This window comes from Danio rerio, chromosome 6 (genome assembly GCF_052040795.2).
Source record: "Danio rerio strain M-AB ecotype USA chromosome 6, GRCz13ab, whole genome shotgun sequence".
NCBI lineage: Eukaryota > Metazoa > Chordata > Actinopteri > Cypriniformes > Danionidae > Danio > Danio rerio.
Window position 1 is genome coordinate 18514829 of NC_141026.1, and position 119119 is coordinate 18633947.

The 119119-nt window shown below is 39.6% G+C and overlaps 3 protein-coding genes, 6 long non-coding RNA genes and 1 pseudogene across 24 annotated transcripts in view; 4 read left to right on the forward strand and 6 right to left on the reverse strand.

Moving 5' to 3' along the window:
- Positions 1-4572, reverse strand: part of LOC137495850 (serine/threonine-protein kinase pim-3) — a 14898-nt gene extending 10326 nt beyond the window's left edge. The window contains exon 1 of the mRNA XM_087256237.1: positions 4446-4572. Within this exon, the coding sequence (XP_087112363.1) occupies positions 4446-4572 (127 nt within the window). The remainder of the gene's footprint in view (positions 1-4445) is intronic.
- Positions 4573-8698: 4126 nt separating this feature from the next.
- Positions 8699-14115, reverse strand: LOC147843459 (uncharacterized). Of its 2 annotated transcripts, XR_015493540.1 has the most exons (5): positions 13915-14115; positions 13590-13676; positions 12211-12304; positions 12049-12118; positions 8699-11972 (listed from the first exon to the last, which is right to left on the reverse strand). It is a non-coding gene; the product is annotated as an uncharacterized LOC147843459 (long non-coding RNA). The 2 variants fall into 2 exon arrangements; XR_015493539.1 differs by lacking the exon at positions 13915-14115 and having other exon boundaries at positions 13590-13878.
- Positions 14116-14274: 159 nt separating this feature from the next.
- LOC147843460 (uncharacterized) lies at positions 14275-14993 on the reverse strand. The gene is made up of 3 exons (XR_015493558.1): positions 14925-14993; positions 14436-14513; positions 14275-14356 (listed from the first exon to the last, which is right to left on the reverse strand). It is a non-coding gene; the product is annotated as an uncharacterized LOC147843460 (long non-coding RNA).
- Positions 14994-29393: 14400 nt separating this feature from the next.
- Positions 29394-40193, reverse strand: LOC147843461 (uncharacterized). 2 transcript variants are annotated; one of them, XR_015493512.1, is made up of 11 exons: positions 38656-40193; positions 38497-38563; positions 38367-38420; positions 38142-38292; positions 37593-37650; positions 37306-37479; positions 36759-36849; positions 36601-36670; positions 34150-36458; positions 30069-30533; positions 29394-29977 (listed from the first exon to the last, which is right to left on the reverse strand). It is a non-coding gene; the product is annotated as an uncharacterized LOC147843461 (long non-coding RNA). The 2 variants fall into 2 exon arrangements; XR_015493513.1 differs by lacking the exons at positions 29394-29977; positions 30069-30533 and having other exon boundaries at positions 35545-36458; positions 36759-36868; positions 38172-38292; positions 38656-40126.
- A 5874-nt stretch (positions 40194-46067) lies between these two features.
- Positions 46068-51814, reverse strand: LOC147843462 (uncharacterized; annotated as a pseudogene). The gene is made up of 4 exons (XR_015493491.1): positions 49096-51814; positions 48539-48955; positions 48228-48294; positions 46068-46191 (listed from the first exon to the last, which is right to left on the reverse strand). The product of XR_015493491.1 is annotated as an uncharacterized LOC147843462 (transcript).
- On the forward strand, positions 50248-63670 carry LOC147843463 (uncharacterized). The gene is made up of 3 exons (XR_015493578.1): positions 50248-53850; positions 53971-55287; positions 63444-63670. It is a non-coding gene; the product is annotated as an uncharacterized LOC147843463 (long non-coding RNA).
- Positions 56912-58417, forward strand: LOC147843464 (uncharacterized). The gene is made up of 2 exons (XR_015493514.1): positions 56912-57178; positions 58173-58417. It is a non-coding gene; the product is annotated as an uncharacterized LOC147843464 (long non-coding RNA).
- Positions 58451-63446, forward strand: LOC147843465 (uncharacterized). Its single transcript, XR_015493497.2, has 3 exons — positions 58451-58950; positions 61181-62993; positions 63057-63446. It is a non-coding gene; the product is annotated as an uncharacterized LOC147843465 (long non-coding RNA).
- A 4114-nt stretch (positions 63671-67784) lies between the features above and the next one.
- On the reverse strand, positions 67785-70037 carry LOC108190384 (serine/threonine-protein kinase pim-3-like). The gene is made up of 9 exons (XM_087257085.1): positions 70000-70037; positions 69742-69786; positions 69441-69611; positions 69236-69318; positions 69071-69121; positions 68622-68994; positions 68317-68496; positions 68131-68226; positions 67785-68035 (listed from the first exon to the last, which is right to left on the reverse strand). The coding sequence occupies exons 2-9, from the start codon at positions 69767-69769 to the stop codon at positions 68007-68009; spliced, it is 1011 nt and encodes a 336-aa protein (XP_087113211.1). The 5' UTR covers positions 69770-69786; positions 70000-70037; the 3' UTR covers positions 67785-68006.
- Positions 70038-70258: 221 nt separating this feature from the next.
- On the forward strand, positions 70259-113084 carry LOC137495940 (serine/threonine-protein kinase pim-3-like). Of its 13 annotated transcripts, XR_015493470.1 has the most exons (9): positions 70941-71312; positions 71524-71613; positions 71736-71818; positions 71933-71983; positions 72060-72432; positions 72558-72737; positions 78427-78611; positions 80081-80508; positions 89415-90215. XR_015493470.1 is itself a non-coding variant. In XM_087257074.1 (8 exons), the coding sequence occupies exons 1-8, from the start codon at positions 71285-71287 to the stop codon at positions 91510-91512; spliced, it is 1011 nt and encodes a 336-aa protein (XP_087113200.1). In that variant the 5' UTR covers positions 70811-71284; the 3' UTR covers positions 91513-91722. The 13 variants fall into 13 exon arrangements, 6 of the variants coding, with proteins under 6 accessions (XP_087113201.1, XP_087113200.1, XP_087113199.1 ...); XR_015493464.1 differs by lacking the exons at positions 78427-78611; positions 80081-80508; positions 89415-90215 and adding exons at positions 98889-99824; positions 112897-113084 and having other exon boundaries at positions 70259-71312; positions 71443-71613; XR_015493467.1 differs by lacking the exon at positions 89415-90215 and having other exon boundaries at positions 70782-71312; positions 71443-71613; positions 80081-82289.
- Positions 113085-119119: the final 6035 nt, after the last annotated feature.

The window sequence follows — 119119 nt, forward strand, 5'->3', positions numbered from 1 at the left end:
ATCGAGATGTCGTTCTCACCCATATCAGAAGGTTGGGGTTTCGGTTAAACACCGCAAAAAGTGTGCTTGTTCCAGCCAGGACGACCATTTTTTTAGATGTGCTATGGGACTCCATGACGATGCGAGCACGTCTGTCCCCGCCATGAATCGCTTCGATTCAGTCAACCGTACACAGAGTCAAACTAGGCCAGTTCATCACTGTGAAACACTTTCAGAGGTTGTTGGATCTCATGAGCCTTCGAGCCTTAAGTATGTGGAAAATGCCCTGGTTCCTGTCCCAGGGCCTAGTGTTGGGGGCTGTCTGTCATCGCGTCATGCTTATGACAGATGCTTCTCTAACGGGCTGGGGAGCAACCCTGAGGGGGCTTCCCGCAGCGGGACGATGGGGAGAACATCATCGTTACTGGCACATAAACTGCCTGGAGATGATGGCCGTGTTTCTGGCCTTAAAACACTTTCTCCCAGATCTAAGGGGCTATCATGTTTTAGTCTGCACAAACAACACATTGGTTGTCGCTTACATCAACCAGCAGGGGGGTCTGAAGTCTCGAATGCTATGCAAACTAGCACATCGGATCCTCCTGTGGGCCCAGAACAAAATCCTGTCCATCAGGGCAATGTATGTCCCGGGCCATCTGAACATGGGAGCAGATCTCCTGTCGAGGCAGGGGGTGAGATTCAGGGAATGGAAACTTCTTCACCCCGAGGTGGTGGAGTCCATTTGAGAAAGATTAGGGAAAGCGCAGGTAGACCTGTTTGCTTCCCAAGAGACCACGCATTGCGTACTATGGTTTTCTCTCTCGCATCCAGCCCCTCTGGGACTGGTTGCCATGGTTCAGACATAGCCGAGGCTACGTCTGTATGCTTTTCCCCCGATCGCTCTGCTCCCAGGAGTCCTGGAGAGGGTCCGTCAAGACTGAGTACAGTTACTGCTGGTAGCCCCGGTTTGGCCTACCAGGATTTGGTTTTCGGACCTCATAGCCCTGCTGGCGGGTCTCTCGTGGGAGATCCCCATCAGTAGGGACCTTCTGTCCCAGGCGGGAGGAATGATACTTCATCCCCTACCCGACCTGTGAAAACTGTGGGTGTGGCCTCTGAGGGGGCCCACCTCATAGAGTATGGACTGTCAACCGAGGTTGCTCAGACCATTCTAAGCTCCAGGGCTCCCTCCACAAGGAAGCTTTATGCCCTAAAATGGGCTCTCTTTTCAGCTTGGTGCAGAGAACACCAGCTGAACCCAGTCAGCTGCCAGGTAGCCTCAGTGCTGGAATTTCTCCAAGATCGCCTGTCTGCTGGGTTAGCTGCATCCACTCTGAGAGTGTACGTGTCAGCTATAGCGGCCTACCGTTCTCCCCTAGATGATGAGTCACTAGGACAGGATCCGCTAATTCGTCGCTTCCTTCGTGGAGCCATAAGGCTAAGGCCTGTCAGCACACACAGGGTACCGACATGGGATTTAACATTGGTGCTCGGGGGCATCTCTGTTCCCCCATTTGAGCCACTGCAGGAGGCGTCAGATAAGTTTCTGACACTAAAAACAGCTTTCTTATTAGCTATTTCTTCCTTAAAAAGGGTTGGTGACCTCCAGGCTTTGTCGGTTGCACCTTCATTTTTGGAGTTTGCTCCAGGCATGTCCAAAGCCTTTCTTTATCCCAGACCGGGGTACGTGCCTAAGGTGCCCACTCATGTGGTGAGACCTGCTGTGCTACAGGCCGCCCCCATTTCAGTCGTCGGACCAAGAGAAGTTAAACTTACTCTGCCCAGTTAGAGCTCTGAATACATATGTTAACCGGGTTATCAACTGGAGAAAGAGTGAACAGTTACTGGTCTGCTTCGGACCCTAGTTGAGACTATCTCATTTACCTATCAGGCTGCTGGACGCCCTGCACCTAAATTTGTTAAGGCCCACTCCACAAGGGCTGTCGGGGCCTCCAAAGCGTCTATTTCGGGCTCAGCCCTTTCTGACATTTGTTTGGCGGCAGGATGGTCGACTCCACATACATTTGTGCGTCACTATCAACTCGATGTAGACCCCTCACCAGGGTCCTCTATTCTCACTGCGTAGTGTGCGTTCACAGTCAGCAGTGAGTCTGGCCTAGTGGGTATTGCGTTCCCCTAGCGTTCTGGTTAGACGCAGTGTTGAAGTTCCCTAGATGGGGAACGTCTCGGGTTACGTATGTAACCATAGTTCCCCGAGAGGGAACGAGACACTGCGTATTCCGCCATACTCTCTTCTGCCAGTTACTTCTTTCAAGCAAATTCGAAGTTGATACTGAATGCTCAGTACAGGCTTTTATACTCTCTGGTCTGACGACACCTGCTTAATTACATTAGATTGATTTCACATGTGCTTCAAGACGCGTATAAAAGAGGTGTTCCCCTAGCGTTCTGGTTAGACGCGGTGTCTCGTTCCCTCTCGGGGAACTATGGTTACATACGTAACCCGAGACGGCTTGTGCTTCATCCCACTCCATTTTTGACCATGTTGAAATGTATTTTTTGTTAATGATGTTTTATGTGTGATATTTCTGTTTGAAAATAAATAAATCAAATCAAATCTCTGGAACCTTCATGTGTGATCTATAGACATGACATAGAAACCTTAAGTGACCTGCCAGCATCGGTAGCTGACCTCTCATGACCTTTTGGGATCACTCTGTGATCCTCTGCGCACTGCAAAGAGAGCCACTTGATTCAGTATCTTTAAGTTTTCTTTTCTTGAAGACAGCTCTGCTGATCACACTGGCTTCTATTAATAGAGTCCGGGACCTGGAGGCATTTTCTGTCAGCAAATCATGCTTGGAATTTGGGCCAGCTAACTCTCACATTGTCCTGAGACTGGCCTGGCTATGTGCCCAAGGTTCCTACCACTCCAGATCAGATAGTGAGACTTTAAGCATTGACCCTGGAGGAGGCTTACTTAACCCCTCCATTGCTGTGATCAGGTCGCACACTGGGTGTTTACGTGGCCCAAACAGAGCATTCTCTAGTCTGTTTTTTTTCTTCTTTTTGTTTTATTTTGCTTTGTGTCTGTTTTGGGAGTCGGCAGAAGGAAAGTGCCATATCAAGCAGAGGCTGGCACACTGGGTTGTGGATGCCATCACCCTTGTGTATCATACCCAAATCAAGGTGTGTCCTCAGGGATAAGTGCACACTCAACTGGAAGTCCCGCATCCTCCTGGGCATGAGCAGCAGAGCCTCTCTAACAGACAACTGTAGAGCTGCGGCTGGGCAACACTTAAAACATTTGTGAGATTCTACCATCTCTGAGTACATGTACATGTGATTTCTCAAATGTAATACATTTGCAACAATTTGAAAAAAAAATCACATTGTCATTATGGGGTATTGTGTGTAGAATTTAGAGGTAATAAATAAATTTGACTCATTTTGAATTAAGGTTGTAACATAAAAATGTGGTTAAAGTGAAGCGCTGTGAAAACTTTCCAGATGCTCTGACTGTACTGATACTTTACATTTGTCCATGACAGGGTTGACACAATGTGAGGTTTGTTTACTGTTTTTCTACTTGCAGATTATTTGTAAAAAGTGCAGGAGCTTGACCAACATTCATTTCTTACAGTCTAAGGTCTAATTAATACAACAACTGTGGTTAAATCAAAACTCTCAAACAATTTAGTCTCGAAGGCACTTTATAGTGAGAATGACCCTCATACAATTATATATATCCGGGTGAGTAATATGTAAGGTGGAGTAAAATGTCATGTGTAGTTAAAGGTATGTAAGTGTGTGTATTTACCACCACCTACTGGAAGTTTTAGATTCTTATTTTGAAGATTATTTTCATTTTAAAACATCTTTTTGTCATAAATGCAGTAAAGTACAATTAGCTGAATTGTTTTCACACATATAAAATAAACTTGTCATCATTTACACATTTTGTGTCATTTTAAATCAATTTCTTTTTTATTGTAGATTATTTTGTGTGTTTACTTGCTTCTTTTCACATTTAACACAATGATGAATTGAAAATTTTCGCTTTTTCGAGTCAATTTTATAACATTAAACATGGAATTTTCTCAATAATTTGCATTAATTTAATTCAGGATAACCAATAACTTTATAGTGGTCACTTCTTTTATTTTTCCTCAGGATCGTAAGTTTTACATGTTTGATGAAATAATCCTTTCATTTCAATGTGTTTTAGTGAAAGTACTCGGCCATTTCAAGACACTGAAAACTTTTTTTAATTTTATTATTATTAAAATATTCTTTAAATGAAGGTTATTAATAAATATTTGACCTATAAATATTTAATTCTTAATGTCTGCAAGACTTATTTCGTGTTACTCTATGTGTGTGTGTGTGTGTGTGTTATATTTATTCCAGAGAAGAGCTTACAGTAGCTTGGTCCATCTGTAACTCCGGTCATTTTGAAGTTTCTTCCGGTCATTCAGGCAACATCTTCTTTCTGGGCGTCAGGCCAATCTTCTGCTGTCCAGAATCAGGTGGTTTGTCTTGGTTGGGCATCTCAGCTGAGATCTCTCCACAATGGGTGACCCCACAGTAGCTGTGAAGTACCAGTGGCGTGTACCATTTGGGTGAACTCATTTTTTAAATGTGATCTTGAGATTTTTTTTGAAGTTTTTTGTTTACAGTTTTGACTTTGATACTGACTGATTTAATGTTTATGCACAAATATATTAAAATAAAGCATTCTGCAGAAAACATTCATTTAAGAGAGATCTTTGAGGAGTGTGTTTATGCATATATATGCTTCAGTGTGAGAAAAGCTGGTCTGCTTGCATGACCATTGCCAGGTCTGGGCTGTTTTATTATTAATGTAATATTAAATTAAATTGTTAATATTAGTTAATGTCCAGTGAGTTCACGTGAATTAACAATGAAACTTTATTTACATTAACTAATGTTAACAAATAATAAATACTGTAATAAATGTATTAGATCTTACCAGGTTTAACTTTTTTTACAGTGGAATACTGGCAACAGTGTTAGTCAGTGTAACAGAGCAGTAGCGGAAACTAACTGGAAACTGCTTATAGTTAATTACTGTACTGTAGTTCTGTACTCACAGCATAATCGCTACTGCACACACATTAATGGTAAATCATATATACAGTAGTTATTGTAGTTTAACTCAAATTAATCAGTTTTCTGAACTGTTATGAAAAATAAAAAGCAAATCAATTCTTCAGACAAATGTATTTTATTGTTTTGGCAGCAAACAAACAAACAACAGAAAATGTCTAACAAAATTAAACAAATCAGCAGGTATGAAGACATTTTCTATTTACAATGAAACAAAAAGGTTCAATAATGAACAACACATGCAGTGTATATACAGTAGGACTTGTGTGTTGAAGTAGGGGGGGAACTCCAGGAACTGAGTTTGACATCGATGGTTACAGTGTTGGGGGTAACGCATTACAAGTAACACAAGTTATGAAATAATATGACTTTTCCAAGTAACAAGTAACACATTAACAAATTCACAACCTGACAGTGGAGGTCTGTGTGTGAATGGCTGTACAGTATGAATCCTTTGTTATGATTCCCTGTGAGGATTTCTGTGCACGTTATCTAACTGAGGAGATAAAAAAAAATTGAAGGATTTTAATGTGTATAAAACTTAGTTTGCTTAGTTCCAGAAAGGCACATTACACTGTTTGCATCTGTACATTATGGCAAAACCATTAAAGATGAGTTGTCCAATTAATACATATACTTCAATGAAAGTCATGTAAGAAGTGTGAGGAGATGTTAACTAGCTAACGATGTAGCTTTCAAGTGCACAGTTCAGGATAACAACAATTGGATTTAACACACAGACATTATTTTAGAAACCCTCAAAATATTTGAACACATTTACTCCTTTACACTCATTGTAGATTCTTATTTAGAGCTTAAAACACATCAGACTCTGCATCTGAACTGACAGACAGAGAATAGAGCACACTCAGAAGTAAACAAATCAAACACCTGTGGCTCCCTTAAAGGACAACACATTTGTGTTTAGAATAAGACGGACAGCCAGTGTATGTGTGTGTTAATGCCTAAACCATTGTTTTCTGTCTTAAAATAAATGCAACTCTCTATAAATAGCCACATAAAGCATCAGAGTAGATGAACAGTAATTTACCATTTATTACCACAGTTACTACCTGTAATGGCTACATAAAGTAAATTACTGTCATTTATTTTTTGCATGACACAATTTCATACAAATCCTGCTGGTTTTACAGTAAAATACTGTTTCCTTTCATTACAGCAGAACACTGGCTATTTTAGAGTTATTTACCGCATAATCTACATCAAGGGTTAACAGTGAACAATTTAAATAACTGCCACAGAGAAGACATCTAACAATCTATGCCCACATCCACCCCCTTCCTTTTGGAAGGACATCTATTTTTCATTCATTTATCCACCTATCTATTCAGTAAAATGACTAACCAGACCATCAGTTTCTAGTCATTGCTGAGGTGTGAGTCCCGTTTCTCCACATGGCCCAGTGTAATCTGTCATACAAGACAAAAACAAGACTAACAAAACTCTACATGCTGCTGATCTCCAGCAATAAACAAAGTTTTCTCCAGTGCTCTTCAGACATATCTCCTCTGTTCCCTTGTGACTCTCTTCTTTCTGCTTCACTCCAGTCTGCAAAAGACTAAGACAGCACCAACAGAGCCCTAACTGATGGCTGAGCTCCTGCAATGCACATGCTGTTCTCCAGCAATTTAAAAAAAAATCTCCACTGATGCTCTTGTGAGTCTCTCTCTTCTCCCTGCTGTATGTCCATTACCTACAATAAATAACAGCCACAGAGAAGACATCTAGCTAACAATCCATGTCTACCACTACCCTCTTCCTCTTGGAAGGACATTCATGCCATGCACCTATCCACCTGTTTTTAAAGGATACTCCTGACCATCAGTGTCCAGTCATTGCTGAGGTGTGTGATTCCTATATTTCTTCACAAGCTGCACTCCAGACTGTAAAAGACAAAGACACGACTGACAGAGCTCTACATGCTTGCTGAACTCCTGCAGTGCACTAAATGTTCTCCAGCGTTCCTTAGACAAATCTCCACTGATGCTCTTGTGAGTTTCCTTCTTCTGTCTGTTGTGTGTCCACTACCTGAAAAAGAAACGCCTGCCGCAGAGAATACATCTATCTATCTAAAGCTGAGCTCAGACTACAGAAGTTTTAGTCCAATTTATTTTGACCTCCTGAGAATCGGAGATGAAATCTTGTCGAGGACTTTGATCGGTTCTCAGCGCAGATTATCTGGTAATGTGAGCCGTTTAAAGATAGAATCTTGCACCTCGCCATCTTGAACACAAATCGCAGCCTCCCTGATCATAACAGACATGATTGAAATCCAGAATTTCAAATCGGGCTGATCACAGCAGTTCAAACCTATTCAGTATTAACAAAGCCATGAGCTGGGGAGAATCATGTTGCTTTCAATAAATAAATAAATATATCATTTTTTTAATAAGCTTGAATTATCCTTTATTATTAGCCAGATTTGACGTTATTCTTATAGCGGTGTGCAGATATTGATGACACGTGTAGCCGGGCACTAGAACGTTGCCAGTTATCTCCAAAACCCAAAATGATTCAACATATTACAGTTTTTCTCAGTGGCTTTGGTGCATTTCTCACAACACTATTTACATTTGCACAACAGTTAATGCATTTCTCAAAACTATTAGTCATTTGTGCACATCATAGTAGCAGTTTCTCATTCCTTCCAACAAATTGTGAATGCTTTTGGACATGTATCAATTGCTTTCATACAACTCTCTGCTGTTTATAAAATTATTATTCGCTTATGTCATGTCAGTCAAAATTAACTAAACTTGTGAATACTGAAAAGTCATTCCATTTAAAAACTAATAGTCCTCATTTCATTACTTGAGTCATTACATACAAAAATGCTGAACAAGTTGTCGAAATCTGACAAGCAAATTTTATTAAAACTTTTACATCTTTATTTTCCAGAAAATGTCTTCTAAATTGAACAATTTCATGAATGATTTACAGACCTGTGTATGTTGTAGGTTCAGTTGCAATATGTACTTAATGTTTGAAAGTTGTGCACAGCACATATTGTTTAAAGTTGTGCACAGCTCTGCCCAAAGGGAGTTTATGTTTGTTGTAAATAAGAGTGTATTTATTCTTTTGCCCAATGCTGTGAATAAATTAGAATTGCAAAGAGCATCTGCAGTAAAAATGTGAAACATACATATTCAGTGTCTTGTAATCAGATTCCTCACTAAATGCAGTGATGTCTAACTTTACTGTAGTTTTCAAATGGCTGAGCAAATAGTATATAGTGCTGTCTTGAGCATTTTCAGAAAGTGCCACCAAAATCAGACTTTATTGCATTGAAAAAAAAATAGAGCAAACTGTCATAATGAAAACATGACAAAGCCATTTGACTATCTTTTTATAAACACTTGCCAGGACTTTTCCTCTTGATGACACTGACACTCTCATTGACATCAATACTTGCTTTTGAGGAATGAGCTATCCATTTTGAGTAGGTGATTCACTTTTTCAGGTTATCAACTAGGTTTTGCAGTTTGTGCTAATTGTTTTGAGAAATGCATTAACTGTTGTGCAAATGTAAAAAGTGTTGTGAGAAATGCACCAAAGCCACTGAGAAAAACTAAACTGTGTTTTTATACATTTATTTATTTATTTTTCTGTGATGAGGATAGAATGAGTTCAATAGCCTATAAAATCATTAGGTCAACGTCTATATAGCCTAGTCCAGTAAACAATATTTTAATCTATGAGAATAATTTGACAGTAAGTGATAACTGAAGATCAGGGGTGTTGCACTGAGTGAATTATTTTATTTTTCTACACTACTGTGCTTATTAAATGCGTGACAGGTACAATTTCATTTTTAAAGAGGCTCTAGCAATCTAAAAGCCGAGCTATTGCCAGTCAAACACAGCACAGCCATCGCAGCAAGAGATGGAGAGATTTCAATTATTGTCATAAATAGTAATATCATTGTGACAGTGTGGCTCAGTGGTTAGCACTGTCGCTTTACAGCAAGAAGGTTGCTGGATTGAGTCCCAGCTGGGTCAGTTGGCATTTCTATGTAGAGTTTGCATGATCTCCCCATGTTCGCGTGGTTTTCCCCTGGGTGCTCTGGTTTCCCCCACAGTCCAAAGACATGCGATATAGGTGAACTGAATAAACTAAATTGGCCATAGTGTATGTGTGTGAATAATTGATATAATTATAATTGGACATTCGTTTAGACATATCAAATCAACATTTCTTCATTCTGCTGTCCACTGCCTGCATGTCAGACCCTTATAAACATCCCAATTGCCAATTATTATTAGCTATATATAATACGCATTTATGAAATGAATGTTTGTGTGTGAGAGCAAATTTAAAAGACACTTGCGGCTCAACTTGCGTGTATTAATTTAATTTTACAGGCTAACTGCATGAACAGCTACGCAAACTGAGACGTAGTGTAGCCTATTTCGAGTGCAGGATATTAGTGTTTTCCTGTAGTGGCAGTTGGTCAAATATTACTAAATTAATAATAAGTTATTAAAAAAGTGAGTTATTCAGTTTGTGGATAGGACAACGAACTCCAAGCATCACTAAAGAGCTGAAGAGAATCACGTCAATTTTACAAAATAAATAAATATAATTCATTTATAATAAGCTTAAATGATCAGTTTTCATTAGCCACTAACGTTATTCTGTGTGTGTGAATATTTATGAGCCAGATGTAGCTGGGTAGCTATGCCTACTAAATTGCCAGTTATCTCCAAAAAACAAAAAGCTTAAACATTAAAATGTGCTTTTAGAAATCACAGATATATCTTTTCTGTGAGGCCTGTGTCTAGTGCCGTAAACCGACATAGAGTAGCTCTATATGCTATAACAGATTATTTTTACACACAATATAGGCAGTGCAACAGGTAACAATTTAGCTTTTGAGCAAGAAAGCACAGCACATCGTGGCATGATGGAGAGATTATAAGTCTATTATTATTATTAGACATTTGTCTGGGCATTAGGGACGGGGAGTCGACTCCTCGACTCTCAATGAACCTAGTACTGAAATCGACTTCAGGACAGGAATATGAGAGTTGAGTCTGTTTTTTTCAAATCCTCCTGAATGAAGCTGTTTTAAGCTGCAGTTATAATGCTCATTCTCGAGCACGATGAACTCTGAAGGCAATTATAAATTTAGTGCTGCAGACAAAGTTTGCTTTCACTTTTAAATACCTATGAAACACAACTTTGTGCAATTTGGTTTTAAAGATGATCTGCCTGCGATGTCAAGTTTGCTGTGTTATCAATACAATTTAGCTCTAATATTTGGGCTATTCTTCTTGTTTATTTTGTAAATAACTACAAATTAAATACATTAAAATTAAAATACAATTAATAACAAACGAAATTCATTTCAAAAAGAGGATTTTTAAATACAAATAGAGACAAGGCTAAGTTCAAAAACAGCTCTGACTCACTCCTTTTCTTCCGGCTTATGCTGTCCCATAAACAAACCCTTATTTAACTACAATGAACAAATTGCACAAAACAAACAGTGATATTTAAAAGTAAAGTAATAGGCTGTTTAAAAGAACACATAAAAAAAATCTAATTTACAAGAGAGAGCAATATGATATGTTTTGAGGCACAGCTGATTTTATTTATTATTTTAGGTTTGTTATGAATTTTGTGTAGGGGGTTAATATTTAATCTGTCATTAAATCAAATTGAAATCTAGCTATATTGTTTATTGATCAGTTAGAGCAGGCATGTCCAAGCTCGGTCCTGGAGGGGCAGTGTCCTCCAAAGTTTAGTTCCAACCCCAATCAGACACACCTGGGCTAGCTAATCAAGCTCTTACCAGGCTTTCTAGAAACATCTTTGCAGGTGTGTTGAGGCAAGTTGGAGCTAAAATCTGCAGGACACCGGCCCTCCAGGACCGAGTTTGGACACCCCTGAGTTAGAGCCTCTGTTGCCTTTAAAACAAATATAGTACTAAACAACCTCAGACTGTTCACTACTCCAGATTATTTTGTTCACTCATACTCTGTATTCATGTATCAAACATTTATATTAAGAAGATATTAAGGGTATTTCATGATTTTTATTTAAGCGTTGTTTGGGCTCAATTGGGGTGTTTTTTAATTTGTTATTGAACTGCTGCTACACATCTTTTCATTAAATATTTTGATAATAAATTGAGGTTTTAACTTTCTTTCTCGAAGGTCGCAATGTAATTTTCTAAATTAAAAAAAAGTATAGGCTGATTATTATTTTATTTTGACTGCAGATCATTTAAAATGCTGATTTTGTCTGACCACAGGAGAACTGCTTGTATAAAGAACGATATGATACAGCATGTTTAATCCTTGCGCTATTTTAAGTGAATGTAAAAGGTGTCGATTCTTGAGTCGATTCTACTGACTCCAAAATTAGGAGTCGAGAATAGCAGTCGACCCCGAAAAACCCAGAACCGAACCACCGCATAATTTAATAATCTAATATTAGTAAAATAATAAATAGTAATTTTTGACAAAGAGAATGATGTGCTCCATCGGTCAGGATAACCTTAACATCTTGTGTGCTGTGGCGCAGTTTTCATATTTTGTACTTTGCACATATTTAAGATTTGAGGTGGGCTAATAAACTCGCCAAAGATTCTCCTCATGTGTTCACAGCAACCAGATTTCATTTTTGGTTAGGTTTTTAAAACTCCTATAGTCTGAGCCCAGCTCAAGCCCACCACCACCCCCTTCCTCTTGGACATCTTTCGGTGATAGGTGATACCTGACCAGCAGTTTCTTATCATTTCTGAGATGTGATTCCCTAAATTCTCTACTCCACTCTGTAAAAGACAAAGAAAACATCAACAGAGCTCTACCTGCTTGTTCAATACTATCTATCCGTTCGTCCGTCCGTCCGTCCAAAGAAAATACCCGACTATCACTCTGTAAAAATATAAATATGTAAATTAAAATGTTTGATGAAGTTAATTTGATTCAACTTAAAAATGTAAGGCTGTACCTAATTTATTATGATGCACTTGTGATTACTGAGGTGTGTTTCCCTGTTCTTCCACATGCTTCGTACAAATCTGCCAAAGAGAAAGATATCAGGTCTATAATTAATCTCAATAAATTTCTTTGGAAACTAACTCCATTTTTCAGTCTGTTCAAGCAGTTCTACCTCTTTGCCGAGCTCCAGGTCTTCCAGTTTATCTCCACTGTTCCCCTTGTTAGTCTCAGGGGTAAAGCTCTACTGGGCCACGAGCCCCCCTCAACTGCACCCCACCCAAAAAAAAACATTTATTTACCCATATATAAATAGCTATACTGAATATTTTAAATCAAAATTTGAATTATATTATAAATAAAACTATTATTATTATTTAATATTTGTATTATAATAATACTTTTTTCTCTAAATAATTAACATAATTAAATCATTCCAGTTGTGTCTTTACATTTGATTGATTTAAGATACTTTTGCTGCCACAAAGAAGACATCTTTCCAACTATCTGGAGCTGTAATTAGAAACATTGTTCCTGACTGTGTTCTATTCTCAGTTATCCCCCTATGCCCTATTCATTTAGAACATTTTAACATTCAAAGTTGCAATTATTAAAAAATAAAAAAAATATTAAAGTCATCTCTCTTAGGTGTAATTTGCATTCAAACTATTTTTACAGTTCAGTTTTCGTGATCTTACAGATCTTACAGTTTACAACTGTGCTCCCTTCGCAGTGCACTTTGAAAACATTGATGTCATTTTGAACACAGCCTCATGGTGAAAGCTATAGGTGACCTATTATTTAAAAGCGGAATTTATGTTACGTCTCCAAAGCTTGTGAAAACAAAAAGCATACGGTAATTCTTTTCATTTATATTGGGTCATTTATTAAGTATCTGTACTGTATATGACATGGGCCTGCCAGTTAGAACTTTCTAAAGTGGTTTACATGTGTTAAATTGTAAAAGTAGATTTAAAAAAATAATAATAATAAATAAATAAATATCCTTCTTAATAATAATAAGAATCATCATCATCACCATCATTAATATTATTATTAAAGTATAATTTTTTCATTTCTAATAAATAAAAAATATTACATTTCATTTTATAATAAATAGCCTTTATTATTTATTTATTTTTATGATTTATATGATATTAGAATACGTGTTAGCTTTTGTAAGTGATATGTTTTAGAATAGAATGTGTAATGTTTAACTTCTCAATAATATTAGTAAAGCAAACATTAGCCCTGTTTGTGTCATTTACATATATTTCAGTTAATATGGAAAGCGAGTGCATATTTTTACTAAATCTAATATTGAATTCTATTTTAAATGCGTGTGCGTGTATAATTTGCACAAAGAAATTAAGTTTCTTTTCTCTAAAGACGTAGTTTAGAGCATCATTACGGGCATTTTATCATAATTATAACTAACCTGGTTTAAGCGATAGAGCTGCGACAGAGAAACTACAGGTTTTTGGAAACACTCGTCACTACATCATTCTTTTCTCAAACGATGCATTAGACTTTTATAGTTTAGCCGTGAGTTACTTCGTTGTTTGGGAAACGCAGCCCAGACCATCAGTTTCCAGTCATGCTGAGGTGCGAGTCCCATTTCTCCACAGGCCCCAGTCTAATCTGCAAAAGACAAAAACAAGACTAACAAAGCTCTACTTGCTGGATGATCTGCATCAATAAACCAAACGTTCTTCAGTGTTCCTAAGATAAGTATTAACCATTTTGCTTATGAGTCTGACTCTTCTGCCTTTTGTAGTTGTAAATAATAGCCACAGACAATACATATATCTAACAATCTATGCCCACCACCACCCCCTTCCACTTGGAAGGACATCCATCCATGCATCCATTCATCTGCCTTTAAAGGATATTCCTGACCATCAGTGTCCATTGCTGAGGTGTGTGATTCCTATTTGTCTCCACATGCTGCACTCCAGCCTGGAAAAGATAAAGACACAACTAACAGAGCTCTACATGCTTGCTGAACTCCAGAAATGCATAAACTGTTAACCAGCGGTTTTCAGACAAATCTCCACCGATGCTCTTGTGAGTCTCCTTCTTCTGTCTGTTGTGTGTCCATTACAGGAAAAAGAAACACCTGCCGCAGACAAGACATTTATCTGACTTAAAGAGATACCAGACCATCATCTAGTATGTACAAATGAAAGTATATGATTTTAAATGTTTTATAAAGTTAATTTGATTCAACCTAAAAAATTTAAGGCTGTATCTAATTTATTACGATGCACTTGTCATTACTAAGGTGCGTTTCCCTGTTCCTCCACATGCTCCATGCCAACCTGTCAAAGAGAAAGATATCAGGTCTTTATTTAATATTGAAAACAAACTCCATTGTTCAGTCTGTTCAAGCAGTTCTACCTGCTTCCTGAGCTCCAGGTCTTGCAGTATATCTCCACCATTCCGCTTGTGAGTCTCCTTCTTCTGCTCCACTCCAATCTGCAAACAAACAAAGACAGCCCCAAGTGCTCAGTCCACACTTCTTTTAAACGGTTAAATAAGTGCATCATTCAGGAATTTAAAGTGAACTTAATCTTTTTTGAAATAAAAGAATATTGTCAGCGCAATAGCCTTGTGGTCAATGCGCTGACATATGGTGCAGTAGCACAATAGGTCGTCCGGAGTTCGAATCCCAGCTCGAAGACATTTCCCAACCCTACACCCTTCTCTCTCTCCCACTTCGTTTCCTGTCCCATTACTGTCCTATCTAATAAAGGCAAAAAAGCCAAAAAAAAAGAATATTTCAGTGTGAACACACTACTTACACCATTTACACTACAAAATGGCATAGAATAGTGTACAAGTATGTGATTTGGAACGCACCCATAGACAGTACTGACAGAGCCCTACCTGCTGTTCTCCAGCATTTTCTAGATAAATGTCCACCGATGCTCTTGTGAGTCTCCCTCTTCTGCCTGCTCTCCATTAGCTGAAAAAGGAAAAACCTGACACAGACAAGGCCTAACTATCTATCTATACCAGTGGTTCTTAAAGTGTGGTACGCAGGCTTTCTTCTAGAGGTGCACGGAGGAATCACAGAATAATAATTAAAAATATATTATATATATATATAAAAAAAAAAATATATATATATATATATTAAAAAAATATATAACGCCCTTTTACCCTTTGATGCGTATGATAACACAGATATGATCAGCATTGGATGTTCCCTGTACTGCTGTAAGCAGATCTAATCTCTAATTTAAATTGTAATTGTGAATCATATATTTCAAATACAAGTTAATGTTTAGGGCCCTATCATACACCTGGCGCAATGTGGTGCAAGGCGCGGCGCAATAGTCTGTTGCTAGTTTCAGCTTGGCGCAAGAGTGGTTTTGAGGCGTTGCGCTTCGCTGTTTAAATAACAAATGCATTTGCGCTCATATGTGCGTCCATAGGTGTTCTGGTCTAAAAAGGAAGGCGTTCTCAGGCGCATTGCTGGCGCGTTGCTATTTTGCGAAACTAAAATAGATTTTTAATTAGACCAAAACAAACCCGTTCTAAACTCCAGCGCCTCGCTTACACACTGCTTAATACGCACAAGAGAGCAATAGGCAAATATCTTTACATATGAAAAAAAATAAACAATAAGGATATAGGATATAATAAGAATAGATATAGGATATAAATATAAAGGATTAAAATATTACAAATCATATTATTTTCTAGCCTACATGAATATGAAAAATCACTGCTTTTATGTCTTCTTCATCTCGGGGGGCTTTTTCAGTTCATTCATAACAATTTGCTTTTGTATAATGTTATTATTATTAGCAGTATTATTTATTTTATCCATATTTATATTTGTTTTATTAAAAACAAGCTTAGATTTGCCCACCTGTCAGGTTTTAGACCATATGGGGCACAGCATGTGTTTTAGGATATAACTCAGGTTTTTGAACACACTTCGTTATTATTGTTCATTTATTCGTTTGCTGGAAATTAGAACTGAATTTAGAAATAGTTTTGAAACAAATATTTGCGCTTAACAAACGCAATTAATCGCGATTATCACTCCTTCTCATGCAGTAGATGCTCTGTTGAACAGTTTTCTGTTAAAAAAATGTTAACTGTTTGCTAGTGAAATGCTCAGTTTTTCCACTTAGACTTACTTTTGCGTCCTGTAAATAGCGAATGCGCTTATGGCGCGACGCAGCTGGCTGTTAAAGGGAATGGGAGATGAGACTCTAATTGGTTTATTCTCAAAACACACCAATAACTCATTAAGAAAATAAACTCAACCCTTTTAAACCATGCAGCACGGCGCAAAGCAGATTTTCTCCTCTTTAAATTAGCAAAAATGCGTTCTGACACGCCCTGAAAGCGTTTGCGCCCTGCGTTTTGCGCTCTGCGCATGGACCGTCAAAATAGAGCTCTTAGATTTGAAGAGAGAGACCGGGGATAGTTGTAACACTTACAATCTCTACAACAAGGAACTAGTTACAAATCAGCTGATTCACTTCACACATGCTCATTTTAGTCCTCATACCACATATGAAAAAGTCCTGTGACAGACACAGCAGATATTAGACAGAAAAACTACACTTCAGCTAAGATTAGCTAATTAATTATTTTTAGGATATCATTGCCTGATTTGTAGTTAAACCCATGTAATCTGTGTGTCTGATTGTGGATATACTTAATCCACATTGTTGGTGATAATGTTTTAGCTGTTAGCTGTAGGAGAACAGATTCATGGCCACATAATGCTGGGTCAGTTGAAACAACAAAAGCTAGTAACTTGCTAGTCACATCAGTGAAATGTTACCACCAACCCCAAGCAGATTTAAAACTGTATTTATATGATTTAATTTCAGTATTGCTATAGCTTATAAAAGAGAAAGTCAAAAGTAGTTTGAGTTCAGTGTTTGACCTCTGTGGGCTCATGAAGCCTGCAAACACAAATAGTGTTCAATTGTTGAAGCTGATGCACATTTGCACATTTCATTCAGCTTTGTAACACAGAGACACACAAACTATACTGAAAGCTCAATGCTGAATAAAAAGCTTTCAAATCCATTTTTATGTCATAATTCTCATTTTATAATGTTACAATTAACCCCGACTGTGGGCTGAATTGTAACATTTCACTCCTCCTGTTTGAGGGCTTACTCACAGAATTTGTGCTGCTGGATGAGAGTTTGACTGTAGTGCTAAATTTAGATTGATCAATTCACTTGTAGTACATGTTTTTGGAATGTGGGAGGAAACCGGAGAACCTGGGGAAAACCCACGCGAGCACGGAAAAAACATGCAAACTATGCACAGAAATGACAGCTGGCCTGTTAAAGGACTAGAACCGGTGACGCTCTGGCTGTGAGGCTACAGTGCTAACTATTGGGCCACCGTGCCACCCTTTGAAGGGAAAGCTGGAGAGGTAAGGGTGGAAGGGGGGATTCTTCAAATTGAAGATGACTGTAGTGGGAAACCCTGGCTCTTTACAGTGGGTTAGGAATGCCGTGATTGGTGGATCATACATGCTAATGCAGAACCAGCCGTGTTCAATCAAAATCACGTGATCCTCTGGAAATTAGTTTATAAATAAACTTCACGTAAATCATTTGGGATGCGGTGACACGCAGTTAATTATTTTGCCGAACAGATCCGCCATGTTTGACGCTCATAAACAATTATAAAGTCATCGCGCTGCAGGACTTAAGAGGTTTGCTACAGGTGCAGCTGTCATGCAGTGAGGGGTTTGTGTCTTTAATAATCTACCACAGGTTGCGTTCATTGAACTGTATGAATGATTAATTAATAATACATAATAAATAATTACAGTTTAAAGTAAAAATCAGTTCATATTGTATTACATTAATACATTTTCTTTGATCATTTGTTGGTTAGTGTCACCGACTCGGTCCCAGTCATTCCCCTCGCTGGCCAGCAGAGGCCACCATCTCCGGACTTCTAACATTACGTCATCCCTCCACTCTGATTCCAGCACACCTGATATCCATTCCGCTAATGACCCACGTACCCTTTATAAGCAGCTCACACTCTCTCTTCTGTGCGAAGTCTTGTTTAGCCCCGGCCAGCATTTCTGAGCGTTCTATCCTGCCTGATCTCCCGTTTACTACTTCAGCCCGTTTCCTGACTCTGCTCTGTCTTCTGCCTGCCCACGACCAAAGCCTGTTACACGGACTCTGATACTCGCTGCCTGCCCTTGACCAAAGCCTGTTACACGGACTCTGAATCACGCTGCCTGCCTCTGACCCATGCCTGGTAATCACTCTGTGTCTGTCATCTCCAGCCCATTCTCATTGATGTGTATGTTGTTTGTTCGCACAGTCGTGCGTGTTGTATGTTGATTAAGTGTGACTTAATAAATACTGCAAATGGATCCCTCCGTGTCAGTCTCCCCGTTACAGAAGACTTCGCCCAACATGGATCCCGCAGCCATACAGGTTTTGTCTCACAAAGTCACAGCTCAAGCTCAGGTATTGACCACTCATCAACAGCAACTAACGCACTTATCTCAGTTGACAGACGAACTTGTGAAAATCACTGCAAAACCTGCAAGCTGCTCCCACAGCGCAACTCACCGCCAACTACTCTCGGAGCCCACCTGTTGTGACACAACCCCCGATGGTCTCCGGAGCTCGATTGGCATTTCCTGACAAATTCTCAGGTAACCAAGCAAAATGTAAAGGCTTTCTGTTGCAATGTAAACTGTTTATCGCCCAACAGCCCCATCTGTTGAAGGATGAGAATGGAAAATTGCTTTTGTGTCCTCATTGCTCACAGGGAAAGCATTAGACTGGGCTACTGCAGTTTGGCCAGACAGCACCCCGATATTTCCCTCGTTTAAAGACTTTCTCAAACGTTTTTGCACTGTGTTCGATCACCCTGAGGGTGGTCGTAATGCTGGCGAGGAGCTATTGTTTATCCAACAGGGAGATCGCTCTGCAGCTGAATTCGCACTGCATTTCCGCACTCTGGCAGCGCAAACAGGCTGGGCTGATGATCCACTTACTACGCTCTACAGAAAGGCTCTGAAACCAGAACTACAAAAAGAGATGGCATGTCGTGACAAGGGAAAAACACTGGACCAGCTGATTGAACTATCCATAAGGTTAGACACTCTCCTCCGCACTCGTAACCCACTGTGCTCAATTGCTTTCAGTCCTGTATCCCCTGAAACCTCCGCTGAACCCATGCAACTGGGCAGAACCCGCCTGAATCCTGAGGAACGAGAACGAAGGAGGAGAAATCACCTGTGCATCTATTGCGGACTTCCAGGTCATACTAAGGTTTTATGTCCCAACAAGCCTCCCCCTAAAACCCTTCCGGTGAGTGCTACCACAATGTTCACGACCACTAATGACATTATGAGTATACCTGTCAGTTTGAAACACAAAGGAGATGAGATTGTGACCATGGCCATGATCGATTCAGGAGCCGCTGGCAACTTTATCGATTACACGTTTGCTATCACTCACTCCATTCCTCTAACCTCCTGTGATTCCTCCCTAGCCATCACTGCTGTAGACGGGCGCCCACTAGGAGAGGGACACATAAAATTCCAGACTCTACCAATCTCTCTTCAAACAGGCTCTCTCCACGAAGAGATTTCCCTTCTTGCCATCGACTCCCCTCGAAACTCTGTAATCTTCGGGTTACCATGGTTACAACTACATGACCCTCAAGTTTCCTGGAGAACTGGTGAGATCATTAAATGGAGCGATCAGTGCTTTACCCAGTGTCTGCATTCTGTTTCCCCAGTCCAGATCAACACGATTACCAGCACCGAAGACCCTGAACTCTGTCAAATTCCCGAGGCTTATCACGACTAAACCGAGGCTTTTAATAAGCAGAAAGCTACCAAGCTCCCTCCTCATCGTGAAAATGACTGTGCCATCGACCATGTGGTCGAATTTTCCCTCTCTCTCAACCTGAGACTGAAGCTATGAATACTTACATCTCAGAGGAGCTAGAAAAGGGCTTTATCAGACCATCTACATCACCTGCTTCAGCTGGCTTCTTCTTCGTGAAAAAGAAGGATGGCAGTTTACGCCCCTGCATCGACTACCGAGGATTGAACGAAATCACTGTCAAATATCGCTATCCCTTACCATTGGTTTCAGCAGCCCTCGAACAACTCCGCTCAGCCCAGTATTTCACCAAATTGGACCTCCGCAGTGCATATAACCTCATCCGCATCCGACAGGGAGACGAGTGGAAAACCGGGTTCTCTACAATCAACGGCCACTACGAGTACCTCGTTATGCCCTTCGGCCTAGCAAACAGTCCTTCCGTGTTCCAGGCTTTTGTAAATGAGATATTTCGAGACATGCTCAACCAATGGGTCATAGTGTACATTGATGACATCTTGGTCTACTCCAATTCCTTATCAGAGCATATTCAGCACGTCAGGGCGGTGCTCAAACGCCTCATCCAGAACCAGTTATACGCTAAAATTTCCAAGTGCGAGTTCCATCAAACATGTATATCGTTCCTGGGTTACATCATCAGCCCCGAGGGCGTGGCCATGGATCAACAGAAGGTCGATTCAGTAATGCAATGGCCACAACCAGAAACTATCCGAAAACTGCAACGATTCCTGGGCTTTGCCAATTTCTATCGACGCTTTATAAGAAACTTTAGCTCAGTTGCTGCTCCACTTACCGCCATGGTTAAGGCAAATAATGCTCGCCTCAAGTGGAACCCAGACGCTACTCGAGCATTCACCCAGCTCAAAACCCGGTTCTCCAGTGCACCCATTCTGCGTCATCCTGATCCCTAGCAACCTTTCGTGGTTGAAATCGACGCATCAAACACTGGCATTGGAGCCATTCTGTCCCAGAGATCCCTATCTACGAAGAAGCTCCATCCCTGTGCTTTCTACTCTCGCAAACTCAACTCCGCGGAGAGGAACTATGACGTGGGAAACCGTGAACTCCTCGCTATGAAGGCTGCTTTAGAGGAGGGGAGACATTGGCTTAAGGGCGCCAAACATCCTTTCACCGTTATCACAGACCATAAAAACCTGGAATACATTCGATCCTGTAAACGTCTGAACCCTAGACAGGCAAGATGGGCTTTGTTCTTCACACGCTTCGACTTTCAAGTCACATACATCCCTGGCTCGAAGAACATTAAGGCAGATGCTCTCTCCCGCCTCTCAGACGAGGAAACATCAGATAACGGTGATGAGCCCATTCTCAAAGATCCCCTGATAATCACTCCCATTCAGTGGGACATCGAGCATGAAATTCTTCAAGCCTGTGAACACAGTTCCACGCCACAGTCCTGTCCTGAAAACAAGATCTTTGTTCCCCCGTCACTCCGTGAGAGACTCATCGCCGAGGTACATGACCACCCCAGCTCCGGTCATCCAGGCAGCACTGCCACAGCACAATTAATCCAATCCCGATACTGGTGGTCATCTATAAACAAGGACGTCATCAATTTCATTAATAAATGCTCACCCTGTCAGATGTCCAAACACTCCCGTCACCGTCCAGCTGGACTGCTCCAACCCCTGGAGGTGCCACGTCATCCCTGGTCACACATTGCCATAGATTTCGTCACCGATTTACCTGTATCACAAGGAAATACCACCATCCTCACTGTTGTGGACCGATTTTCTAAATCCTGTCGCCTCATTCCCATAGCCAAACTGCCTACAGCCATGGAAACGGCCGAACTGCTCTGCGAATTTGTGTTCCGATATTATGGTCTCCCTGAAGACATCGTATCGGATTGAGGGTCCCAGTTTACCTCCCGACTCTGGTCCGCCTTCTTTAAGAACCTCCAAGTAAACGTTAGCCTAACATCCGGCTACTATCCCCAATCCAACGGTCAAACAGAGCGCCTGAACCAGGAGATCGGCAGATTCCTCCGCACATACTGTCATTCCAATCAGGCTGAATGGGCTAAATTCCTTATGTGGGCAGAATACGCTCAAAACTCTCTGAGAAAGGCATCAACAGATTTGACTCCATTTCAGTGCGTCCTGGGCTTCCAACCTCCTCTCTTCCCCTGGTCCGGCGAGACCACTGAACTCCCCGCTGTAGATACTTGGTTCAAAAGTTGCGAGAAAGTATGGAACGCAGCTCACACCCATCACTCTCACGCCGTACAGCATTTCAAAGAACAAGCCGATCGACACCGACGCCCTGGTCCCACGTATTCCCCAGGACAATGGGTATGGCTCTCCACCCGTGACTTACGCCTCAGACTACCCTGCAAGAAGCTCAGCCCCAGGTACGTGGGTCCTTTCCAAATAGATAAACAAATATCTCCTGTTTCGTTCCGACTGACACTCCCTAATCAGTACCGTATTTCTCCCACTTTCCATGTCTCCCTGCTCAAGCCAGCCGAGGCGGATAGGGAGGTGGCAGCCGGTGAACAGGGTCCCCCGCCTCTCATGATCGATGGAGAGGAGGCCTACCAGATCCACGAAATCCTGAGATCCAGACGCCGGGGTGGACAACTCCAATATCTCATCGATTGGGAGGGGTACGGCCCGGAGGAAAGATCATGGATCAACCGCAAGGACATTCTTGACTCAACACTACTGGAAGAGTTCCACTTACAACATCCGGATATGCCGGCCCCTCGCCCCCGTGGAAGACCCCGGCGTCGAGACTCGCCTCACTTCAGGAGCCGTTTGTTGGGGGGGGCTCTGTCACCGACTCGGTCCCAGTCATTCCCCTCGCTGGCCAGCAGAGGCCACCATCTCCGGACTTCTAACATTACGCCATCCCTCCACTCTGATTCCAGCACACCTGATATCCATTCCACTAATGACCCACTCTCTCTTCTGTGCGAAGTCTTGTTTAGCCCCGGCCAGCATTTCTGAGCGTTCTATCCTGCCTGATCTCCCGTTTACTACTTCAGCCCGTTTCCTGACTCTGCTCTGTCTTCTGCCTGCCCACGACCAAAGCCTGTTACACGGACTCTGAATCACGCTGCCTGCCTCTGACCCATGCCTGGTAATCACTCTGTGTCTGTCATCTCCAGCCCATTCTCATTGATGTGTATGTTGTATGTTCGCACAGTCGTGCGTGTTGTATGTTGATTAAGTGTGACTTAATAAATACTGCAAATGGATCCCTCCGTGTCAGTCTCCCCGTTACAGTTAGCATGAATTTAAGATTTGCATTATGAGGACTTCCGGTTGCGCCACCGTCAGGATGACTGCTTAATCTTCGAGCTCGCTGACGGTTAACAAAATAACCCCCTAAAACCTGATTTTGTGAAACTTTGGGAGTATAAAAGTAATGATGGAGAAAGGGGTCACCACAAGGAGCAAAATAACATCGAATGTATCAGAAAACAACCCTGAAACAAGTCAAGTAACGTTAAACAGAAGCCGTTCCCGGACACCATCACCTCATGACGAAGAGGGCCCCGAGGTCAGTCTGCGGTGTATTCTCATCGAACTTCAAGAATTCAGAAAGGATAACATGGAGCAGTTTGACGAATTCAAACAGGAATTAAAAAGAACGAACGATAGACTGGAAGAGGCTGAGGAAAGAATTGAAGAGACCGAGACCACGCTACAATTAGCATCGACGCTAATCAAACGCCTCATACAGCGCCAAGCTAATCTGGAAGCCAGAGTGCTCGATCAGGAAGGACGGGCACGCAGAGATAATCTAAGGATTTTCGGTATACCTGAAGACAAGGAAGGCACAGACATGATCGAGTTTCTAAATAATTTGCTGAAAAACGCATTGGACTTACCCCGGGACCGTGAACTTGGAATTGAACGAGCACATCGAGCGTTACAACCGAAACCCAGTAACCCGGAGGCAAAGCCACGCTCAATAGTAGTGAAATTTTCGAGCTACCGGACGAAAGAAGAAGTGCTTCGAAAGGCCTGGCAGAGAAAAAAGGTGTATTTTAATGACACTCGTTTCTTCGTAGACCACGACTTCCCTTTAGAGGTACTTAAAAACCGAGGAGAGTATGTCGAAGTCAAGAAAGTATTGAAGGAGAAGCAAATAAAATTCCAGACCCCATACCCGGCAAGGATGCGTGTTTTCTATGAGGATGGCACCCAACTGTACCAGAGTGCGACGGAGGCAACGAAAGACTTGGTCAAGCGTGGATTTACGGTCGCGGTGGTGAAACCTTCCGTGGCAATAGAACAGGAGGAAATTACAGCTAAACAACTAACCACCTGGCAACCGGTACTGAAACGACGGGACCGGTGAGAAGATCAGAGATACGGAGAGGTGGCCGGTGACGCACAACCCAAAAAAGCTTCCCGTAGTCAGTATAAGGAGAAGCTTAAGCAATTTAGAAAATGAACAAAAACGGAATTCTAGACATCTAATCCAGGAAAACAGCTAAGATCTCATATGTCTTTCACACCAATATTTTATCCTATCTGACTGTTTTTGAAACAATCATCTGAATGAATAACGTTATATTCCTAATTGCGTTCGAATAATGTTTGAAAATGTCGGTACTTGATTATTGACTGTCATCCGAGGATAATTTTCTTTTGGAGTTAGACTTTTTTTTTTTTGCGTTGTCTGGACTAATTTACGACCAATTAATAGGGCCCCACTTCTTGAATAAAGTGGACATTTCCCTTACGGAGGCTTAAAACGCAGTAAGCCCCATAAGGCTCTTTAGAATCGAGCCTCTACACCGGAAGCAACTGTTCTTGTTAGTTACGGTGGTGTAATTTTCTTTAAAATTGTTCTAATTTGGTATCAGTTTAGTATCTATAATTTAAGAGAGGCAATGTCAAAATATACACTACGGTCAATAAGAGAGACGCAGAGGGGAATTAAATTGGTTAGTAAACTACAAAAATATGAATAAAGGTAATCTTAAAGTTATTACATTTAATGTAAATGGAGTGTTGAATCCAGCTAAGAGGAGTCAAATACTGTTAAAAATGAAAAAAGAAAATGCAGGGATAGTGTTGTTACAAGAGACACACCTTACACCAATAGAACATGAAAAATTAAAGAGAATGGGATTTTCCAAAGTGTATTATTCTTCTTACAAATCAGGACATAGAAGGGGAGTAGCAATATTAATTTCGCAAAAAATACCATTTGAACACCTCTCAGAAATTTCAGACACGGAAGGGAGATATATTTCAGTAACAGGGAAAGTCGAAGATATCAATATAACTGTATGTAATGTATATGCTCCCCAAGGAAGCAAGTTATCTTTCTATAGGAAAATAATTGACTTAATGATAGAAGGCAAAGGAATTGTTATATGTGGTGGAGATTGGAATATCCGTCTTAATCCAAATCTAGATTCATCAAAAAACTCTAAACTCACACCCCTACATAAAAAAATAAAATTTTTAATGAATGAGCTAGGTATAGTAGATTTCTGGAGAGATCTTTATCCAACAGGCCGTGACTACACTTTTTACTCAAACCCCCATGATGTATACTCACGAATAGATTATTTTTTTGTACTCAATCGAGATCGACATAGAGTACAAACCTGTGATATTGGAACGATTGACCTATCTGATCACGCCCCTCTCTCTTGTACTATACATATTAGAGATAATCCAGGAAGAACATTGTGGAGATTAAATACAAATATGCTGAATAATCAACAATTTCAAACTCAAATTAAGGAAGATATAAAGTTATTTTTTACCGAGAATGATAATGGAGAATTTAACCCAGCCATATTATGGGATACATTAAAAGCAGTCATTAGAGGTAGAATCATATCACTATGTGCTCAAGAAAAGAAACAAAAACGATTAAAATTAACAAACCTTAATGAAGAACTAAAAGATCTGGAATTACAACATAAGAAGGAAAAAAAAATCTGATTTAATGACTAAAATAAAGAAAATCAGAAACGAGATAAATTTAATATATGCACAAGAAATTGAAAGAAAGATTAAATTTACAAAACAAAAATACTATGAATCTGGTCCAAAGGGCACTAAATTGTTAGCAAGAAGGATGCAAAAACAACAAATTGAGAGATCAATATACAAAATAAGGGATTTGAATTCTAAAAATACACTACACAAACAACATGAAATACAAAAGACTTTTAAAAACTATTACAAGCTCTTGTATACTCAGCCACATTTAAAGAACGCCCAACAAATAGAACAATTTCTCAATTCTATCAACCTACCAGTTGTAACAGAAGAACAAAATAAAATATTAACTGCTGAAATAACTGAAACTGAATTAGTCAACGCTATTTCTAATCTTAAATCAAATAAGTCACCTGGCCCCGACGGGTTTTCATCAGAATGGTATAAAACTTTTCGATCAAACTTAACTCCAAGCCTACTCCAAGCGTGCAATATCACTATAAAAGAGGGTAAGATGCTCCCATCATGGAATGAAGCAGTAATCTCTGTTTTACCAAAGGAGGGGAAAGATAAATTAGAATGCGGTTCATATAGGCCAATCTCGATCTTAAATGTTGATTATAAATTATACACAGGCATTCTCGCCAAAAGACTGGAAAAGATTCTTCCGCAGCTAATACATAAAGATCAGACAGGTTTTATCTCGCAAAGAAAAACTTATGATAATATTAGAAGATCCTTACATATACTAAATCATATATATCAGAACAAAATGGAGGCTCTTTTAATCAGTCTTGACGCGGAGAAGGCTTTTGACTCTGTAAATTGGTCTTTTTTATATAAAGCTCTTGAAAGATTTGGCATACATGAAAACTTTATAAAAGGCATTCGTACAATTTACAATAAACCAGTAGCCCGGATAAAAATAAATGGATACCTCACAGACACCATAACATTACAACGTGGGACAAGACAAGGATGCCCAATCTCACCATTGTTATTTGCTCTATATATAGAACCTTTGGCACAATGGATAAGACAAACTAAAAATATTAAAGGTATAAACATAAATGGAGATATTCACAAGCTGGCATTGTATGCAGATGATATTTTGATTTATTTAAGCACACCCACAACCTCACTTCCTGAACTAATGACTTTACTGGAGAAATTTGGTTCCTATGCAGGTTATAAATTAAATATACAAAAAACACAGACCCTATCTTTTAAATATACACCCCCAGTAACTATAAAAGACAAATTTAATATGAAATGGGATCAGAAATCACTGAAATACTTAGGAATTCATTTAACAAAAGAGATTTCAACATTGGCAAAAGTAAATTATGATACTCTACTAATAAATATAAAAAATGACATACACAGATGGAATGCCGTTTCTTTCTTGAGCTTTAGCCAGAGAATTGACGCAATAAGAGTGAATGTCCTTCCTCGATACCTCTATTTATTCCAAGCTCTCCCAACAGAAATACCCCAAACACATTGGTCAGAATTTAACAAGACCATTTCTAGATTCATTTGGCAGGGGAAAAAAACAAGGATTAAATTAAAAACAGTAGAACTTCCAAAGGAACAAGGAGGAATGGCTTTACCCTACTTTAAGGATTACTTTTATGCAGCCCAGACTAAATATCTGGTTAACCTATGTAACCCAACATATCAAGCAAAATGGAAAGACATTGAAATTACACTAATGAATGATCCCCCATTACAAGCTATATTGGCACATAAAAACCTGGGGGGATACATAGAAAAAACGCAAAATTTATGGATTAAAGCCCAATTAAAAATTTGGAACATTATAAAAGAAGAATACAAACTGAATGATAAACTACAAATAATTCAATGGTGTGCTTATGACACTGAATTCAAACCAAATCAAATGGACTATAGATTTAAATCCTGGATTTCTAAAGGAATATTAACATTCTACTCACTCACAGAGAAAGGCCTTTTGAAAGATTTTGAAAGTCTGAAGAAAGAATATAACCTGGATAAATCTGATTTTTATAGATACCTTCAATTACGTAACCACTTTGGAAATAATATTAAAATTAAAACAGATCTGGATGACTCGATACTGAAAATATTTATAGATGCCTACAAAGGCAGTGGGAGTAAAGGTATAATTTCAAAACTTTATAAAGGATTTAGATCGATTAAACCCCATTCAACAGAATATGTTAAAGAAAAATGGGAAAAGGAAAGTAATTCCATTATTACGGTGGAAGAATGGTTAGACATATGTAGATTTACATCAAAATGTACTAATTCACATATGTGGAGAGAATTTGGATGGAAATGTCTAATGAGATTTTTCATCACGCCAAAACAAAGAGCATACACCACAGGAAAGAACACTAAGTGCTGGAGACTATGCGGGTCTCAGGAACCTAATCACTGGCACATTTTTTGGGAATGTCCAGTAATAAAACAATTTTGGGTAGAAGTACATGGAGTAATAGAAAACATACTTAATATTACACTACCCTTTCAATTTATAGTTATTTATTTTGGAAGCTCTGATATCCAAATATGTAAATCTGATAAATACTTACTTGATATTTTAATAATCGCAGCCAAAAAAGCAATTACAAGACACTGGTTACTTCCTGAATCCCCAACAACCCAAGAATGGCTAGAGATAGTATATAATATCTATGTGATGGAAAAAATTACATTCTCCCTTCGACTCCAAATTAATACATTTAGAAACATCTGGTCCAAGTGGACTGATTACGTTAGATTGCTCCATCCAATCTTCATAGAAATATAAAACTATTACTATCTAATTCCCATCCACATAACAAACATTTTTTCAATTTACGACCCATTGCACTCCCCCTCTTAATCCTCTTTTTAAATTAGTAATTCACAGTTGATAATAACCTAAAGTTGAATGAATAAATAAAGATTTGACCCTCTCTGACCTATGGAAATTTAGTATTGATATTATTTATGTTACCTTTTTACTGTTATTTTCATATATTGTATTTGATGAAACCTTTATTTATTTATTTTTTTTTATATTTTTTTATTTTTTTGTGTTCTGTTACTTTAGAGTTTGTGAAAAAGAAAAATGTTAAGCAGTGGGAAATGTTTTCTCTTAAGTGGAATCATTGTACTGTGTTTATTGCTACTACAAATAAAAAATTATTAAAAAAAAGATTTGCATTATGAAATTACATTAGCTTACTATTAACCTGTGGGGGGCGGGCAGGGGCCATGCACTTTTCAAGTGATTTGTTTTCATGCATCACTCTGCAGTCTTCATAAACAAGATAATTAAATAACTTAAACTCAAAAAAATCTTCCTTGTTTATTTATTTGACAAGTAACATTATACTGGTGTGGGAGAACATATTTCTAACATTCAAGTACATCAAGGCACATTGCTGCACCTGTAAACTTTAACAGGCCTAAAGTTGAAGTCAATTTATTTTGCCCTCCCATTCATTCACAATAATGTTTCTGAAAATTTTTGCACTGTTTCCTAAAAAATAATTATTCTGGAGTCATAATAAGTCCTATTTTTTATTGTTTATTTTGTGCATTGATAATGACCAAGACACATTGAATGACAGTAAAAAGTAGCAATTTTACCCAATAAATGCTTTAATAATATCAACTGATTTATATATAGTCATTCAAATGATCTTAAAACAATTAAAAACTGCAACAAACATTTATTTAGGCCCGAACTACAAAACCAAATGTAAAACTATTTTACTATCAGTTTTGCTTAAGTTGCACGCTAGTGTTGCAGGAGAGGGGAGTGGTCACTTAAAGATTTGCTATTTACGGGAGTTGTAGTCCATAGCAAAGTGTATTGTGGGTAGTGTAGTTCGACATGCATGCTGGATGATGTGAGCTCACTTTGTGCTGTGCTGTGCAGCTGAAGCTGAGGAAGAAAGTTTTACTCGGCTTTGTTTCATGTTCACTCAAGTTATTCCACCCGAGAGCTGTTCATAACTAGATAGAATAGACATAGAGATAGAAATAGAGATATATTGATCTCTGCAGCAGCTGCCGGAAAGCTGCGCGCTGCAGACGCAGCTGGTGTGAAAGGCAAACGGCTGCGTGCTGCTTCTGCTCTCCACACGCACTGCTCACGCACTGCTTTCACTTGCGGTGTGAAACAGGCGTCAAAGGCAAACGCCTGTGTGCTGCTTCTGCTCGACATACGCGCTGCGCACGCTCTGCTCACGCACTGCTTTCGCTTGCGGTGTGAAACAGGCATAACGTCCTTGCCGCAGCACCGAACTTAGGCACCGAAATTCAAACGCTGATTTAATACCGGTATGTACCGGTTACCTAGGTACCGGTGCTATAATAGCACCGGATTTCGGTACCCAACCCTACTTAAAAGTCACGTCTCGTCTTCAGTTTCGAGCCCAAGTAAACCGCGCTCTGGCACACCTCTTCCAACCAGGCCAGGGCCGCCAAAGTGTACCGCACCTGAGCCAGATTCGGAGCACTCACACTTCTCAAACGTTATGGGCCTGGGCACGGTACTGATAGCATAGTGTGAGTACGCCCTGAAACTAAAAAGTGTTCATATTTACTGTTTGCGCTGCAAAAATAACTTAATTGCCATTTAATAGCAGACACTTGTAACTCAAGATCTCAAAGATATATAGAGAAATATAATAGAAGTACAACTATCCCCGGTCTCCCCCATACAAATATATCATATGTACATGCAACTTATATTTCAAAATGCATCAAAAATAATTTATAATACTTATGCTTTCGTGAGTATCTCTCTTCCGCCTGTTGAGGATTCATTATCTACAATGTAAATAACAGCCACAGACAAAACATCTATTTAACAATCTATGCCCACCACCACCCCCTTCCACTTGGAAGGACATCTATCCATGCAACCATACTTCTGCATTAAAAGGATATTCTTGACCATCAGTGTCCAGTCACCACTGAGGTGTGTGATTCCTATTTGTCTCCACATGCTCCACTCCAGTCTGTAAAAGACAAAGACACGACTAACAGAGCTCTACATGCTTGCTGAACTCCAGCAATGCACAAGCTGCTCTTCAGCGTTCTTCAGATAAATCTCCACCGATGCTCTTGTGAGTCTCCTTCTGTCTGTTGTGTCCATTACCTGAAAAAGAAACACCTGCTGCAAACAAGACATCTATCTAACTATTTACTGTATCTGAAGGAAATACCCAATCATCACTTAGTCTTTACAAATTAAAGTATATAATTGTGGCGAGGGGGCGTGGCCGAGAGCCGTGGGAACGGGGTGAATCGGTCCTCCTTTTATGGTCCAGAGCTCCTTCCGTGGGATCCGAGGCAGGTGCGCACCGCACGTGTATCCACTCACGCGGTGGCCTCACCCCGTTCCCACGGCTCTCGGCCATGCCCCCTCGCCACAATAATTTAAAAATGTTTTATTAAGTTAATTTGATTCAACTAAAAATGTAAGTCTGTACCTAATTTATTACGATGTACTTGTCAATACTGATGTGTGGTTCGCTGTTTCTCCACATGCTCCATGCCAACCTGTCAAAGAGAAAGATATCAGGTCTTTAATCGCAATACATTTTTTTGGAAACAAACTCCATTGTTCAGTCTGTTCAAGCAGTTCTACTTGCTTCCTGAGCTCCCGGTCTTGCAGTATATCTCCACCATTCCGCTTGTGAGTCTCCATCTGCTCCACTCCAATCAGCAAACAAACAAAGACAGCCCCAAGTGCACAGTCCACACTTCTTTTTAAACGGTTAAATAAGAGCATCATCCGTGAATTTAAAGTGAACTTAATCTTTTTAAAATAAAAGAATATTGTCAGCGCAATAGCCTTGTGGTCAATGCGCTGACATATGGTGCAGTAGCACAATAGGGCTTCCCGAGTTCAAATCCCAGCTCGAAGACATTTCCCAACCCTACCCCCTTCTCTCTCTCCCACTTCGTTTCCTGTCCCATTACTGTCCTATCTAATAAAGGCAAAAAAGTAGAAAAAAGGAGAATATTTTAGTGCACACACTACTTACACCATTTACACTACAAAATGGCATAGAATAGTGTACAAGTATGTGATTTGGAACACACCCATAGACAGTACTGACAGAGCCCTACCTGCTGTTCTCCAGCATTTTCTAGATAAATGTCCACCGATGCTCTTTTGAGTCTCCCTCTTCTGCCTGCTCTCCATTAGCTGAAAAAGGAAAAACCTGACACAGACAAGGCCTAACTATCTATCTATACCAGTGGTTCTCAAAGTGTGGTACTCAGGCTTTCTTCTAGTGGTGCACGGAGGAATCACAGAATAATAATTAAAAATATATGAACGCCCTTTTACCCTTTGATGCGTGCGATAACACCGATGTGATCAGCATTTGCTGTTCCCTGTACTGTATGATCACACTGTTATTATTAGTATGTTTAGTGCATCATGTCATCAGATGCTAAGATTGAAAAAAACTGTGGAGCTCTCGAGCAGATACGCACTAGTGAAGTGCTTTTCAGTTACTGCAAACTCAGGAGTTTCTACAAGCTGCATCATTGGTGAAATAATTATCACAAACGTGTTAAAGTGTTCATAGTTGTGTAAAATAATGTGTGTTTTCGATGTATAGCCGATACATATTTCGATATATATTTGTTTTGTAAATAGCCTAGCGGTGTGGCTTTTGATTTGGTTTGTTAAATGGTGCAGGTCGCAGAACAGATTAAAGCCAATTTTACCATGTTTGAACCTTGAAAAAACACAAAATGGAAGTTTGTGCACAGACAGAGCACCTGCAAACCTTACCCAAGTCGACCTGAAAAACGGTGGTCGGATGCACAGTTTACACAAACTCCGCGGTTTACTTATGATATGATCTCAATTTCACCAAATCATGGAAATGCTGCATGTATGAATTGATAAATCACTTAGGAATTTTCTTCAGGGTATTTATAATCACTCACTTTTCTGAAACACATACTGTAAATGACGCGCTGTAAGCAGATCTAATCTCTAATTTAAATTGTAATTGTGAACGTTATATTTCAAATACAAGTTAATGTTTAGGGCCCTATCATACACCCGGCGCAATGTGGTGCAAGGCGCGGTGCAATAGTCTTTTGCTAGTTTCAGCTTGGCGCAAGAGTGGTTTTGAGGCGTTGCGCTACGCTGTTTAAATAGCAAATGCATTTGCGCTCATATGTGCGTCCATAGGCGTTCTGGTCTAAAAAGGAAGGCGTTCTCAGGCGCATTGCTGGCGCGTTGCTATTTTGCGAAACAAAAATAGATTTTTAATTAGACCAAAACAAACCTGGTCTAAACTCCAGCGCAGAGTTGCACCTCGCTTACACACTGCTTAATACGCACAAGAGAGCAATAGGCAAATCTTTACATATGAAAAAAATTAAATATTAGGGATATAGAATATAATAAGAATAGATATAGGATATAAATATAAAGGATTAAAATATTACAAAACATATTATTTTCTAGCCTACATGAATATGAAAAATCACTGCTTTTATGTCTTCTTCATCTCAGAGGGCTTTTTCAGTTAATTTATAACAATTTGCTTTTGTATAATGTTATTATTATTAGCAGTATTATTTATTATCTCCATATTTATATTTGTTTTATGAAATACAAGCTTAGATTTGCCCACCTGTCAGGTTTTAGACAATATGGGGCACAGCATGTGTATTAGGATATAACTCAGGTTTTTGACCACACTTCGTTATTATTGTTCATTTATTCGTTTGCTGGAAATTAGAACTGAATTTAGAAATAGTTTTGAAACGAATATTTGCGCTTAACAAATGCAATTAATTATTTATAGACTAATTGATGTCTGTGCGTAAAGATTTCCCTATCCAAGAGCGAAAGTGAAAGTAGATCGATTATCACTCATTCTCATGCAGTAGATGCTCTGTTTAACAGTTTTCTGTAAAAAAAAACTGTTAACTGTTTGCTAGTGAAATGCTCAGTTTTTCCACTTAGACTTACTATACGTCCTGTAAATAGCGAATGCGCTTTTGGCGCGACGCGGCTGGCTGTTAAAGGGAATGGGAGTTGAGACTCTAATTGGTTTATTCTCAAAACACACCAATAACTCATTAAGAAAATAAACTCAACCCTTTTAGACCATGCGCCATGGCGCAAAGCGGATTTTCTCGTCTTTAAATTAGCAAAAATGCGTTCTGACACGCCCTGAAAGCGTTTGCGCCCTGCAATTTGCGCTCTGCGCATGGACCGTCAAAAAAAAGCCCTTAGATTTGAAGAGAGAGACCGGGGATAGTTGTAACACTTACAATCTCTACAACAAGGAACTAGTTACAAATCAGCTGATTCACTTCACACATGCTCATTTTAGTCCTCATACCACATATGAAAAAGTCCTGTGACAGACACAGCAGATATTAGACAGAAAAACTACACTTCAGCTAAGATTAGCTAATTAATTATTTTTAAGATATCATTGCCTGATTTGTAGTTAAACCCATGTAATCTGTGTGTCTGATTGTGGATATACTTAATCCACATTGTTGGTGATAATGTTTTAGCTGTTAGCTGTAGGAGAACAGATTCATGGCCACATAATGCTGGGTCAGTTGAAACAACAAAAGCTAGTAACTTGCTAGTCACATCAGTGAAATGTTACCACCAACCCCAAGCAGATTTAAAACTGTATTTATATGATTTAATTTCAGTATTGCTATAGCTTATAAAAGAGAAAGTCAAAAGTAGTTTGAGTTCAGTGTTTGACCTCTGTGGGCTCATGAAGCCTGCAAACACAAATAGTGTTCAATTGTTGAAGCTGATGCACATTTGCACATTTCATTCAGCTTTGTAACACAGAGACACACAAACTATACTGAAAGCTCAATGCTGAATAAAAAGCTTTCAAATCCATTTTTATGTCATAATTCTCATTTTATGATGTTACAACTAACCCAGACTGTGGGCTGAATTGTAACATTTCACTCCTCCTGTTTGAGGGCTTACTCACACTATGTACAGTTGCCTTGAACCGGGCCGAAGCACATTTGTCCCCCCTCCCGTCTCACCTGACGGCCCGCACTCACATCGCATTTGGGACTGAGCATGCTTACGTCATCAATGATGCACAGTTCAGTAAGAAGCGCTCTCACTCAGCACAGTGGAAATTTCTTTAGTTATATCGTTTTCAAGAGTTCACACTTAGCTGATGACTGATTATAAGCAAGTTTAGCATGCTGTCCCGGGAGAGAGACCTGAGCTCAAAAGGTCCTTGAGCCCTTGGCTCCCTCCCGTTTGCCTCAGGTAGATCTCGACAACTCCCCCCATGATATGAGCTGATGACTAAAATAAATGCTATGAAGAGATATGCTGCTGAATGAGAGTTTGAATGTAGTGCTAAATTTAGATTGATCAATTCACTTGTAGTACATGTTTTTGGAATGTGGGAGGAAACCGGAGAACCCAGGGAAAACCCATGCGAGCACGGGAAGAACATGCAAACTATGCACAGAAATGACAGTCAGCCTGTTAAAGGACTAGAACCGGTGACGCTCTTGCTGTGAGGCTGCATTGCTACCCACTGGGCCACCGTGCCACCCTATGAAGGGAAAGCTGGAGAGGTAGGGGTGGAAGGGGTGACACGCAGTTAATTATTTCGCTGAACAGATCAGCCACTTTTGACGCTCATAAACAATTATAAAGTCATCGCGCTGCAGGAATTAAGAGGTTTGCTACAGGTGCAGCTGTCATGCAGTGAGGTGTTTGCGTCTTTAATAATCTACGACAGTTTGCATTCATTGAACAGTATGAATGATTAATAAATCCATATAAAACAGTTCCTTAAATGTCACGTCTCGTCTTCAGTTTCCAGCCCAAGTGAATCGCGCGCTGACACACCTCTTTCAACCAGGCAAGGGCCGGCCAAGTGAACCGCACTTGAGCCAGATTCGGAGCACTCACACTTCTCAAACGTTATGGGCCTGGGCACGGTACTGATAGCATAGTGTGAGTACGCCCTGAAACTAAAAAGTGTTCATATTTACTGTTTACGCTGCAAAAATTACTTATTTGGCCATTTAATAGCAGACACTTGTAACTCAAGATCTCAAAGATATATAGAGAAATATAATAGAAGTACAACTATCCCCGGTCTCCCCCATACAAATATATCATAGGTACATACAACTTATATTTCAAAATGTATCAAAAATTATTTATAATACTTATGCTCTTGTGAGTGTCTCTCTTCCGCCTGTTGAGAATTCATTATCTACAATGTAAATAACAGCCACAGACAAAACATCTATTTAACAATCTATGCCCACCACCACCCCCTTCCACTTGGAAGGACATCTATCCATGCACCCATACTTCTGCATTAAAAGGATATTCTTGACCATCAGTGTCCAGTCACCACTGAGGTGTGTGATTCCTATTGGTCTCCACATGCTCCACTCCAGTCTGTAAAAGACAAAGACACGACTAACAGAGCTCTACATGCTTGCTGAACTCCAGCAATGCACAAGCTGCTCTCCAGCGTTCTTCAGATAAATCTCCACTGATGCTCTTGTGAGTCTCCTTCTTCTGTTTGTTGTGTGTCCATTACCTGAAAAAGAAACACCTGCGGCAGACAAGACATCTATCTAACTATTTACTGTATCTGAAGGAAATACCCAATCATCACTTAGTCTTTACAAATTAAAGTATATAATTTAAAAATGTTTTATTAAGTTAATTTGATTCAACTAAAAATGTAAGTCTACCTAATTTATTACGATGTACTTGTCAATACTGATGTGTGGTTCGCTGTTTCTCCACATGCTCCATGCCAACCTGTCAAAGAGAAAGATATCAGGTCTTTAATCTCAATATATTTCTTTGGAAACAAACTCCATTGTTTAGTCTGTTCAAGCAGTTCTACCTGTTTCCTGAGCCCCAGATTTTCAAGTATATTTCCACTGTTCCTGTGACTCTTCTACTTCTGCTCCACTCCAACCTACAAATGACAAAAGCTGCGTCCCAAATGGCACGCTACACACTATGAACTTATACACTATGTACTTATGCACTTACACACTCAACAGCATAGTATATGAATGTAGTGTCCCAAATAGAACACAATCGGTTATTTACTAACCGCAAATTCAGCTGTCGTGCATTGAGAAGTTTGCGTATTTAATAAACTACGGCAGTTTGCGTTCAATGAACAGTAAGAATGATTAATAAATCCATATGAAACAGTCCCTTAAAAGTCACGTGTCGCTTTCAGTTTCGGGCCCAAGTGAACCGCACTCAGACCCACCTCTTCCAACCGGGCCAGGGCCGGCCAAGTGAACCGTGCTTGAGCCTGATTCAGCGCACTCACACTTCTCAAACGATCCGGGAAACGGGCCTGGGCACGGTACGGATGGCATAGTGTGAGTAGGCCCTTAGTGAAACAAATGACCAAACTGTCAAATAATACTTGCCATGAGTATAATCACTTTCACCATCAGGAAGCAGCATAATCACTCTTGTTGGAGAATTTTGCTTTCTTAATCCAAAATAAAGTAATCAAACTTAAGCTCCTGATAGCTCCACTGATGCTCTTGTGAGTCTCCCTCTTCTGCCTGCTCTCTCTCCATTACCTGAAAAAGAAAAACCTGACAAAGACAAGGCCTAATTACTATCTACAACAACCAGCACTCCTTCATCTTGGAAGGACGTCCATCGATTCACACGTCCACCTAATTAAAAAAAAAATTAAATTCCTGACCATCCAGTCATTGCTGAGGTGTGTGATTCCTTCTTTTCTCCATGTGGTGCCATCTGATCTGTAAAATACAATAGAAAGATGTCAAGTCATTCATTAATCTAATACCATTCTTTGGAAGTTTCATCTACCATTGTCTCCAGTCTGGTTCTGTTCTAAAACTAACAAATAATATTTCACACCTATAAGTAAATACTCTACTAGATGACAATCTATAAACTTAGAAGAGATAAATGTGCAACAATAATTATTAAAACTGTAAATAAAACAAAAAACAATCAAAAGCTACAAATGTTGAACAGGCCAACAGCATAAATTACTAATAAATAATACAACAGCCAGACAATCTATCTGACAACAGACGTGCAGTAATATTCAATGTGGTAACTCTGACAGCATACAAATAAATTAGAACAGATCAATTTATCCGATCATATAACAAATAACAATCTGCAAATGTTAAGTTAGATAGCAATATACAAATGAAGCATACAAACAAAAATATTGTATCTATTTCTGTCTATCTGAAGGAAATATCTGACAACCACTTACTGCCCCATTAAGACCAGGTTTTCCACTCACTGAAGCACCACAAGCACATCTCCTGTGAGTTCCAGTGTCTCTCCTAGTGAGGTGTCTCCTGGTTCCTCGTTTAGTCTTCATCCTGTTTGCTGTCTGTGGTATCCGTCTCCAGTCTCCAAGCCTGCATAATCAAATATCCAATTCAGGTTAATGGACTTATTATCTGCATCAATAAACTCACCTGCTTATACTCACCTGACGTCCTGTTATATTACTGAACTGAATGTCGTCCCTTCTGTGACACTTACTCTGTAAAAATGTAATTGTATAAGTTTAAAATGTTTTATAAAGTTCAGTTGACTCAACTTAAAGTTTAAGGCTGTACCTAATTTATTAGGATGCACTTGTCATTACAGTGTGTTTCCCTGTTCCTTCACATGCTCCATACCAACCTGTCAAAGAGAAAGATATCAGGTCTTTAACTAATCTTAATACATTTCTTTTGAAACTAACTCCATTGTTTAGTCTGTTCAAGCAGCACTACCTGCTTCATGAGCTCCAGGTCCTCAAGTATATCTCCACCGTTCTCCTTCTTCTGCTCCACTCCAATCTGCAAATAAACAAAGACAGCCCCAACAAAACCCCAACTGCTGTTCTCCAGCATTTTTTAGAGAAATCTCCACCGATGCTCTTGTGAGTCTCCCTCTTTTGCCTGCTCTCCAATACCTGAAAAAAGGAAAAACCTGACACAGACAAGGCCTAACCACCCATCTATACCAGTGGTTCTCAAAGTGTTGTACGCGGGTTTCCTTCTAGTGGTATGCAGAGAAATCACTGAATAATAATTAAAAATATATGAACGCCCTTTTACCCTTTGATGCAAACGATAACAGATGTGATCAGCATTGGCTGTTCCCTGTTCTGTACGATCACACTGTTATGATTAGTATGTTTAGTGCATCATGTCATCAGATGCTAAGAATCTAAAAAAAACTGTGGAGGGCTTAAGCAGATACATGTTAGAGAGGTGCTTTTACAGACAAGTCCTGTTGGCATTTCAGTTACTTCAGTGCAAACTCAGGAGAATTATTGGTAAAATAATTATCACTAATGTGTTAACATGTGTTAGTAGTTGTGTAAAAAAATCCATTTATGATTTATAGCCTAAAGTCATTTGTTATGTAAATAGTTTAGCGGTGTGGCTTTCGATTTAGTTTGTTGCCTCAGATTTAAATTAATCTGGATGTGATTCAAATGGTGCGGAACCTTACCCGAGTCGGCCTGAAAACGGTGGTCAGTTGCACAGTTTACACAAACTCTATGGGCTCTATTTTGACAGTCCATGCGCAGAGCGCAAAACCCAGGGCGCAAACGCTTTCAGGGTGTGTCAGAATGCATCTTTGCTAATTTAAGGACAGAAAAATCTGCTTTGCGCCGTGGCGCATGGTCTAAAAGGTTTGAGTTTATTTTCTTATTGAGTTATAGATGTGTTTTAAGAATAAACCAATCAGAGTCTCATCTCCCATTCCCTTTAAGAGCCAGCTGCGTCGCGCCATAAACGCATTCGCTATTTACAGGATGTAAAGTAAGTCTAAGTGGAAAAACTCAGCATTTTACAAGCAAACAGTTAAAAGTTTTTTTTAACAGAAAACTGTTAAACAGAGCATTTACTGCGTGAGAATGAGAGATAATCGATCTACTTTCACTTTCGCTCTTAGATAGGGAAACCTTTACGCACACACATTAATTAGCCTATAAAAATTAATTTTGTTTGTTAAGCGCAAATATTCGTTTCAAAACTATTTCTAAATTCAGTTCTAATTTCCAGCAAACGAATAAATGAACAATAACAACAAAGTGTGCTTAAAAACCTGAGTTATATCCTAATACACATGCTGTGCCCCATATGGTCTAAAACCTGCAGGTGGGCAAATCTAAGCTTGTTTTTAATAAAACAAATATAAATATGGAGATAATAAATAATACTGCTAATAATAATAACATTATACAAAAGCAAATTTTTATAAATGAACTGAAAAAGTCTCCCGAGATGAAGAAGAAATAAAAGCAGTGATTTTTCATATTTATTTATGCTAGAAAATAACATGATTTGTAATATTTTAATCCTTTATACTTATTTCCTATATTTATATTCTTATTATATCCTATATAAATCCTTAATATTTAAATTTTTTCATATGTAAAGATATTTGCGTATTGCTCTACATCTTGTGTGTAGGCTATTAAGCAGTGTGTAAGCGAGGCGCAACTCTGCGCTGGAGTTTAGATCGGGTTTGTTTTGGTCTAATGAAAAATCTATTATAGTTTCTCAAAATAGCAACGTGCCAGCAGTGCGCCTCAGAACACTTTCCTTTTCAGACCAGAACGCCTATGGGCGCACATATAAGTGCAAATGCATTTGCTATTTAAACAACGTGGTGCAAAACAGCAAAACAACACTTGCGTCAAGGTGAAACTAGCAAATAACATTTGCGCCGCGCCTTGCGCTGCATTGCGCCGGGTGTATGATAGGGCCCTATGTTTTACTTAAGATATGATCTCACTTCCACCAAATTATGGAAATGCTGAATCTATGAATTGATACATCACGCATGAATTGGTCAAACAGTGTATTTATAATCACTAGGGATGCACCGATTCCAATACCAGTATCGGGGCGACACTTAAAATACTCATACTCATATCGTACATAAAAAGGCAGATACCACGCACAGATCCCACTCAACAGTAATTTACTACATGGATGTGATTTGTTATCCTACCTGACCATTGTCTTAATAATTAGCCTAATGTATTATATATTTATAGCTTAGTCCTTATAAACAATCCTTTTAAAAATACATTATTAATGAATCTATCGGCTACTGAAGAATAAACCGAACATGAAATATGATCCTTGCATAATGATCACAGCAAAAACAAGCTAGCACTCATGTTAATATAAACTATAAATAAAAAAACGAAATAAATTTTAAGTAATGGAACATTATGTAAAAAATCTAAAGACTACAGGGTAAATAAAAGCACCTCATCAGAGCTGAACATTACTGCGGTCACTGCGCCCGTCTGTTTACAGCTTCTGTAAAGATCAGACAGCCTATACAGATCACACAATCTCAATAAATACCATGTAAGTGTATAAATATTTTGATAAGTATTGTTAATAGAATATTTATAATGATATGATTTTGCTTGTGATTATATCGATACTTGCACTGAGCTCTCACGGGCACGCTCTCTCTCACCAGTGGCAGTTGACATGCGCTGCATAAGGGCGCTATACACACCACGCAGCATACACTGGCGAGATGACAAGTGCTGAACTCCAAGGGACCAGTTTTACTTGTTGCCGATTTGTGTGTTGTTCCTTTTTTTAAAAGGCCTTTTATTTTTAAAATCTCTCAAGTTAATAATGGCTATCGGGTCACATAATCTCCCTCAGAGATATTTGAGCTCAATAACGTGGTGCGCAGTATGACTATTGACCAACAACGCCCTGTAAGTGTAGGCCTACAGCTCTGGTGTGTAATGAATTGCATGTTTTAAATGACAGCGAGACATGCTACATATAGTTTTTCATGTAAAATATACATTCTAACTAGGGATGCTCATTTCGGTTAATTTTGCTAACCGACAATTGCCGCTCAATAATCGGTTATTAACGGTTAACTGGTCAGATTACTATTAATTTTATATTAAACAAATTGACATGTCTATTTTGTGTCTGACACTTTAAATATTGCATAAAATACTGATTTATTTTTATATGCTAGCATATTAATAATAGAACAATACAACAGAGCATTTTCACGTACCTGCAGTGTTTAGCACAGAAGAACAGAATAATCTAAATAAAATGAATAAAATAAATAGGACTGCCCTAAATTATTTTGCACTTAAATAAGTAATTTATATTACAAATCGAAAACACTGACTGATTTTTTTCCAATCATATTTTTGTCTTCCGTCAAATAAAATAGCTGACTTCCTCAAATCGCTCGCTCCACGGAAAATATGCATTTTGTTAATGCCCCGCTGTTATTATTATAATCACAAAACCTTTTTACATTTTTAATAGAAATCATTATTTTAAAGATTATGTCTTGCTATGGTTTCCTTTCTCTCCATCGCGGCTCAAGTGCGCGCGCTGCGTGATGAAAAGACAACAACAACGCGCGCATATGTTGACTTTTTGTAAACAGTTTTTTGTTTAAATATGATATTGCATTAATGTGCATACATGCTTTATATGCTGTAAAATAAAAGGTAAAGCCTATTTGTTGCGTTTATGATGCAGATCCAGGTCAACATCAGCGCTTTTTTTGGCATCAACACGTCTGTTTGAAGCAATATTCTTCTTCCATTTTGCTTCTTTGGCAAATGTGTCTGTAGGCACGGGTTATACATTATCGTCTCGCAAGTTAAGTATGTCTTGCAGTTGAACAAGTGGCCGAGCACAGCTAACGTGCTTTTTTCATTCCAAAAACGCGAGGCGCACCTCACTGCCTTTATGTTGACAAGGAAAAAAGAAGAGAAGAAGCGCGGTCCTCTTATGAAACGACTGAATCAGCTGGGTATCAATTGTGCAAAAGTGTTGCTGTCTATGTTGATAAAATTGTAATATTTAATAATATTATGATATTCAAGATTTGTACATTCATACAGCTCTGGATAACTTAAAACAGCGATTAGACCTTCAGAGCGGTGTTAATGCGTCCTGAAGTAAAGCGAAACGGCCATAAACGCCAGCAAGATAGAGTGATTATATGTAGAGTCATACTTTATCTATAAATAAAGTATAACTATAGAAACTGTTCATCTTAACTGAAAGCTTCTGCGTGTTTGCTGGCCTCACGCATCGCGCACCTGTCAGTCATTCAGTCAGTCAGCACGTAACCCCAAAGGATTAAACAATAGCGCACAGCACTATATGGTTACAAAAAAGTTTGCGCTGTTATAATTCACTTACCTTTTAATACGTTTTGTTGCGATTATAATCCGCTATTAAAAACAACAACAACAATAACTGAATGTTTTGAATGGGTAATGTAGCCGTGGCGGGATGCATTTTGGTCCCCGCCATGGAAGAATGAATGTAGCGGAAACCAAGCTCTTTAAAAGTTCTCTGTAGTTGTCTTGACAACACAAACTGCTGCTCTGGGATGAGCCACGTGCAAAAGATGCCCCTCTAAACGCAAAGGCGCATTCAATCGGCCGCTTATGCAGCCAAACTAAAAATATATAAAATAATAATTTTAATCGTTTAACTGATAGCATTAATCGGTCACAAACGCACCCTTTCGGTTAACGGTTAATCGATTATTTTGAGCATCCCTAATTCTAACCCAGTACACAATAAAATAATATTTTTTGAATGGCTTGCCTATTGGCAGTATATATAACCGTTAAGCTTAAATAGGCTAAACACATTTAATTAATATTACAACACATTAATACAAACTAGCCACCCTTTGTATATTTTTTAGCAAACGAAAAATGCAATGAATTATTTATTTTGATTTTCTTTTTTATTAAAATTAATATAATTATTAGGCTACACAATTTCTACATAACATTGGCTCTGATTGCGTTTTTACAGATATCCTACTGATAGACTTTTTGGGTCAAAGACATTTATGCCTGTTCATTTCAGTGCTGTATTTGACAGATTTCGCAAAGGCTTCAGCTATTCTACCTGTCAGCTGGTACCAGCCTCAGTTTTGCGACATGACTTGTGTGGTGTCTACGTATCAATGTCTGGATGACAGCGAGAGAGAGATGAGAACAGACCTCAGATTAGATGTGTGGCCGCACGTCACAGTTACTTTACTGCAATTTTTGAATATTGGCTCATCTAAATTAACTTTTCATTAGATAAAGCTGAAATATTGCCAGAGAGACAAAGCAACTTTTAGTTTTGAAAAAGGGCAGCTTCAGTGATAAAACGCACAAACGCAGGATACACTCTATTCATTATTGATTTTTTTAACATTGAACGCATAATAATCAAATGCAAAAAAGAACAGCTGAAATTCAGAAAAAGGTTGCCGCGATAGTTGCTTTGTTTGATCTGCAGTTGGCTTGTCAGTGGCGCGGCATTGCTAAATCACTCGTTTTAATAAAAATAAGATTATTATTAAACATTGTGAGATGATGGTCGCATGATTTTTAAAATGAGAGTATGCTTTGAGTAATTATGGCTATTGATCTTATCTAGCCGTGACCCACCTATAGTTAAACTTAAAGTATAGCATCAAGTATAGCCTACTTTATACCTGACCTGCGGATTAACGGCAGGACTCGTAAATATGAAAAAATCGCCCATAACAGGGTTTTATGCTTCCCGAATATGCAGTGTAAGAGAGTGACTTCAAAAGTTAACGTACACTGCACAAACTTTATGTATGTAATGTGTGAAGTCGTGGAGGGATGTCAGCGCAAGGATAACTCATCATTTAAATGTCCACAGTTAATCTTTAATAGATAAGGTCTGGATTTGCAGGTTTATCAACAATGTGTGTATATTTTTGGCTTGGAAAAGCCTTCTCTTAAAGATGTTTGTGGTTATCCTTGCAACAAGCAAAAACTAAATGAATAAATAAATAAATAAACTTCATCGAAACCAAATCTATGAAGTATTGGTATCAGTTCTCGGTATCGGCTAGAACATAAATTAAAATACTCATATCGTTTTGTAAAAAAGTGGTATCGGTGCATCCCTAATAATCACTCAGTTTTCAAAAACACATACTGTAAATGACGCACTGTAAGCAGATCTAATCTCTAATTGAAATATGTAATTTTAAATCATATATTAAAAATACAGGTTAATGTTTAGATTTCACGGGGGAGAAACCAGGAAATAGTCACAAATCAATCTCGCACTTCCTAACCCCTCTGGCCGTGGATGACTGACCAGGTCCTGTGGCAGACACAGCAGATATTAGAGAGGAAACACTACGTTTCAGCAAAGTAATATTTTTTACTTGAATTATTTTTAAGATATCAATGCCTGATTTGTAGTTAAACCCATGTAATCTGTGTGTGGATATATTTAATCCACATTGTTGGTGATAATGTTTTAGCTGTTTGCTGTGGGAGAACAGATTCATGGCCACATAACACTGGGTCAGTTGTAAGAATAAAAGCTAAAAACTTGCTCGTAACGTCGGTGAAATGTTTCCACCAACCCCAAGCAGATTCAAAAATGTCTTTATATGATTTAATTTCAGTATTCCTATAGCTCTTTAAAGAGAAAGTCAAAAGTAGTTTGAGCTCAGTGTTTGAACTCTGTGGGCTCATGAAGGCTGCAAACACAAATAGTGTTCAATTGTTGAATCTGATGCACATTTTATTCAGCTTTGAAACACAGAGACACAAATTATATTGAAAGCTCAATGCTGAATAAAAAGCTTTCAAATCCATTTTTTAGGTCTTAATTCTTATTTTATAATGTTAAATTACCCAAATAACCCAAACTGTGGGCTGAATTGTACATTTCACTCCTCCTGTTTGAAACTAAAAAGGGTTCACGACTTCTGTATGCGCTGAAAATTAACTTATATGCAATTTAATAGCAGACACTTGTAAAGTAAGATCTTAAAGATCTGTAGAGAAATATAATAGAAGCACAACTATCCCTGGTCTCCCCCATTCAAATATATCATATGTACATGCAATTTGGTTTGTATATGATATGAATATGATGACATAAATTTATGAGGCCCGAGCTACATTTCCAGGTTTTGATGAATATAGGCTCCTATATGCTAATACTTTACCTTTAAGTACAGCATTTATTTTATTTTTTTACTTTTTACGAATGGTAATGATTTTAATTAACTTAATTTAAACACATTTTATATAGGCATAGGTCGTACTTCGAGAGACAAATTCTTTCTAAAGTGAAAAGGTTTGAGAACCACTTATCTATACTTAACAACACCCCTTTCATCCTGGAAGGACTTCCATCGATGCAGCCGTCCATCTGTTTTTCCATTTCCAGTCGTTGCTGTGGTGTGTAATTTTCCTTTTTTTTCTCCATGTGGTCCCTTCTGATCTGCAAAATACAATTAAAAAAGATGTCAAGTCCTTAATTAAACTTAACACCATTCTTTGAAGGTTTCATCTACCATTGTCTCCAGTCTGATTCTGTTCTAACTAATATTTCGCAGCTATAAGTAAATACTCTACTAGATGACAATCTATGAACTTATAATAAATAAATGTGTTACAATAATTAGTAAAGCTGTAAATAAAAGAAATAACAATCAAAAGCTACAAATGTTGAACAGGCCGCCGACATAAATTACAATTAAATAAAACAGTAAATAAATACAGCAGTAATATGGAATATGTGTTAAAGCTGACAGCATACAAATACATTATAACAGATCAATTAATCTGATGATATAACAAATAACAATCTGCAAATTTTAAATAGCAATATACAAATGAAGCATACAAACAAACAAAAATGTTTTATCTATCGGTTTACCAACTTGACAACATAACAAAAATCATTCTACGATAATGAATAAGCTGCTAAAGAAGACAACAGAATACACAAACTAGAAAAATAGATATATTCAAATGCCTAAAATTGACAAGTCGCCAAAATAAGTTAAGAAGGCAATCTCACATTCCAACCAACATTCAGTACAATCCACAGTCTAACTAGACAGAGAAATAGTCAAATCTTTGTCCGTCACCAAAAGCACGTAGAAACAACCAAATATAACAACTTAAAATGATACTTTTAGAAAGATCTTTACATACCGCTAATGTCAGCGATGGTTAGACACTTAATGCAGCTCACACTTTCTCAACGTCATCGACGGCTTTTCGAACACATTCTTTTTTAGAACGTCACTGATTATAGTAACCACAGCAACGCCACCGCGCCACCAAATGCAATTACCGTGATTAAACGTGCAGTGCATTATTTCCGTGAAGCACTGTAGAATATAATAATAATAATAATAATTCTGTTAGGATTTGGGTCCCTGTAACGCCATCTTTTAAGTATATAAGCAATGGCAATTTAATCATATCTTAATGTTAAAACGACTTCCATTATAAAATCAATATGTGGACCTTTTTGGATTCCTGGGAGCTAATTAAAAATGTAATCCAGGAAAGAATGAGAACCATTGTTGTTGTTTACGTCCCTCAATCGGTATCTAAGCTGTGTCTCTAATTTATATTTATTTATGTGTGTGTGTGTGTGTAAATACAGTTTAAGTCACCAGAGAACAATATAGTCACAACTTATAGACCATTTGTGTTGATATAACAGTAAATAAGCGTTTAACCTTTGAATAAATTGCAAACAGCATACATGTTCTACATTGCAAATAATCAAACAAAGGACACAATAAATAACAAAAAACATTTATTGATTAAACAAGTATTAAACAAATAATAATAAAATTGAATACATGTTGTACTGCTCAAGGATTAAAAATTTCAATAAAGCAATAACAATGAAGCTGCAGAATAATGACACATTATAAACAAATTTAAGTAAACAGGAAGATTTTTTAAAAATTCTGAAATTGCACATGCACAAAAGTTTCCAAATAGACTGTAAAAAAAAGCTTAGAAACTGCACAAAATTAAAAAAAGGAAACAACTTAAAATACCCATGTAAAAATCTATGAAATTGCACAAGACATCTTAAAACAGCTATTTTTTTTTATAAAAAACCTGAACAGAAACCAGTTTAAGAAATAGCAAATATAGTATAATATATATATATATATATATATATATATATATATATATATATATATATATATATATATATATATATATATATATATATATATATATATATATATGTTTGTATATATAAAGAAATAGCATGAATATATATAGCTAATATATATGAATATAGCATGAATATACTTTCTCTATATATAGAGAGAAAGTGAAAGAAACAAATTGCCCAAGTATCAGGGAACATCTTAATACACTTAAAATGTTGTTATAAAATAACATAATTTAAAAAAATAAAGTGATTTAGACATTTGACACATTAGCTGCTCTCTTTCCTTCCTTCCATCAACCCTATCAGGAGCAAGTTGTAGCCACCTTGTGATGTATTTCTCCACCTCTTCATCAGTGGCGCTGTTGGTATGGACATTTGTCCTCACTGCATCTGTGATTAAAAGATAAACAGATGATTTGTTGTGAACAAGTACAAATGTTAATGGAAAAAAAAAAACAGATTCATGTTTGCTCTCACATAAGTACAACCTAAATGGGGCTTAAAATCACATTATATAAAGATTCTTTGTTCCTCTGGTTAATGATTTAAATGCACATTCTGCATAAAAGGTATTTTGGCACAGATGAATAACAGCCTCTAAATGTATTGAAATGTATATTTAAAATCAACTTACTGACTACGACAGTCCTTAGGGTGAGTGCACGAAAAGCCACTTTTTGGTTTGCCCCACTCCAGTTCATTTGTTTAGCCAAGGAGTTGACCAAAAGCTTTCCTAGGATACGCCACACTGCTTCTTTAGTGGAAAACCTACCAATAAGTAAAATAAACTAACAAACAAAAAATAAATTAAAATAAAAAAAAAATACAAAAGAGCTTGAACTTACCACTTTCTTTCTTTGTTCGGGCTGCTCCTTTAGTTGATGTTCAAGCTTTTCTAAATCAAATAAATTGGACAAAGGAAGGTCAAATGTGCTTGCATCTGGAGTTTCATCCCGCTGCAGAGTACTGCTTTGTTTTTGCTGATTTTTGAGAATCAGGTCCAGTTGCTGCTTTATGACCTCTTGTGATTTTATAAGTTCAGTCAGTAATGCTAAAAAACACAAATAATGAATTAGTATAACATCTCATATATCTCAACAGTGGGATAGATACTGCTGTTGTTCTCTAGTTAATCTTTACTTTCTAGCTGCATTAAGCCTTTACAAATTTACTGATGTTTTGAATTCTTACAAAGACATGACGAGTTGCAATAAGTTCTGTCTTGATCTCCAACTGCACTGGAACAAGGACTGTAAATGTTCCTAGGGGTACTGGAACGTAAAGTAACTGTGCATCTTGATGGTGTTCTTAAGGATTCTGCCATAGTCATTGGTGGTGATGGTACTTGCGGTGCTGCATCAATTTCTGAAAGATCCTCCATTCTGCCTTTCTTTTCCAGTCTCTTTTTTCCAAATAAATTTTCATCATCACAGTCACTATAGTTGTATCTGTTATGTCCCATGATCAGATACATTTACAACACACAACATTTTAGTACAGTGCCAAGTTTTTACGCAGCGGATGCCCTTCCAGCTGCAACCCATCTCTGGGAAACATCCACACACACATTCACACACACACTCATACACTACGGACAATTTAGCCTACCCAATTCACCTGTACCTCATGTCTTTGGACTGTAGGGGAAACTGGAGCACCCGGAGGAAACCCACACAAAGGCAGGGAAAACATGCAAACTCCACACAGAAACCCCAACTGAGCCGAGGTTCGAACCAGCGACCTTCTTGCAGTGAGGCGACAGCACTACCTACTGCACCACTGCCTCGCCTGCCTAGCATGATGATTGGTCATTTTCTTAAAAAAATGTAAATACTTTTTTAGGATTTGCCATTTCCAGCAAAATGAAACAAGAAATTATTTGATGACACCTCAAACTTCAGATGCTCATCACATCTGCTGACCAATCAAATGCTCTTCTGGTATTTGATATGTCCCACCCCATTCAAGATGCTGAAACTGACCATTGTCTTCCTGTTTCAGAATAAAACTGCACATTTTAAAGCATTGCACATTACCGACCCAGTGTTTAAAGTGATAGAACTGCTCAATATGAGCAATGCTGTATGTGATGCCTGATATTATAAATTCCCTTAATTGATCATCATTTATTGACGACTCATCAGCCTTAATAACCATGAAATGTGTCTATTGCAGTGGCACACTGTCAGGAGGTGAGTACATTATCTGTAACGTTTTATTCTGGAAGTGAACTAATCATTTAAAGGGCACCTATTATTCACTTATTTTATTTTTGGTGTCCCCAGAATGTGTCTGTGAAATTTCAGCTTTAAATACTCTACATATCTTTATTTATATACATTGTTTTTGTTTTAAACTGTTGAAAATGTCAGTTGTTTTGTCAGATTAAAAAGTGTTGTTTCTGTGTATGTGCCTTAAATACAAATGAGTTGTCTCTCTGTGCCTCGTATTGGAAATAAAGTAGTGTTTGGACATGTCAACTACTGGTCCACAGTGACAGGCAATCACCCAGACACTGATGAAGCAGAGACCCAGTCTGAAATAACAATGTTACGGGACCTACAGTATTATGCCCCTTTTTACAAGATCTAAAATAAGTCTCCGATGACCCTGGGGTGTGTATGTGACGTTTCAGCTCAAAATACCATACAAAATTATTTTATAACTCTTTGAAACTGCCCCTTAAAGGTCTCTATTTTATCAATCTAAGCATAAAGTCTAAAGTGCATGGAACAAAAGCATTAAGACCATGTCCGAATCCAATTTTGCTATTTTAAGGACAGGAAAATATGTTCTGTGCTCTGGCGCATGGTCCGACAGGGTTGTGCTTATTCTTTTCATGAGTTATGGGTGTGTTTTCAGCAAAATGTGCATTAAACCAATCAGAGTCTCATCTTTAACCGTATGTTCACACCGAAAGCGGCGACAGCGCCAAAGTAGCCGGAATTCATTCATTTTCAATGAGAGCCGGCGGCGAGGAATAGTGCAGAGCGCCTTCACCGGTGTGGGCGTCGAAGAGAGTTGAAATCAAGTTAACTTTTTGGTAATGAGCTATGATGTGGTTCGGCAGCAAGCAATCAGAATGTAGAAGTCTGCCGCACGAGAGCAGTCCAGAGAACACAGCCACAGTGAACTTTGGTTCTGACCACAGTTGTTTCCACGGGTTTGATTATTGCGGTCACTGGATTTCCAATTATTTGCAATGTTTTCTCACAGGAACATACATTAAAAAGTTACTGGTGAGTTACTCATGTGAATTAATGTTATATATATTTTTCCTTAAAAAAGCGGGAATCTCAGCACAAAACAGTATTGCTGCTTCAGAATATTTCAGACATATGGACACATTAGATAATTAAGTGCAGCAAAGCCACACCACATGCAACTTGATCTTCCATTGTTAAATAAATTTGATAAAAAGTGTGCAACATTTTCACGCTTGAAAGCATGTTTTATGTGGGAATGTGACTGATATGCTGCAACGGCCCCTTTAAATACAAGATCAATGTAGCGAATTTTGACGCTCTTGCCGCCAAAGGTGAAGGCAGACAGCGTTGTCACCAGGGCGCCCAAAGCGACCTTTGACGCTCTTGATGCTTTCGGTGTGAACGTATAGTAAGAGTCAGCTGTGTTGCACCATGGCTCATTTTCTATATACATGGTGGACTTTGTAAGTGGAAAAACTAAACGCTTCACTAGTGAGAAAACAGTTAGACAGATCATCTGTTCGAGGATGAAGACTGAGCCTCCTCCAGTCGGCCTCTTTAATTTCTCTTTGCTTTACTTTTACTCTTTAACTTTAGCTAACGCTCTGCACAGGACTTTAAACCAGCATTCATCTGGTCAATAGCGTGGCCTATTTCAGTTCCTCAAAATAGCAATGCGCCAACAATACGCCTTAACACACCACATTTTTAGACCAGAACACCCATGAGTCCACAAAGTGGCACAAATGGATTTGCTATTTAAACAACGTGGTGCAAAGCATGAAAATTACAGTTGTGCTGATCTGAAAATAGCAACTAATCACGCCATACACACCTTGCACCTTATTGCGCTGAATGTGTGATAGGGCCCTTAGGCTTTGATCCTAATTGTGTCATTTTGGTGACTGTTGCTTTGAAGATAATGTGAAATTAAAATATATTTTTTACATGTCAGCGAGTGACAGAATTTGTCTTTAGAAGATATAAAACTGATATAAGCATCCAAAGCTTGCAGTTTCTCACTTTCGTCTAATTGGATCAATGATTTTTTCCCCATCACCTCATACTTCAGTTTCTCATCAAATCTTGATCATTCAAATGCTCTCTAGTATCTGACATAACCCGCCATTTTCAAGACGCTTACCATTTGCTTTTCATTTGATGCGCTTGAGCTCAACCACCCTCACTGGCAGAGCTGTGATATGTGATATTGATATAAATACAATATTGGCTGATTGTTTTTTTTGTCTAATCTTTCCCACCCTCTCTCCATGTTTCAGTTGAGATTATGTCAAACATAGAATTAAAATGCTAAATTGAATCATCCAACTATGATGGAAAGACATTTACTGAAATAAATTCCAACATGCGCATCAAAGAAAGTCATGTAATTTTGTTTTAACAGATTATGAGATAACTAGGAGTGATGGTACAGCATTAGGCAAACAAGTGGACCGACCACAATGTAGAGCATCTGAAATGTTGTTTTGGCCATTCTAAAATCATTCAGCCAAAGTTCATCCTTAGACTGGTTCAGTATCATTATCTCCAGGCGCAAGTCATTTATTATATAAGAGAAAGGACCACAGTGTCTTCTCCTACCACAGCAAATTCCATTTTTCTTTTTTATATTTGGTGCCGGTTTATCAGGAAGTGACCAGTTTTGTTCTCTTAGATGGAAACAGTGCTTTATTCATAAATGTCTTATGCAATATTCCAGTTTTGTGGATAAATCTCTTTGGATGGAAACACAGCTAATGATAACTAGGTGTAAGTCTTCTTGCCGAACACACACTTGTCATCGTGGCTTTAATGTCCTTAGGAGACATCCAAATTCCAACTGCGCCAAGTAAATTAAATAAATAAACTGACCCAAGTGTTTCTAATCCCGCTGAGAGTGGACTGATGGATGTTGAGACAATCCCTCAGATCCTGCTCTTTCTGACCAGCGACAGGTAAACCAGGAACAGGAACCATTGGTCAATCAGTGGAAGGCATTGGCTCTGGTGCGGAGCAGGAGTCTTCATGACAAAAATGATGATCATTACCTGGTAAAGTTAACAGACATTAACATCTCTGGTGTATTTTGTAAATAAAACATGACTTCAGATGAACAACAAATTCCACTGTATCTCACATTTCACAGTTTTATGGTCAAACCTTATTATTATTATTATTATAAACATTTCTCAAGTAACATCTTATCACAAAATAAAATATATCCCAAGTAAATAACTCAAAAATGAAATTACAAACATGTAAACACTTTAAGGAAATAAACTGTTGTTTTCCCCTTTAAAATACAAATATTACATTTCTTGTATAAAAATTTGAATGAATAAACTTTGTGATCCTTTTTGTTGAAAATATAAAGTAGTGATGAACAATATATTGTTTGAGCATCGATATCGCAATGTGCGTATTTGCAATAGTCACAATGCAGGATTAATTTTAATAATGATTAAAAGATAAAGATATTATCAAAATTTGACATTATTTATCCAATGATGACCATGTTATTTTACATTTGATTGTTTTGTTTCTGTACTTGAATACTGTTCCACTCCCCAGAAAAGCATAAAGCACTGTTTATTTATTTATTATTGCTTGTAATTTGTTATAATTTATGCAGATGAACTGCATAGAAAAAGTCTTGTTCATCCAAGTCGATTTAAATTAATTAAAGCTTTCCAAATATAGCTATTCAAATCATCTGGTGAAATTATATTCCTATCGCAATGTATATCGCAGCAATACAAAAAAAAAAATGCAATGTCAGATTTTTCCAATATCGAGCAGCCCAAATATAAAGCAATTGACAACACTGCCAGAGAGTCTTTCTCAGCCTTACGCATGCTAGACGTGAGCTAACTACACCTACATTTCGAAATATAAACAGAATAGAAAACTCTTTTTCAGTACACATTTGATTCCACGGTAATGATATATACATCATACCATCCAGCCCCACCGCATTTATTTATTGCCATATTTATAGCAGAAATAATACCTGGTCATTTATGTCATGGAAACACATATGTATATTTTTTATTAGTGTGTTACTGAAATGCAACATGATTATTTATTAACTGTACTCTGTTAGCACTTACTGTAGTTTATTATAAAGCAGATGTTTGTAAACATGCTTTGTAACCCTTGTCATGAACTGATTAAAGTAACAAATTGTAAACATTTGGAGTAAGATATTGTAACTGAATGTTTAGTGTTTACTTTAGAATGGTTTTCTATGGGAAAGTGCTAAGCATGTAGTTTAGCATCTTGTGCTTGTATTCTAGCAACACTTATTTGCTGTATAAAGCATGTATTATATCAATAAATAATTTGATCTGTGTTTCCATTTCTCTTAAAGAATCATACTGTTAGTGAGTGAGTCTCTGTTAATTTTAAAGTCCCCGTTAACTTATGACAAAATTAACCGTATGATTTTGTTAGCTCACATTGCTAGTGTTGTGGTGAACTATTTATCTGTGCATGTCATTAAAAAACAAAACTTGTTTGCCCTTAAAATCTTAATTGAAATACAAAAATGCACTTCCTGTTTGTTTTTCTGTTAAATTGTCAGATTACGTATATCTTATGAATTGGGGATGACTAACATATTTAACCACGCTGCTCCAACTGTCAGTTTTGACACTAAGCAGAAATGGTGAGCAGGATGTGTCTGTTAGGTTGTAATATCTTTGGCCAAACACTTTTCCCAATCTTACTAAATGAAATGCCTACTTTACTACATCCAATCAGCTCGCAGTACAAAAAACAAGCCACGCCCACTGTTGTGTCATTTAATATTAGGCTCGCTTGAGGTGCGCCTCGCCTTGACTGCATTGTAAACGAGAGCAGGCGTGTGCAGTAAGAGGAGGGCTCAAAAATTACATCAGAAGTCGGACACCTGCTGAATCTCGCTGTTTAGCCACCTGGAAACGTCACCAGTGGCGGAGATCTCGTTCGCGTTTTTTATCGCAGACGAATGACCTCATGAAAAAATACTATGGTGATTTATAGTAAATATTATTGCATTTTGAACATGCTTTTTCAGTATTGGGTTGTGTTTATAGTTGTTGTGATACCAGAGCAACTATACAATTTAAATAGGCTATTTTATAACATGGTTCAAAAGCACTACAGTATACATTACTATAGTATTTTTAATATGGGAGTGGATATACCCTTACAGAAAAGTCACATGAATTTCACATGTGATCACATGTGACCACATGTGATCACATGTGACAACATGTGATCACACATGACCACATGTGAAGTTTATGTGACCACATGTGGACAACATGTGAAGTTCATGTGGCCACATGTGAAGTTTATGTGATCACACATGGCCACATGTGAAGTTTATGTGACCACAGGTGGACAACATGTGAAGTTCATGTGGCCACATGTGAAGTTCGTGTGGCCATATTTGAAGTTCATGTTACCACATGTGAAGTTAATGTGACCACATGTGAAGCTCACGATTACATGTGTTCATGTGACCACATGTGAAGTTTATGTGACCACATGTGAAGCTCACGACCACATGTGTTCATGTGACCACATGTGAAGTTTATGTGACCACGTGGACAACATGTGAAATTCATGTGGCCACATGTGAAGTTCGTGTGGCCATATTTGAAGTTCATGTTACCACATGTGAAGTTAATGTGACCACATGTGAAGCTCACGATTACATGTGTTCATGTGACCACATGTGAAGTTTATGTGACCACATGTGAAGCTCACGACCACATGTGTTCATGTGACCACATGTGAAGTTTATGTGACCACGTGGACAACATGTGAAATTCATGTGGCCACATGTGGACAACATGTGAAGTTCATAGGGCCACATGTGATCACCTTTGACCACATCTGAAGTCAATGTGACCAAATGTGGACAACATGTAAAATTATGCTGTCCACATGTGGACAGCATAATGATCACATGAACCCACATGTGAAAAACATCATCATCTGAAAACCATATTTCATGATGACCAACACTATACCGTGAATAAGTGCAAAACTGCAGTATAACAGCATTATAAAGGAGGATAAATGAGGTAAAATTATGTGCAACTGCAAAATAATGAACTATAAAATTCTAATAAAATTACATCAACAACAGTACAATTTGCAGTATATTCATGTACAACTTTACTACACTTGTGCATTGTGCTGAGATATAATCTAATATCCAATTTCCCAATGCTGTGGCAATGCTGTGCTGTACTTGCTACATGTTTTTGTACTTTTATTCAGGGATGTTTTGGAAACAAGTAACTTAAATAGAATTTGAAGAGTTTATTTGCAATGATAATTCTGTTTTAGTAATTTTTAAATATAAAGTTTTATGTTGTTTCTTGGGTTCAAAAAACATGATTTATAAAAAGTAAAAATGTAATGAGATTTAGTATTGTGTACATGAGTACAATGGCAAAAAATAAATGGATTTCTGAATCAGTCTGTAGGGAATTGAGAGTTGACTTCAAAAGAGTCGATTCCTCGACCCTCAATGGACGTAGTGCCGGAGTCGACTCCAAGACAGGATTCGATTCCTAGAGTCGAGTCTTTTTTTAACCCTTTTAAATGAAGCAGTTACAAGCTACAGTAACTTATACTACTCTTTCTCGAGCACGAAGAAGACAGAAGGCGCTCGCTTTAAATGCGTACTCACACATTTTGCGATTTTGCTTTTGAATTATGCGACCACGAGGCACTCTTACGCAACTGGGGTGAACTTGCGCGCGCGTTCATCACAGAAGAGCATTCGCGGCAACGCGCGCGTTGTCCTGACAACAAGGATTCACAAACAAACGCAGTTTCTTAACGGTCGTTTAGCAATCTTTTGTCCGTTTTGTCTCCTTATTTCGGTCGCGAAATGAAGATAAAATACGTGTTTGTTGATATATTAACTGTAAATGCCATTCACATATGAACACTAACGTACCACAGTTAAAATAAAAAGTCACGGTCAAAGGACAAAAGAGAGGGCTACGTTTTTTTGAGAAGCTGGACCATTTTGACCTTATCATCTTCAGCTGTATAATTCAGCGGTAAGTGCATATTCATATACTGTCCTCACAACTTTATAATTTAGGATGTGTAGAGAAACTTAACGTAACCTTAACAGTTGGTTCTGCAAGTACAACAACAAAAAAGAGAATATGTTCAGAATATTTGACCAAGCCAGTGATACCAGTCAAACGCGCGCCAAAAGATATCCGAGCTCATTCACTTGCCTAAAACACTGCAAATGTTGTAATTGATGCAACTGTATTAGTGATGTATTAATTTGTATTAATCCAGAATTCTCTTTTAACACATTAACTAAAATTTAATTGAATAGGGTTTTATAAACCTGATCTAAATGACTATTGTGCTTGGTTTTAAATTGAAATGTCCTAAATGTAAATAATGGAATAGATACAATAATAGATATTAAGGTAAGCAGAAGCTACTTGTTTATTTTATGTATTTCATTTCAAAAGTACTTAATAACAGTTCTGTAGATCTGTCATTATTTTAAAGGCTTGTCCATCCTTTCCAGAAACATTGGTTTATATTTTGTTTAACTTATCTTTTTATTGAGATACACTAGCATTTAAAAGTTTTAGATGGTAAGATTATTTAAACAATATTGAAAGACGTGTGGCTGCATGTACTTTCTTTAAAATACACTAAAACCAATTTTTAAAATTGATTTATAATACGTTTCACAATGTAAAGTTAATTTCTAATTTATTGTAAAACTTCATTTATCCCTGTGATACAAAACTTTAATTCAATCTTCATTATTGCATGTTAACTTAATCTTACTTTTTATGAAGATTATAGCATACAGGATTAATATGTGTAAGATGTTAATGAACATAGATATGATATCATTTTTAGTTTTGTCTGACTCTCTTTTCTTTCTCTCTCTCTCTCTCTCTCTTTCTCTCTCTCTACTTGTATTAATAAAGTTTTAAGATTAGATATTATAGACTAATATTGGTGTTACAAAAATCTGTCACAGTGGTTGATTGTTTCTCTTTGCTTTTTGTACAGAAATCAATGATGTGCAGGGGTTTAAAAAGTACAGCTTGGGAAATATAAAGATGATGGTTATTTTAAAGAAGAAGCCTGACACATTGGAGACTTAACCATCTTCAAAGGACAATGCTACAATTCAAGGAAGTCGACAGTTGTCTCAATTATACAGTTTTGCCTTTTTTTTTTTGTACCATAGTCTAAGTTTGTATTTTGATTGCCTAGAAGGTATTTCTTATTAAAGAAAAAAAAAAAAAAAAAAATATATATATATATATATATATATATATATATATATATATTTATATATTATTAAAGCAAAATCTTTTTAGCCACTAGCCACTAGTTGTACCTTCTTAGTCTACAGATTCCTTATAGGTACTTTGTTTTATAGCAGTTAACAGTCTGTGACTGCAGGGTGATTCAAAAAGAATAACACAACTTTGAAAATCTGTATTTAATCAAAGAAACATGATGACAACAGCTCTCCTAGCGACCTAATGAGTAACCAAATGAAACTTCAGAGCTTCCTTAAATCGACGACAGAAAGAGCTTAGCTCCCCTTTTCTTCTTTGCAGAGTTTTCGATTTTCAAATTTGTGGGATTCCTTTTGAATCACCCTGTATACAGTTTTTTCTGTTTTTAACATCTGATGTTTCCTGATAGGTAATCGTTTACATCACTTTGGGAGAGGGAGTGAAAACGGGCAGTCAATCAGTGTCTGAAAAGAGAAAATACACCCAATACAGAGGCTAGTAAGGAGCACTTCCATTGCACAAAGTTAATGTCTTAACAGGTAACTTTTATAGCGTTTGCTATCTCTAATGCGTAGAGATGGCAAATGTACATGCATCCTTTACTCAAGTAGAAGTACAGATACTCTGGTAAAAGTTGAACTACGGACTAGACTTTTCTACTCAAGTAAAAGTAAATAAGTACAGCCTGAAATATGTACTTAAGTAAAAAGTATTCATTACTAATATCTGTTTTAGTTTCATGGTGGTAACTACACCTCACAAAATGCATACATTTATACAAAATTACTTACATTTCAAATTTTTTTTTTTTGTAAAAAAAGTTGTTGCCAATTTTTAGCTGCAAAGTAGCCAAGCAACATCATCCTACAGGGCTTGAAATTGCGACTGTTTTGGTCGCATATGCGCCCAAAGTTTTATCTTTGCGACCTCAAAATGTATTTGGCAGCATTTATGCGAGTGCATAAAATTGTTGTTTTCACAGAAAAATGTTCACCACATGCGCGGAATTAGGAGGCATTCACGCAAGCATCTTTACACCTAAAAACACCAAACGCAGCACTAAAGAATAGTTTATAACAGTTAACACGTCAACTTGCTGCACTAAGCAAAGCCCGTCTTCAAGCTTTTTTTATTGGCCAATTGCGCTAGAACAGAATGCGAATGGATTGGTTAATATCAGCTGTCAATCACTCATTTCCGATGACAGGGAGCTACAGCTGCAAAAATGCAAAGGTCTGGATAAGAGAGAATGAAAACAACACTGATAGATTTAGTTTTAGAAACCATCTACAGTTACAAATCATGGCACATCTGATTAGTCATTATGTGGAGAATGTCAATCCAGCATTTACACTTTTCGAAGAGTCGATAAAAGACATCTAGTGCTCAAAGTCCGCTTTGAAAATGATTATAGCATTCACTGTAAAACTGGTGGGATGGAGTTTTTAGGTAACAGTGTTTGCCACTTAATCTACACATTTTAAGCACGAGATGTTCTAACGTGAAGTTTATTTGTTCTCCCTGTATTCGTGTGGGTTTCCTTCGGGTGCTCCGTTTTCCCCCACAGTCCAAAGATATGCAGTATAGGTGAATTGGGCAGGCTAAATTGTCCGTAGTGTATTCGTGTGATTGGGTGTGTATGAATGTTTTCCAGAGATGGGTTGCAGCTGGAAGGGCATCTGCTGCGTAAAACAGATGCTGGATAAGTTGGCGACTCCGAATTAAAAAAGGGACTAAGCCGGAAAAAAATGAATGAATGTTCAACCGTTATTTAATCCGTTATTTAATCATCACAATGCTGTTAATCGTGCGACTGATACTGCAGTCACCATCGCTAAAGAGCATGCATTCACTGAGATGAAACTAATATTGCAGTTCATGAAAAGACCGTTATATATTAGGGTGACGTATGCAAATAATAAGTTATATGTCAATAGCATCTGTGCAGTATCAGACACCACCCATAAGAACAGCACAGTTATTATAGTTAATTCAGTTCATCTCATTCACGTCAAGCAGTGCATGCAGGGCCAGTGAGCGCATGCAGATTTTTGTTTATTTGTTAGTTGTGATTAGAGTGGTAATATATATTGGAATCTGTTAACATAAAACGTTTAGTAACGGTGCTCATATTTGTCAGTGGGTGCGACTAAATTTTGTCTGGTGCATCCAAATTTTTGAAGTTAGGAGCACCGGTGCTACCAAGAAAAAAAGGTTAATTTCGAGCCATGTGTATCATCAGCTGAACACAAAACACTATAGCTGTTAAGAACAGCAGCTGTCATACTTGTTTGTATACTCTTGAATATAATTCTGTAGGCCTATATATTTATAACTAATAAATGTCTTAAATTTAAAACCTAATTTTTTTTCAAAACATATTTCAGTTTTTTTCTTTTGATAAAATAAAAAAACTAAATGTATTTGACTACATATTTTTTGCATTATACTAAAGCTACGTCTGCTCCACAAAGCACATTAAAGCGAAAGTAACGAGCCTGATTTAAAAATGTAAGGAGTAGATTTGTATTCAAATGTAAGAAGTAAAAGAAAAATATTTCAGAAAACGTTAACAGTGGAGTATAATACTGACACTAGACATATCTACTTAAGTAAAGTAACAAAGTTTGTACTTCAGTACTACCTATTTCTGCTAATGTGAAAAAATGTGATCTAAATACTATGAATTCATTTTGCATTCACGTGTATGCATTTGAGCATTTGGTAGTTTCTTTTATTAAAAATAAGTTTTGTATTTTTTTCTTACAGATTACAAGATCAAGTCATTAACATGAACCAAAAGGACAAACTCGTCAAAAGCAAAACTCACTTTCCCTTGGCTTTTCTTTCCCTTTTCATCACGGGTCATCACAGCAGAATGAACTAGCAATTACTGTGGTACATGCTTTTTTCACCAGATGCTCTCATATGCAGAATTGACCAGAGCACCCGAAGGAAACCCACGCAAACATGGGGTGAACATGCAAACTCCACACCTGGCACACCTGAGACTCGAACCAGTGACCTTCTTGCTTTGAGGCAACAGTGATGACCACAGAGCTACCATGTGGCCCCTTTTGTATTCACATTATATTAGTGACAGTTTTCCCCTCAAGGTATTTCAGTAAATAATTGTTGTGATTTTATATAATTGACAATAAATTGTTTGTATTTATATTTAAGTTTAAGAATAATTTTTGTTCACACTAATGCACAAATTTTATTGTGTGAAGTACACAAGAGAAAAGCCACAAGAGATTTTTACATGGGAACGCATGTTTCAATGCTCACCATCAAAATTCTAAATACAAACATTTTCCCATGTGATCACTTGTGAATGCACATGTAGTTCACATGTGAATTCACACAAAAACGTTAAAATTCACAGGTTTTCCCATGTGATCACATGTGGTTCACATGAAAATTCACACGAAATCGTTCCAAATACACACGTTTTCCCATGTGATCACATGTGAATTCACACAAAAACGTTAAAATACACACGTTTTCCCATGTGATCACATGTGAATTCACACAAAAGCGTTCCAAATACACACGTTTTCCCATGTGATCACATGTGGTTCACATGAAAATTCACACGAAATCGTTCCAAATACACACGTTTTCCCATGTGATCACATGTGAATTCACACAAAAGCGTTCCAAATACACACGTTTTCCCATGTGATCACATGTGGTTCACATGAAAATTCACACGAAATCGTTCCAAATACACACGTTTTCCCATGTGATCACATGTGGTTCACATGAAAAGTCACACGAAATCGTTCCAAATACACACGTTTTCCCATGTGATCACATGTGGTTCACATGAAAATTCACACGATATCGTTCCAAATACACACGTTTTCCCATGTGATCACATGTGAATTCACAAGAAAGCGTTCCAAATACACACGTTTTCCCATGTGATCACATGTGGTTCACATGAAAATTCACACGAAAGCGTTCCAAATACACACGTTTTCCCATGTGATCACATGTGGTTCACATGAAAAGTCACACGAAATCGTTCCAAATACACACGTTTTCCCATGTGATCACATGTGGTTCACATGAAAATTCACACGATATCGTTCCAAATACACACGTTTTCCCATGTGATCACATGTGAATTCACAAGAAAGCGTTCCAAATACACACGTTTTCCCATGTGATCACATGTAAATTCACACGAAAGCGTTCCAAATACACACGTTTTCCCATGTGATCACATGTAAATTCACACGAAAGCGTTCCAAATACACACGTTTTCCCATGTGATCACATGTGAATTCACACAAAGCGTTCCAAATACACACGTTTTCCCATGTGATCACATGTGAATTCACACGAAAGCGTTCCAAACACACACGTTTTCCCATGTGATCACATGTGAATTCACACGAAAGCGTTCCAAATACACACGTTTTCCCATGTGATCACATGTGGTTCACATGAAAATTCACACGAAATCGTTCCAAATACACACGTTTTCCCATGTGATCACATGTGAATTCACACAAAAGCGTTCCAAATACACACGTTTCCCATGTGATCACATGTGAATTCACACGAAAGCGTTCCAAATACACACGTTTTCCCATGTGATCACATGTGGTTCACATGAAAATTCACACGAAAGCGTTCCAAATACACGCCTTTTCCCATGTGATCACATGTGGTTCACATGAAAATTCACACGAAATCGTTCCAAATACACACGTTTTCCCATGTGATCACATGTGAATTCACACAAAAGCGTTCCAAATACACACGTTTTCCCATGTGATCACATGTGGTTCACATGAATATTCACACAAAGTCGTTCCAAATACACACGTTTTCCCATGTGATCACATGTGAATTCACACAAAAGCGTTCCAAATACACACATTTTCCCATGTGATCCCATGTGCATTTCACATGTGGTTTGTGTGTTTCACATGTAAAATTTCACATGTGCAATTTCACATGCACATGTGATCACATGTGAATTTCACATGTGAAACTCATGTGAAATTTCTGTAAGGGATGCAATAGAAATATCACAGTTTTTACAAAAAAAATGGTTCAGAATTACAGAAGATGAACAGCTTATTAACTAAAAGGGTGTATTTAAAATGTAATTCTGTATATTCAACAAACGTTAAAAGAATAACAAAATAAACAGCTTATACAGCAAGAAAACGTTCAAGAAACCTAATTTGGCTACATTATAAATGAAGTAGCCATAGATGCTTTTGAGTGACGGGTCATGACAAATGTTTGTTTGACAAATAAATTCTTAGGGGGTTAATTACATTGACATGCTTACTAGGTTTATATAAACTGATATTACTCCAGCCAGACTAAAATAAACAGCCCAAAACTTTCTCCAGAATAAAAACTATTAGACTGTAGGAAAAACTGTGAAAATATTCTTGGTCTATTAAACATTACTTTTGACTTCACATACATACACATACACACACACATATATATATATATATATATATATATATATATATATATATATATATATATATATATATATATATATATATATATACATATGTGTGTGTGTCTTGTTTACTACACCTTTTTCACTTCTCATATGAAACCACACAAAGATGAGGCATAATGACAAAACAGTCTGATTACCTTTGTATGTCTGAATATGTGTATATATTGGATTGACTTTCATTGAATAACGCTGCATAAAAATTACTATACAAAATTCACACAAACATACAAAAAGTGAAAATGACAACAAACAGGACTTAAAACTGAGAGAGAAATAAAATACAGCACACACACATCCTAATGATTTATTAGCTACATTTAGTTATATTGGATAGGTCACGTTATGTTTTACAAAGGTGTGTTTTGTTTTTGTTTGCGTGTAAATCTAAATAAATAACCATATTTAATGCTCTTTATGACTTTTTTTTTAATTATCAACGAAAATACAAAAAAAGGTATTAAACAAATCCAGGTATAAACCTTAGTAAAACAAGATAATAAAGTGTAATGTGTCAGTCTCATCCAATCAGCATTAAGCTGTGTCGTCAGCCAGTCGTTTCCCATCATGCTTTTGGTAACGCAGTCTTTTGAGAGCAACTGCGGCCGACTGCTCTGAGGTACCCGCCTCGCGATCGCGAGAGTTTTTTGGCGCACGTCAGCGTGACATCAGAGCGAGGCGAAGGCAAGGCGGACACATTTCTAACCGGCATGCATCTTGCGGTGATCACCGGTGATCCATTCTGCGCAGATTTTGGCCAAGTCAAACGAGCCTATTCAGTTTCTCTAGGAACTGTGTCACAATACAAAAAAAAAGTCGCAACTTCAAGTTCATGCAAACTTTAAACATTTTGTTAACTGGAGAAGAAAAAAGTTTAAGATTTATATTTTATTGAAAAGAGTAAAGACTCTTTTTTTTGGGTTATTGGGTATAAAATCAATTTTATTGTTCATTTTCTTTGAAAAGGACAGAATTCTTGTACAGAATATAAACAACCATTTTTAATTATGAAAAACATTTAGATTACTCTTGGCTTGTTTTAATAATTTATATTATATATTTGTTTCATTGCAAAGTCTCATTTTAAAAACACATACTAGTTTGCACTCTGAGCTGGTGTGTGTGCAGGTGTGTGTGTGTGTGTGTGTGTGTCTTCAGCTCGTACAGCTTTACACAGAGCCTTACAGATGCAGCAGAGGAAGCTCAGGATCAGGATGTGTTCTCCTCAGTTCCTCTGCCCCTCCTGCTCTCCTTCTACAAATCATTGACAGCGTTTATCTACACTGAACCTGACAATGCAACCCAAGCCATGACTGCTGGATTCAGATAAGTGTAATGTCACTGGCCACCTGTGCAGTGCAACCAGGGATGGCTCTCAAGGTCATCTAAACTGGGCCGATCAGCCGGTGCTGCACTGAGACACCAGCGAATCAGCTGACGGCACTCTGTTACACACAACACCGTCTTCAGAACACACAACAACACACTTCTGCTCGCTCGCCAGGCTATCTCTGAATGTGTCTGAATCTCTTACCTGTTGACAAGCTCCTAGGGAAGGTCAGTCTGCTCTACACACATACGGACAATTTAGCTTACCCAATTCACCTATAGCACACGTCCTTGGACTTGTGGGGGAAACCGGAGCACCTGGAGGAAACTAACGTGAATGAGGGGAGAACATGCAAACTCCACACAGAAATGCCAACTGGCCCAGCCGGGACTCGATCCAGCGACCTTCTTACTGTAAGGCGACAATGCTAACCACTGAGTCACTGTGTTGCCCCAGCGTGTATATCAATTAAGAAAGATGTATACAAGCATTTAAATATCTACTGACTAATTTAACTTTTCTCTTTCGTCAGATGGGTTCAGGTAGTGCCTCTGTCCTGCTGCGCTTCAGGAAAATTCAGCATCACAAGCAAAATGACCACCTTGTGTCATATAACATATATTGACCAATCAGTGCGGTTGTCAGGGCAGAATCTCAAGCACAACCAATCATTTTAAATGACATGGTGAATCATTTAAAGAAATTTAAATGTTAAGTTTAGAGAACTTACAATATGAATTAAATGTTTGTTGCTGCCTAATGAGTAAGTTAAACACACCTTTGATGCCAAAACTTGGTATTTTTATTAATGAAAAGTTATATTATCCGCTTAGGGCCCCAAGAAAGTCTGGAGGCCCACAATAAATACTAATAATGTAATTTCCTGTCATATTTTGTAGGATAAGGCTTTAACAAATACATTTTACCTTAAATAGCATGTGTGCAATTGTGTCCCCCCACCCCCAATCATGGATCAGTCCAGCAGTCAAATCAGATGAAAATTTAGTTTCAGAAAACAAATAGTTTGTTCATTAATTTTAGTTGTGAACTCATTTTAAGCAAACAAATCTTTTAAAATGTAGATATTGTGTTAAGATAAAAATATAGAAAGCAAGACAGAGTGCTATAAGATAAAGACAGCTAAATAAATAAGCAAATATGAAAAGTGCTTATTACTGTAAGACTTCCGGGTCTCATGACTCGAATTGCTTAGGGCCCCCAAATCACCTAATCCAGCCCTGCTCATAACAAACAATCATCATGATCACGGTACAAAGTGTAGAGTAAACAATGTTATTAACACTATGAGCTGTATTTGTTAAAATAAATGTTAAATTGTGTTTCATTAGACAAACTGTTGAGATGATGAAAACACGCAGTCTTATACGTTTTAGTTAAATTGTGATTCTCTGTGCTGAACATTGCCCCCTTGTGTTGTCTATGATCACTTACTGAGGAGAGACGTGACCCTGCACCACAAAAGCACTTTTTTACTTCTTTTGGTTTGAGCACATGCTTTTTAAAATGATTGAGCTGTTGAAACTTTGACCTACACATGAAAAAAACATATTGTTTAAATAAAGTTATTTTTTTAATTATAATTGTATTCTAACCTGAAACTGAAGATCGTCCTAAAAAGAGATTTATTGCGCTATATTGGGATAATTTGTAATTTGATGTGCACAAAAGAAGAAAAACACAGTAGTGTTTACTTTAAATTCTCGTAAGAAGTTTAGTATTTGTATTTTTTCTAACTTGGAATTGAAGATTAAATCAAAAAACTAATTAGCACGCTTCAATGTTGAAATTTTGTAGTTAAATGTCCACAAAAACACAATATTGTTCATTTCAAATTTTCATGGAAACTTTTGTTATTTACTTAAATTGAAGATCACTCAAAATAAAAAAAACATTTGTTAAATATCAGCATGCGTGTATGGACATTTATTGAGTTTATTATCGACAGATCTGTGTTTAAGTAAAACAATTTGGCTAGTTTAGATTTTTATGATTCAAATTCAGACATCAAATATTGCAAATAAAGTTTTGGTCTAGTTAGTTCAGCACACTACAGACAGCATGATCATATCTGACTGAACAGAGTCTCCTAATTCCTCCAGTGTCTGTGTTACTTCATTCATTTTCCTTCAGCTTAGTCCCTTTATTCATCAGGGGTCGCCACAGGGGAATGAACCGCCAAAATATCCAGCATATGTTTTACACAGCAGATGCCCATCCAGCTGCAACCCAGTACTGAGAAACATCCACACACACACTCTCACATGCACAAACACACTGGCCAATTTAGTTTATTCAATTCACATAAACCACATGTCATTGAACTGTGGGGGAAACCCATGCCAACACATGGAGAACATTCAAACTCCACACAGAAATGTCAACTGGCCCTGCTGGTACTCGAACCAGCGACCTTCTTGCTGTGAAGTTACAGTGCTAACCACTGAGTCACTGTGCTGCCCTTGGTTTGAACATTTACATTTTAGTGAAACCAGTAAAGACAAAAAAAAACTGCTGTAATTGCGTATAAAATAACTTTAATGTTTATGATTTATTTAACACCTTCCCCTGTTTTTCTCTAAGTGGTCTAGAAACTGTACATTTGTCAACTGTAGACTAGCTTTTGTGTGTCTGTGTGTGTGTGTGTGTGTGTGTGTGTGTGTGTGTGTGTCTTCAGCTCGTACAGCTTCACACAGAGCCTCACAGATGCAGCAGAGGAAGCTCAGGATCAGGATCTGTTCTCCTCAGTTCCTCTGCCCCTCCTGCTCTCCTTCTACAAATCATTGACAGCGTTTATCTACACTGAACCTGACAATGCAACCCAAGCCATGACTGCTGGATTCAGATAAGTGTAATGTCACAGGCCACCTGTGCAGTGCAACCAGGGATGGCTCTCAATGTCATCTAAACTGGGTCGATCAGCCGGTGCTGCACTGAGACACCAGCGAATCAGCTGACGGCACTCTGTTACACACAACACCGTCTTCAGAAACACACAACAACACACTTCTGCTCGCTCGCCAGGCTATCTCTGAATGTGTCTGAATCTCTTACCTGTTGACAAGCTCCTGGGGAAGGTCAGTCTGCTTCTGGACGTGACCCTCTGTGCGCCTCTGAATGGGAAACGGTCACACAGGATGTTGTAGAGCGTCACTCCTACTGACCAGACTGTAGCTGGAGTCGCATGGTAGCGATGTCTACGAAACCACTCAGGAGGAGCGTATGCAGGAGTGCCTGAGAGACATAAGAAGACCACAAACATCTGCTCAACATGCTCCAGTACAGACAAATTCCCTTTAGTGGATCAGCAGAAGTTCACAAACATCAACAGAACGTTTCCTTCTGTAACTCAAACTCACCTGCAAAGTATTTGTAGGCCGAGCGCTTCAGCAGATCTCCACAGCCGAAGTCCAGCAGCTTGATGTCCTGGGACTCTGTGGAGATCAGGAGGTTTTCTGGTTTGACGTCCCGGTGCAGGACGCCGCGGCTCTCGCAGTGTTTTAGGGCCGCAATCAGCTGCACCAGCACTTTCTTTGCAAGACGCTCATCCAGACAGCCGTTCTCCTCACAGAAGCTCTGGAGATCTTGGCAAGGATCCGGTCGCTCCAGGATTAGGATGTAGCGCCTGGGACGGTCAAACCAGTCCAGCAGCTGCAGGACACTGGGGCAGGCAGGAGCTGACGTGACACGGGTCATCAATGCCACCTCCAGCGGCAGCCGACCCTGACCATCCTGCAGGACAAACCCTCCATTATATCCAGAACTCAATCAAACACAGCAAACACAACAGATTCACATCAAAACATACAACTTTCAGTCGCTCTGGGGTTCGGTCCTTCGACACGTACTTGATGGCCACCTGCAGACAGGAAAAGCAGAGTAAATCACACCTGCCTGATTGCGACACATGACATTTACTGACAGCAACATTTCTAAAGCATGTCTGAACAAAGGAGGGAAGAAAATCTCTTACTGGCAGTCCATCAGACCTGCGCATCCCAGCAAACACAGAGCCGAATCCACCTCGTCCCAGCAACGGGCCCTTCAGGTACAAGTCTGCAACACAGAAGAGCACAAGAAATGAAGAAAAGAGAGAAAGAGAAAACATGCTGCGGTCTCTTCAATGACAAATCATTTCCTAACTGAGCCATAAGATCTAGAAGATGAGCTGTGCTGACCTCTGCGAGAGCGTTTGGCTGGTCTGCTGGACGAGGTGGACGCCGTTTGCTGGCTGCTGCTCTGCCTTTTCCTCTTGCCGTTCCTCTGGTCTGTGGATGCAGAATCAGCCAAATGTGAAGGCAGAGGAGCCAAAAAACCAGGAAGCTCAGTGGTGCAGTCCCGTGTATCTTCTGTGCATCAAAACATTTTTAATGAATCTTTTTTGTTAACTTCTGTAATCCTTTTCATATTAGTCAAACATCATACAGCATCATACAGTGATATACAATGACAAACAAATGAAAGATTAAAAACACTCACCTCCTCTTTCTTCACCCATGTGGGACATGGACAATCTCCTCCAACCTGCAATAAAAGAGACAAATACAGACAAATATGAAAATAAATGTAAAACAAAGTAAAGAAGAAGAAGAAGAAGAAGAAGAAGAAGGAATGAAAAAAAGAGCAACAAAAATGTGTTTAAAAAAATATTCAGAAAAATAACTAAAATAAAGATGATTAGAGAATTTGTGCTCTTTAAAATAAGTCTTTTTCTCTCAGAAATCTCAGGAATCGCACAGAAATGCTCTGCAAAGTCGCCTCGTCTCTCAACCAACAGATTGCGATGGGTTTGATTGTTTTTATATGCGGTCAGAAATCATACAATAACACGCGTTGCTATAGCAACTAATAATGGCGTGACCTTGCGTGCCTGAGATATTTTTTTATTTTCATGAATACAATTCATGCAGTTATTCGATTTCCTAAATCTTAATTATTAATAATAATTAATTAAAAGCTCTTGTTATAAAATTAAATAACTATAATTTTAATAGGCCTATCAGCTTTGAGTAAAACTTGATAGCGTCACCACCGACATTAGCAGCAGAGAAATCTTTAACGAAAATCACACAGAAATTCAAGAATAAAGTTTTTAATAAACATTACCAAACAAACGAGCTCTTCTATAAATGTAACTTACTATAATGAAGAAGTGGACAAAGATGAAATTGTTCTCCATTCGGGAGATCTACAGGAATCATAAACTGTTTTCAGAAAAATTATTGTATTATTTTCTGAGGAACACATTTCTAGGAGTTTATTTACGCTAAATTTCATGTTATTGCCGAATCACGCTGAAGCAGGGCATCAAGAAAGGTCATGTGACTGACGTCCCTGACGTCACTCCTTGCGTAGTAAATGTATGGCCAACGCACAATTTAGGTATATTAATGAATTATATTTTTAAATAAAATAAATTGTATAATAAACAACAATAATATTAAATTAAATAAGGCTTTTAGTATTTCATTTCCTTTAATTTCGATAGCTTAATCAGTGTATGGTGATGACGCAGTATTGATGAAAGCTGATTGGCCAATTGAAAATTACCCCGGAAATTAAATTTTTATACATTTTTAATTTAATAACAAGAGCTTTTAATTAGAACTAATCGGATTTATACCCCTTTTTGGCTATTTGTATTTTACAATTTTAGTTGCTATAGCAACGCGTGTTATGATATGAATTCTGACTGCATATAAAAACAATCAAAACTATCGCAATCTGTTGGTTGAGAGACGAGGCGACTTTGCAGACCATTTCTGTGCGATTCCTGAGATTTCTGAAGCTGTTGGAGGATTTCTGAGAGAAAAAGACATATTTTAAAGAGCACAATTTCTCTAATCATCTTTTTTTCGTTATTTTTCTGATTATTTTTTAATACAATTTTGTTGCTGTTTTTTCATTCCTTCTTCTTCTTCTTCTTCTCCTTCTTCTCCTTCTTCTTCTTTACTTTGTTTTACATTTATTTTCACATTTGTCTGTTTTTGTCTGTTTTATTGCAGGTTGGAGGAGATTGTCCATGTCCCACATGGGTGAAGAAAGAGGAGGTGAGTGTTTTTAATCTTTCATTTGTTTGTCATTGTATATCACTGTATGATGCTGTATGATGTTTGACTAATATGAAAAGGATTACAGAAGTTAACAAAAAAGATTCATTAAAAATGTTTTGATATACAGAAGATACACGGGACTGCACCACTGTGCTTCCTGTTTTTTTGGCTCCTCTGCCTTCACATTTGGCTGATTCTGCATCCACAGACCAGAGGAACAGCAAGAGGAAAAGGCAGAGCAGCAGCCAGCAAACACTGTCCACCTCGTCCAGCAGACCAGCCAAACGCTCTCGCAGAGGTCAGCACAGCTCATCTTCTAGATCTTATGGCTCAGTTAGGAAATGATTTGTCATTGAAGAGACCGCAGCATGTTTTCTCTTTCTCTCTTTTCTTAATTTCTTGTGCTCTTCTGTGTTGCAGACTTGTACCTGAAGGGCCCGTTGCTGGGACGAGGTGGATTCGGCTCTGTGTTTGCTGGGATGCGCAGGTCTGATGGACTGCCAGTAAGAGATTTTCTTCCCTCCTTTGTTCAGACATGCTTTAGAAATGTTGCTGTCAGTAAATGTCATGTGTCACAATCAGGCAGGTGTGATTTACTCTGCTTTTCCTGTCTGCAGGTGGCCATCAAGTTTGTGTCGAAGGACCGGACCCCCGAGCGACTGAAAGTTGTATGTTTTGATGTGAATCTGTTGTGTTTGCTGTGTTTGATTGAGTTCTGGATATAATGGAGGGTTTGTCCTGCAGGATGGTCAGGGTCGGCTGCCGCTGGAGGTGGCATTGATGACCCGTGTCACGTCAGCTCCTTCCTGCCCCAGTGTCCTGCAGCTGCTGGACTGGTTTGACCGTCCCAGACGCTACATCCTGATCCTGGAGCGACCGGATCCTTGCCAAGATCTCCAGAGCTTCTGTGAGGAGAACGGCTGTCTGGATGAGCGTCTTGCAAAGAAAGTGCTGGTGCAGCTGATCACGGCCCTAAAACACTGCGAGAGCCGCGGCGTCCTGCACCGGGACGTCAAACCAGAAAACCTGCTGATCTCCACAGAGTCCCAGGACATCAAGCTGCTGGACTTCGGCTGTGGAGATCTGCTGAAGCGATCGGCCTACAAATACTTTGCAGGTGAGTGTGAGTTACAGAAGGAAACGTTCTGTTGATGTTTGTGAACTTCTGCTGATCCACTAAAGGGAATTTGTCTGTACTGGAGCATGTTGAGCAGATGTTTGTGGTCTTCTTATGTCTCTCAGGCACTCCTGCATACGCTCCTCCTGAGTGGTTTCGTAGACATCGCTACCATGCGACTCCAGCTACAGTCTGGTCAGTAGGAGTGACGCTCTACAACATCCTGTGTGACCGTTTCCCATTCAGAGGCGCACAGAGGGTCACGTCCAGAAGCAGACTGACCTTCCCCAGGAGCTTGTCAACAGGTAAGAGATTCAGACACATTCAGAGATAGCCTGGTGAGCGAGCAGAAGTGTGTTGTTGTGTGTTTCTGAAGACGGTGTTGTGTGTAACAGAGTGCCGTCAGCTGATTCGCTGGTGTCTCAGTGCAGCACCGGCTGATCGACCCAGTTTAGATGACATTGAGAGCCATCCCTGGTTGCACTGCACAGGTGGCCAGTGACATTACACTTATCTGAATCCAGCAGTCATGGCTTGGGTTGCATTGTCAGGTTCAGTGTAGATAAACGCTGTCAATGATTTGTAGAAGGAGAGCAGGAGGGGCAGAGGAACTGAGGAGAACAGATCCTGATCCTGAGCTTCCTCTGCTGCATCTGTGAGCCTCTGTGTGAAGCTGTACGAGCTGAAGACACACACACACACACACACACACACACACACACACACACACACACACACACACAAGCTAGTCTACAGTAGACAAATGTACAGTTTCTAGACCACTTAGAGAAAAACGGGGACAGATGTTAAATAAATCATAAACAATAAAGTTATTTTATACGCAATTACAGCAGTTTTTTTTGTCTTTACTGGTTTCACTAAAATGTAAATGTTCAAACCAAGGGCAGCACAGTGACTCAGTGGTTAGCACTGTAACCTCACAGCAAGAAGGTCGCTGGTTCGAGTACCAGCAGGGCCAGTTGGCATTTCTGTGTGGAGTTTGAATGTTCTCCATGTGTTGGCATGGGTTTCCCCCACAGTCCAATGACATGTGGTTTATGTGAATTGAATAAACTAAATTGGCCATAGTGTGTTTGTGCATGTGAGAGTGTGTGGATGTTTCTCAGTACTGGGTTGAAGCTGGAAGGGCATCTGCTGTGTAAAACATATGCTGGATATTTTGGCGGTTCATTCCCCTGTGGCGACCCCTGATGAATAAAGGGACTAAGCTGAAGGAAAATGAATGAACACAGACACTGGAGGAATTAGGAGACTCTGTTCAGTCAGATATGATCATGCTGTCTGTAGTGTGCTGAACTAACTAGACCAAACCTTTATTTGCAATATTTGATGTCTGAATTTAAAACATAAAAATCTAAACTAGCCGAATTGTTTTACTTAAACACAGATCTGTCGATAATAAACTCAGTAAATGTCCATACACGCATGCTGATATTTAACAAATGTTTTTTATTTTGAGTGATCTTCAATTTTAGGTAAAAAACAAAAGTTTCCATGAGAATTTGAAATGAACAATATTGTGTTTTTGTGGACATTGAACTACAAAATTTCAACATTGAAGCGTGCTGAATAGTTTTTTGATATAGTCTTCTATAACTTCTAAAAAATACAAATACTAAACTTCTTAAGAGAATTTAAAGTAAACACTACTGTGTTTTTCTTCTTTGTGCACATCAAATTGCAAATTATCCCAATATAGCGCAATAAATCTCTTTTTAAGACGATCTTCAGTTTCAGGTTAGAATACAATTATAATTTTGAAAATAATTTAAAATGTACATATTGTTTTTTCATGTGTAGGTCAAAGTTTCAACAGCTCAATCATTTTAAAAAGCATGTGCTCAAACTAAAAGAAGTAAAAAAGTGCTTTTGTGGTGCAGGGTCACGTCTCTCCTCAGTAAGTGATCATAGACAACACAAGGGGGCAATGTTCAGCACAGAGAATCACAATTTAACTAAAACGTATAAGACTGCGTGTTTTTCATCATCTCAACAGTATGTCTAATGAAACACACAATAATTTAACATTTATTTTAACAAATACAGCTCATAGTGTTAATAACATTGTTTACTCTACACTTTGTACCGTGATCATGATGATTGTTTGTTATGAGCAGGGCTGGATTAGGTGATTTGGGGGCCCTAAGCAATTCGAGTCATGAGACCCGGAAGTCTTACAGTAATAAGCACTTTTCATATTTGCTTATTTATTTAGCTGTCTTTATCTTATAGCACTCTGTCTTGCTTTCTATATTTTTACCTTTACACAATCTCTACATTTTAAAAGATTTGTTTGCTTAAAATGAGTTCACAACTAAAAATAATGAAGAAACTATTTGTTTTCTAAAACTAAATTTTCATCTGATTTGACTGCTGGACTGATCCATGATTGGGGGTGAGAGGACACAATTGCACACATACTAATTAAGGTAAAATGTATTTGTTAGAGCCTTGTCCTACAAAATACGACAGGAAATGACTTTATTAGTATTTATTGTCTGCCTCCAGACTTCCTTGGGGCCCTAAGCGACTGCTCTCTGAACTTAACATTTAAATTTCTTTAAATGATTCACCATGTCATTTAAAATGATTGGTTGTGCTTGAGATTCTGCCTTGACAACCGCGCTGATTGTTCAATATATGTTATTTGACTCAAGGTGGTCATTTTGCTTGTGATGCTGAATTCTCCTGAAGCGCAGCAGGACAGAGGCACTACCTGAACCCATCTGACGAAAGAGAAAAGTTAAATTAGTCAGTAGATATTTAAATGCTGATATATTTTTTTCTTAATTGATATACACGCTGGGGCAACACAGTGACTCCGTGGTTAGCATTGTCGCCTCACAGTAAGAAGGTCGCTGGTTCGAGTCCTGGCTGGGCCAGTTGGCATTTCTGTGTGGAGTTTGCATGTTCTCCCCTTGTTCACGTTGGTTTCCTCCAGGTGCTCCAGTTTTCCCCACAAGTCCAAGGACATGCGCTATAGGTGAATTGGGTAAGCTAAATTGTCCGTATGTGTGTATGTCCTGGTCCTCCAGGTTGAGGGTTGATCGTTGGGCTAACAACCCACCTCGTAAACATATTCAAGTATAAATCACTGGCACAGAAAACAAACAAAACCTACATGAGACCAAGAGACTTTATTGAAAGAAAAATCATGAAATGAAGTCATACAATGCGTCATTCAGCAGCAATCATAACTTAAAGATTGTAGTCAGTTCTTGTTTTCTAAGACCTTAAATAAATGATTATCTTTGCAAAATGCATGATCTATTTTGTATATGGTGACATAACCGGTTATATGATGTTATACTGGATAAAGACTGCCAAGGGTGTTAAGACATTCAGAATAACAATATTTCAGACTCAGAATCTGGACATGATTATACAATTATAAGTCACTGGAGCACAATTAACTGTCTTTAGAAATAGAAATGACAGAAGCAAATACATTTTCATTTTTTACCTTCATAAGTATCCTTGCAATGACGTGAAAATGAGATTGCAATGAAAAATGAGATTTTATGTCATATTATTAATCACATAAAATCTTACAGCAGTCAACACTGAAATCCATACATAATACATTACGTTTGAATGAATCCCATTTCTGTGATATAAATAATCAACATTCTGAACAGAGAACTGTAACATTGAGCAAATACAGCAGAGATACAATAGAACTCACAATGTAGTCACCATTTATTGAAACCAAGTTTGGAAAAAAAAGAACTTGAAAATATTTATTATTTATTATACAAATTTAACAGCAAATGACCTGTTAAAAAGTCACAACATTACATTCAAATCAGCTTCTGTTACTTGCTGCTTTACTTTAATCACAGTTGCGTTGCCCAAAAGGGTCAGTTCTTACATGATTAAATGAATCTTTCTTAAGTATGTCTGGACGAATGTGACACCGTCACACTTTCAGTTCTCCAAGTCAATGCAGCACATCACAGTAATAAACAAAGATGTAAACAAAGTACATTGCTTTATGAACTATTACAATTACTTGAAGCACAGTCAACATTAATGAAGTTGAGCCAAGTAAAAATGTCAAAGATTAAACAATCAGGCCCTTCTGAAGGCTGAAATAAATCATTAAACACTGACTATCATCTGGTTTGTAATCAACAACTATTTTCAGACCAAAGAATATCATGCGCTGAATGAAACAAACTGTGTTACAAAGAATAAATCAAGAATAAATGTCACCTTCAAATGTAAAACATCATTTTGTTTCCTATAAAAAGCGATTAGTTACTTTAATGAAGGGATCAAAACCGCTGCCTTAAAAGTGACCAATTGACTTCCCTTAAAAATATGAGGACCTATTAAGTTGACTTAACTTACCTTTTTATAGTCAACTAATTGCTTTTTATAGCGTAATTAAAATGAGATTTTATTTTCTCAAAATCACAACATTCATGACTGCCCGTTTCGCCACTTACAAATTTAAAATGAAGCATATTTTCATACAATTTATTGCTCACATTACATGTATGATAACTTAAATACATTTGAATATACTGTATAATATGAATAAAACAATTAGTTTGAAATAAATAAGAGTAATAACCGCTAGACATTCAGCATGCCAAGTTTCTGTGCTATAACTCTAAACTAGATTTAATTAAGAATTATTCTTTCCTGCAACTGCATTTTCAAAAAAAATAAAAATGTTATCCTGGCAATACTGACCACCACCAAATTCAACCACACTGCTAAGAAAAAAAAACTGCTGCTGCCACTACTGCTGTCACTGACTCGGTCCCAGTCATTCCCCTCGCTGGCCAGCAGAGGCCGCCATCTCCGTACTTCTAAGCATTACATCATCCACTTAAACCAGGGGTCTCAAACTCGCGGCCCGCGGGCCATTTGCGGCCCTCAGTGCAATATTTTGTGGCCCGCGCCGACCGCTGTACACTGACAGAATCAGCGGAGCGGGGAGAGAGAGCGCTCCCCACTCCGCTGATTCTATCCGTACACAGCGGTCACTGGCATTCCCCGCCCGCCGTGTAAACAAAGGGGCGAGGATGCCGGTGACGTCACCACGCACCCCGCTCCTTTGTTAGACGCTGTGACGGGCGGGAAGTGTGGAGGGGCGTTGTCGCGCGCGTTCTGATCAGCTGTGTTGTCGCGCGCGTACTGAAGAGCGGTGTTATCGCGCGCCTACTGAAGGGCGGGACCGAAGGTGTGTCGCGTCGCGGGGGCACTTTTGATCATTTTGGAAGGGCACTTTCTATGCAAAACTAAAAAGGGCATGTGCTCTGTCTGCACAGGTTGAGCCCTATGTGTGCACGTGCCTGCCCTGCATCTTATATATATTATAGGTAGATACAGACGGGTACAGACTGATGTGACTGGAGTGGGGTGGGGGTGTTTTATTTATACATATATACGTCTTTTTTTTAGGTGAGGGAATAGAAGTTTTGAGTGAGTTTCCCCACTTTTTCCCCTAGGACTTCAATAAGTCAAAGTACAGGTCTAGACTTAATGATGATCATCTTCAAGCCATACTGAGGGTCTCAACTGCTTTCTCTCTAAAGCCAAATGTGGTTCAGATTTGTGAGAAGAAGCGCTGTCAAGTCTCTGGCAACAAGAAGTAGGCAAAAGATGCCATGTTCAGAAGAACTGTTCATAATCTTCACTCAATGTTCTATTAATGTTCAGGACACTTCATGTTCAGAAGAAATAATTAAAACTGTTAATAATGAAATTTTTAGGACTTTTTTTTGTGAAATCCCTTATGCGGCCCAGCCTCACCCAGACTTTGCCTCCTGCGGCCCCCAGGTAAATTGAGTTTGAGACCCCTGACTTAAACTGATCTAGCACACCTGAACTGAATCTAGCTAACGACCCACGTACCCTTTATAAGCCAGCTCCAAACGCTCAGTCAGTGCGAAGTCTTGTTTAGCCCCGGCCAACATTTCTGAGCAGTATTCCTGCGTGTTTCCTTGTGTATTACTCCAGCCTGTTCTTGACTCTGCTTCGCCTTCTGCCTGCCCACGACCCACGCATTATTATACGGACTCTGATACTCGCCGCCTGCCCACGAACCACGCCTGTTATACGGACTCTGATACTCGCTGCCTGCCCAAGACCCAAGCCTGATTCACGGACTCTGATGCTTGCAGCCAGCCCTTGATCTATGCCTGGTAACACTCTCTGTGTCTACTCACTGCCAGTCTTTATTCATCATAGACTGTTATTGTTGTGTGTTTGCACGTTAGTGCATATTGTGTGTGTGTGTGAATAAGAGCGGGACTAATAAATACTGCATAATGGATCCCTCCGTGTCAGTCTCCTCGTTACAACTGCTATGTTAACTACTACTACTACTAATAATAATAATAATACTTTTCCTAAATAAAAAATCAGTATAGAATTATTTTTGAAGACAAGATAGAAACATTGGTTTAGTGAGGATCATTAAAAAGTGAGCTTTAGCTTTAAAAATAAATCTATAATAATAAAAGATTGTTGTAATTTTACTTTATTTATTCATCAATTAAATTCAGCCTTGGTATCTATAACACTTTTCTTTAAACTTTTGCATTCCTTTACGTTTGATTACAGTATTTTTTAAAATAAATATATTAAGTACATTTAATTCAGAACTTACACACATCTGTGTTTAGCATTTATTCTGTTACTTGCTTTGAATCTCACCTGGCGTTTATAAGATACTGTGCCAGGCTGATGTTGGCAGGTGTTCCAGTAATGGTGATCTGGCGGTCTGATGACCCCTCCATGGCATTAGCAATTTTGATCTGAGCCCCAGACATCTGACGAATTTCATTAATTTTGGTGCCCTGACGTCCAATTATACAGCCTATTAGCTGAAAATATAAAGTAGACAGATTAAAATGAGTTCAAGGCCTGTTCTTTACATTCTTCTTTGATTAGGGGTATAACGATACATCATAATGTGAAACTGTGAAATATAAATGTGCTGATGTGCATCGCTTGTGTAAACGATAGGACTTGCAATACTGAACTTGTTTTTTTTGCAGTACTCGGCTTATTGTATAAGGTATATTTCACCCAAAAAGGTCAATACTGTTTTCCTGTATTACGCTGATAATGGTGTTTCATGGCCGTGAAATCACACGTTTGTTTACCACAGAGATATTACAGATGATACAATTGTAAATAATGTTCACTTTGTTGCACAGAGAGAGATTCCTTTGCTTCATAAGACCTCAGTGCATCGTCAGGACTTGAGTGTATCGTTACACCCCTATCTATGATACAGTTTCCCCAAAAACTGCCTCTCAAAGTTCATGAGTACTGGCCTGTGAACTGGTATCCACACCTATTAACAGAACAAATGCAGGAGAACTGAGAAATACAGAGAACATTGAACACAACATTAAGCGTGGTTAAACTGTGCAACTGTCCAAATCTGTTATAAAACACAAATAAATCTAATGGAGAATTTCCTGATTTACAGTAAAATACTGTTCATTTTTACAAAGCGACTGACATTCCAGGAGTTTCTAATGGCACTTCACATTTAACTTTTTATTCACTTTTATTTACTGATTGTTCTTAATTGTTCTTATTATAAACAGGTTCATGTTAAATTTTGTTATTAATTTTAGGTTTTTGTTGCATGTCTCAGGGATGTCAATGGCAAGCACCAAGGAATGTCATGCAGCTCACAATCCCAGGAAAGTGCCAACTTCACCCTAAAGTACTCCAGCTGATATGGGGGTGTTTTGGAGAAACTCAGGTTTACCTGTTTGCTTTAGCCAAGACCGGCCACTGCTCCGCTCAGCACAGATGCACTGGCTCACTGCTGGATTCGGACATGTGTATCAGGCAAGTTTGCGCTTCCCTAGTGAGTCTTCTTGTACAGACCCTGGGCAAGGTCAGGGAGGACGAGGAGCAGATCTTGCTGGTTTCATCACACTGGCCCACCCAGACCTGGTTTCCAGAACTCACACTCCTCGGGACAGACCCTCCCTGACAGATTCTCCTGAGGAAGGACCTTCTTTCTCAAGGAGGTTTTCCATCTGGCACTTACGTCCAGATCAGAATAAGGAGAAGGTAGTTGGAATTTTTATATATTTAAAGAAGGTATTTGATACAATAAATGATAATATATTGGTAAACAAATGATAAAGGTTTGGTATTAGAGAAGTAGCCTTGGACTGAATAAGCAGTTATTTAAAAAATAGGCAACAGTTTGTGGAAATTGGCAACCATAAATCTTCATATCTAAATGTAAAGTGTGGCATAGCACAAGGATCAGTTTTAGGTCCAATATTGTTTATAATTTACATTAATGATCTGTGTAAGATATCAGAGTTGTTTAAGTTTATATTATTTGCAGATGATAAAAGGTTCTTTTGTTCTGGGGATAATTTACTAAAACTTATGGAGTTGATTAAAACAGAAATTAATTAATTAATTAAAATAATGGTTTGACTTAAACAAATTGTCATTAAATACAAGTAAAACAAAGGTTATGTTATTTGGAAATGCAAACAGCTGAAGAGTGAAAAGTAGCCTACACACAGATTTGCAAACCCCACCTAAAGTTACAACGCAATGGCGCCGATGACAGCGATCATGACGTGGTGAATGTTGATCCGTGTTTTCGGAGAAGGTGCCTGAAGCTCGATGCGTTGCATTCACTGCATGTTCAGCGTAAATGTCCGCTAAATGTGAAATCTAACACTGTACACATCATCGACAAAGAAGCTCGCCTTTGCTAAGTTTAAACTGAATCTGCGGCTCATAACAAAGAGCAGTATTGTGCCGGTGATCATCACGAGAATCCTGCTCTGCCTGCTTATAAATTGGTGCGCTGACTCGCCTGCTTTCCACAAACAGAAGAAAGAAAATCAGCTCATAACAAGACTGAGCATTTAAAATGACACAAACCCAGATCAAAACCTTTAAAGAGTGATAGAAGTGAGACTTTTATTAATTTCTATTGTCCATTCTTTCTTGAGTTACTAACTAAAAACAGTTTTGCAGCTTTCAGCCTTGAATTAAATGATTTATTATAATCTTTTGTTTGTTTTGTAGCAGAAATGTTATTTATTAGATATAAACAATAGTGCAAAATAAATATTTCTTCTCACATTCAGGGCAGCACGATCATGAGAGATGTAATTCATTGTTAGTATTATTGTCATCATTAATATTTAATAATGATTAGACATGGATATTTGTGTGCAATAATTCCAAAATGTATAAGTCATCTCAGCATTATTAGATAGTTGTTTCTGGTTTTTGTTAGTCCTAATTGATGTTGTTTTCAAATACAATTAATCATTTAAAATACAAAAAAGTCATTAGACTGATGGAAAATGTGGGCTATTTGGAACATACAAATCCTTTATTTTTAAAATGAAAGATACTCAAGTTCAATGATTTGGTTCAATTTAAAACAGCACAATTTCTGTTTAAAGCTAGGAATGAATTACTTCCAAAATGCATGCAAAAATTATTTGAAGAAAGACAAGAGGGATATAATCTGAGAGAAGAACTAAGGTTTAGGAGGTTGAAAACAAGGACTACTTTAACAAGTTTGTGTATGTCTGTCTGTGATGTGAAATTATGGAACAATCTAGATCAGACTCCCAAACAATGTCAGGATAATAATCAATTGAAAAAGTTGTATAAATGTATATTATTAAAGGAATATAATGATGAAGGTGATTGAAAAAGGATAAAACGAGAAAGGTATGATGAAGTTTTAATTAATGGCTATTTGCAGTGAATTTTTTTCCTTTGGGTCTGTTACAAAATGTAAAGGTACAAATGGAATCAAACATATAATATGTCAAAGATGCCAAAAGGATGAAATATATTTTATGAAAAAGAAGAGATCAGTAAAGGAAGAAATCAGTTTAAGTAATAGACGAATGATGTGTGTGGTAATGGGGTGAGAAAATAATAATTCCCCATCTAGGGAACTTCAACACTGCGTCTAACCAGAACGCTAGGGGAACACCTCTTTTATACGCGTCTTGAAGCACATGTGAAATCAATCTAATGTAATTAAGCAGGTGTCGTCAGACCAGAGAGTATAAAAGCCTGTACTGAGCATTCAGTATCAACTTCTTTGCTTTCAAGAAGCACGCACGTGAAAATACACCCTCTTTCTGTGAACTTTCATTACTGATTTGCATACACAAAATACAAAAAAACTGACAACTTTTTTTATTTTGGTATGGCAGAGAAAAACTTTAAACGTTGTGTGCCTCTATGCCCTCGCTTTATTACGGCTGGTGACTCACATGATTTGTGTTTAGAGTGTTTGGGAGAAGAGCATGCCCTGGCAGCATTTGAGAATGCTGACTGTGGACACTGTGACGTTCTCTCCCGTAAAGAGCTGCGTAGTCGGAGGGAGTTCTTTAATAAAGCTCCCGTGGTGCATGCTCCTCGCGGTTCGGGTCCCGCTCGTGCTGAGGCTGAGCGTCGACTTCTGTCGAGCTAGATCTGGCGGATGAGATGGAGACGGACTCTGTCCTTTCTCTCTCTGGATCCGTGAGATCTAATCCTCCTTCGGGAGCGTCAGAAGCACGCTCTGCGGTTTCTTCTGCGCCTCGTGGGAGGGCGGCGTCCTCCGTTTCCGAGGAAACCGAGGCGCCGCAGCAACAAATACAAAGAGGGTCGGGGAATCTGCCGCCCCAGTCAGTGGAATATGAGGAGTTAGTGGAGGTGATTTCACGTGCTGCTGACAGGTTCGAAGTAATAGATTGTCAGCCAGCACGTGAGCAGCAGCAGCTGCGTCTGACAGGAATGCTGGATGAGAGAGAATTACCCAGCAGAGTAGATCCTCCACTAAGGGACCTCCCCTTTTGTCCCGAGCTACATGATGCGGTTTCTAAATCATGGAAAAATCCGTATTCAGCATGGTTAATGACACCAAAAACAGCTATTTATTCAGCAGTTCGTGGGCTAGGGGAAAAGGCATGTACAGTAATGCCAATGATAGAAGAGGACTTAGCACGTCATCGTCGTTCAGATCTAAAATCTGCAAGGGTCCCTCCTTTGTTGTCGAGACCATTAAGAGTAACATCGGGTCTAGTCAGCAAAGCATATATGACAGCTGGTCAGTCTGTTGGATGCCTGCACACCATGTCAGTGCTGCAGGCATATCAGGCTGACCTAATTAAAGAGTGCCTAGATAGTGGGGGAGCAACACCCGAACTGCTTCGAGAAGCTCTTCGGGCGTCAGATCTAGCTTTAAGAGCTACTAAAGAGGCAGCCTCTAGTTTGGGGCGATCTATGGCTACCCTGGTGGCTAACGAGCGGCACCTCTGGCTGACACAAGCAGAAGTGTCAGAAACCGATAGAGCTATTTTTATGGACGCTCCAATATCAAGCTCAGGGCTCTTCGGTGACGCTGTCGATCGCGTCGCCGAATCCTTCGACAGAGTTAAAAAACGCTCTAGCTCCCTCGGGGACTTTCTCCCCCCAAGATCAAAAGTCAGGGGGCTGTTAAAAGACAGCCCCAGCCGTCAACCAGCTCCTCATATCATGAAGTACAAAGGATAAAACAAAGTCCTGACGTGTTGGGAGTCAGGCTTTCCAGGGCCCCCCCTGGACACCGAGAGCACCATTCAGCGCTCTCACTGAACCAGGGTCCGTGGAGAAAGGGAGAGGCCACCTCACCACTTATGTTGGTGGGGGGCTCTGTGTCTCCCGGGGTGGGCGTTCCTCAGTGTCTGAGGGCATTGGGGGCCCCACCCCCTCTGCAGTGGGGTCAAAGAACAACCAGAGGCCAGTCTCGAGAGGCTGGTACCCCTAGCACATTTTTTGGCAGCGTGGAAACACCTGCCGATGGTGTCCCAGTGGGTCCTGTTCACAGTAGAACATGGCTACAAAATACAGTTTTGTGCCCGCCCACCTCGCTTCAACGGTATTGCACCCACCATAGTGAAGCCAGAACAGGCTCTGGTTATGGAACAGGAAGTACTGGCCTTATTAATAAAAGTCGCAATAGAGCGTGTTCTCCCACTCGACAGAGAGTCAGGGTTTTACAGCCGGTATTTTATAGTTCCCAAAAAGGATGGGGGATTGCGTCCCATATTAGATCTGAGAAATCTAAATCGGTCCGTCAGGGCCCTCAGGTTCAGGATGTTAACCATCAAAAACGTGGTGTCACAAATTCAGTCCGAGGACTGGTTTGTGACGATAGACCTGAAAGACGCATACTTCCATATTTCCATCCTTCCCCAACACAGGAAATACCTGAGGTTCGCTTGCGGGGGCGAAGCGTTCCAGTATCGGGTTCTTCCATTCGGCCTAGCTCTGTCACCTCGAACCTTTACCAAAATAGTCGAAGCGGCACTAGCTCCACTTCGTATGCAGGGTATACGTATCCTAAACTACATAGAAAATTGGTTAGCTCTAGCTCAGACTCACGATATGGCAGTTCGGCATCGAGATGTCGTTCTCACCCATATCAGAAGGTTGGGGTTTCGGTTAAACACCGCAAAAAGTGTGCTTGTTCCAGCCAGGACGACCATTTTTTTTAGATGTGCTATGGGACTCCATGACGATGCGAGCACGTCTGTCCCCACCATGAATCGCTTCGATTCAGTCAACCGTACACAGAGTCAAACTAGGCCAGTTCATCACTGTGAAACACTTTCAGAGGTTGTTGGGTCTCATGGCAGCAGCAGCCAGCGTGATTCCGTTCGGTCTGCTGTTCATGAGACCCCTGCAGTGGTGGCTCAAATCCAGGGGGTTTTCCCTCAAGGGGAATCCTTTCCGCATGATCAAGGTCTCGCGGCGCTGCCTTCGAGCCTTAAGTATGTGGAAAATGCCCTGGTTCCTGTCCCAGGGCCTAGTGTTGGGGGCTGTCTGTCATCGCGTCATGATTATGACAGATGCTTCTCTAACGGGCTGGGGAGCAACCCTGAGGGGGCTTCCCGCAGCGGGACGATGGGGAGAGCATCATCGTTACTGGCACATAAACTGCCTGGAGATGATGGCCGTGTTTCTGGCCTTAAAACACTTTCTCCCAGATCTAAGGGGCCATCATGTTTTAGTCTGCACGAACAACACATTGGTTGTCGCTTACATCAACCAGCAGGGGGGTCTGAAGTCTCGAATGCTATGCAAACTAGCACATCGGATCCTCCTGTGGGCCAAGAACAAAATCCTGTCCATCAGGGCAATGTATGTCCCGGGCCATCTGAACATGGGAGCAGATCTCCTGTCGAGGCAGGGGGTGAGATCCAGGGAATGGAAACTTCTTCACCCCGAGGTGGTGGAGTCCATTTGGGAAAGATTAGGGAAAGCACAGGTAGACCTGTTTGCTTCCCAAGAGACACATTGCGTACTATGGTTTTCTCTCTCGCATCCAGCCCCTCTGGGACTGGTTGCCATGGTTCAGACATAGCCGAGGCTACGTCTGTATGCTTTTCCCCCGATCGCTCTGCTCCCAGGAGTCCTGGAGAGGGTCCGTCAAGACTGAGTACAGTTACTGCTGGTAGCCCCGGTTTGGCCTACCAGGATTTGGTTTTCGGACCTAATAGCCCTGCTGGCGGGTCTCTCGTGGGAGATCCCCATCAGCAGGGACCTTCTGTCCCAGGCGGGAGGAATGATACTTCATCCCCTACCCGACCTGTGGAAACTGTGGGTGTGGCCTCTGAGGGGGCCCACCTCATAGAGTATGGACTGTCAACCGAAGTTGCTCAGACCATTCTAAGCTCCAGGGCTCCCTCCACAAGGAAGCTTTATGCCCTAAAATGGGCTCTCTTTTCAGCTTGGTGCAGAGAACACCAGCTGAACCCAGTCAGCTGCCAGGTAGCCTCAGTGCTGGAATTTCTCCAAGATCGCCTGTCTGCTGGGTTAGCTGCATCCACTCTGAGAGTGTATGTGTCAGCTGTAGCGGCCTACCGTTCTCCCCTAGATGATGAGTCACTAGGACAGGATCCGCTAATTCGTCGCTTCCTTCGTGGAGCCATAAGGCTAAGGCCTGTCAGCACACACAGGGTACCGACATGGGATTTAACATTGGTGCTCAAGGGCATCTCTGTTCCCCCATTTGAGCCACTGCAGGAGGCGTCAGATAAGTTTCTGACACTAAAAACAGCTTTCTTATTAGCCATTTCTTCCTTAAAAAGGGTTGGTGACCTCCAGGCTTTGTCGGTTGCACCTTCATTTCTGGAGTTTGCTCCAGGCATGTCCAAAGCCTTTCTTTATCCCAGACCGGGGTACGTGCCTAAGGTGCCCACTCATGTGGCGAGACCTGCTGTGCTACAGGCCTTTCAACCGCCCCCATTTCAGTCGTCGGACCAAGAGAAGTTAAACTTACTCTGCCCAGTTAGAGCTCTGAATACATATGTTAACCGGGTTATCAACTGGAGAAAGAGTGAACAGTTACTGGTCTGCTTCGGACCCTCAAAAAGGGGGAGTCCGGCGAATAAGCAGACAATAAGTAATTGGATAGTTGAGACTATCTCATTTACCTATCAGGCTGCTGGACGCCCTGCACCTAAATTTGTTAAGGCCCACTCCACAAGGGCTGTCGGGGCCTCCAAAGCGTCTATTTCGGGCTCAGCCCTTTCTGACATTTGTTTGGCGGCAGGATGGTCGACTCCACATACATTTGTGCGTCACTATCAACTCGATGTAGACCCCTCACCAGGGTCCTCTATTCTCACTGCGTAGTGTGCGTTCACAGTCAGCAGTGAGTCTGGCCTAGTGGGTATTGCGTTCCCCTAGTGTTCTGGTTAGACGCAGTGTTGAAGTTCCCTAGATGGGGAACTTCTCGGGTTACGTATGTAACCATAGTTCCCCGAGAGGGAACGAGACACTGCGTATTCCGCCATACTCTCTTCTGCCTGTTACTTCTTTCAAGCAAATTCGAAGTTGCTCAGTACAGGCTTTTATACTCTCTGGTCTGACGACACCTGCTTAATTACATTAGATTGATTTCACATGTGCTTCAAGACGCGTATAAAAGAGGTGTTCCCCTAGCGTTCTGGTTAGACGCGGTGTCTCGTTCCCTCTCGGGAAACTATGGTTACATACGTAACCCGAGACAGCTTGTGCTTCATCCCACTCCATTTTTGACCATGTTGAAATGTATTTTTTGTTAAGGATTTTTTATGTGTGATATTTCTGTTTGAAAATAAATAAATCAAATCAAATCTCTGGAACCTTCATGTGTGATTCATAGACATGACATAGAAACTTTAAGTGACCTGCCAGCATCGGTAGCTGACCTCTCATGACCTTTTGGGATCACTCTGTGGTCCTCTGCGCACTGCAAAGAGAGCCACTTGATTCAGTATCTTTAAGTTTTCTTTTCTTGAAGACAGCTCTGCTGATCACACTGGCTTCTATCAATAGAGTCCGGGACCTGGAGGCATTTTCTGTCAGCAAATCATGCTTGGAATTTGGGCCAGCTAACTCTCACATTGTCCTGAGACTCTGGCCTGGCTATGTGCCCAAGGTTCCTACCACTCCAGATCAGATAGTGAGACTTTAAGCATTGACCCTGGAGGAGGCATACTTAACCCCTCCATTGCTGTGATCAGGTCGCACACTGAGTGTTTACGTGGCCCAAACAGAGCATTCTCTAGTCTGTTTTTGTTTTTTCTTTTTGTTTTATTTTGCTTTGTGTCTGTTTTGGCAGTCGGCAAAAGGAAAGTGCCATATCCAAGTAGAGGCTGGCACACTGGGTTGTGGATGCCATCGCCCTTGTGTATCATACCCAAATCAAGGTGTGTCCTCAGGGATAAGTGCACACTCAACTGGAAGTCCCGCATCCTCCTGGGCATTAGCAAGCAGAGCCTCTCTAACAGACAACTGTAGATCTGCGGCTGGGCAACACTTAAAACATTTTTGAGATTCTACCATCTCTGAGTACATGTACATGTGATTTCTCAAATTTAATAAATTTGCAACACTTTGAAAAAAAAATCACATTGTCATTATGGGGTATTGTGTGTAGAATTTAGAGGTAATAAATAAATTTGACTCATTTTGAATTAAGGTTGTAACATAAAAATGTGGTTAAAGTGAAGCGCTGTGAAAACTTTCCAGATGCTCTGACTGTACTGATACTTTACATTTGTCCATGACAGGGTTGACACAATGTGAGGTTTGTTTACTGTTTTTTCTACTTGCAGATTATTTGTAAAAAGTGCAGGAGCTTGACCAACATTCATTTCTTACAGTCTAAGGTCTAATACAACAACTGTGGTTAAATCAAAACTCTCAAACAATTTAGTTTTATCATTTTGATGTCTCGAAGGCACTTTATAGTGAGAATGACCCTTATACAATTATATATATCCGGGTGAGTAATATGTAAGGTGGAGTAAAATGTCATGTGTAGTTAAAAGTATGTAAGTGTATGTATTTACCACCACCTACTGGAAGTTTCAGATTCTTATTTTGAAGATTATTTTCATTTAAAAACATCTTTTTGTCATAAATGCAGTAAAGTACAATAAGCTGAATTGTTTTCACACATATAAAATAAACTTGTCATCATTTACACATTTTGTGCCATTTAAATCAATTTCTTTCTATTGTAGATTATTTTGTGTTTACTTGCTGCTTTTCACATTTAACACAATGATGAATTGAAAATTTTCACTTTTTCGAGTCAATTTTATAACATTAAACATGGAATTTTCTCAATAATTTGCATTAATTTAATTCAGGATAACCAATAACTTTATAGTGGTCACTTCTTTTTATTTTTCCTCAGGATCGTAAGTTTTACATGTTTGATGAAATAATCCTTTCATTTCAATGTGTTTTAGTGAAAGTACTCGGCCATTTCAAGACACTGAAAACTTTTTTTTATTTTATTATTATTAAAATATTCTTTAAATGAAGGTTATTAATAAATATTTGACCTATCAATGTTTAATTCTTAATGTCTGCAAGACTTATTTCGTGTTATTCTATGTGTAAGTGTGTGTGTGTGTGTGTGTGTGTGTGTGTGTGTGTTATATTTATTCCAGAGAAGAGCTTACAGTAGCTTGGTCCATCTGTAACTCCGGTCATTCAGGCAACATCTTCTTTCTGGGCGTCAGGCCAATCTTCTGCTGTCCAGAATCAGGTGGTTTGTCTTGGTTGGGCATCTCAGCTGAGACCTCTCCACAATGGGTGACCCCACAGTAGCTGTGAAGTACCAGTGGCGTGTACCATTTGGGTGAACTCATTTTTTAAATGTGATCTTAAGATTTTTTTGAAGTTTTTTGTTTACAGTTTTGACTTTTATATTGACTGATCTAATGTTTATGCACAAATATATTAAAATAAAGCATCTGCAGAAAACATTCATTTAAGAGAGATCTTTGAGGAGTGTTTATGCATATATATGCTTCAGTGTGAGAAAAGCTAGTCTGCTTGCATGACCATTGCCAGGTCTGGGCTGTTTTATTATTAATGTAATATTAAATTAAATTGTTAATATTAGTTAATGTCCTGTGAGTTCACATGAATTAACAATAAAACTTTATTTACATTAACTAATGTTAACAAATAATAAATATTGTAATAAATGTATTCGATCTTACCAGGTTTGACTTTTTTTACAGTGGAATACTGGCAACAGTGTTAGTCACTGTAACAGAGCAGTAGCGGAAACTAACTGGAAACTGCTTACAGTTAATTACTGTACTGTAGTTCTGTACTCACAGCTTAATCGCTACTGCACACACATTAATGGTAAATCATATATACAGTAGTTATTGTAGTTTAACTCAAATTAATCAGTTTTCTGAACTGTTGTGAAAAATAAAAAAGCAAATCAATTCTTCAGACAAATGTATTTTATTGTTTTGGCAGCAAACAAACATACAACAGAAAATGTCTGACAAAATTAAACAAATCAGCAGGTATGAAGACATTTTCTATTCACAATGAAACAAAAAGGTTCAATAATGAACAACACATGCAGTGTATATACAGTAGGACTTGTGTGTTGAAGTAGGGGGGGAAAACCAGGAACTGAGTTTGACATCGATGGTTACAGTGTTGGGGGTAACGCATTACAAGTAACACAAGTTATGAAATAATATGACTTTTCCAAGTAACAAGTAACACATTAACAAATTCACAACCTGACAGTGGAGGTCTGTGTGTGGATGGCTGTACAGTATGAATCCTCTGTTATGATTCCCTGTGAGGATTTCTGTGCACGTTATCTAACTGAGGAGATTAAAATTGAAGGATTTTAATGTGTATAAAATCTGCTTAGTTCCAGAAAGGCACATTACACTGTTTGCATCTGTACATTATGGCAAAACCAATAAAGATGAGTTGTCCAATTAATACATATACTTCAATGAAAGTCATGTAAGAAGTGTGAGGAGATGCTAACTAGCTAACAATGTAGCTTTCAAGTGCACAGTTCAGGATAACAACAATTGGATTTAACACACAGACATTATTTTAGAAACCCTCAAAATATTTGAACACATTTACTCCTTTACACTCATTGTAGATTCTTATTTAGAGCTTAAAACACATCAGACTCTGCATCTGAACTGACAGACAGAGAATAGAGCACACTCAGAAGTAAACAAATCAAACACCTGTGGCTCTCTTAAAGGGCAACACATTTGTGTTTAGAATAAGACGGACAGCCAGTGTATGTGTGTGTTATTGCCTAAACCATTGTTTTCTGTCTTAAAATAAATGCAACTCTCCATAAATAGCCACATAAAGCATCAGAGTAGATGAACAGTAATTGTTGAACAGTAATTTACCATTTATTACCACAGTTACTACCTGTAATGGCTACATAAAGTAAATTACAGTCATTAGTTCTTTGCATGATCTAATTTCATTCAAATCCTGCTGGTTTTAAAGTAAAATACTGTTTCCATTCATTACAGCAGAACACTGACTATTTTAGAGTTCTTTACCGCATAATCTACATCGGCCCAGTTTGGATGACATTGAGAGCCATCCCTGGTTGCACTGCACAGGTGGCCAGTGACATTACACTTATCTGAATCCAGCAGTCATGGCTTGGGTTGCATTGTCAGGTTCAGTGTAGATAAACGCTGTCAATGATTTGTAGAAGGAGAGCAGGAGGGGCAGAGGAACTGAGGAGAACAGATCCTGATCCTGAGCTTCCTCTGCTGCATCTGTGAGGCTCTGTGTGAAGCTGTACGAGCTGAAGACACACACACACACACACACACACACACACAAGCTAGTCTACAGTAGACAAATGTACAGTTTCTAGAACACTTAGAGAAAAACGGGGGAAGGTGTTAAATAAATCATAAACAATAAAGTTATTTTATACGCAATTACAGCAGTTTTTTTGTCTTTACTGGTTTCACTAAAATGTAAATGTTCAAACCAAGGGCAGCACAGTGACTCAGTGGTTAACACTGTAACCTCTGTAGGGATAGTTTACAGTTTAACCCAAAGAATGACCAGTCTAGTTGATGAAGAAGAGCCGGAGTCAGAGATTTAAAAAAAATAAATTAAGTTTACTGAAGATAGTTTGCAGTTTCATTTGCAGAAGCCAGCTTCAACACTCTCAATGAGTTCCTAGGCCGCTCTGCTTACAGTTACAACAATCGAACAATTATACTCTTTACACAAGTCCAGAAAGGGTGGGATCCAGGTAAACAGTTCTCATTGGTTACAACAGAAATAGACAATTCTAAATACATGCGTCAAAAAAACATAGTATCTACTTCCAGATATGGATGGCCTTAATGTGTGCGTCAAAGAAAGCATTGTATCTGTCTCCAGATATGGATGGCGACCTGATGCCTAGAGGTGAGGTCGCCCTAAGTTATTAGGAGCTGATCTCCGACCTGTAAAAGCTAAACCAGGAACACAATAGACACAAACGTCCATCTCTGTTAAAGACTCAAGGATGTTTCTTGTACGTTTAGCTGTGTTATCAGGCTGGTTCAAGACTGTTTCCATCAACAGTCTGCTGCAATATCTTTACTCCACACAGTCTATCTCCACACAGAAAGGAATTACATTAAATTAATTATACTCAAAAACAGATCAATCAAACAGCTATAATATTATAGGCAATATCAGGACAACTAGAACAGGTGTCTTCTTCTCCTCTGTATGGGGAGAGAGAGAGAGATCTCCATGACCTATGACCTGGTTTGTGTGTTTCCTGAAAACAAAGTTAAAATAGACAGGCAAAAAGAGAAACAAGGACATAGAACATTCTTGCAGTAAGCAGTTTTAACTTATTCATTAGTTAAAATCAATTCACAGTTAAATACTGAGAAACAGGATGATGAAAAGGATAAACGTTGGTCCATGATGAGACGGATTGGAAAGCAGAAATCCGAATCCTTCACCTCACAGCAAGAAGGTCGCTGGTTCGAGTACCAGCAGGGCCAGTTGGCATTTCTGTGTGGAGTTTGAATGTTCTCCATGTGTTGGCATGGGTTTCCCCCACAGTTCAATGACATGTGGTTTATGTGAATTGAATAAACTAAATTGGCCATAGTGTGTTTGTGCATGTGAGAGTGTGTGGATGTTTCTCAGTACTGGGTTGAAACTGGAAGGGCATCTGCTGTGTAAAACATATGCTGGATATTTTGGCGGTTCATTCCCCTGTGGCGACCCCTGATGAATAAAGGGACTAAGCTGAAGGAAAATGAATGAATGAACACAGACACTGGAGGAATTAGGAGACTCTGTTCAGTCAGATATGATCATGCTGTCTGTAGTGTGCTGAACTAACTAGACCAAAACTTTATTTGCAATATTTGATGTCTGAATTTAAAACATAAAAATCTAAACTAGCCGAATTGTTTTACTTAAACACAGATCTGTCGATAATAAACTCAGTAAATGTCCATACACGCATGCTGATATTTAACAAATGTTTTTTATTTTGAGTGATCTTCAATTTTAGGTAAAAAAGAAAAGTTTCTATGAGAATTTGAAATGAACAATATTGTGTTTTTGTGGACATTGAACTACAAAATTTCAACATTGAAGAGTGCTGAATAGTTTTTTGATATAATCTTCAATTCAAAGTTAGAAAAAATACAAATACTAAACTTCTTAAGAGAATTTAAAGTAAACACTACTGTGTTTTTCTTCTTTTGTGCACCATCAAATTGCAAATTATCCCAATATAGCGCAATAAATCTCTTTTTAGGACGATCTTCAGTTTCAGGTTAGAATACAATTATAATTAAAAAAATAACTTTATTTAAACAATATGTTTTTTTCATGTGTAGGTCAAAGTTTCAACAACTCAATCATTTTAAAAAGCATGTGCTCAAACTAAAAGAAGTAAAAAAGTGCTTTTGTGGTGCAGGGTCACGTCTCTCCTCAGTAAGTGATCATAGACAACACAAGGGGGCAATGTTCAGCACAGAGAATCACAATTTAACTAAAACGTATAAGACTGCGTGTTTTTCATCATCTCAACAGTTTGTCTAATGAAACACACAATAATTTAACATTTATTTTAACAAATACAGCTCATAGTGTTAATAACATTGTTTACTCTACACTTTGTACCGTGATCATGATGATTATTTGTTATGAGCAGGGCCGGATTAGGTGTTTTGGGGGCCCTAAGCAATTCGAGTCATGGTACCCAGAAGTCCTTCAGTAATAAGCACTTTTCATATTTGCTTATTTATTTAGCTGTCTTTATCTTATATCACTCTGTCTTCCTTTCGTTATTTTTATCTGAACACAATCTCTACATTTTAAAAGATTTGTTTGCTTAAAATGAGTTCACAACTAAAAATAATGAATAAACTATTTGTTTTCTAAAACTAAATTTTCATCTGATTTGACTGCTGGACTGATCCATGATTGGGGGTGGGGGGACACAATTGCACACATGTACTGATTAAAGTAAATTTGTATTTGTTAGAGCCTTATCCTACAAAATACGACAGGAAATGAGATTATATATAATTTATAGAAACTGTTATTAGTATTTATTGTTGGCCTCCAGACTTCCTTGGGGCCCTAACTTCAGCTGCTTACTTCGCCTATTGGTTTAATCCACTTTAAACCCTGCTGTTGTCATTACTAAAGATATTAAGTCAATATAACTTGATATTAATAAAAATACCAAGTTTTGGCATCAAATGTGTGTTTAACTTACTCATCAGGCAGCAAAAAACTTTAATTCATATTGTAAGTTCTCTGAACTTAACATTTTAATTTCTTTAAATGATTCACCATGTCTCTGTTTAAAATGATTGGTTGTGCTTGAGATTCTGCCTTGACAACCGCACTGATTGGTCAATATATGTTATTTGACTCAAGGTGGTCATTTTGCTTGTGATGCTGAATTCTCCTGAAGCGCAGCAGGACAGAGGCACTACCTGAACCCATCTGACGAAAGAGAAAAGTTAAATTAGTTAGTAGATATTTAAATGCTGATATACATTTTTCTTAATTGATATACACGCTGGGGCAACACAGTGACTTAGTGGTTAGCATTGTCGACTCACAGTAAGAAGGTCGCTGGTTCGATTCACGGCTGGGCCAGTTAGCCCTTGTATTTTAAGTTATCTGTGCTTAAAAATTTTATTTAATGAAGAGACCACATTTGGTCAACTCAATTAATTGAATTGTAGAGTTGTAGATTTGAGTATTCTCAACTTATTAGTGTTTACAGTGTGAGTCAAAGAGTCATTCTGTGATGCTGCAGTGATGCTGAGTAAATAAGAGATCAGCTAAATCATCTAATAAGTAAAAATACAATTCCATACATATTCAAGTATAAATCACTGGCGCAGAAAACAAACAAAACCTACGTGAGACCAAGAGACTTTATTAAAAGAAAAATCATGAAATGAAGTCATACAATGCGTCATTCAGCAGCAATCATCACTTAAAGATTGTAGTCAGTTCTTGTTTTCTTAGACCTAAAATAAATGATTATCTTTGCAAAACGCATGATCTATTTTGTATATGGTGACATAACCTGTTATATGATGTTATACTGGAAAAAGACTGCCAAGGGTGTTAAGACATTCAGAATAACAATATTTCAGACTCAGAATATGGCCATGATTATACAATTATAAGTCACTGGAGCAAAATTAACTGTCTTTAGAAATAGAAATGACAGAAGCAAATACATATTCATTTTTTACCTTCATAAGTATCCTTGCAATGATGTGAAAATGAGATCGCAGTGAAAAAAGAGATTTTATTTCATATTATTAATCACATAAAATCATACAGCAGTCAACACTGAAATCCATACATAATACATTACGTTTGAATGAATCCCATTTCTGTGATATAAATAATAAACATTCTGAACAGAGAACTGTAACATTGAGCAAATACAGCAGAGATACAATAGAACTCACAATGTAGTCACTATCTATTAAAACCAAGTTTGGAAAAAAAGAACTTGAATATATTTATTATTTATTATACAAATTTAACAGCAAATGACCTGTTAAAAAGTCACAACATTACATTCAAATCAGCTTCTGTTACTTGCTGCTTTACTTTAATCACTGTTGCGTTGCCCAAAAGGGTCAGTTCTTACATGATTAAATGAATCTTTCTTAAGTATGTCTGGACGAATGTGACACCGTCACACTTTCAGTTCTCCAAGTCAATGCAGCACATCACGGTAATAAACAAACATGTAAACAAAGTACATTGCTTTATGAACTATTACAATAACTTGAAGCACAGTCAACATAAATGAAGTTGAGCCAAGTAAAAATGTCAAAGATTAAACAATCAGGCCCTTCTGAAGGCTGAAATACATCATTAAACACTGACTATCATCTGGTTTGTAATCAATAACTATTTTCAGATCAAAGAATATCATGCGCTGAATGAAACAAACTGTGTTACAAAGAATAAATCAAGAATAAATGTCACCTTCAAATGTAAAACATCATTTTGTTTCCTATAAAAAGCGATTAGTTACTTCAATGAAGGGATCAAAACCGCTGCCTTAAAAGTGACCAATTGACTTCCCTTAAAAATATGAGGACCTATTAAGTTGACTTAACTTACCTTTTTATAGTCAACTAATTGCTTTTTACAGCGTAATTAAAATGAGATTTCATTTTCTCAAAATCACAACATTCATGACTGCCCGTTTCGCCACTTACAAAAATTTAAAATGAAGCATATTTTCATACAATTTATTGCTCACATTACATGTATGATAACTTAAATACATTTGAATATACTGTATAATATGAATAAAACAATTAGTTTGAAATAAATAAGAGTAATAACCGCTAGACATTCAGCATGCTAAGTTTCTGTGCTATAACTCTAAACTAGATTTAATTAAGAATTATTCTTTCCTGCAACTGCATTTTCAAAAAAAATAAAAATGTTATCCTGGCAATACTGACCACCACCAAATTCAACCACACTGCTAAGAAAAAAAAAACTGCTGCTGCCACTACTGCTGTCACTGACTCGGTCCCAGTCATTCCCCTCGCTGGCCAGCAGAGGCCGCCATCTCCGGACTTCTAAGCATTACATCATCCACTTACACTGATCTAGCACACCTGAACTGAATCTAGCTAACGACCCACGTACCCTTTATAAGCCAGCTCCAAACGCTCAGTCAGTGCAAAGTCTTGTTTAGCCCCGGCCAACATTTCTGAGCAGTATTCCTGCGTGTTTCCTTGTGTATTACTCCAGCCTGTTCTTGACTCTGCTTCGCCTTCTGCCTGCCCACGACCCACGCATTTTTATACGGACTCTGATACTCGCCGCCTGCCCACGAACCACGCCTGTTATACGGACTCTGATACTCGCTGCCTGCCCACGACCCAAGCCTGATTCACGGACTCTGATGCTTGCAGCCAGCCCTCGATCTATGCCTGGTAACACTCTCTGTGTCTACTCACTGCCAGTCTTTATTCATCATAGACTGTTATTGTTGTGTGTTTGCACGTTAGTGCATATTGTGCGGGACTAATAAATACTGCATAATGGATCCCTCCGTGTCAGTCTCCTCGTTACAGAAGACTTCGCCTAACATGGATCCCGCAGCCATACAGGTTTTGTCACATGAAGTTACCGCTCAAGCACTCACCACACATCAACAGCAATTAACCTATTTGACTTAGCTAACAGATGAACTGGTGAAATCTCTGCAAAACCTGCAAGCTGCTTCCACAGCGCAACTCACCGCCAATTACTCTACGAGTCAAGCCTTGCTGACACAGACCCAGACTGCCTCAGGAGTTCGTTTGGCATTCCCCGATAAATACACAGGTAACCCAGCCCAAAATATAAAGGCTTTTTACTGCAGTGTAAGCTGTTCATTGCCCAGCAACCCCATTTATTTAAGGATGAAAATGGAAAGATTGCTTTCATATGTTCACTGCTTTCTGGAAAAGCTTTAGACTGGGCTACCGCAGTTTGGCCAGACAGTACCCCGATATTCCCCTCATTTAATGACTTTCTCAAACGATTTTGCACTGTATTTGATCATCCTGAGGGTGGTCGTAATGCTGGTGAGGAGCTTTTGTGTGTACAACAGGGAGATCGACCCGCAGCTGAATTCGCTCTGCATTTTCGCACGCTGGCAGCGCAGATAGGCTGGGCTGATGATCCACTCACTACACTCTATTGGAAAGCATTGAGACCAGAATTGCAAAAAGAGATGGCATGTCGTGATGAGGGGAAGACACTGGACCAGCTTATCGAGTTATCTATCAGGTTAGACACATTGCTCCGCACTCATAACCCTCTGTGCTCTGCCATTTCCAGCCATGTATCCCCTGAAACTCCCACGGAGTCCATACAGTTGGGTAGGACTCGTTTAACACCTGAAGAACGTGAACGGAGGAGGAGGAACCACTTGTGCCTGTATTGCGGACTTTCAGGTCACATGAAGATCTTATGCCCCAACAAACCTCCACCTAAGGCTCTTCCGGTGAGTGCCACCACCCTTTTCACGACTACCAATGACATTGTGAGCGTTCCTGTCTGTCTAAAATATAAGGAGACTGAGATTTCGACTTTGGCTATGGTCGATTCAGGAGCCGCTGGTAACTTTATTGACTGCAAGTTTGCTTCTGCTCACTCCATTCCTCTAACTTCCTGTAGGACTTGAGTGTATCGTTACACCCCTATCTATGATACAGTTTCCCCAAAAACTGGCTCTCAAAGTTCATGAGTACTGGCCTGTGAACTGGCATCCACACCTATTAACAGAACAAATGCAGGAGAACTGAGAAATACAGAGAACATTGAACACAACATTAAGCTTGGTTAAACTGTGCAACTGTCCAAATCTGTTATAAAACACAAATAAATCTAATGGAGAATTTCCTGATTTACAGTAAAATACTGTTCATTTTTACAAAGCGACTGACATTCCAGGAGTTTCTAATGGCACTTCACATTTAACTTTTTATTCACTTTTATTTACTGATTGTTCTTAATTGTTCTTATTATAAACAGGTTCATGTTAAATTCTGTTATTAATTTTAGGTTTTTGTTGCATGTCTCAGGGATGTCAATGGGAAGCACCAAGGAATGTCATGCAGCTCACAATCCCAGGAAAGTGCCAACTTCACCCTAAAGTACTCCAGCTGATATGGGGGTGTTTTGGAGAAACTCAGGTTTACCTGTTTGCTTTACCCAAGACCGGCCACTGCTCCGCTCAGCACAGATGCACTGGCTCACTGCTGGATTCGGACATATGTATCAGGCAAGTTTGCGTTTCCCTAGTGAGTCTTCTTGTACAGACCCTGGGCAAGGTCAGGGAGGACGAGGAGCAGATCTTGTTGGTTGCATCACACTGGCCCACCCAGACCTGGTTTCCAGAACTCACACTCCTCGGGACAGACCCTCCCTGACAGATTCTCCTGAGGAAGGACCTTCTTTCTCAAGGAGGTTTTCTATCTGGCACTTACGTCCAGATCAGAATAAGGAGAAGGTAGTTGGAATTTTTGTAGATTTAAAGAAGGCATTTGATACAATAAATGATAATATATTGGTAAACAAATGATAAAGGTTTGGTATTAGAGAAGTAGCCTTGGACTGAATAAGCAGTTATTTAAAAAATAGGCAACAGTTTGTAATTTACATGAATGATCTGTGTAAGATATCAGAGTTGTTTAAGTTTATGTTATTTGCAGATGATACAAGTATCTTTTGTTCTGGGGATAATTTACTAAAACTTATGGAGTTGATTAAAACAGAAATTAATTAATTAAAATTATGGTTTGACGTAAACAAATTGTCATTAAATATAAGTAAAACAAAGGTTATGTTATTTGGAAATGCAAACAGCTGAAGAGTGAAAAGTAGCCTACACACAGATTTGCAAACCCCACCTAAAGTTACAACGTAATGGCGCCGATGACAGCGATCGTGACATGTGGTGAATGTTGATCCGTGTTTTCGGAGAAGGTGCCTGAAGCTCGATGCGTTGCATTCACTGCGTGTTGTAATGGAAATTCATTTTAGATAAACATGTGTAGTGGAAACTTACAGCAGAAACAGCGGAGCACCTGATGCACGTACAGAATGGGCCTTATTAGGATTTGACCTTGCAAGCAGTACAAACTAGATAGAACAGTGAACATACTTTGCTTCAGTGTCTCATTCTGTAGAAACTGTCGTCAGAATGGGCAGTATTAGGGTTTGACCTTGTAAGCAGTAAAAACCAGATAAAAGGGTGAACACACTTGACTTCAGTGTCTCACTCTGCAGAAACTGTTGTTGCTGTATGACTGTGACCTTCTTTGCAAAGAATAAAACTTTAAAAAGACATTCCGAGTAAGACTTTGTTTCTTGACCACAGAGAGCGCCTCTTTAAAGAAAATTGCCACTACAATTTGGTGTCAGAATAGTGGGATGTCTTGGAGGAACTTTTCCGGACCCTGCGGACGGTGACTAATCATCCTGGGACTTCGTGTCACAGCCCTGCTCCGCTCGATTGAGGGTTGAGGGGCCGACCGCAGGGCTCGGAGGGGAACCCCACTGACATCTGGGAAAAAGAACTCAAGTGGCATCTGAACTCTCTGGTAAGAGACAAATTCTTTGTTTGTTACTAAAAGAAAATTGAACAGTTTTGGGCATTTGATTAGGCAATTAAAAGGGTTTTTCACTGTAATTTGGGCCATCACCATGCTGGTAGATCTGTCTCTGTGGGATAGCAGCGTGATTAATGCAAGTGAGATCTGACATCAGGTGGGGATCGAGACCTTTTTACAAGTGAGATCTGGCGTTTAGCTGAGATCAAACCTTACACAAGTGAGATCTGGCGCCTGACTAAGATCAAGACCTTTTTAACACGTTTGGCTAGCTAACTGCGATTTACTCCCGGGAGGGGGTTGAAATCAGGGGGCTGTGCGATTTACTTCCAAAAAGAGGTTGAAATCTAGGGCTGTGCGATTTACTTCCGGAAGGAGGTTGAAATCAGGGGCCAAGCGATTTACTTCTAAAAGGGGGTTGAAATTGGGGGCCACAAAATTAGAGCTGGAAAGCTTAACTTTTCGATTTTAGGTGAAAAATCGAAATTTGTTGGAGACGTCCGACAGATTAATAGGTACCGAAAAAGTCCAGGGGAAAGATTGTTGCCAGCATGGGGAAGTCTCAAAGCAAAATAAAAAGATATGATACACCGGTGTTTTGGAATATGGGAAATTTATACGGAATAAGAAAAAAAAAAGAAAAAAGCATGCAAGAGATAGGAAAACAATAAGGTATCACAAGTTTCTAAGGGAAAAGGAATGTTGAGTGTTACTAGGTTAAACATAATGAAAAAGCAGATAAGAAGGCAGAAGGAAAAGCAGGTTGTCTTTGGGAAAGGCATGTGCGTGTCGTGTGGAGACACTGTTGATTGTTGGCTCAGGGAGGCAGATAAGAGGCAAAGAGGAAAATGCTGCAGAGGCAGCTGGCATGTAGGGAAAAGAATGAAGGAGATAAAGTGAAAGAAAAATGTGAATGTGTGAATGAAAGATTAATTAGCACCACTAATCCTTTCTATACATCTGTTTCCATACATGTACCGCCGTACCATCACTATCCCGTGGCTGAGCTGCGAGCCCTGAGAACTGACCCAAACCTCAACTGCTACTGTCCCAGAAGACCTCCTACCGCACCAACGAAATTCCCACCTCAAGCGAGTGGAGGACATCTGTTTGAACTGGAGAAATGGACATTTAACGAACATTCTGCTGTGTGCTCAACATGCTGAAGACAAGCTGACAGTGAAGCAAGAGCAAGACAAGAAGAAAGCAGAAAGGGAGCTGTGCATGGCTCTGGTACAAGTGGCCAACCAAAGATCCAACCAACACCTGACAACCAAGTTCAAAGGTGACAAAGGTGTCAAGGGGGAGAAAGATACTAAATGGAGAAACTGGAATGTGACGTATGGCGATGAAACCTGCAGAGCCTGTCGTGCACGTGATGTGAACCGGTACCAAATGTCTGCGCTTGCAACCGAGATGGACTTTTGGATTGACCCGAAAGGCGCTAACCAACAACGAGGAGCTGATGTGCGGAGAGGGAAGAGCAGAATGGAGAGGGTCTGGGCAAACAGCCAACAGCTACAGTAAAGGGAAGTGAACATTTTTTTACTAACATGTTTAAATGCAGACACATTTTTATACACACATATTCACATACACTGACAAACGTTCGAGGTTACAGAAGTAACCCTTCGTTCCCCGAGGAGGGGAACAGAAGTGCCATGAAATGGGAGGATTCGGATCAGAAGCCGCTTGTCTGGAGAGTATTGAACGGGCCAATGAATGAAATTAATTGGCAGCGTAAGCTTGCGCAGGTGTGCGGCATCTGCAATTATCTCAGCATATAAGCACACCTGAAGCCAGCAGACGCCATCCTTTTAAGCTGAAGAGACTTTCAAACAGCTAAGGGACAGTCAATATGGCGACGGAGTATGGCACTTCCGTTCCCCTCCTCGGGGAACGAAGGGTTACTTCTGTAACCTCGAACGTTCCCCTTCGGTTGGGGAACTTCAGTGCCATGAAATGGGAGAAGTATGGAAAGCGCCATAATGACTGCACCTTACCAACACCCCCGATGAGGAGATAGTCAAGCAAGCGTGACGCACCCACATCATGGGGGGCGCGGTCCTCCAACGTGTCCCTGGCCCTAATTTATCCTACTTCAACAGAAGTTTTACGGATTTAGATATATTTTTTGGGAAGTCGTGAGCATCTAGATAATTCTAGGAAATACGACAGTACGTTGGGAAGCGTGCAATCCCGATAGGGAGGACGCTGCGGAGGCCATCCGTTACCCAAGGGGGGGATAGATGGCAGAATTTACATATGGACTAGCCCTAAAAAGGGGGAGTACGCATAGCAAAAGAGTGGTTAGCGGAGAGGGAAGACACGGGTCCGCCCAGGGGGGGGACTTAACCGTGGCGGAATAAGCATATGGGATCGCCTAGTGGGGATCACGCATAGCAGGCACCTATACCCAAAACGCGGGCTGACCAGCGGGCAGACCTACAACGTAGTGGGCCAGCAAGTGACTCCTCCGCTGAGTCAGTGCTGGGGGCCATGGAGGAATCTGCAGGGCTCACCTGACGGGGAACTTTACTGACAGATAAAAAGGCGCACGTACCTCCGTGTTAAGGAGAATGGCGCAGCAAGCGTGTTTCAACACCCTACCGAGTTGTCTCCTCAATCACCAAAGGGTTACCTAATACCCTTGAGGAAACCGGCTCCACTCGCAGATTGTAAAACCTTGCAAATGTGTTGGGTGTCGCCCAGCCCGCAGCTCTACAGATGTCTGTTAGAGAGGCGCCGCGTGCACGCGCCCAAGAGGATGCAACGCTCCGAGTGGAGTGTGCACGTACTCCCAGGGGACATGGCTGACCTCGACTCGAATAAGCGAGTGAAATGGCATCCACAATCCAGTGGGATAATCTTTGTTTCGATACGGCACTTCCCTGCTGCCGACCGCCATAACAGACAAAGAGCTGCTCAGATGATCTAAAATTCTGAGTACGGTCCACATAAATGCGCAGAGCGCGAACTGGACAAAGTAAAGAAAGGGCTGGGTCTGCCTCCTCCGGGGGCAGCGCTTGCAGGTTCACTACCTGATCTCTAAAGGGGGTGGTAGGAACCTTGGGCACATAACCGGGGCGGGGTCTCAGGATGACGTGAGAGTAATCCGGCCCGAATTCCAGGCACGAGTCACTGACCGAAAATGCCTCCAGGTCCCCGACCCTCTTGATGGAGGCCAACGCAACCAGCAGAGCTGTCTTCAGGGACAGAAATCTTAGAGATACTGATTCAAGTGGCTCAAAGGGATCGGATCGCAGACTCGTGAGAACGAGGGCGAGATCCCAAGAGGGCATGAGAGGGGGGCGAGATGGATTAATTCGCCTAGCACCCCTAAGGAACTGGATGACCAGGTTATGCTTTCCCACGGTGCCGCCAGCTACCGCGCTATGATAAGCGGAGATGGCGGCCACGTAAACCTTGAGAGTGGAGGGCGACAGCCTGCTGTCCAACTTCTCTTGAAGGAAAGAGAGCACAACACTAATCTGGCAATTTCGGGGGTCTTCTCTGCGAGAGACGCACCATTCAGTGAATAGACTCCACTTCAGGGCGTAGGCGCGCCTCGTGGAGGGGGCTCTAGCCTGAGTGATGGTATTAACCACCGCAGTCGGTAGGTTACCTAAGTCTTCCTCGCGTCCAGCTCCATCCCGAGAAAAGAAATCCTCTGCACGGGGGCGAGTTTGTTTCTTTTCTCGGTTGACCTGAAGCCCCAGTAGGCGGAGATGCCGAAGCACCTTGTCCCTGTGCATAATCAATTGCTCCCGCGAGTGGGCTAAAATCAGCCAGTCGTCGAGATAATTGAGTATGCGAATGCCCGCGAGCCGAAGGGGCGCTAGGGCACCCTCCGCGAGTTTGGTGAAGACCCGCGGAGACAGAGAGAGCCCGAAGGGGAGGACCTTGTACTGCCACGCTCGACCCTCGAACGCAAACCGCAGAAATTGGCGGTGGCGTGGAAGAATGGAGACATGGAAATACGCGTCCTTCAGGTCTATGGCTGCAAACCAATCCTGAGGACGAACGCATTGGAGAATGCGCCTCTGCGTGAGCATTCTGAACGGCAGCCTGTGCAGACAGCGGTTCAAAACGCGCAGATCTAGGATTGGCCGTGACCCACCGCTCTTTTTGGGTACGATGAAGTATGGGCTGTAAAACCCACTCTCCATCTCGGCTGGAGGAACCGGCTCGATTGCACCCTTCGCCAGGAGGGCAGCAATATCCTCTCGCAAGACAGGGGCGGACAGGGGGTTGACCCTGGAGAAATACACGCCCGTAAACTTGGGGGGCGAACTGAATCGCGTAACCGAGTCTGATTGTGCGTATGAGCCACCGCGAGGGGCTGGCCCGCGCTAACCAGGCAGGCAGAGCCCTCGCTAATGGAGTCATCGCTACAATCGCTGACGTACCAGCGGTGGGGCAGCGCGGAGTGGGTGTGCTGATCCGGGAAGCACGAGGGTCCCGCGGAAGAGCTGGAGGAGAGCGATTCGCTCTGGCTCCGCACCCTGACTCCGGAGAGGGGGCTGGAGGGCTGAGGGAAGGGAGACCGTCCCCCCAGCGCTCGTGAGCCACTGGCGAAGCACGTAGAGTCTGCGAGCCGGAAGGCAGCGCGTCCCGGACTGGCAGAACTCGTGCAGTCACATCCGGGGAAGGGAAAAAGTGCTCTTTTACTGATGTTTTGGTGGCACTGAAAAATACCGTTGTTATCGGGGCCCCGCCCTCCAGCGGGGAAAGAGCAAGTTTCCTCTTCTCCGGATGGCCTGTCTCAGGGACGCTTCGCGGTCCGTTTACCGGACTTAACGGCACCCTGGGCAGGAGGGGCTGCCTGCTTTCGAGGTGTACGCCGCGCCCGCTTGGCCGGAGGCGCCCTCGCCGAGGAACAGCGGAGGTGGATGGCTCGGCGGGCGGAGCGGGCTTACGGCCACGCCGATAGATGACATTGCCTATCGCATCTGACTGCTCTTTCACTGCCTTGAATTCCTGGGTGAATTCACCGACGGTGTCGCCGAACAGGCCAGCCTGGGATATGGGCGAGTCAAGAAAGCGAACTTTGTCAACATCGCGCATATCGGCCAGGTTTAGCCAGAGGTGGCGTTCCTGAACCACAAGTGTGGACATCGTCCTCCCCAGCGCACACGCGGCGGACTTAGTAGTCCGAAGAGCATAGTCGGTCGCGGTGCGCAGCTCATGTAATAAGCTTGGGTTGGACCCGCCCTCGTGCAGCTCGGCCAGCGCCTGCGCTTGGTAGCGCTGGTAGGTGGCCATCGCGTGCAAAGCAGAAGCAGCCTGGCCCGCAGCCTTATAAGCTCTGGCTCCGAGGGAGGCAGACAACCTACAGGCTTTGGACGGGAGGCGGGGCAAACCCCGCCACGTAGAGGCGCCGCGCGGACAAAGATTGACCGCGATAGCGCGCTCCACTGACGGGATCGCCTCATACCCCCTGGCAGCTCCGCCGTCAAGGGCGGTGAGGGCGGAGGCACACGCAGCACAGGCAGAGAAAGGTGCCCTCCAAGACTGCGTGAGCCTACTGTGCACTTCCGGGAAGAAGGGGACGAGAGGCTTCGAAGGCTTCGCCTTCTGGTCCTCTACGTAGCACCCATCTAGTCGGTCCGGCCGCGGAGCTGGGGGATAAACCATCTCTAACCCCACGGCTGAAGCAGCCCGGGAAAGCACGGCTAACATGTCCGCTTCAGGATCCGATTTGACAGCGCTCACCTGCCCGGAGGGGGCGAGCGGGTCCGGATCTTCGTCGGGCAGTGAAAGCCCACCCTCCGATGCCGCGGAGGACATCTGATCTCCGGTGTCAGCGAGTGTGAGAGCTACCATCTGGTTAGATGGATCACTCCCACTACCCGAAGCTTGGATGGAGCGCCGTGAGGAGCGAGAGGTCCGCGAGCCCGTGGGCGGCGGATTATCTCCCGCTGAAACCCTCATATCTGCCCGAGCGCCCGCTGCTTTTTTAGAACAGGAGGCAACTGGGGTGGCTCGCTCTCTTGCGAAAGTTAGCCGCGATCTTAGCTGTGCAACGGTCATGGCATCGCAATGACGACATGAACCGCCCGCGAGCACCGCATTAACATGCTGGACCCCCAAACATGCAATGCAGTGATCGTGTCCATCATCCGGAGCCAGGAAACCCCCGCATCCAGAAACGCACAGTCGGAGCGCCATCCTGAAAAGGACGTGCTGCACGACTGTGTTGCTCTTTTAGGAAAGTTTGCAACAATACGCACCGCTCTGGAGGACCGGACCCAAAGAACCGCAGGCAAGGGAGAAACCCAGCTCGACCGTCTGCCACCGCGAAGACCCACTCTGGACCGGGAGACACACTCGTTCGCTCTGAAGTGCTGATCAGCGAGAGGAACCCTCATCGACTCACTCAGAAAGGATCTGAAGCGAAAAGGATGGCGTCTGCTGGCTTCAGGTGTGCTTATATGCTGAGATAATTGCAGATGCCGCACACCTGCGCAAGCTTACGCTGCCAATTAATTTCATTTATTGGCCCGTTCAATACTCTCCAGACAAGCGGCTTCTTATCTGAATCCTCCCATTTCATGGCACTGAAGTTCCCCAACCGAAGGGGAACTGGCTCTCTGCAATGAAGGAAAAGCTTGCATTTCCCACTCTAAATTTGGCATTGTTTTTAATAGTGAAGCATTTTTTTTAAATATGCAAAATATTCTATGTTGATTGAGAATACATTGGTTGAGTTTCTAGCTGATAGTGGAGCTAGCATATCTTGCATACGACCATGTGACCTGCAGTGTGAAATACCTTTAACAAACAAATTTCACAAGTCTCTGTCTGGATCTGGTCATACAGTGGTTGAGCGATTTACAGCTCCGCTGACCTATGAGACAGAGGGGTGTAAAATTTTCAGACATGCATTTGTTTGTTCACCAAAATGCCCTGTTCCTATCCTCGGAAGGGACATTTTGTGTAAACTAAACTTGATTTTAACAGCAGATTCCACTGGTGTGAGCGTGATTGAAGGAGAGGAATTTTGTTGTTTACAAATTGAATCACAAGCACCGAAGTGGGCTTATGAATGGCTGGTTGAAAACAATGAGTGGGCTAATTCAATTTGCAAATTGGCTGAAGAACGTGTAAAACCTTTTGACAGGGATATAATGTCTCCTGGTGAACTGCATTGTACGTCACATGTCGTAACTGATAGGGATGCAGAGTTTGAAAAGGCTTGGTTTGAGGCAAATGTGAATGAAACTTTGATTTTAGAGAAAATGTACTGGAAGGATAGTCTGTGTGCAGTTTCAGTGTCTCTGTCAGTAAAGCAGCGTTCATTCTATCTCATGTCAGCACAGGCTGTGCCTCACATATCAGTTTGCAAGGGTAAACATCAGTCTTGGGCTGATTTAGGCCCGTTTGTGAAGCAGTGTCTTGAAGCCAAAGATTGGAACAGCAGAGAGGGAGGGGTAGAATGGAGCGCGCTCTAGCAGGCCTTTAGGGTGGACAGTGAAACTGAAACAGCTGTTTCAAGAACTGTGACTGCGATTGACAAACTTTGCGTAAAGAATTCTTGCATGGTTGACTTTAACGCTGCAGACATACACCCAGCTTTAGCAGAAATACCAAGTGAATTGTGAGCTAAAAGCAAATATGATGTTGGTTTAATCAAAGGTTGTGATCCAGTGACAATCATTGCAAAATCTGATTACAGACCATGCCAACAACAATATCCTTTGAAAAGGGAAGCCATTGAGGGCATTACCCCAGTATTTGAGGCTTTACTGGAACAGGGCGTTATTGTACCATGCAACAATTCTGAGGTTCGCACCCCTATTTTTCCTGTTAAAAAGATAAGGGATAATGGGATGCCTACTGAATGGCGTTTCGTACAGGATTTACAAGCAGTAAATGCAGCTGTCAAACAAAGGGCTCCATTAGTTCCAAATCCGTACACGATTTTGTCACAAATTCCTGAAAAATCACAATTCTATTCTGTTGTTGATCTGGCTAATGCATTTTTCAGTGTGCCAGTGGACAAAGACAGCCAGTTTTGGTTTGCATTTAATTTTAATGGCAAAGGCTACACCTTTACACGTCTGTGTCAGGGTTTTACAGCATCTCCAACTTTGTACAATGAAGCGTTGTTAAGAAGTTTGGAACCTTTGACCCTGACAGCTGGAACTGCTTTGTTACAGTATGTTGATGACTTGTTGATATGTGCTGAGAAAAGACGTGTGTGAAAGACACTGTGACTCTCCTTAGGCATTTGGCTAAGGAGGGCCACAAGGTCAGTTTGACAAAATTGCAGTTTGTTAAACAAAAGGTAACTTTTTTGGGGCACGTCATTACACCACACAGCAAATCTCTTTCTGAAAAAGGGTAAGTGGTATAAAAAATGTACCAAAACCACTAACAAAAAAACAAATGTTGTCTTTTTTGGGTATGTGCTCATATTGTCGCACATTTATTCCAAATTATGCAATTTTAGAACAACCCATGAGATCTCTAACACTAGGGAAGGGAATGAAATCCACTGACAAACTACGGTGGACGACAGAGGCAGAGCAGGCATTTGTAAACATGAAATTACAAATGGCTGAAGCCCCTGCATTGGGTTTACCTGTACCAACAAAACCATTTGTTCAGATGGTAGATGAAAGAAGTGGGTTCATGACGTCATTGCTCCTACAGGATCATGGAGGTAGACTGCGACCTGTGGCCTACTTTGAGCAAACTTGACCCTGTTGCAGCAGGCCTGCCACGTTGCTTAAGAGCAGTGGCGGCTGTGGAAAAAGCTGTGATGGCTTCAAGAGATTTTGTTGGTTATTCTGATCTGATACTGATGGTGCCACATTCTGTGTTCATGATACTTCAAGAACAAAAAAGATCGCATCTGTCAACAGCTTGTTAGATATGCCAAATGTGACTGTTAAACGATGTACTGGTTTGAATGCAGCTACTCTTCTTCCTACTGAGGAAGATGGGGAAGAGCATCATTGTTGTTTAACAGCACTTGAACAGGTGTGTTCGCCACGACCTGACCTTTCTGACGAACCACTTGAAAATTGTGACAATGTCCTCTTTGTGGATGGTTCAGCATTTAAAGATCCACAAACAGGCCAGAATAAAGTTGGTTACGCTGTAACAACTGAATTTGATGTGGTGGCCTCTGGGAAATTACCAGGGCACTATTCGGCACAGGCCGCAGAGCTTGTGGCATTGACAGAAGCATGTAAATTGATGGCAGAAAAGGAGGCTACAATTTACACTGACTCAAGATATGCATTTGGGGTAGCTCATGATTTTGGGGCTCTGTGGAAACACAGAAAATTTCTAAAGTCTGATGGTCGACCAATACTCAATGCTCCTTTAGTGGCAGCGCTGGTGGATGCGATTTTACTACCTGACAAACTGGCCATTTGTAAATGCGCAGCGCACTCTAATAATAAAGATTCTGTTTCTGTAGGTAACTCCAGGGCAGATGGAGCGGCGTCCCAAGACAAGGACAACTCTGAATGTTCTTTGCTATCTGTTGGTGATAACAATGACGTGTGTTCTTCTTTGCAGGACATGCAGACCTTTGCGACGGGGCTGGAGAAGAACAAGTGGAGACAGTCTGGCTGTGTGATGAAAGATAATGTGTGGAAGAGTGCTGAGGGCAGGGCGTGTTTACCAAAACATTTTTTCCAACATTATGCAAAATTACTTTACGGTAAAGATCATGTGTCAAAAACAGCAATGGTTGCGCAAATGAGGGAACTGTGGTTCACAAAGGGGTTCACTGCATTTGCGGACAATTTCTGTAGACGATGTGTAATTTGCAACACACATAATGTGGCCAGAGCGATAAAAGTTCCACTATCATCTCATCCACCTCCAACAGGGCCTTTTGAATATTTGATGATGGATTTCATTGAATTGTCCCCATGCAATGGGAAAAGGTACTGTTTGGTGATGGTTGACATGTGGTCAAAATGGGTTGAAGTTTTTCCAACCTCAAAACAAGATTCGGCTGCGGTAGCAAAAGCTTTACTGACTGAAATTGTGCCGAGATGGGGAATACCACGAAAAATAAGTTCAGATAATGGTACTTATTTTGTTAATGAAGCAATCAAACAAGTGGGCCAATATTTGGAAATTGATTTGAGAACATATTGCAGTTACCATCCGGCTTCAGGTGGAGCTGTTGAAAGAGAAAATGGCATCCTGAAAAACAAATTGGCAAAATGTTGTGAAGACACAGGGCTTACATGGGTTCAAGCTTTACCCATTGTCCTGATGTACATGAGAATGAGAAAAAGATCAAAAATGAATTTGAGCCCATTTGAAATTCTCTTTGGTAAACCACCGCGTGTAGGTGTGAATGGGGGAAAGCAGCAGCTGCCCTCAACAGATGTGTGTGAGAATGACATGTTGAATTACTGTAAAGAATTGTCTCATGTGTTGTCCGATGTTTGTGTGCAGGTAAAGGCCGCATTGGGAAAGGCTGCTGAGAGACTACTGGCGATTTCGTGGTGATAAGGGACCTGAGGAGAAAGAGCTGGAGAGCGAAACGCTGGTTGGGTCCATTTCAAGAGCTACTGACCACTGAGACAGCGGTGAAGGTTGCAGAGCGGGCGACGTGGGTGCACGCTGGGCACTGCAGGAAAGTTCCATCACCTGAGAAGGATTCCACGAGGGAGTAGGAGAGAAAGAGGGGCTCTGAAGCTGTCTGAAGAAAACAGCAGGCTGCTATCTGAGTGAAGCAAGGTCACAGCTGGGGAGAAACAACAAGGTCAAGAGGTGTGTGTGAGACAGTAACTTCTGAATACAACACCAAGCAGCAAGAAGATAGAGGAGAAAGCGACCAAAAGAGAGGTGAATAAGCTGTGATTGACCATCGCATTAAAGATCTGAAGATGAACGAAAAGATTCGCTGGCATCCATTCCGAGTGCCATGTATGTGTGGGCTGAAAAAAAAAAACATGTTGTGGCTGACGTTACTATCATTGACATTATGTTACGTCATCTTCCTTGCTCTGGAACTGGCAATGGAGTGTGTGGATTGAGACAAATCACACTGATGTTGCTATTATTATCACTGAATGTTCTGTTGTTTTCATTAACCTGATTCCAGCAAACCATTTCTGACATTGTAGCCCACATGAGAATGGCCGTAAAAGAGCCTAAGAATTTAAACAACTGATGGCTAGATTGGCTGTTGTTTAAGAGGGGAAACTGGATCTACTGGGCCTTTACTGTGGTGTTACCTGTATTGGGGGTGGGTCTAGTGATATTATATTGTCTGCCATGTATATTCAGATTTGTATCATGGTCAGTGGGCAGACAGATTACATCTACAACATCCCATCTGATGGTAAAGATAGTGGTTAAAAAAGAGGGTATGAATGTTGACATGGGTCATGATTTTGATTATGACTTTGACGATAACAGTAGCTACATGGATATGGATAAAGAAAAACCGTAAACAAATTGAGAACAAAATTTTAGGTAACAGCTGTTACTTAATTGGGAAAATATTAACAGACCTGACTTTTTGAAATTTGAGATAACTATAAGCTTGCTTATATGTATTTTGGGTCTATCCAAACAAAAACAGCAAACTGCATGAGTTGGTATGTTCTGTAACAAGTCTTAAAAGAGTGATCATTTGCATGAAAATCGAGAGAAGAGTGTAAATGTGATGTATGTTTAACAGTACAGAAACAACAATGTGTTCCTATGTTAGTGAGTGTTATTGATGAATTGATCATGTAGAGTGTTAGTAATTTTTTAACTGATTGAAGTTAATGCTTTCAGAATTTTGTTGTGTGAACAAATCAATAATGTGAAAATAACAGGCAATTTCTGTGATTTGAACCTCTGAGGGGTGACTGAGGGTCTGATTTCGGTCAGGAGCGCAATAACAGTGATTATTCGTTTAGCCCGGCTCCCAGGGAAGAGGGATGTTTTGAAAGGTAACTCTTAATGGGGAAACTATATTAAGAAGAGTGTTTAAACATCTCTAGTGTATTTGATGTGAGCAGAAACCTGTTAAATGATTAACCAGTGTGATTTTAGAAATCAATTGAAAAATGAATTTAATAATGAGTTATCAATGAATGATAAAAAGAGAGGAATTGTAATGGAAATTCATTTTAGATAAACATGTGTAGTGGAAACTTACAGCAGAAACAGCGGAGCACCTGATGCACGTACAGAATGGGCCTTATTAGGATTTGACCTTGCAAGCAGTACAAACTAGATAGAACAGTGAACATACTTTGCTTCAGTGTCTCATTCTGTAGAAACTGTCGTCAGAATGGGCAGTATTAGGGTTTGACCTTGTAAGCAGTAAAAACCAGATAAAAGGGTGAACACACTTGACTTCAGTGTCTCACTCTGCAGAAACTGTTGTTGCTGTATGACTGTGACCTTCTTTGCAAAGAATAAAACTTTAAAAAGACATTCCGAGTAAGACTTTGTTTCTTGACCACAGAGAGCGCCTCTTTAAAGAAAATTGCCACTACAGTGTTCAGCGCAAATGTCCGCTAAATGTGAAATCTAACACTGTACACATCATCCCCAAAGAAGCTCGCCTTTGCTAAGTTTAAACTGAATCTGCGGCTCATAACAAAGAGCAGTATTGTGCCGGTGATCATCACGAGAATCCTGCTCTGCCTGCTTATAAATTAGTGCGCTGACTCGCCTGCTTTCCACAAACACAGAAGAAAGAAAATCAGCTCATAACAAGACTGAGCATTTAAAATGACACAAACCCAGATCAAAACCTTTAAAGAGTGATAGAAGTGAGACTTTTATTAATTTCTTTTGTCCATTCTTTCTTGAGATGTGTTTTGTTATTTAGTTACTAACTAAAAACAGTTTTGCAGCTTTCAGCCTTGAATTAAATGATTTATTATAATCTTTTGTTTGTTTTGTAGCAGAAATATTATTTATTAGATAAAAACAATAGTGCAAAATAAATATTTCTTACTGCAATTCTTCATTTTAGTTTGATGCAAACCATGAATTTTTTTATAAACTTACATTCAAGCACATTCAGGGCAGCACGATCATGAGAGATGTAATTCATTGTTAGTATTATTGTCATCATTATTATTTAATATGATTAGACATACATTTTGGAATTATTGCACACAAATATCAATAAGTCATCTCAGCATTAGTTAGATAGTTGTTTCTGGATTTTTTCTGTGGTCCTCTGCGCACTGCAAAGAGAGCCGCTTGATTCAGTATCTTTAAGTTTTCTTTTCTTGAAGACAGCTCTGCTGATCACACTGGCTTCTATCAATAGAGTCCGGGACCTGGAGGCATTTTCTGTCAGCAAATCATGCTTGGAATTTGGGCCAGCTAACTCTCACATTGTCCTGAGACTCTGGCCTGGCTATGTGCCCAAGGTTCCTACCACTCCAGATCAGATAGTGAGACTTTAAGCATTGACCCTGGAGGAGGCTTACTTAACCCCTCCATTGCTGTGATGAGGTCGCACACTGCGTGTTTACGTGGCCCAAACAGAGCATTCTCTAGTCTGTTGTTTTTTTTTTCTTTTTGTTTTATTTTGCTTTGTGTCTGTTTTGGCAGTCGGCAGAAGGAAAGTGCCATATCAAGCAGAGGCTGGCACACTGGGTTGTGGATGCCATCGCCCTTGTGTATCATACCCAAATCAAGGTGTGTCCTCAGGGATAAGTGCACACTCAACTGGAAGTCCCGCATCCTCCTGGGCATGAGCAGCAGGGCCTCTCTAACAGACAACTGTAGAGCTGCGGCTGGGCAACACTTAAAACATTTGTGAGATTCTACCATCTCTGAGTACATGTACATGTGATTTCTCAAATTTAATAAATTTGCAACAATTAAAAAAAAATCACATTGTCATTATGGGGTATTGTGTGTAGAATTTAGAGGTAATAAATGAATTTGACTCATTTTGAATTAAGGTTGTAACATAAAAATGTGGTTAAAGTGAAGCGCTGTGAAAACTTTCCAGATGCTCTGACTGTACTGATACTTTACATTTGTCCATGACAGGGTTGACACAATGTGAGGTTTGTTTACTGTTTTTCTACTTGCAGATTATTTGTAAAAAGTGCAGGAGCTTGACCAACATTCATTTCTTACAGTCTAAGGTCTAATTAATACAACAACTGTGGTTAAATCAAAACTCTCAAACAATTTAGTTTTATCATTTTGATGTCTCGAAGGCACTTTATAGTGAGAATGACCCTTATACAATTATATATATCCGGGTGAGTAATATGTAAGGTGGAGTAAAATGTCATGTGTAGTTAAAGGTATGTAAGTGTATGTATTTACCACCACCTACTGGAAGTTTTAGATTCTTATTTTGAAGATTATTTTCATTTTAAAACATCTTTTTGTCATAAATGCAGTAAAGTACAATAAGCTGAATTGTTTTCACACATATAAAATAAACTTGTCATCATTTACACATTTTGTGCCATTAATGCACAAAATTGCATTAATGTGCCATTATTTTGTGTTTACTTGCTTCTTTTTACATTTAACACAATGATGAATTGAAAATTTTCGCTTTTTCGAGTCAATTTTATAACATTAAACATGGAATTTTCTCAATAATTTGCATTAATTTAATTCAGGATAACCAATAACTTTATAGTGGTCACTTCTTTTATTTTTCCTCAGGATCGTAAGTTTTACATGTTTGATGAAATGATCCTTTCATTTCAATGTGTTTTAGTAAAAGTACTCGGTCATTTCAAGACACTGAAAACGTTTTTTTTACTTTTATTATTATTAAAATATTCTTTAAATGAAGGTTATTAATAAATATTTGACCTATCAATATTTAATTCTTAATGTCTGCAAGATTTATTTTGTGTTATTCTATGTATGAGTGTGTGTGTGTGTGTGAGTGTGTGTGTTATATTGATTCCAGAGAAGAGCTTAGCTTGGTCCATCTGTAACTCCGGTCATTTTAAAGTTTCTTCCAGTCATTCAGGCAACATCTTCTTTCTGGGCGTCGGGCCAATCTTCTGCTGTCCAGAATCAGGTGGTTTGTCTTGGTTGGGCATCTCAGCTGAGATCTCTCCACAATGTGTGACCCCACAGTAGCTGTGAAGTACCAGTGGCGTGTACCATTTGGGTGAACTAATTTTTTAAATGTGACCTTAAGATTTTTTTGAAGTTTTTTGTTTACAGTTTTGACTTTGATACTGACTGATTTAATTTTTATGCACAAATATATTAAAATAAAGCATTCATTTATTCAAATATTCATTTAAAAAAAGAGATCTTTGAGGAGTGTGTTTATGCATATATATGCTTCAGTGTGAGAAAAGCTAGTCTGCTTGCATGACCATTGCCAGGTCTGGGCTGTTTTATTATTAATGTAATATTAAATTAAATTGTTAATATTAGTTAATGTCCTGTGAGTTCACATGAATTAACAATAAAACTTTATTTACATTAACTAATGTTAACAAATAATAAATACTGTAATAAATGTATTAGATCTTACCAGGTTTGACTTTTTTTTTACAGTGGAATACTGGCAACAGTGTTAGTCAGTGTAACAGAGCAGTAGCGGAAACTAACTGGAAACTGCTTATAGTTAATTACTGTACTGTAGTTCTGTACTCACAGCATAATCGCTACTGCACACACATTAATGGTAAATCATATATACAGTAGTTATTGTAGTTTAACTCAAATTAATCAGTTTTCTGAACTGTTATGAAAAATAAAAAGCATAATCAATTCTTCAGACAAATATATTTTATTGTTTTAGCAGCAAACAAACATACAACAGAAAATGTCTGACAAAATTAAACAAATCAGCAGGTATGAAGACATTTTCTATTTACAATAAAACAAAAAGGTTCAATAATGAACAACACATGCAGTGTATATACAGTAGGACTTGTGTGTTGAAGTAGGGGGGGAACTCCAGGAACTGAGTTTGACATCGATGGTTACAGTGTTGGGGGTAACGCATTACAAGTAACACAAGTTATGAAATAATATGACTTTTCCAAGTAACAAGTAACACATTAACAAATTCACAACCTGACAGTGGAGGTCTGTGTGTGGATGGCTGTACAGTATAGATCATCTGTTATGATTCCCTGTGAGGATTTCTGTGCACGTTATCTAACTGAGGAGATTCAAATTGAAGGATTTTAATGTGTATAAAATCTGCTTAGTTCCAGAAAGGCACATTACACTGTTTGCATCTGTACATTATGGCAAAACCAATAAAGATGAGTTGTCCAATTAATACATATACTTCAATGAAAGTCATGTAAGAAGTGTGAGGAGATGCTAACTAGCTAACGATGTAGCTTTCAAGTGCACAGTTCAGGATAACAACAATTGGATTTAACACACAGACATTATTTTAGAAACCCTCAAAATATTTGAACACATTTACTCCTTTACACTCATTGTAGATTCTTATTTAGAGCTTAAAACACATCAGACTCTGCATCTGAACTGACAGACAGAGAATAGAGCACACTCAGAAGTAAACAAATCAAACACCTGTGGCTCCCTTAAAGGGCAACACATTTGTGTTCATAATAAGACGGACAGCCAGTGTATGAGTGTGTTAATGCCTAAACCATTGTTTTCTGTCTTAAAATAAATGCAACTCTCTATAAATAGCCACATAAAGCATCAGAGTAGATGAACAGTAATTTACCATTTATTACCACAGTTACTACCTGTAATGGCTACATAAAGTAAATTACTGTCATTTATTCTTTGCATGACACAATTTCATACAAATCCTGCTGGTTTTACAGTAAAATACTGTTTCCTTTCATTACAGCAGAACACTGGCTATTTTAGAGTTATTTACCGCATAATCTACAGCAAGGGTTAACAGTAAACAATTTAAATAACTGCCACAGAGAAGACATCTAACAATCTATGCCCACCTCCACCCCCTTCCTTTTGGAAGGACATCTATTTTTCAATTCATCCATCCATTCAGGAAACACCTAACCTCTAGCCATCAGTGTCCAGTCATTGCTAAGGTGTGTAATTTCTATTTTACTCCACATGCTGCACTCCAGTCTGTAAAGACAAAGACACGACTAACAGAGCTCTACATGTTACTGAACTCCAGCAATGCTCAAGATAATCTCCAGTGTTCTTCAGATAAATCTCCACTGATGCTCTTGTGAATTTCCTTCTTCTGCCTGTTGTGTGTCCATTACTTGAACACCTGCCAAAGACGAGACATCTAGCTAACTATCTAAGCCCACCACCACCCCCTTCCTCTTGGAAGGACATCTATTTTTCATTCATTTATCCACCTATCTATTCAGTAAAATGACTAACCAGACCATCAGTTTCTAGTCATTGCTGAGGTGTGAGTCCCGTTTCTCCACATGCCCCAGTGTAATCTGACATACAAGACAAAAACAAGACTAACAAAACTCTACATGCTGCTGATCTCCAGCAATAAACAAAGATTTCTCCAGTGCTCTTCAGATATATCTCCACTGTTCCCTTGTGACTCTCTTCCTTCTGCTTCACTCCAATCTGCAAAAGACTAAGACAGCACCAACAGAGCCCTAACTGATGGCTGAGCTCCTGCAATGCACATGCTGTTCTCCGGCAATTTAAAAAAAAAATCTCCACTGATGCTCTTGTGAGTCTCTGTCTTCTCCCTTCTGTATGTCCATTACCTACAATAAATAACAGCCACAGAGAAGACATCTAGCTAACAATCCATGTCTACCACTACTCTCTTCTTCTTGGAAGGACATCCATGCCATGCACCTATCCACCTGTTTTTAAAGGATACTCCTGACCATCAGTGTCCAGTCATTGCTGAGGTGTGTGATTCCTATATTTCTCCACAAGCTGCACTCCAGACTGTAAAAGACAAAGACAGGACTAACAGAGCTCTACATGCTTGCTGAACTCCTGCAGTGCACTAAATGTTCTCCAGCGCTCCTTAGACAAATCTCCACTGATGCTCTTGTGAGTTTCCTTCTTCTGTCTGTTGTGTGTCCATTACCTGAAAAAGAAACGCCTGCCGCAGAGAATACATCTATCTATCTAAAGCTGAGCTCAGACTACAGAAGTTGTAATCCAATTTATTTTGACCTCCTGAGAATCGGAGATGAAATCATGTCGAGGATTTTGATCGGTTCCAATTCTCAGCGCAGATTATCTGATAATGTGAGCCGTTTAAAGATGGAATCTTGCACCTCGCCATCTTGAACACAAATCGCAGCCTCCCTGATCATAAGACATGATTGAAATCCAGGATTTCAAATCGGGCTGATCACAGCAGTTCAAACTTATTCAGTATTAACAAAGCCATGAGCTGGAGAGAATCATGTTGCTTTCAATAAATAAATAAATATATCATTTTTTTGAATAATAAGCTTGAATTATCCTTTATTATTAGCCAGATTTAACGTTATTCTTATAGCGGTGTGCAGATATTGATGACATGTGTAGCCGGGCACTAGAACGTTGCCAGTTATCTCCAAAACCCAAAATGATTCAACATATTACAGTTTTTCTCAGTGGCTTTGGTGCATTTCTCACAACACTATTTACATTTGCACAACAGTTAATGCATTTCTCAAAACAATTAGTCATTTGTGCACATCATAGTAGCAGTTTCTCATTCCTTCCAACAAATTGCGAATACTTTTGGACATGTATCAATTGCTTTCATACAACTCTCTGCTGTTTATAAAATTATTATTCGCTTATGTCATGTCAGT

Excerpts from the sequence above, each read along its gene's own strand:
- LOC108190384 (XM_087257085.1), bottom strand. The coding sequence starts at position 69,769 with ATGTCCCACATGGGTGAAGAAAGAGGAG. Across the intron at positions 69,319-69,440 it reads AGCCAAACGCTCTCGCAGAG|ACTTGTACCTGAAGGGCCCG; the intron begins GTCAGCACAGCT and ends TCTGTGTTGCAG. Across the intron at positions 68,036-68,130 it reads TCCCTGGTTGCACTGCACAG|AAGGAGAGCAGGAGGGGCAG; the intron begins GTGGCCTGTGAC and ends AATGATTTGTAG.
- LOC137495940 (XM_087257074.1), top strand. The coding sequence starts at position 71,285 with ATGTCCCACATGGGTGAAGAAAGAGGAG. Across the intron at positions 71,984-72,059 it reads CCCCCGAGCGACTGAAAGTT|GATGGTCAGGGTCGGCTGCC; the intron begins GTATGTTTTGAT and ends TTTGTCCTGCAG. Across the intron at positions 72,924-91,483 it reads TCCCTGGTTGCACTGCACAG|AAGGAGAGCAGGAGGGGCAG; the intron begins GTGGCCAGTGAC and ends AATGATTTGTAG.